This window comes from Talpa occidentalis, unplaced genomic scaffold, assembly GCF_014898055.3.
Source record: "Talpa occidentalis isolate TD23 unplaced genomic scaffold, MPIMG_talOcc4v2.1, whole genome shotgun sequence".
NCBI lineage: Eukaryota > Metazoa > Chordata > Mammalia > Eulipotyphla > Talpidae > Talpa > Talpa occidentalis.
The window spans coordinates 81,728,734-81,859,798 of NW_026555331.1; the positions used below are offsets into that span (position 1 = coordinate 81,728,734).

The following is a 131,065-nucleotide window of genomic DNA, read 5'->3' on the forward strand; positions in this document are numbered from 1 at the left end:
AGGGGAGCAGCGGGCGGCAGGAGAGTTCTGCGCGCCATGTGGGGCGGCAGGAGAGTTCTGCGCGCCATGTGGGACCCTCCTCCGGTGGCCGGGGAGCAGCCGGGGATCGAACCGGCGCCGCAGAGGCCGCGGGCAGCTTTGCAACCCAGCGCTCAACCGCTGCGCCACCGGGGAGGCCCTAGATGCAAATGTTTTTAACCCAGTTCCGGAACTTGACTTTCTGATCAATATACACATTAAGGAATAATGCCAAGTTTCCACTGACTATTTAGTTACTATACGATGACACTTTTTTTTTTAAACCCTTCAACACACTGGCTTCATCTAAATTCCAAGCCAGAAGAAAGGTTGTTCAGTAATTAGAAAGGTACTCCAACTCTAAAATGACATATACTTTCTATTTCATCTCTATAGAAAATGAATTGTCACTTTTCAAAATAAATTGAATTACTGATGCAATAATCCAAATGATTTTAGCCATTAGCCAAATACTACTACTTCAAGCTATCTACAATGATTAGTTTCCCACATATTGCTATATAACTTGTAAAGGAGCTTATCTCCACCAAAGCACAGTCAATAGAAACTGCCTCTAGAAAACCATTTCTGGAAGGATTTGGCTGTTTATATTTTGGGCCAGAATTACTTGAGTTTTGGCTTGCAGTCTCTACTTTCCTCTTGGTAAAAACATGTAGTCATAGTATCCTGGCTGCAAAGATGCCTTACCAAAAGGAAAACCACAGCGCTTCATCAAGAAAGGACAGGAGGGCCTCCCTGATGGCGCAAGGGGTTATGTCTCAGCACTGTGAAACTATTCACAGCCACTGCAGCACCATGAGTTCACTCCCCAGCCAGTAAGCTAATTCACACGGCGCAGCAGACCTGTCTTACCCACTTCTCCCCTCAGCAGTGTATTTCAGTCAATCTGCCTGTTGTGCTCCCCGCTCGGTCTCAGGTGAATCCTCTCACCCCCCACACCTCTGGCCTACACCCCAGCTCTCGTGTGCATAAATAAAATAAATCTTTGAAAAAAAAAGAGAAAGGACAGGAACTCTCCCAGGTAGACTAGTGGTGTGTACTCTAAATGCATTATATTAGAAAGGTACTCCAACTCTAAAATGACATATACTTTCTATTTCATCTCTATAGAAAATGAATTGTCACTTTTCAAAATAAATTGAATTACTGATGCAATAATCCAAATGATTTTAGCCATTAGCCAAATACTACTACTTCAAGCTATCTACAATGATTAGTTTCCCACATATTGCTATATCACTTGTAAAGGAGCTTCTCATTATATCAAACTTTTAACTAGTTTGTGGCATTTTAGATGCAACAACCAAGCTTTGCTTCTAGGTGCTGGCATATTGATAACATTCGAAAGTGAAGCTCATATTGAAAGCAAAGAAAAAAGACATTAAAAATTTACACTCACCAAGTACTAATGCAAAGTATAGACGCGAATGGCTACTTGCACCTAAAATTATTATAATTACAGCAAAGTAATTTACATTCCTAATGACCCTACGTCATGAAGAAAACAAAATTACATAGCATTTAATATGGCTGAGAAAGTCTTGAGAGATTTCTATCTACAATAAGTTCTTAAAAAACTTTTGAACTTAAAGGGGAAATTTTCAATTATTTAAATAATTTCATCATTATTCTAATAAGTTATAGATGGTAACAATAATTAGCTTCAGGAAGTTGTATGCTTCAACTTTAGCTAAATTTGAAAAAGTTATAATACGGTGTCAAAAATTTTTTTTTAAGTTTTATTTATTTATTCATGCATATAAGAACAGAGGTGGTGTGGGGGGGTGTGTTAAGAGGATTCACCAGAGACAGAGTGGGAAGCAGAACAAGCAGATCTGCTGAAATACACAACACAGTTGTCAAAATTAATGAGACTTGAAATTGTATTAAAAGACAATGTCACCCTAAGTACCAGCCATGGAGACATCTAGAGTACACAGGAGAAGTCTTTTGTTATTATATTATTTTTAAACAAGTGTTAGCATGATTTCATAGTTAAAATGCTATCACTTTTACTTTCATCTTTAAAATTTATTTATTTATGTGTACGAGAATTGGGGCACAGGCCAGAGGTGCAGGGGGTAAGAGGATTCACCAGAGACAGAGCAGGGAACCGAAGAGGCAGACCTACTGAAATATACTGCTGAAGGGAGCAGCGGGTGAGTTAGGAGAGGTCTGCTGTGCCATGTGGGTAGCTCCTTGCCCGGGGATCGAACTCATGCTGCAGTGGCTAGGGACAGCTTCGTAGGTTTTGTCTTAACCCCTTGAGCGCCTGGTCTTTTTTTTTTTAACAAAATTACAGATCCTTTTTAAATTTCTCCTTTTTTAATTTCAAAGATGGTAAATATTGATAAATAAAACCTCTAATTTTTAAGAGTGTGAATAGGTTCTGAGACAAGAGTATTTAAGGTACAGAACAGAAATGGCATTGCCGGGGTGATCACTACACACTTGTTTTTTACTATTTTTCTTTTGTATTACTATTGTTCCTTATTAATTTGTACTCTATTTTTGGATATTAATTATTTGCTTACATGTACATCAAATATCTTTTCACAATGTGAATAGCATTTTTCATTCCCTCAATGGTGTCTTTTGATATGAGTTTTAAGACTTTTCTCTCACTCTTCATAAAAACTGAATTCCTTACATTAGCCTGAAAAGACCTTAACAATCTAGGCCCATGCATATGCCTATTTCCCACCCTCTATGAGACACTGTTCTCACCCACCACTACTGGTCTCACTTAGTCTGCTCCATTGAAAATGGCCTGTGTTTCGAGCATTATTCCTTTGTGGCCTCAGGATCTTTCCCCTGGATTTCCCCCCTACTGGGACCTGACTGTACTGGAGTACTCAAAATTAATAACAGAAAAGAAGTACAGGGATTATCGAAAGTCTGCAAGGAATTTCTTCCAATGTCTCTGTTTGTTAAACAGTTTTTATTCCTCCTTAGAATGTTTATTCAATTTTTTTGCCTATTTTTTGGAGCCTAAACATTTGCTCCTTTTTGAATTTGTGGGACTTATTTTAAATATTCAAGATGTTAATAATTTTTGACCTTTAAAGCAGATATTTTTCTTCAAGTTATATTTTTTAAAAGTATATAAAACTTTAAATTTCATTTAATCAAAATTATAAATCTTTATCTTTGGATCACTTTCTTTTATTCAAACCTTAATAATCCTTTCCACACCAGAAATAGGAAAAATAGTTACTCTTGGGTTTAACAATTTTATCATGTGACTTTTGCATTTGAACACTTTAAAATGTAGATATTTTAGGTATTTGACCTAAATAGAATTTATTTTGATGTAGTATGGAATTAAGTATTATAAAGCACTATGTTGCTTCACACAGTGCCCACCCAGCAGACTGTAAACACTCCAAGAAATGATGGTGGTGGTATTGCTGCTGTTTTATTATTGCTAGATTAGCCCCAAAGGACATTCTGGGACCCTATGGGTTCTTGATTGCTCCATCTCTAACATGTCAAGCAGAGCCCAGAGGACCAGCTGTCATACAAGTTATATAAGAGAGTCCTACATTAGGTGGCAGGATGAATCTCATAGGCTCTCAAGTCTCTTCTTTAAAAAAAAAATATATATATTTATTTATGCATACAAGAACTAGGGTGTAGGCCAGAGGTATGTGGTGGGGGGCAGTAAGAGGATTCACCAGAGACAGAGTGGAGAGCAGAACAGTTAGATTGACTGAAATACACTGCTGAAAGAATCAGCATGTGCTACAGGAGAGGTCTGAGTTAGCTCCCTGGCTAGCCAGGGAATCGCCCTCATGCTGCAGTGGGCAGAGACAGCCAGAGAGGCTCCTCTCAATTTTCTTCTAACACCGTGCCTGTATGACTCTCTCCTGTTTTTTTATGATTTAGCCAAGGATGGAGTCAGCAAGGTCTTATGATCTTACAATTCTACGTCAACTCAAGTGCAAAAACAAAGCAGTTTGTTTTTTATAGATACTGATCAATTCTTATAAGACTTACATAAAAATAAGTGGCGATGTCTTTTCAGAGAAACTTGGATTTTGAGTCATAAAATTCCAATATTTTAAAGAACATTTCAAATTTTACTCAAATGTATTTTTAAAATAAATTAACTTGGTAAAATATAATTTAAAATAATAACATAGAGATTAAAATAGACTCCTATTTCATATCTCTTCCACTTCTAATCCTCTCTGATCTCTTTAAATTCATGAAGGCCAAACATTTACGTGTATAGAAATAGCAGATGGGTTTGTTTCTTAAAGCTGGTTTCTTTTGCAAGACATTAACATCTTATTCACAGATTTGTAATGTTTGAGATCTAAGTAGATTTGTAATGTTAGCAATGACTGACTCAATTATTCCCAGAAACTTCATCTTAAAATAGGCATCCAAAACATGATGAAATGTTATGAAACCATGAAATAATGTCTTTGTGATTCTTTTAAATACTGAAAAAAAGAAAAGGCATTAGTGTACTGAAAAAATGTTTGTAACTGTGTTTTTAAAAGTAGTTCATCGGGAGAGAGAGAATAGATGTTACTGCTCAATAGAAAAAAATGACCTCAAAACAAGATTATCTATCACAAATTTTCCCCAAATTGACAATTTGTTATCTTTCACAGCTTTGTGAGTTGATGACTTCAGAATGACCTTGGGGTTGTTCATGCTTTTGCCATCAGATGGGAGCTGGGCTGAAGTCACATGATTTACATCTCAACTGAGTAGGCTGATCTCTGTCCTCTCTGTGAGGCTAACTTGAGCTTCCTCATAGCATGGTGCTTTTCAAGGTAAATTTCAAATGGCTACTTGCATCCCCCAGAACAAGCATTCCAAGAGACCAAGGCAGAAGCTATAAGGCTTCTTGTGATCTATCCTTGTGTAACAGGGTGGTCCCCAGGAAAGGGGGAGGTTCCCTGCCCCACCCAAGGGAGGGTGGAGCTGAGCAGGATGGAGCCAGGAGACCTGGAGGAGGCGCATGGAGCCTAGAGACACGTGAAGAAACTGCGCTTGTCTTTTGGTCGTGGACTGGGTGACACAGATGTGGGTGAGACCCGTGGGGAGGTGACCACGGCAGCTTTTATCTTGATGTTGATTTTGCTCTTTTCCTTCCGGGCTTGTTTGGTTGTTTGTGATCCTTTTCTGTGGGTCCCCACTGGAAGATGCTTTAGACTTGTGGCAGGCCTTGGGGCCTTGCTCTGGGCCAATCCCATATGGATGGACTTTTACCCACGAGGGGACGGGTAACTGGGTGCTTCATTTAGAAACTAGACTCTTTGCCTTACCTGTACTGTTTCCTAGTTTTATTAAAGATCCTTCCCATTAAAGTCTCCTATGTTTTGTGTTGATGCGGCGGATGGCAGAACCCATTTAAAATAGGCAGGTTTGCGGGGCTTGGGCTGCCCCTCTCCCTGTCCTATAACACTTGGAAGTTAAAACCATTGCTACTATTGCACGCTATTTGTCATATGGAGCCAGACTGGATTTAATGTGATTGATTGATTGAGAAGAGACTACAAAGGCATGAATACTACTAGGTGTAATCTACTGGGAGACCGTATTTGGAGACCAACTATCACAAATACCTTCTACCACATTTTACATAAAGGCTGACAAAAATGATGCCCAAAATGACATCAAACAAATACTGTAGGTTTAAAGAGGTGGGGAGAAAATATCACCAGGAATGATTCTTTAATACTGTGTAGCCAATATGAATTTTCCAGTTAGCTTTTCAATATTTAGATAATCCCTATAACCTCTATTTTTGACCAATTTAATTTTGTTTTCAAACTGATTAACAGAGAATGACAAAGGGGCAAAGCAAATGCCCACTAGTCCCAATTGGATGATACCACATGAAAGTTCAGTCATTAAAGGGCTCCCCAGTGGCACAGGGGTTAAGTGTCAGCGCTATCAAGCTACCCCAGCCATTGTGACCTTAGCTTGATCCCCTGCCAGGGGAGCTAAATAACATGGCACAGCAGACCTCTCCTGTTTCACCCACTGCTCCCCTCAGCAGTGTATTTCAGTAGTTCTGCCTGTTCTGCTCCCCACTCTGTCTCTGGTGAATCTTCTCACCCCCTGCACCTCTGGCCTAGACCCCAGTTCTAATATGAATAAACAAAATAAAAATAAATCTTTAAAAAAAATACCTAACAAATATACTATTTAATAAGTACTAGGTACTTTATATATACCAACTCATTTCATATAACAACCCTATCAGGCAGATACTATTATCACACTCATTCAACAGATGAGGAAATCAAGAAATTAAATTGTTGGATGTGATTTGAGTATGGCACTCAGTAACTGTATGGCACTCGGTAACTATATATAAATATTCTGGGGTTAGCATACCTAAGTTAAAATGAGCTGGACAGTGGTTCATTTCTTTCATTATGTTTTCCTTTGGTCAATGGTTAAATATACATTGGTAGAGCACAAATTGATTTGTTTGGTCTTTACTTGAGGAGACTGCTAAGACTATATATGCTCACTCATTAAATTTTATATTTGAGATAATTCCTGATTACTACTTACTTTATTATTGAGATATAATTCACATACTATAAAATTCACTCTTAAAGTATGTGATTCAGTGATTTTAATACATTCACAAAGTTATATAACCATCACCACTAATTCTAGAATGGTTTTATATAGAAAAGGAACTCCTTACCCCTAAAATGGTCATTCCCCATTTGCTACCTCAGTAGATTAACAACTACTAATTTATTATCACTCCATATGGATCTGCCTACTCTGGATATCTTGTCTACTAGAATCATAAAGTATACAGTTAGTTCTCACTTAAACATCATCAATAGATGAAAAATGATGTAAGAATTATATAAAATAAAAACATCATCAATAGGTTTTTGGTAACTGCAACTTTAGCATACACCGAAAGCAGTGCCTCATATAATATCATTTCATTCAATGTTCAACAACTTTCAGGAATTTTCTTTTACTAATCAACATTATAGGACAACAATGTTAAACAAACCTGCTATATAAGCTTTTGTGTCTTACATCTTTCATTTAACACAATTTTTCAAGTTCATCCATGTTGTAGTCTGTATTGTACTCCATTCCTTTTTATAATAACGCTATCTGAATAATATTCTGTTGTATGCCATTATACATTCATCAGTTGATAGACATTTGAGTTGTTTCCACTTTTGAGTTGTTAAGTATAATGTGCAGTGAACATTTAAGTGCAAAGTTTTCTGTAGACACATGTTTTCAATAGCTAGGAGTAAAATTGTCAAACTACTTTCCAAAGCAGTCACACCATTTTACATTTTCACTATAAAGTATGAGGATTCTAATTATTCCACTTACCAATGCTGTAATACCTACTTTCTGATTGTAGCCATCTTAGTGGATGCCAAGGGATATCTCATGTTGTTTTTTGATTTGCATTTTTCAAAGGACTAATTATGTTGTTCTCTTGTTCTTATCAGCCACTTACATATTTTCTTTGAAGAAATACGTATTCAGATAATTTTACCATTTTATAATTGGGTGAATTTTCTTTTTACTGTTCAGCTATAAAAGTTATTTTCCTCATTAAAATTAAATAGGGTAAAATTGCTAGGCATTGTTTTAACAATAAACAGAAAATAGTCTCTGAAATTGCAACTTATAGCTCAGATACAAGGTTGTTATCATGAGATCCAGAATCAAATTTGCTTATACTGAAATTTTATTTTTTTAAGATTTTTATTTTTATTTATACAAGAGCTAGGGTATAGGCCAGAGGTGCGGGAGGATGAGAGGATTCACCAGAGACAGAGCGGGGAGCAGAACATACAGATTGACTGAAATACACTGCTGAGGGGAGCAGCAGGCAAGAGAGACCGAAGCAGTCTGCTGTGCCATGTGGGTTGCTCCCTAGCCGGGGATCGAACTCACGCTGCTTCATAGGTTGCGTCTTTACCCCTTGCGCCACCAGGGAGGCCCTTATAATGAAAATTTTTTAAATCATCTTTTAAAAAAAATACACGCTTTAAATGTTCAACAGAGAACTGGTATCAGAAATATTCCCTTCACTTATTACCTTAAAGAGCAATTCTTTCAAAGAGGTCAAATAAAGCAGTGTTAGTTATAGTGGTAAAAGAAAAAGAAAACACATTTTCCTAAAACTTAGGATTAAGACAACTATTGTATGCCAATCTTATGGACTACACAGAGATTAAGAATTATATGCATTTGCAAAATTTTTATATATGGCAATATGTTCATAAAGCAATGGTAACTATAAAATACCTGTTTGTACAGCTGTGCCTCCATATACTGTAAGAGATTTGTAAATGTTTCTATGTCATTTTGTCTTCAGACCAATTATAAAGTACATTTATTTTTATAAATCTATTAAAATATTGAATGTATAATTTTATATCATTTTGTCTTCAAACAAAATCTATGTCAGATTACATATATATTCAAATCTATTAAAATGTATGGATGTACATTGACAAAGCGAGGTAATGTTCTTTGGTTTCAAAAGAGCAGTGTTTCACAAAAAATTATTTTATTGTATTAATAAGTATTACTCACAACTGAAGTTTCAGTGCTTAAGACAACTTGGGAATTTGTTAGGAACAGATTTAGTAAATGTTTTAACTGCAGAAATTCCGGGAGACTTTACTTCATTAATATGCACTGTGAATCTCTAAAATGAAAATATTATCTATCTCAGTGTTTTTTTATTTGCATCATGATTTACACTGATTCTACTTGTGTAAACAAATTTGTATAAATCTTATTTGCACTTGTTTACTAATTTACCTTCCCCATCAAACCATAAATTCTATCAGGTAAATTCATCTGTTTTTCATCATTGTTTCTATGTATGGCAGGGAATACAGAGGAGCTCAATAAGTATTTCTGTGGTGAATAAATTACTACAGGGAGCATCTGAAAGAACTCAAGCTTAAAGTTACACACTTTGGGAACTACCACGTTAAAGTTATTCAATTGTATAATAATTTCAAAGAAAAAATTGTGTTAACACCTCGAGGCCACTAGAGATCCATTTAATAAATTATTGCTGTGCTTCAGTGGAATCAATTACTACTTCAGGGAACTAAAGAGATTTCTCAGAGAGCACGTCATGACCTGGAAAATCTTGCGAAATGTTTTTATACTTTGGACTCGAGCTGAAAAACAATAGTAAAAACCACTATTATCATGGAATGAGTTGAAAGGATTCATTTGTTGCTGCATCAACAGCAACATCTTTTTAGAACACACTTGGTGACACAAGATTTTCCATCAAAGACATTTGCTTCCTTTTGTAGTTCAGGTATGAAAAACAGATAATACTTCTGGAAATTGCACTTTTATTGACTCACGGATTCTCTTTTAGAATAAGTGATTTCACACATTTCTTTTCTGGGGGAATAGCCAGAATCATATTGGATAGTTTTTTGAAATATTTGGCTTTAAAAATACATGGATTATCTACCTGCTTTTATAATAATTTATGATCTTAGAATAATTAGGAAATTCTTTTAGTAACTTTTTGTGAAATTTATATAATGCTGTTTTTTTTAAGCTACCTACTTTATATTAGTGGTTAATATTCATGGATTTCCTCCCCTTGCCCCAATATGAAGTGCTACGAAAATGTTAATTTCATCATTAGAGAGCAGTAGTATACCACGAAATAATAAAAACTGATATCAAAATTAATTTTTTCCAGTTACCATAATGGATTTTCTTTCACCACTTGTCAATGTCTCCCATAACATGACATATCACTAAAAGCTTAGCTTATGCCTAAAGTCTAAACCTTAATAGTATTCGGTGGGGGGATGGGATACATGTCGAGTCAAACAAATGATGCACTTCCAAAGCAGCGTTTGCAAAGGTTAATCCGTGTCTGGGCTACGTGGGGGAGGGGAAAGGGCAGTGTCCAATGATCGATGTAAGACGCCCCCCCCTTCTCGATTTTTTCCCTGGTTAATAAACTACCAGATAATTTTTTTAGTTAAAAATAAATTAATTAATTAATAATTAATGAGACAATGTTTAAACTTCATTTGCTGAAATAGAAGTTTATGAACACAAGGAAAAATTCCCCCCAGATTTGAGAATTTTCGGTAAATTGATTTTTATATCTGAGCATAAAGATCTCTTGGTTCTTTTACACAAAAGTAAAGGATACCCGACTACTTGGTAACCTTCTGGGAGAACATTTACAGAATCTTAGAGTCAAGGGTGCCCTTCCAGCTCCGAGTCTCCTTAATACTCAAGGCCTCTGCGGCCCTGGGAGTTCAGCGGTTTCCCCCAGGGCACAGGTCTGCCCAGCTCGGGGCCTCATCCTCTTCTTCCCAAAACAAAGCTCCCGCAGCACCACCTAGAGTGAAGGTCAGAGGCAACAACCGTGAAAACGGCGGGCTGTGGGGGTCCCCCCAAGGAGGGGTTGGGGAGCTTATCGAAGGGCACTTCGAACATTTCCTCCAAGGACGCAGCCCCGCCGGCAGAGGACGTGGGCGGCTGGAGGTGAGAGAAGCAGCGCGCACCGAAGCAGCAGCGCAGTTTCTCGGAGACTTCGGACCTGAGAGTGGGCGAGAGGGGCGGGGAGGGGCGGTGTGATAAAAAGCAAAGTCTGGAGTGGAGAAGCGACAGCACTGCACCCAAGCAGCGGAGTAGAGAAGCGGGCTTCATTTTTCCAGAGCCGCTTCAGAAGGAATCCTGGGGGAGCCCCGCAGGGGTTGGGAGGGGGCGCGCGGGAGCGGGCCGGATACCCAGTTGCCCCCAGTTGCTGGGGGGCGAGGGGGCGCTCAAAACTGCAGAGCCCCGGAGCGGGTGCTTGGGGCTGCAGGGCTCACGCCCTCGGCGCTCCCCCACCCTCCCGGCTGTCCCCCCGCCTCCCGCGGACCTCCTCCCGGCCCCCGGCGCCCCGCCGCGCGCCCTCGTCCCCGCGCGCCCGGCGCCCTCCCCGCGCGCTGCCCCCGGCGGCGCGTCACGGCGAGGCCGGCCCCCGCGCTCCCGCCCGCCTCCGCCTCCGCCCGGCCCTACGCGTTCCAGCTCCGGGAGGCGGGGAAGCAGCCGGAGCGCGACCGCCGCGGCAGCCTCCCTGCAGCCGCCTGTCGGAGGCGCAGTCCCTAGGCCTAGGAGCCCGGACGCGCCCCGGGGGAGTCGGCGCGGCGCCCGCGGAGCTGCCAGGCTCGCCCCTGCCCGGCGCGGAGGGCGCGGAGGTGAGTGGGTCAGGGAGGGCGAGACCTGGTAGCGGCGCCAGAGTTGCGGGTCGAGATGCAGCCGCGCCACGCGCTGCATCCATCCTCCCCGGCTCCGCGCCCTCTGCGGACGTCCGCCACGAGCTCGCGGGGCGCCCCATCTCCTGGCACCTAGAGGTGGGGAGGGTAGAGGGTGTCGGTACCACCGATTCCGCCCTCGACTCTTCTCGGACTGCCCCGAGCTTAGACAAAGTCCCGAGGTGGGCCCAGGAGGAAGGAGGCCAGGAGCGACTTCGTCCCAGGTAGGCTGTGCCCTGAAGCGCAGGAAGGACGGGTTACCTTAATCTCCTTGAGAGACGCCGAGCACTTTGGGTTCTTGCGGCGCCTTTTGTTGAAGATCGCCCTAGCGCTGCTTTGCGAACAGGTAAGTATGTCTAGTGGTCATTTTGTTTATTACCCGCTTATGTATGTGACCGTGGTGTGTTTAGGCCATTATGTGTTAAGGAAGTAATTTGCCTCGTGTTTGAGTGCCCTAAATTATCCTTGAGCCCTGTGTTCAGCCTCAGCCAAAACTTGTTGAAAATTATGCCCTAAAAATCTTGCTCTTAAAATAGAGCAGAGAGATAAAGAGAATTTTTGTCGAGAGATTTCCATTTATTATCTCCCCCACCCCTTGGAGAAGGATTGGTGTCAGTTTTTGCTCCTCAGGCAGATCTTTTTTTTTTTAGGTGGAAAAACATATTCCAGGTCATGGTTAATAGGTAAAAATTGGGAGAAATAGAATCAGACTCCTGTTCTCATCGCACCCTCTTGACGGACCAGATCTTGGTCCTATTAACATCTTCACTGTTTGTAACCTTTTCAGTTCGCCAACTACCTCCCCACACACTTTCTCCACCTTTATTATTTCTTTGATGTGTTGATCTCTGTTTTTTTTTCTTTCACTAAGGCCATTTTCTTCACTCTGCTTCTCCCCCTGTTGTTTCAAAGCTTATGAGCTATTACAGAAGAAAAATACTCACCCTATACATTTTGCAGGATATTTAGAAACATAATTGAGATAACTGTAGTCCCTTTTTCTTAGCTAGTCATTTTTTTAGAGGTGAGAATGAGACAGTACCAATAATTATAAATTGAGCTAATTGTGCAGAAAGGAATTTTTCATCCAAGTCACTTTTTATTGTACTGGTGATGTGGAAATTCTACTCGAATTGAACGACCTTTATTATATTTTAATACTGAAAATGTAGCACAGATGAAGGCAAACAAATTTGTGAAGAAAAAATCATAAATGAGTTAGAAAAGTTAGAAAGAGAGTATGCCAAGGGTTTGAATGACTAGAACTGCAGCTTCATGAAGTCAGGACATCAGCCAGTAACCATGATGTTGACATAACCATATTGACATATTCCTTACACCCTTTGCACCCATATACCTTGATCAGCAAAAAGAAAAAGGAAAAAGAAAGGGAGGGGGAAACTTACCTAGAAATTCATTACATCTCTTTCGGGTCTGACATTTTTTTAAAAGATTTATTTATTTATGCACACAACAGCTAGGGTACAGGCCAGAGATGCAGGGGGTGAGAGGATCCACCAGAGACAGAGTGGGGAACAGAACGGGCAGATTGACTGAAATACACTGCGTGTGAGACGGGAGGCGGGTGAGATGGGAGAAGTCTGCTGTGCCATGTGGCTGCACCCTGGCATGCCAGGGATCGAACTTGTGCTGCAGAGGCTGCGGATCGCTTCATAGTGCGGTGCCCAACCCCTTGCACCACCAGGGAGGTCTGCTGACATTTTTTTGATGCGTTCTATAACAAAGATTATTTCCTGCCTTCTTATTTATTTACTATGTGTCAGCATTGTGGATGCTGTAAAGGATAATACAATCATAGTTCTGCCCTCACTTGGCTTACTGTGAGATAGAAGAAATAGTAATGAGTAAAAAAGCAATTGCAAAGGAAACTTAAAGGCTGACAGGAAAATAAAACAAAACTGGAGTGGATCTTTCTACTGAAGAAACATAATAGCTTGTACAAAGGACCCAAGATAGGAAAGTAAGTGGTCTTTTCTACTTCCTAAACAAGGATACTGTGGCTGGGCCTAAGGGGTAGTCACTGGCAAGCAGGACAGGATGGAACTGTAAGCAGGGCCTAACTACATCCTTCAGGACCTTATAAGTCAGGGTTAGGAAAGTGACTGCAGTTCTGAGCGCTGCTGCAGACTGGCCACCTTGATAAATGAAATTGATGGCCACAAATTTAAGGTCAAACTAATGGGCTTAGTTGTCTGATTTTTCTTCAGCAAACTTCACTAACTTGGATACAGATCAGTGAAAATGGGTAGCCATGTTCTCGCAGGACTGAAGTTTTGCCAGATGGATGCTGCCAGGGGAAGCAGTTGGTTTTAAAGAGAAAAGAGACATCATCAGATTCCTATTTGAAGATGACCTTCAGTTCCTTGTGGAGAATAGTTTGGGAAGGAACAATAGAGAAAGGAGAGAGACCTGTTGGAAAATGTGTGCAGAGTTCGGATGAAAGATGATGCAGACCTGAATTAGGCTGATGCCAATGGAGAAAGATTTAAGAAATATTTTGAAGAATAAGCATTGGTGTTGGATTTTATGTCAAAGGTAAGGGAACGCAAGGACTGGAGAATGACTCCCAGATTCCTGACGTTGAGCAACTGGAGGGTAATGGTTCCATCAACTGAGATAAGAATAGGTCTGGGTAAAAAAAGAGTTCAGGTTTGAACCTGTTAAATTTAAGATGATCCTGAGGAGATTATAAGAGAAAAGGTTGGTCTCCAGGACAAAAGTAGACAGACTGGCCACCTTGATAAATGAAATTGATGGCCACAAATTTAAGGTCAAACTAATGGGCTTAGTTGTCTGATTTTTCTTCAGCAAACTTCACTAACTTGGATACAGATCAGTGAAAATGGGTACCATGTTCTCGCAGGACTGAAGTTTTGCCAGATGGATGTGATAGGTAGCAAGAGAATTGTCTTAGTTTGTTTATGCTGCTAAACAGGACACCATAGACTGGGGGTAGGGGTGAGGGGTTGTTAAACTACATCTATTTCTCACAGTTCTGGAGGCTGTGAAGTTTAAGATCAAGGCATTAGAAGATTTGCTACCTGATTGGGACCTACTTCTATTCATAGAAAACTGTCTTTTCCCTGTGTCCTCACCATGGCACGAGGGGAGAGAGTTCTCTGAGGTCATTTTATAAGGGCACTTACCCCACTCATAGTGTTATAGGACAGGGAGAGGGGCAGCCCAAACCCCACAAACCTGCCTATTTTACATGGGTTCTGCCATCCGCCGCACGGATGGCTGTCCTAAATCTTCGTGGTCGCCAAATCTGTTATAGGACAGGGAGAGGGGCAGCCCAAACCCCGCAAACCTGTCTATTTTACATGGGTTCTGCCATCCGCTGCATCAACACAAAACATAGGAGACTTTAATGGGAAGGAACTTTAATAAAACTAGGAAACAATACAGGTAAGGCAAAGAGTCTAGTTTTTAGTTTCTAGTCTAGTTTCTAAATGAAGCATCCAGAGTTACCCGTCCCCTCGTGGGTAAAAGTCCATTCAAATGGGATTGGCCCAGAACAAGGCCCCAAAGCCTGCCACAAGTCTAAAGCATCTTCCAGTGGGGACCCACAGAAAAGGGTCACAAATAACCGGACAAGCCCGGAAGGAAAAGAGCAAAATCAACATCAAGATAAAAGCTGCCATTGTCACCTCCCCACGGGTCTCACCCACATCTGTGTCACCTAGTCCACGACCAAAAGACAAGCGCAGTTTCTTCACGTGTCTCTAGGCTCCATGCGCCTCCTCCAGGTCTCTTTCTGGCTCCATCCTCCTTCCTTCCTCAGTCTCTTCTGCAGCTTCTTCTCTTCCTGCTCAGCTCCACCCTCCCTTGGGTGGGGCAGGGAACCTGGAACTTCCCCCTTTCCTGGGGACCACCCTGTTACAATAGGAGTTTCGCTTTCATGACCTAATCACCTGCCAAACGCCACATCTCTTAATACTACACACTGGGGGTTAAGATTTTAACATATGGATTTGGGGAGACAGGGGACACAAACATTCAGGCCCTAACAAGAGTTGAAGGTCATTTTAAATAATATGCACTCTGATATCTCTGATGGATAAAGAGAAATGGGAACGAAATCAATGGAGAGTGAGAAATTAGTGGGGCAAATTAATCAGATTTCTTCTGCTGTCTAGAATTATCAGTATAAATATTTGACTAAGGTTATTAGAAAGCTGGGAAATAGTGTTTAGAGATGTCAGGAAGTGAGTGACTGGGGTGGGGTAAAGGAAGCAAGAGGTCATGAGGTCGAGCGAAGGATGACAGCTGTTAGGGTAGAAAGAAGACTGTGTGTGCTTGGGACCAAAGTCTCCAGTAATACAAAAGAAACTACTCGAGGACAGCAGTGAAGAACGGAGAGAGGGTGTTATAGGGTGCCATAAGCTTCAAGGGAGGAGGGTGTTTGTAGAAATGAAGAAGAAAGGTTTAGATATGACCTTGCAAGGTCAAAAGTACACCTACCCCACCTCACAGCCCTGGAAACTGACATTTTCTAGATACCATATCCAAATCAGCAAGTTTTGAATGTCATCAAGATCTCTGAGAACAGCCCTATCAGATTTATTATCATCCAGTAATTAGTGCCATGTATGTTTATATACAAAACAAATTAGGTTCTGTTTTTTTTAATTAAACAAACAAACAAACAAACACAGCAGCTGCTATGCAGCCAGAGGAATGTCAAGGAAATCCTTCTAAACTGAAAATCTGAGTGTAATCGAACTCTCTTATCTCATAAGTATACTTCAAGTATTAAATGCATATATCAAGTCAAATGCCCCCTCATGAAAACTGTGACTTTGAAATTTCAAAGAGCCCAAATGCTACTTAAATCACACCTTTAGACTGTGAAGTATCACAGTGTTCAATATAAAGTAGTGATAGTACCATTATTACACAGCTTTAAGACTTGAGGGGAAATAATTTTTTGTGTTGGGGCCTCCCTCGTGGCACAGGGGGTTAAGCACAGCACTTTGAAGTTATCCGCAGCCTCCGCGGCACGAGTTTGATCCCCAAACTCCTGGCTGGCCAAGGAGTTACCCACATGGCTCAGCAGACCTCTCCTGCTTGCCTGCTGTTTCCCTCAGCAGTGTATTTCAATCAGTCTGCCTGCTCTGCTCCCCACACTGTCTCTGGTGAATCCTCTCACCCCCGACATCCCTGCACTTCTGTCCTGTACCCCAGTTCTTGTATGTATAAGTAAATAAATCTTTTTAAAAAATAATAATTTGGGCCTTCCTGGTGGGGCAAGGGGCAAAGACGCAACCTATGAAGCTGTCCACAGCCACTGCAGCACAAGTTCGATCCCCAGCCAGGGAGCTACCCACATGGTGCAGCAGACCTCTCCTGTCACGCTCGCTGCTCCCCTCAATAGTATTTTTCAATCAGTCTGCCTGTTCTGTTCCCACTCTGTCTCTGGTGAATCCTCTCACCATTCACACCTCTGGCCTGTACCCCAGTTCTTATGTGGATAAATAAATAAATGTTTAAAAAATAATAATTTTTGCATTGGAAAGGTCGTCAGGAGTGAGGAACAACTTTTATTTTCCATTTAGCAATGGAAACTGAGACCCAGGAAATAAAGGTGATTTCAGAAACCTAGGCCTGTTCTTTCTCAGCACCGCATTAACAACACTTTCTATAAACAACACTTTCTTTTATTTAGTCTGTATTACATTTGATTAACATCAAGTGAAAAGCTAGAGAGTCGCTAGGACCTTGCTAATCAAAGTTTGGCCCATTGAACTAGGACCTTGGGCATCCCCCAGAAAGTAAGCAGAAATTCAGAATCTCCAGTCTCCTTCCAGATGTAGAGAATTGGAATGTGCATTTTAACAAGATGCTCTTGTTATATGCGCATAGAACTTGACTGGCGGGAGCCCTTGTAAAACAGAAAGAAGAGTTTCTGCCATAGGGATATTCTGAATTTTGAATGTTGTGAAAGAACAGGAGCAAAGTGTGTTGTGTGGTGGGGTGACACATCTTGAGGAATGACACTGCCCTTTCCTGAAAATGAAGAGGAAATTGCAGAAGAGTGAGTAGATCTGAGCTGCCTCAGTGGGAAAAGGAAGACTATCTGCATATGTTTAAGCTTCCTGGCAATTGTTATTCTCTCGCTAGTGTTATTTTTCATTATTACAGACCATGATGTGAAAATGAGTGTATTTGAGGAACAAAATATCACATCTGCTACCTTCAAATACCAAAATAAATATTAGGTGGAATCCTGAATCTTTTAGTTAAGCTGTTTCTAATCTTGGCTGCATATTGCAGTGTTCTTTAAAAAAATCCTCATGCCCAGGCTGAACCCAGACCAATTAAATAAAATCCAGGTGGAAGGGTGAGGGTGACTAGGTATCACTATGTTTTTAAGCTCTTGTCATTCCAGTGTTGTACTAAGGTTAAGAACAGTTGCTTTAGTGGGTTGTTCTTCTTTTTTTTTTTTTTTTAATTTATTTATGCACACAAGAGCTGGGATGTTGGCCAGAGGCATGGAGGTGGGGGCGGTGAGAGGTTTCACTGGAGACAGAGTGGGGAGCAGAACAGGCAGATCTGCTGAAATACACTGCTGAGGGGAGCAGTGGGTGAGACAGGAGAGGTCTACTGTGCCAAGTCGGTAGGGATCCCCTGGCTGAGGATCAAACTTGTGCTGCTGTGGCTGTGGATAGCTTCATAGTGCTGAGACTTAACCCCTTTACCCCACCAGGGAGGCCCTGGTGGGTTGTTTCTGACCCTTGTGGGAAGAGTCCACAATTGCAGAGAGACTGCAGTTCTGCCTCTCAGAGACCCTGGCAGGATCCCAGTTAGTCGCATAGCAGCAAGCACAGCTTACAGAACTCAGGTCACACTCTGCTCTGTGCTTGAAAATTGGTGGGGCTTAGAGACCATTATGGGACATAGGATTTTTTAAATTATGTTTATTGAGATAATGTTGATTTACAACACGTGAATGTTTTAGGTATATAGGTTTACATCTCTGCAAATGTTACCATGCTACCCCCACTACCAAAACTCCAATAATCCTGAGCCATAGTCCATTTGGAGGAAAGTAGGATTTTTTAAAGATGGGTTTACTCTTGGCTAGTTTTGTTAAAATTTGAGTTATAACAGTTGCTGCTAATGAACATGTTCTAAAATTGGATTGTGGTGGTGGTTGCAAAGCAGTAAATTTACTGAAAATCTTTACTTTGTCCACATAAAATGGGTAAATTTTATGATAAATAAATTATACCTCCATAGAGCTTTTCTTGTTTTAGTTGCTTTTATGCATTGCACTCATTTAATCATGTTGATTAGCTGGCTGGGAAACTAGTGCTCTGTTTTGTGTCAACAGATTTTCAGCCCCTAGCTGAATGACTGGTGGACAGGGCTCAATAAGATACCAGATTGGTGAATGGCTGGATAAGGGTGAATGATAGCATTATGATCTTTTGTTGTGAATTTATTTCTAAATTGATGTGAGCCACTAGTGATCCCTAGAGTTCATAGCATCCAGTGGAGACATTGATGCCATTTGTAACCTATTACTTGGAATGGCATTGAAATTCTGGAGATGGGTTTGTATAGAGGCTAGAGTAACAGTCTTTCATAGATTACTTATTTACAAGTGAGTTACTACAATAGAGATAAACTTGTATTTGCCAACCAATAAATATGGGCATCCATATATTAAAGTACCCTCTGCAGGGGCCTCCCTAGTGGCTCAGGGGTTAAAGTGTCAGGGCTATCAATCTATCGCCAGCCACTGCAGCAAGGAGCTAACCCACATGGCATAGCAGACCTCTCTAGTCTCTCCTACTGCTCCCCTCAGCAGTTTATTTCAATAGATCTGCCTGTTCTACCCACACTGTCTCTGGTGAATCCTCTCAACCCCTACTTCTGGCCTACACCCCAGTTCTTGTATGCATAAATAACTAAAATAAAAACCTTTAAAAAGGACACTCAGATCCGAGTATTTCATAATTTTTGGAAAATAATTTTCAAATAGGATGCATACCTTTTACCCAAGAATTTCAGCTGAGGGAAAGAATTTACTAATCTGATTTAAGTAGATTTTAATGTTGAAATAGCAAACAGTGGTTAGGCTGTGTTAGATACAAAGGACGGTTAGTCTCAGAGTTTAACCTGCATTACAATTGCCTGAGGGCTTGTAAAAATGCGCTCTGCTGAGCTCCACCCCCAGAATTTCTGATTTTGGAGATCTGGGGTAGGACCTGAGAATTTACAATTCTAACCAGTTACCAGGTAATGCTAATGCTGCTGCCTCAAGGACCACACTTAGACCACCCCTGCTTTAGGAAATCACATTCTTATTTTTCAAGCAGAATTGCAGCTTTGCTTCTGGGGTTTTATAAAGACCTTTTAAGTACCACTTCGAAAAAGTAAAATCCTCAAAAACAAAAATAAAACAGAACATAAAACCCTCACCTCTTCCCTCAAAGAAAATTCTTTATTGTCAAAGATACAAAGTTGGGCTTTATTTGTGTATTTAAATACCAAGAGAATTTCGAGTTTGCTCTGTGTGGCCCAAAGATCATGATACTAAAAAATCACCTTTTAGTTACAGAAAATTAGATTGGGATATTTGATATTTCATCTACAGATTGTATTCATCATCATTCAGCAAGTATCTCCAATTGCATGGAGCTTGCTCCAGGGTGCTTTTCTCTCCTTTCAGAAAGGTTTTCTCTCTAACACCCCAACACCTGTAAGGAAAACTTTCCTATAAAGAGCCTCCTAATGGCTGCTCTATCACTGATCCCCAGACTAGATTTTACAGACCAGTAGAATAAAAAGAGAGTGAAGGGGTCTATATAGGACTGTCAACTAAACTGTTATTATCAATCTCCTTTTATGGAAAAGGGCATTTTGATCCTCAAAAGTAGGAAAAACATACTTAGAATAAAGGACAATTCTTTAAGCTGAATAATTTATGAAAAAAAATCCCTATTTTAGGTAAGATATAGAAATAACCCAAATGCCCAAATATAGATGACTGGATCAAGAAGATGTGGTATACATACACAATGGAATACTATTCAGCAATCAAAAAAGATAAACTCATTCCATTCACAGCAACATGGACAGCTAGATGGGATCATGCTCAGTGAAATAAGCCACAAAGAAAAAGAAAAATATCGAATGTTTTCACTTATAGGAGGAACATAGGGGAACTAAATAAGGGATCAGGGGAAAAAAATAACAATAATAATAACAATAATAATAAAAACTAGGGCCTCCCCGGTGGCACAACGGTTGAGAGCTGGGTTGCGAAGCTGCTCACAGCCTCTGCAGCTCTGGTTCGATCCCCAGTCGCCTGCGAGGGTCCCACATGGCGCGCAGACCCCTCCTGCCGCCAGCTGCTCCCCTCAGCAGTGTACTCCGACGGTCTGCCTGTTCTGCTTTCCCCTCTGGCTCTGGTGAATTCTCTCAACCTCCCGCGCTTCTGACTGTACCCAGTGCTTGTATAAATAAATAAATAAATCTTAAAAAAAATAATAAAAACCAGCAGGCAACCATAAATAAGAGACATTCTATGGGGGTGGGGAGGAATCAGACTATGGTAATGGTTCACGGGTGACTTGATGGTGGGAATTTTACAGGGAATACACAATGATGTAAAAGATAAATAAAAAATAAAGTAGTTAAAACTTAAAAATAATTTTCTGTTGTATTCAAATACTTTCTAATTGTTCTAAACCAATGATAACTTCATAATTGGGAACCATTATCCTAGCACTTTCAAGGTAATATCATAGAAAGCCAACTTTAATTTGGGATCTTTATAGTTTTAAGGTTTAGAATAAATGTGCATTGCACTGTGTTCAATGTGTAGTGTAGAGATTACTTTGTAAGTACAATTTTATGTCTCTATCCTCTACCTATCTACCTACCTGCCTAGCTATAGGAAGAATGACTTGAGATAAGGGAAGTAGAGTAACTAATCTCTGATCATACAGTTTAGTTCTTATATGCTGATGTGAGGGTTTTTTTTTCCTGCTTTTTTATTCTAAGTACATTATGTCTCTTCCTAACTATTGTAAATTCCTTGAGTGTAAGCATAATGCTTTTCTTGTCCTTTATCTCTCATGAAGAGCACACAGTGGCCTGGATAAATTCATACTGGGTCACAGCACAATAGATCTTTAGATTACAGTTGCATCATTCCTCATCAATGGAAATGTAAAATGTAAGGTGTTCAGTGTTCTTTTTTTTTTTGGTAAATAGTAAACCTTCAGCTAGTGGCATTATTCACTTTTATAACATCATTTTTTATGGCTATTACAAGTGTTAACTTCAGCTTAGCTCTTTACCAAGTGATCTGAAAGGTAGCTTAGTAAATTATAAATTCATTGATGAGATGTCTCTTCAGTGTTTCCGCACCAGATAGTTATCTTTCCCTTGTGGAGAGAAGTTGCTCTTAGATCTATGTTTGGGTAAGACCCAGGGAACATACTTCTTTTTCTTTTTTTTTTTTAAGATTTATTTATTTATTTATTTATTTATACAAGCACTGGGCACAGTCAGAAACACAGGAGGGTGAGAGAATTCACCAGAGCCAGAGTGGGGAACAGAACAGGCAGACTGACGAAATATACTGCTGAGGAGAGCAGCAGGCACGGCAGGAGAGGTCTGCGCGCCATGTGGGACCCTCGCCGGAGCTCCAGAGGCTGCGAGGGAGCATACTTCTTAACCCGTTTTTCTTTCCTCCCCTCAATTGATTGGGATTGATAAAAAAAAAAAATGGAATTGTTTTAATATTATCTGTTTTGCAGCTAGAATTCCTAAGTTTATGGTTTTGATTTACCTAAAACTACCTAAATTGAGATCTGTAGTTTAATTATTTAAAGTTAGTGTTGCTATTAGAGAATGTAGTCCTGAATGCCATTTGGAAATCCAGTGTTAATATTTGCCATATAATACTTGTGATTTTAGAATGAGCAGTCAGAAGATTCGTATGTGAATCCTGATAGTGTCACACACTGCACTGTTCAGACACCAGCAGACAGACTGTTAAAGTTCTCTGAGCCTGTGTATCCTCATTCTTAGATGGATATAACATGTACTCCATAAACATTTGTGAATCTAATGAGTTAATATAAAGGAAAATATTGTGAACCATGAAGTAGCACACAAGTGTACACTATTATTACATGCTTTTAGAATACATACATAATCCATTTCTCAGATCCATTTACAGTTTTTTTCTCTCGTGAGTACCTTTACATTCCTCAAAGCTATAATGAAGAGTCTCATTTATTGGGCCAACTTCTTTCTATTTGTAGCCACAGTCATACTATTAAAGGGTTTGGTTAGAACTTGCCATTAGAAATATAATGTGAACAAGGTCCTAACGTGTTAGAGCAGAGCCAACTATTAATATGTATAAATTGTAAAACTGTATGGTGTAATGAGGGGCCTGTCCGTGATGTTATTAGGTCCTAATATATTTTTTACCTGCTCACATTTTGATTTGCAGGAGGAGTTTGAACTTGTTTTGTAAAATAAGTAGATAACTGTTTTACTTGTTTTTAGTTTGAAAGGCTTGATCATGATTCTTAGATTAAAGAATTTTACAGCTTTTATATTTTGGAAGATGCTGCAATCTCTACTTAAAATAACTTGGGGCAAGGACATAGGACTCTTGGGTTCCTGTGTGTGAGTCTAGTAACCCTTATCTCCCTGAATTTTCTTTTTTTCTCCAAAGATTTTATTTATTTATGCATACAAGAGCTGGGGTGTAGGCTAGAGGTGCGGGGTGGGTGAGAGGATTCACCAGAAACATATTGGGGAGCAAAACAGGCAGGTCTACTGAAATACACCACTGAGGGGAGCAGCGGGCAAGACAGAAGAGGTCTGCTATGCCATGTGGGTTAGCAACCTGGCCGGGGATCAAGCTTGTGCTGCAGAGGCTGGTGATAGCTTCCTAGCTCTGAGACTTAACCCCTTGCTCCGCCAGGGAGGTCACCCTTAATTTTCTTATTTTATATCTCTGTCCACCTATCTAGGTAGATAGGTAGGTAGGCAGGCAGGCAGGCAAACAGACAGACAGACAGACAGACAGAATTTTTTTTTGTTAAGTTTACTAGCTTACAGTACAGGTATATGGTTCAGAAATATAGGATCCCACCTCTTCTGGTGTATATTACTATACCACACCCACCAGCAAATGAAATCAGCATTGATTTGATTACTCCTGATTCTTTTCACTGCTCCTGATTCCCAGGATAGCCAATGATAAGTCCAAGAGGATTATTTTTTTTTGTTGATTTATCATTGGTTTATAAAATGATATATATGTATGTATGTATTTCAGAAATACACACACCCTATTGTACTACCCTTATGCCACTGACTCCTGCCTGGCCTTTTGGGTGCATGGATTACTTATAGAGAAAGAAGTGCTTTCTATATTGAAACGCGTGAAATGAAACATGTATTAGGTTAAAAAATAGTGAATTTTCTCTTTTCCTAGGATCTTAAGGTCACTAGGTAATGCTGAGAAACAGTGACATGGCCAGAGAAGGAAGAATGTATTAATATTAACACAACCATAATTATTTCCCACCTTGCCCTCCACACCCCAAAAGAAAGCTCTTTCTTAAATTTCTTGCATGCATCCAAATGACACATGCTTTACATGGTCTGTTTGGATCCTAACCCTAGCTCCCCCACTTTCTTGTGACCTTAGATAAATCAGTTACCTGTCAAGTGTCTCAGTCTCCTCACCCATGAAATGGGCAATTTACTAGCAATCTTAGGTTGTTGCAGGGATTCAGTCAGCTAATGATGAAGTACAAACAGAACTGGCACATAGTATATGCTATTTAGTTATCAGGTAGTGTTATTATCTTTCTAAAGGAATGTACTGATATTCTTGGAATCTTTGAATATGTTCCATTTCTGATGTAAAAGGTTGAATTTTTCCGTAGTAATTTTAAATTTCATTTAAAACCCAAAAATGCCTTTTGAAACATTCTACCTATCTTGTAAAATACATTATCTCCTCTGAATTGATCCACATCTGCTTTTTGCATAAAAGAAATTATGCAATGGGGATGGCATGAAAGCATATTTTTCATTCGGAACCAACAGTGACACTGTTTCATGGCAATTTGATTTGCAATATTGAACAAGTTAGTACAAACATGAACATTTTAAATGTCAGTCTTAATATTAAGTTAAATAAAAATGAATCTGACAAATTTTATTTCTGAGAGAATAACTGCATCACATTCTGTGCAGCCTACAAATAAAATGGGGGAAAAGATTTTATAAGTTTGTGTAATTTAAAGCCATAGATATTACTTTCTCATTGGTGATTTATAGGATACAGAGTGAATGATGAAAGTCTATGGTAATTAATCCTTTGTTCCATTTTGATGTCTTTTTTCTTAAAATATGATGTAAGTGCCAGGGTTCCTTTTTTATTAGCTGATTTATCTTATTCTGGTTTAATAATAAAGCCATGCTTTAGCTACGGAGGTGCACAAAGTAGTTTATCGGCTTTACCCCACATGACCTCAGACAGTCAGGACGGAGTTCTTTGTCTGGTATGGTTTTTCTGCCTTTGTCTATCATATCGCAGGCCTTCTCTTCCTCAGCAGCATTTCTGATTACTGCCTCTGATCCGTTGAGTAGCTGGGTAATCACACTTGTTTAGAACTGTGATTTTTTAAAAAAAAAAATGATCTAAGTAAAATCTTCAATTTCTTTATGTTCCAGTGTCTTACTGCTCAAGACGGGTCCACAGTCCGGCAGTATTGGCTTCACCTTATTAGAAATGCATAACCTTGAGCTCCGCTCCAGACTTATTGAAGCAGAATCTGTGTTTTAACAAGATTCTCAGGTGATTCATGTGCACATTAAAATTTGAGAAGTTCCACTTTAGCACGTCAACTTTGTGACAGTTCATTTTTCTATTTAGAGATCCTTTTCAGCTGACGAATTTTGTCTGGCTATGTCTTAGGATATATAGCTTGCCAAAATATTTTACTTCTAGATACAAGGGACATTATTTAACATCTACAAGTGTATTCCTATTTGGTGATATATTGGTAATTGATCAGTGTTTGATTTTCTTTTCTCTCCCCTAGGATATTCCTGGTTGGTCTTGGAACAGATTATATCATGGAATCAATCTCTATGATGGGAAGCCCTAAGAGCCTGAGTGAAACTTTTTTGCCTAATGGCATAAATGGTATCAAAGATGCAAGGAAGGTCACTGTAGGTGTAATTGGAAGTGGGGATTTTGCTAAATCCCTCACCATTCGACTTATTAGATGTGGCTATCATGTGGTCATAGGAAGCAGAAATCCTAAGTTTGCCTCTGAATTTTTTCCTCATGTAGTAGATGTCACTCATCATGAAGATGCTCTAACAAAAACAAATATAATATTTGTTGCAATACATAGAGAACATTACACCTCCCTGTGGGATCTAAGACATCTGCTTGTGGGTAAAATTCTGATTGATGTGAGCAATAACATGAGAATAAACCAATACCCAGAATCTAATGCTGAATATTTGGCTTCATTATTCCCGGATTCCTTGATTGTCAAAGGATTTAATGTAGTCTCAGCTTGGGCGCTTCAGTTAGGACCTAAGGATGCCAGCCGACAGGTATGTATTTTGAAATTTTATTTACTTATCTGGTATTTTATATTTAAACAATTAAACAGGGCCTTCCCTGGTGGTGCAGCGGTTGAGCGCTGGGGTGCGAAGCTGCCTGCAGCCTCTGCAGCGCTGTCCCTGGCCCCGGGCGAGGTTCCCCCACATGGCGCGTAGACCTCTTCTGCTGCCCGCTGCTCCCCTCAGCAGTGTACTTCGTCGGTCTGCCTGTTCTGTTCCCCACTCTGGCTCTGGTGAATCCTGTCACCCTCCTGCGTATCTGGCCTGTACCCCGGTTCATGTATAAATTAATAAATAAATCTTTAAAAAAATAAAAAATAAAAAAATAAACAATTAAACAAATAACACATATTTCAAACCAAATTCTGACACTCTTTGGTGATTATCATTTGATATGTATGAGCCCCTGAAAATTCACTTATTGATCTGTAATGGCATATTTCGATTTCCAAAATAATGTGGGAAGCTGAGAAAATAACTTGGACTTTCTGTCATAACAGTTAATTCAAGAAAAGGCAAGGTTGGCTGATGAATAGTGATACTCACCAAGTTGAGCCTCTCCTTGCTTTCTCAAAAATAGAAACAATAGCACACATTTTTCTTCATTCCTTTCTTTCCAAACTCTTCCTTCCTTCCCTCCTTTTCTTCCTCCTTCTTCCATCTTTGCAGCTACTTGGTAACATAGTATCCTATTTCTGTGTGAAATGCTTTTTGGTATGATCCTCAAGAGCATGTAAGTGATTAAATGGAGCCTGTGATCATTGCCATTTTTATAACATCATTAGTAAGGGTAATTCTTTTTTTTCCCCCGCAGGTTTATATATGCAGCAACAATATTCAAGCTCGACAACAGGTTATTGAACTTGCCCGACAGCTAAATTTCATTCCCGTTGACTTGGGATCATTATCGGCAGCCAGAGAGATTGAAAATTTACCCCTGCGACTGTTCACTCTCTGGAGAGGGCCAGTGGTAGTAGCCATAAGCCTGGCCACCTTTTTCTTTCTTTACTCTTTCGTCAGAGATGTGATACATCCTTATGCTAGAAACCAGCAGAGTGACTTTTACAAGATTCCTATTGAGATTGTGAATAAAACCTTGCCCATAGTTGCCATTACTTTGCTATCCCTGGTATACCTCGCTGGTCTCCTGGCAGCTGCTTATCAGCTATATTATGGCACCAAGTATAGGAGATTCCCAACATGGTTGGAGACCTGGTTACAGTGTAGAAAACAGCTTGGATTACTAAGTTTTTTCTTTGCTTCGGTCCATGTTGCATACAGCCTCTGCTTGCCAATGCGGCGGTCAGAGAGATACCTGTTTCTCAACATGGCTTACCAACAGGTATGGAACATACTTGTTATTTACCTGGTGCTAGTAAAATAATTTATTAGTATAATTTGTAAAATGTAAGGTTCAAAGTAGTGTAAATTTTTACATATGGTAGAAATTTTGGCATATTTAGGGAGAGGAAAGAATTGTTATTTAAACAATGTTTCTACCTATGGGTAATTCAAAATTATTTAAGGTGAAAGCTTCTACCATCCCTTCTTTGCCAAGAGAAGAGAAGAGAAGTAAAGGGCTGGGGTTTTTTTCCTCTTAAAAGTTACAGTTGCATTGCACGGTAGGCAATTATTGCTTTCATCATTAAGCAATCAATTACTTTAATACTTTTAAATTGTTCATGTTCCCTGAAATGATAAGGCAACTCTCAGTAAACATATACAATTAAAATACAAAACAAAATAGGAAGTCAAGATTAGGAGACACTTAAAAGATGTTTGTTACCAAAGAACAGGAAAGAGACTAGTTCCTCAAGTGAAACTTTTCTAACCCTTAGCTCTTCAAGATCTGAGGGAGCTTCATGGAAGGAGCATGATGAAGTAGACTCTGATTTTCTTCAGTAATTCTCACTCAGCAAATGTGAGAGGTTTTGTTGAAGTCATTTGACATTGTATTTCATTGAAAGCTGAGACAAACAAATGTGTAAAGCTTTTGCATTTTGTGCGGAACCAAGGCATCATGGTAGCACCTACTACTTTTATTTCAACAGTAAAACCTAAAATATTTTGAGAAAAATTTACCAGGTTGATGTTCTTTATTTAAACCATTTTCTTTTCTACACATACCACTTCTCTTAATTGGATCCTTTGGCTCTCATATCTGCTTCATGTGATTTGATACCTCCTTTAAGCGGTTTACTTTGATCTCACCATCTCAATGAAGCCTATTTTGGACATACTTTTAAATTATGCTGCCTGCTTCTGACTCAACCCCTGTTACTTACCCCATCTACTTTGAATTTTTTCAACAGCATTTACCACCTTCTAACACACTCAATATTTTCCTTGCTTATTATATTTACTGTTGTCTGCCTTCTTGAGTAAAAAGTAAGTTCATGAGAGGAGGCTTATGAGGCATTTGTCTTGTTTACTGATATATGTTTAATGCCTAAAACAGTGCCTGGCACATAGTAGACATTCAAGCATACTTGTGGAATAAATGAATTAAATAGGAGGGTAGGTAGATCCAGGTTATAATCTCTGGATATGGGAGAGATTCTATATTCTATATCTTTTTTCTATATCTCTATACAGATATCAAACAAGATAGAACCTTTTTCCTCAGAGGAGCATTTTTGGCTTCTTTTTAGGATATTGGTATGATTGCTCCAGGAAACTGATGGCTAAGAAGTAGCTTTCCTTTTTTTTTTTTTTCTTAACTGGTGTTAAGTTAAAATCTGGTTTCCATGGTTAGTTATTTATTTAGAGATCAGAACAGGTGGATTTATTGAAATTCACTACGAAGAGAAGCTGCAGAAGAGACAGGAGAGGTCTGCTGCACATGGATACTTATTTAAATTAAAGCTTTAGCTCACAGCATCAAACCCTTGATTTGTATTCTAAATTATATTGTTTGCATGCAAATAGACAATTCTAAAAATACTACCTATGCAGAATATAACACAGTTAATCTAGTCTAACTTATCATATATACATTATCAACAAAAGGTAAAGACACTTAAAAAAAAACATTGTATAGGAATAGGCAATTGAACAGTTGGAAAAATAACATTAATGAAGCAGTTTTAAGTGCATAAATATTTGAGTTCCTTAGGGCTTATCCTCAGGGAAGTCCCAGCTTCCTAGGGAATAGAAAGAAGAAAGCCAATTAAACATAAATATTCTTTATGTGAGAGAGGAAGATACTGAAGTAGTTTAGAAATTCCTTATCTGGATTCTAAGTTGAACTAAAGCCCGAATGTACCCAAAATATTCAGCCAAGGTTAAATCAATTTTCAAAAGTACCTTTAAACTTAAGTCTAACAGCCAGTGTTTCTTTTGTGTTACCCTGGAACCAACCACTGGGTATTTCATGGCCTTGGGAGTCCCTGTAACCCTCATGGATGACGTATGTTTACTGAACTTTTCACACATATATGCAAAGGACAGAATTTTAGTCGTTTTGCTTACCTCTCCTTGCTCTTTCCTCCATACCTGCAACAATATCATCCAGTAATAGGTTCTCCATAACAGTTGGAAAACTTAATTAATATGATTTAATTATATCCAGATATGATGTATTCTTATGCCAAAAGTGAACTCTGTGCTGAATCAGTTATATTTCTGTTGAATAAAGGAAATTTACATTACTTTCTTCTTAGGTACATGCAAACATTGAAAACTCTTGGAATGAGGAAGAAGTTTGGAGAATTGAAATGTATATCTCCTTTGGCATAATGAGCCTTGGTTTACTTTCCCTTCTGGCAATCACTTCCATCCCTTCAGTGAGCAATGCTTTAAACTGGAGAGAATTCAGTTTTATTCAGGTATGTGGGGTTTTGTTTGGTGAGGGATTAGGTAGCAAAGTATTTAAGTGTTATGTTGAATTTTAAATATGCTCCTTATAAAAGGAAAGCCTTTGAGGGCTGCATTTATTCATCTAGCTTGGGGAACATGTATTGCTGGAAGCCAGTTTAGAACCATTCTGGTTTAGTTAAGTAGAGGATTCTACTGAAAGGCTGTGATAACAATGCCTGCTGAGTTATAAGGACTAAGGTTGTTTTTAAAAGAATAAAATGAAAGTAGGGGATAAATGAGTTTAGATCAAATTTAATACCAAAATCAACTTACTATTAGCCAGATGAATAAAGCAAAATCAACTTACTATTAGCCAGATGAATAAAGAATTCCTTTATATTTTGAGTTCAGAGATAGCTTCTTTTTTTTTTTAAAGATTTATTTATGCATACAAGAGTTGGGGTGTAGGCCAGAGGTATGGGCGGTGAGAGGATTCACCAGAGATAGAGTGATGAGCAGAACAGGCGGATCTACTGAAATACACTGCTGAGGAGAGCTGCGGCAAGACAGGAGAGGTCTGCTGTGCCATGTGGGTCACTTGGCCAAGGATGGAACTCGTGCTGTAGTGGCTGCTTATAGCTTTATAGTGCTGTGACTTAACCCCTTGCGCCACCAGGGAGGCCCCAGAGATACCTTCTTAATTTGAATTCAAGTGGGAAAATCAGCCTATATGTGTGTGTGCATGCATGCGCACACGCGCGTGCACACACACAGGTAACTAGAGTAATGAATTATGACAAGCAACCAGCCTTATGAATCTTGTTGTATATGGATCAGTTATATATAGATGTATATCTGTAAAGGGGTTTTAAAACACAATTCATTGTGTTCTTTAATAAGTTAAACATACAAGTTCTCCAGTAAAAGATATATAATAAATTTGCATATGTTAAAACTGTATAACTCAAACTTAGATCCTATCGATAGTGTCACAAAATCTATGTGGGTTGTATCCAAGTAATTTATAACATTATATATGAATGAGCATTTTTGGTGGTACACTGAATTTTGTGGGTTTTTTTTTTTTAACTATATGTCTGAGCTTTCTTACTAAAACATCAAAAAAAGTCTCATTCAAGTTAATTCATTTTTCCTTTTTGAAGGAAAGATAATGTGGATACTTTCCCAACTGCCAGTTAATCACACCTGAAAAGAAATATAAGGCCCTCTGACAAAAGGTGCTGGATGGTTGAAAATTATCATTATATATTTAGATGAGCAATTGCAAACAATTTTCTTCTAGAGAGTTGATCCTTTCCCAGTGAAGTTAGAAATTATAAATGCTGATGTAATACTATGTTTTATGTAACTTAGAACATTTCATTTTTAAAATTAACATTGGTTTACAACAATGTATATGATTCAGAGGTATAGTTCACACCACATCAGATATATGTTATCATGGCACACCCACCACCAAAAACATGCAAACACCATAGTCCATTGGATCTCTGTCCCCCCCTTACTCTCCACCTTCTGCCTCCCTTTCTGGTAGCCTTAATTTTACAGTCAATTTTCTAGAGTATGTTGGGGTTTGGTTCACCCTTTGTTTTATTTCTCTACATTCCACCTATCTGCTATTTGTCTTCTCTTTTATTTCCCCTTAGCATAATCCCCTCCAGTCCCATCCATATTGCATTGAAAATGGCAAAATTTTACCTTGTTTTTTCCCCAAGGAAATCATTTTTTATTTTAAATATTCTTTTTTTTAATATTTTATTTTATATAATTTTTACATCATTTTTCATTTTTGCACAATGTGTGCATTTTCATTTTGGTATATTCCCCATACAATTGTCCCTCCCCCTTATTTTGACACTAATCCTTCCACCCCTCACCACCACCCCCGTAGTGTGTCTCTGGTTTATAGTGGCTTGTTGATTTTGATTTTTACTTTGTATGGATTAGTCTTTTTCATGGTCCCTTATTTAGGTTTTCTAGATTCCTGCTATGAGTGAGACCATCTGGTATTTTTCTTTTTCTTTCTGGCTTATTTCACTGAGCATGATCCCTTCCAGTTCCATCCATGTTGCTGCAAATGGCATGAGTTTATCTTTTTTGATTGCTGAGTAATATTCCATTGTGTATATGTACATCTTCTTGATCCAGTCATCTATTTTTGGGTATTTGGGTTGTTTCCATAGCTTAGCTATCGTAAATAGTGCTGCTATAAACAGCACCTGTACCCCTTTGGAATTAGTTTCTGCGTCCTTTGGGTAAATACCTAGGAGTGGAATTGCTGGATCATATGGAAGCTCTATCTTTAGTAGGTTGTGGAATCTCCACACAGCTCTCCATAGTGGTTGGACCAGTTTGCACTCCCACCAACAGTGCAGAAGAGTTCCTTTTTCTCCACAACCTCACCAACATTTGTTGTTGCTAGTTTTTTTAATATGTGCCATTCTCACTGGTGTAAGATGGTATCTCATTGTAGTTTTGATTTGCATTTCCCTGATTACAAGTGATGATGAACTTTTTTTCATATTTTTTCATTTTTTTTTTTTAATGGCTGAATAGTAGTTCATAAGCTAGTTTTATCTAGTAAGCTGTCTTTGGGCATTTAGGTGGTTTCTATAGCTTGATTGTTGTTAATAGTGCTTCAGTGAACATAGGAGTATGTATACCCTTCGAGTTAGTGTTTTTGCATTCTTCAGGTAGATACTTAGGAGTGGAATTGCTGGATCATATGGTAAATTTATTTTTAATGTTTTGCGAAACCTCCATACTATTTTCCTTAGGGACTGGAGCAGTCTATTTTGCCATCAATGGTATACAAAGGTTCATTTTTCTCCACACCCTTTCTAACACTTATGGTTTCTGACATAGACCATTTCCTTTTTTTTTTTTAAAGATTTATTTATTTATGCATATAAGAGCTGGGGCACAGGCCAGAGATGCAGGGGGTGAGAGGATTCACCAGAGACAGAGTGGGGAACAGAACAGGCAGACTGACTGAAATACACTGCTGAAGGGAGAAGCGGGCAAGTCAGGAGAGGTCTGCTGTGCCATGTGGGTTACTCCCTGGCTGGCTGGGGATCGAATTTGTGCTGCAGAGGGTGCATATTGCTTCATAGTGTAGTTCTTAACCCCTTATGCCATCAGGGAGCCCCCATAGACCATTTCTTAAAGTAAGCAGTTGAACATGATAATTTAAGGGAACTGAAATGCTGACCTTTTAGATTCTAACCTGTAAAATGCTTAACTGAAGTACTCTTCATAAACTCATTTAATAGTGCCAGTAAAGCCACATGCTTGAAATGCTTTTTATATTAACACTATAGGGTTTTCATATTTACTGTCAACTAATATATGTGTATATGCACCCATGAGAATGCTTTTTAGTGTTTAATTTTATTATATATGTCTGTGTATACATGTATGTTTGCATGTACATATACACATACTTTTTTATAATCACAGATTTCTTTTTTTTAAAAAGATTTATTTATTTATTTATACAAGGTACAGTCAGAGGTGCGGGAGGGTGAGAGAATTCACCAGAGACAAAGCGGGGAGCAGAACAGCCAGACAGACCCAAGACACTGAACAGCCAGACACACCCAAGACACCCACTGAGCAGTGGGCGAGACAGGAGAGGTTTGCTGTGCCATGTGGGCTTCTTCCTGGCCCGCCAGGAATCAAACCCACACTGCAGAGGCTTCGGACAGCTTCACAGCGCAGTGCTCAACCCACTGTGCCGCGGGGGCGGTGGGGGTGCCCTACATGTACATTTTGAATATATGTATACACATTGTTTTAATGTTCACAATTGGTGAAATGTGGATAACCTTTATAAAGAAATATATCCATTTTTTTCAACAACACCTTGAGGAAAAAGTTCTTGATATGAAATGAAATAACTAGAGTTTTAAAACATATGTGGGCCTCCCTGGTGGCACGAGGGGTTAAGACGCAACCTATGAAGGTATCCACAGCCACTGCAGCCCAAGTTCAATCCCCAGCCAGGGAGCTACTGACATGGTACAGCAGACCTCTCCTGTCTCGCCTGCTGCTCCCCTCAGCAGTGTACTTCAATCTGTCTGTTCTGTTATCTGCTCTGTGTCTGGTGAATCCTCTCATCCCCGCTCCCCCACATCTCTGGCCTGTACCCCAGTTCTTGTATGCATAAATAAATCTTTTTAAAAAAATTAAACTATATGCAATATGACCTAGTATGTAAAAATTAAAATGTACATATAAATATATATTAAAAATATTTAAAATGTTTAATTCTGTAGAGAACAAAGAGCAGATCAATATTTAAGATAAAATAGTGTTATCAAAATATAAACATGGTATAGCTGGGTGGGTTATGTGTGAATTTGAATAATTTATTTCTTATCCTTTGTTTCTTTTTCTTCTTCTCCTGCCCCAAGTCCACACTTGGCTATGTCGCTCTGCTCATAAGTACTTTCCATGTTTTAATTTATGGATGGAAACGAGCCTTTGAAGAAGAGTACTACAGATTTTATACACCACCAAACTTTGTTCTTGCTCTTGTTTTGCCCTCAGTTGTAATTCTGGGTAAGATTATTTTACTTCTTCCATGTATAAACCGAAAGCTGAAGAGAATTAAAAAAGGCTGGGAAAAAAGCCAATTTCTAGAAGAAGGGATTGGAGGAGCAGTTCCTCATCTCTCACCAGAGAGGGTTACAGTAATGTGATAATAAATGGTGCTCACTGAGGTCATATAAAGTTCTCCTCATGCCATTATTTTTATGACTTCCTCTATGTTGCATTTGCACTGTTGATATGGGTTGAAGCCTGTTCAATGAGCTCTCTACTCAATTAGCAGTAGAATTTTCTCCAAATTAATTTTCACAACTGTCACTTTGTGAATATGCAATTTTGTAATCAACTTGTTGAAATTTAGGTATGTTTTGTTTTGGAAAATTGTAACACGATTGTTGTTTGAACAAACTACCGTCCATAATCAGGCAAAAGTATCTATAACTAATAATATAGAGGTAATCTGTTAAAAAAGTAACAAACCAGCAGAACTTTAAGTTTTAACATAATTTGATGGATGTGGGATTTTTCCTGAAGCTTAAGTAATGTTTTGATTATCCAATGTTAGAAATAGAAATGTATAAATCACTTTTAAGAAGGGATACATTACGTTAGCATCTAGGTAATGATATACATTCTTATATTTTTCTCGTAAGATAGAATTTGAAGAAAGTAATTAATTGTCTGAGCCAATGCGAATATATGAGTAACCACAAGTTAAAAAGACAAATTGAACCTGAAATTATATTTAAAATATATATACTAATAATAATTACAAAGATTTTATTCTTGTTACAGAGCAGTTTCATTGCATGTTAATTATTGCAAATTAATAATTTGCAATTAAATTAGCAAATCAATCAAGAAAGGCAGTACTATTTGACCTACAGAACTGACTTTTCTAATATAGTACCAATCCCGAGTATCTTTTCATTGTTCTAGTTAGAGGGAAAGTGTTAAGTTTACATACAAATAGTTGTTTGTCAATTAATCTATGTTGCTGCACCTTAGCCTTGTCAGCACTCTGCTGTAGGATTTTCCTGATACTCATAGATGGCAACAGGCCAGGGACTGTTCTAAGTACTTTACTTGTATTATCCCATTTAATACTTATATTAATCCAGTGACAGAGGTGGTAGTTATCTTTTTTTTCCCTTATCCAAAAGGGTAGATTTATTATATTAAAAATGGAAGATGGGCCTCTCTGGTGGTGCAGGCGGTTGAGCACAGCGCTGTGAAGCTGTCTGCAGCCTTTGCAGTGTGGGTTCCATCCTGGCCGGCCGCAGAGATACCCACATGGCGCAGCAGACCTCTCCTGTCTCACCTGCTGCTCCCCTCAGCAGTATATTTCAGTCAGTGTGCTGGTTCTGTTCCCTGCTCTGTCTCTGGTGAATCCTCTCACCCTCCTGCACATCTGGCCTGTACCCTGGTTCTTGTATAAATAAATAAATCTTTATTTTTTTTAAAAAAAAGAAGCTACACCAACAATAAAAAATAAGTAAAAAGGGAAAGGAAAGAAAAGGACAGGACACTTGCACAGACACAAGCAGGCAGTAAGAGCCTGAAAAGGACAGGTTTGTTAGGGAAAGGAGAAAGAAAAATAGGCTTCTGCAGAGTCACAGGCAGACAGGAGAGTTGCCTATCCTTATTTTCTTCTTTAAATATTTATGTATGCATACAAGAACTGGGGTACAGGCCATAGGTGTGGGGGTGAGAGGATTCACCAGAGACAGAGCAGGGAACAGAACAGGCAGATCGACTGAAATACGCTGCTGAGGGGAGCCGCGGGCAAGTCAGGAGAAGTCTGCTGCGCCATGTGGGTAGCTCCCTGGCCCGGGATTGAACTCATGCTGCAGTGGCTGCAGATAGTTCACAGGTTGCTTCTTAGCCTCTTGTGCCACCAGGGAGGCCCTGCCTATGCTTATTTTATGAGAAAACTGAAGGCCAGAAAAGTTAAGTAATTTGAACAAGGTCACACAGTAAGTGAAAAAGCCAGAATTCAAGTCCAGGCAGTCATCAGAGGCTACAGTTTTAATCACTGGACCCTGCTTCATCCCCATGCTTAGGTCCAGGAAGACACATCGAGATGCATCCTCCTCTATAAAAAGGCATTGACTTAAGAGTGGGTAGTGGGCATCAAAAGATATGTGAACACATTGCAATATAAACATCTTATTGCTCAGCAGCTAATCCTTAATTACCTTGGGGGAGAATCTTGCCTGGGACATGACCCCAGAAACCCATGGTAGGCCATAGGTCTCCATGTACAATGAGTAGTTTTAATAAATTGCTGAGGTTCTGTAGAATCTTTAAAAGTCCCTGTACAGTTGGTCTTGGCCTTTTTTCTTCCTGAAAAGTTCTGCTGTCTGCTCAACCATTCATTAGGAAACAATTTGCAAGCACAGAGAATATTAGGATAAGTGGTTAATTATAACCTACTCTGGAGACATATAATCATACAAATTATTCTTAAAATTTTTCAGTGCTGACATTCCACATTAATATTGCATTATGCTCAAACTTTGGTTAGCATACCTTACAACTTTCTTTCCATTTGCTCTTTCCTTATTAAAAAATAAAGTTGGAGACAAGATACAATATTATGTATTTCTCTTCCTGATATTATAACATTTTTAAATTTGCTCAATGAGGTACTACTGAATCCAGCTGCAAAAATAAAAGGACTTTTATTTAGTGGAGACCAACTTTCCCACCAATGTTTCTTACTCTGCCTTTGCGTTGTGTCACTTTGGTAAATCACACATGATTCTCTGATATTGTTATGTTGATGGATTTTAATATCTTACACTTCAAAGTTGAGCACTCCTTTTATTCATTTTAATTATATTCTCTTAGTAATCATTTGTCAGTTTTTACTAGGAATTCCATTAGGTGATAAGTTTAAAGGTAAACACCTATAAACTACTGTAGGGGACTAGTGAACTAGTGAACTAACAGCGTATTTCCAATGCTTTCTTATTCCTTATTCTCTTAAGAATATGCTTTCAACATTTAATGTGAAAATACAGTGAAATATTTTTTAAAAATTAGATGACTATTGAAGTATATTGTTGCATGCATATATTAAGTATCCAATAATACATATAAAATTATTATTACAGATAAATGGGCTCTTTGAAAATATGCAAAGAGTTTATGAAAATGTATGAAAGACATAACTTGTTTCAAATGGTAATACCTTCTTTTCCATGTTACAAAAATGAAGCAGTTTTGAAGTTTTAGATTAAATGTAATTTACCCATTATAATTCTAAATGTTTAAAAGCTTTTTGACAAACGCAAAATTTTTAGAAATTGCTTTACTTATTGACTTTAAATTCCTACCTGATTATTTTTCTTATTCATTATTTTTCAAAATCTTTTTTTTAAGTCATTATTTTGGCCTAAAACGACTGAATTCTGCTCCTGCTATATGTGGAAATGTTGGAACATTCAAATAGCAGGAATTTGTTAGCTGATCTGTACTGGAGAAGTACCCCTGCGAAAATTATAAGAATGTAAAAATTATACCCAGTCTAATCCTATGCAAAAAAACAAGTAATTTCTCCTAAGAGGAAAATAACCATGGATTAAACCATGCTTCTCAGCTTTTGTGTACAGATTTTGTCTCCTGTATTAAGAATATTTAAATTCATGTTTAAATAAGAATATATTCATGCTGACATATATTTTTCAGAACATATATGGAAATTTAGCCCAGACTGTCTACATGTAGAGATTTTTATTTAGATTTAAAAATATTTTAAAGTATGAATAAATTATATTTATAGGTATTTATTGGAGATAATTATTTTGTTCTACATACAGGATTGGCTAATAAGCTCCAGTGTTGAGCTGATTAATTTCTTATAAATTAGCATAATCTTGACTTGATTAAGGAACTTTACTTTCAGTGTTAATTTGATAATAGTAAACTGAAGCTATATTTATATTTACACTACAGTCAAATTACAAAAATTATTTGTGTAAAAAGGGCTTCAAGAATATATCATATCCAATTTTTGTAGTTTATTTCATGTAATATGATAAAACCTTAATTTTTTTAATTGTCTTTTGCCATTAAGTTATTTCATAAAAATTCTGTACAGTGTTTTCCCCCAAAAGAGAGGCTTGTGAAATTTAAGGTTTCTTACATGATTTTTTAAATAGGTGTCAAAAACGTAATTCATCAGTATTTCGTCAGGAATATTATGAACACTGAACCTGTGCCAGCCTATAAAATGTTTTGAAGTATTTAAACAGCCTAAAATGTCATGTTGAATTTATTTTGTAAATTCATTACTTAAACCAGTGTTACACTTAGTTTGGCCCAACGCAGTCCAATGTTAAGAATCATATTTGTGATACTGTCTTGAAAACAAGATGTTCCACACTCAATTGTGCATAAGTTAGTAAAACAAATTGTTCATAAGTCAGCATATATTCATTTCAGTATGGAAACACAATTTATTCATACCTTTAAACAGTGAATTTTACAGGATGATAGTTTCTTCAATTTTTTTTTAATGTGAGAAAATTACAAAGTTTTTGCTGTTCAGATTCTGTACATATGATATGTTCATTTCAACTTAACGCACATACATACTGATTTTTTTTTTTTAACTTTACAAGTCATTGGATTTCCATTGTGTAATCATCCAAAATTAGGGCAAGCTACATGGATTCATCATCCAGTAGCTGCATGTGCAAAATTAAATCCAAATCAGGTACTTTATTTGATTTCCAAATTGTCCGCTTCAAAAAGGTATTCTTTCAAGATTTTTATTAAGGGTTCTTCACAGCTTTCCAGATATCCAGTCTGAACAGGTACTGAAAGTTGTCTACTAATGTCTATTTACTCTGCTTTAAAAGCTGCCACCCATCACATTCCTCAGCTGTCCTTGAAGTTAGGTGTATCCAGGAGACTAAGTTTCTGCTGGTGAAATGTACAGGGACTGGGATATAAGTGTGACTTGGTACAAGTCTCTTCAAAGGAAAGCAGTGGCTATTCATTATCTTATTCCTCCATCTTGCTGCCAGGATGTGCATATGATACTAGGAGTCCTGGCAACTCTGTAAGGCCAAGAGAGGACCAAAGTCACATCCTACTGGAGGAAGGCTAGAGACTGAAAAAATCTTAAGTAGTTTACTACTTCGACTGCCCTTTCCTGTATGCAAGCCACTGTAAATTTGAGTTTTCCTGTATAAAGTCGTAACTATTCATGTCTGGCCTTCAGTTCTTTGTCATGATGCTATTTAACACTGTTTGAATAAACTAAATTGCAATAATTCTTACTTTTAAAAGCTTTTAAAGGATTATGTGCAATTCACATTAGAATTGATTTTTCCATTGTTAATTTATACTCATTTTCTCTTGCTTTGATATTTCATTAAAACTTTTGTATGTGCTTAGAAAATACTGTCTTCTTTATAACTGTGTAATTGATATTTGTTAAAATTCTGTAATCTCCAAAATATAGCTATCGAATTACATACCATGTTTTTACATCATTCTCATAGATTTGCCTTATAAACATCTAAATAAAAAGTACTATTTAATATGTTTTGTCTTTTGAATTGTATGCAAATGGATTTTTCTTCCTTACTTTAATTCATTTAAGATAGAGGTCATCCAATACTTTTTCTGACTTTTTCTCCTTTTTTCTTTCTCTTTTATATTCCGAAAGTAGGACATGTAATAATTTGGGGTTGGGAGGGATCATTTATTTGTTTTACCAGCAGTCGTTTAGAATAATCTCCATTTAGTGAGTCGGTGTCCTTAAAATTATTTCATTTCACTAGCATTCATTGTCTTTAAGCCATAATTCAATACAATATTCAAGCTCTAGTAGATGCGTGATGTGCATGGGGCATTAGTTCCAGTCCTTCCAAGATTGGTTAGATCTGTGGATGCAGAACCCCAATAGAGAGAGCCTACTGTACATTCTGTAAGCACTCTGAGAACAGGAACTCTGTCTTATTCACTAGTGTATTCCCAGTCTCAAGAAAAGTATCATATTACAAATAATGATGAGATATTTTAAAGGATTTTTTTTTTTTTAATAGAGGCATGCTTTATTTATTTGTTTGCTGGCTTGTTTGTTTTGTTTATACATGCACTGGGTACAGTCAGAAGCACGGGAGGGTGAGAGAATTCACCAGAGCCGAGCGGAGAGCAGAGCAGGCAGAAGGACCGAAGTATACTGCTGAGGGGAGCAGCGGGCGGCAGGAGAGGTCTGCACGCCATGTGGGACCCTCCTCTGGTGGCCGGGGAGCAGCTGGGGATCGAACCGGCGCCGCAGAGGCCGCAGGCAGCTTCGCAACCCAGCGCTCAACCGCTGCGCCACCGGGGAGGCCCTAAAGGATTTTTTTTTAACAGAAAATTATTTATTACCCGTGTCCATGCAGCCATGTGTATATCTTTCTGCCCACACCCCTTCCTTCTTTACTGTCATCTTTGGTGTTAAAGTTGATGTCTAAAGGGTTGAGGAGTCTAAAATTGAAGTCCTGTTGTGCAAGAAAAAGGAAAGGAGACTGTCAAGTATACCACCCATTATTGCAATGAAGGAGTGTTATGTGTTAGAAATTATACTGTAGATAAATCATTCCTGAGAGTGTAACAAATGTTTGTCTTGTCAAGTCAGACAAAACCATGCAATCAACTTGCACAATGGCAGGTACATGATGAACACCGAAACACAGACCAACCCGACAGGGTGGCTGCCTCATGGTGTTTGTTTATTAAATATACTTAATCTTGCTGGACACTTTACCCAAGGGAAATGTTCCTTTTATCAGCTGAATGCTACCATCATTAGTTCAGAGAAGTGACTAATTCATGTATTCAAACCATCACAGTTTCAAACAATTTTTATGTGCTAAGGATGGCAACCTTCTCATTATGTTAAACTACCAGTAAACTGAGATGATACCTGTTTTATATTCAAATGAAAAATACAGATATGTGGTGATCCCAGAGGAAGTCACACTATTGCAGCTACCACTGCCAGCACATTGCTACAGTGAGGTGGAAAAGTCAACCTCCTGCTGTGCAGAGCTTCTGTGGGTGCTCTGGCTTCACCCACAGCTGCCCCAGAAGGGCTTGGGTCCTAAGAGTGGGATGCCAGATCGAATACAGGACAGTCAATTCTTTTAAATTGCAGACAAAAAATAACTTCTGTAAGTCTATTACAAATATTGCATGTAACTTTTTTTTTTAGCTATTTTTGGGAATCCTCCTTAGCCATGAACTTTGGGCAAGGAAATGCAGTACAAGAGGGAGCTGGTAGATAAATTCTCCTTTCCCTCTCCCCAGATGGCCTGTTCCCAAGTGTGGTCATTCATAAGGCTCCCATGAAGATAATACTAAAAGATCGAGTAATTATTCCAAAACTGACCAGTGTAATGATACCAATATGGTGTCCCTCCTCCACTACCTGCATCATTTCCATCTTTTCCTCACTGTTTCCCAGAGATAGCAACCCCTCCCCCGGCCCCCCAAAATAGCAACAGGTGAATATGTCAGGCTCTAAGGAACCTAGGCTACCCCAGTGCTTTTGGTAGATTCTTCAAATAGAAAATGAAACATGAAATACTGATTTTGACAAAGTCAGGCGCAGGGTCTTGAAGACTCAATCCAGATAGCTTGAGACCCTGAGAGTAAATACATCTCTCAGGAACAGATTCACATTAATCAAATGTACAGTGATAGCATGTTAAATCAGAACAGTGACATCACTACTGTGAGAAATATCAATATTCTAAAGAATACCAGTATTGCCTTAACTAAGCATATTCTTTTCTTGAAATTGTCATTTTTTAAAAAATTTTTACTTATGTACATTGTTGTTTTTTTTTTTTTAAAGATTTATTTATCTTTATTTTTATTTATACAAGCACTGGGTACAGTCAGAAGTGCGTAAGGGTGAGAGAATTCACCAGAGCCAGAGTGGGGAGCAGAGCAGGCAGAAGGACCAAAGCACACTGCTGAGGGGAGCAGCGGGCAGCGAGAGAGGTCTGCACGCCATGTGGGACCCTCCTCCGGTAGCCGGGGAGCAGCCGGGGATCGAACCAGCGCTGCGGAGGCTGTGGGCAGCTTCGCAACCCAGCGCTCAACCGCTGCGCCACCGGGGAGGCCCCTGTTTTGTTTTTTTTTTAAAGCTGATCTACTGCTTTATTTTTGAAAAGATTTATTTATGCACAGAAAACTGAGGTGTATGCCAGATGTGCAGGGGTTGAGAGGATTCACTAGGGACAGAGTGGGGAGCAGAACAGGTGGACCTACTGAAATACGCTGCTGAGGGGAGCAGTGGGCAAGACAGGAGAGGTCTGCTGCACCATGTGGGTCAGCTCCCTGGCAGGGTTGGAACTCAGGCCTTGCCACTGCAGGGACAGTGCTGAGACTTTACCCCTATGCCAACAGGGAGGCCTGAATTTGTTCTTTTTAAGAAGTAAAATTACAACCCAAAGGCTGCTGGGGCCTGCTATGGGCTGAATTGTAGCCTCCTAAAATTCATATGTTGAAGTCAACCCCCAGTAAGTCAGAGTGGCCGTATTTGCAGACAGAGCCTTTTAAGAGATAATTAAGGCAAAATGAGGTGGTATTATGGGCCATAATCCAATATGACTGATGTCCTTATAAGAAGAGGAAATTAAGACATGGAGGGAAGACCAAGTGATGACAAAAAAATGACCAGAGAGGCCTACAAACCAGAGAGGCCTCAGAATAAAACCAATCTTGGACACCTTGATGTGGGGCTCCAGAATATGAGGAAATAAAATTTGATTGCCTAAGCAAGCCAGTCTATGTTATTTGCCCCAGCAGACCTAGTAAACTAATGCAGGTTTTATGAAATTAGAACAAGTCAAGTTATGTAATCTGAATAATTAATGTCAATGTAATAAACTTATCTGATACATCTTAGACCACCATAAGGACAGTTCTAGCCTAGCAGTCTTCACTGTAGCCTCCAGCCATGTAAACACAATGATTAGGTTTTAGTTCTAAAAGCTGGAAAACATTTTCATTTCCTGGAAATTTTCCCATGTTATGAAGCTGAATTTTTCATGAGTTAAAAGTTACCATTTGTAAGTTCATTTTATTTACTACTATTTAGTTTCTCCACAAAATATGAATACCTTCTCCATCTTCCTATGTGAAAGTCGCTTGCTATTTGGATTACTTATATACTTTTTATTAGAATAACTGACTTTGGGGTGGCTGTACTTTGTTTTTTTGTGCCCTATACTTATTTCTTCCAAATTTGCATTAATGATTGTGTTGGAAAGATATAGTTTATGTTTCTTTTTAGGCTTTGTTTCTATAACAATTAACTTGAAATTTTTTTTTTAAAGCATAAAGTAGATTACATTCCAACTTTATATGTATTTCTTCTATTACCTAATTCCCCTAAAGCTAACCTACTCATTAAATTTTATATGTGCTATAAAAATTCTCTTGTTTAAAATAAATTATTCTGATGTGGAAAAGAATAACATTTGCTTGAACATTCAGAACATTCAGCATTAGTTTCAAGATTACCAAATTCATACATATACTTATTAGAAACATTCTTATGTATGCTAATGAATAATTAATATTTAACTACTAATTAGGCAGAGTGCAAAAATATATCAGAAAAAAATCAGAAGAATAATATTAAATATTATATTCATGTTAAGGATATAGTCAGCTTTGTTACATTAGCTCTGTTACATTTGAAAGTAAAAAATGTACATAGCTTAATCTTTAAAGGCACAAGTCCTTCTAAGAAATTATAATTTGGGGGCCTCCCTGGTGGTTCAAGGGGTTAAGCACCACGCTGTGAAGCAATCCACAGCCTCTGCAGCACTAGTTCGACCCCGGCCTGCCAGGGAACAACCCACATGGCGAGGCAGACCTCTCCTGTCTCGCCCACTGCTCCCCTCAGCAGTGTTTCAGTTAGTCTACCTGTTCTGTTCCTCGCTCAGTCTCTGGTGAATCCTCTCACCCACCCGCAACTCTGGCCTGTACCCCAGCTCTTGTATGCATAAATAAATAAATCTTTAAAAAAATAAATTACAATTTGTGGGCCTCCCTGGTGGCGCATGACCCACATGGCGCAATCTTTTCCGCCCCCACCCACCCTTGGCCTGCACCCCAGCTCTGATATGCATAAATAAATAAATCTTTAAAAAAAAGTTACAATTTGTGACTATAAAGAAATGGTAAATTCTACAAAATTGTTAACAGATTGAAGCATTTCTATTCTACGTGTAACTTGTTTCTCATATATTTCTCCACAATTAATTTATCTTTTTGTTGATATAATTTATCATTTCAACAGTTATTTTACCTTTACGTCCTCCTATTCTTTTGTGTCATGAAAATGTCTCCTATGCTCTTAACAGAGTCTTCAAAAAGCTATACTAAGGAAGGTTCAATGAATAGTAATAAGTTTAAATCCAATACCTAATTTTAACAGTTAAAATTTTTTTTTTTAATTTTTGCGTAGAAGAACTGGGGTGTAGACCAGAGATGCGAGGGGTTAGAGGATTCACCAGAGACAGAATGAGGAGCAGGATAGGCAGAATTACTGAAATACACTGCTGAGGAGAGCAGTGGGCGAGACAGAAGAGGTCTGCTACGGCATCCCTGGCTAGGATAGAACTCAGGCCAGTTTGCAGGGATAGAGCTAAGACTTAAACGCCAGGCCACCAGAGAGGACCCTAAACAGTTAAAGCTTTTAAGAGCCTAAACTGGCTGTGCTTACCAAGAAGAAAAATGAATAAATTCACTTAATTTTATCATCTTCGAGGAAACAAAAGATACAGAAATTTAACAAATGGAATACTTAGTGAAAGACAGCTTTATGGAAATTGTTAATACTAAAAAAAAAAAAAAACAACCTAGTGAAAATATACACACTAGAGCAGTGCTTTTCAAATTTTAATGTGCATATTAGTCACATGGAGATTCTAATTAAGTAGGTCCTCCGTCGTGGCCTGAGAATTTGCATTCCTCATTTCTACCTATGTTGTAGTCAAGGACCCCATATGGAGAAGCTTGAACTTAGCATTTATCTTACTTTGGGTAAACTTCTGAGATGCTTTAATTTGGCCTCAAATCAAATAAGTAATTTATAATCTTTGAAATTTCAATGACTATTTATTGAGAATCTGGTATGATTTAGACCAGCAGGTCCTAAAGTCTAGTCACCATCAACTTCACCTGGGAACATGCTATACCTGCAAACCCTTGGACACCACCCAGACTTACTGAAGTTTGCTCTGGAGGTGGGGTTCAGGACATTGTTTTAACCTCTTCTCTAGATGATTTTGATGCACACTAAGTTTTGAGAACCACTGCTTTAGACACTGAGGGCTAGTTTTCAAAAATCAAAGTCCAGTAGGATGACTTTGAGCTGCTTAGCCAGTAATACATTCAACATGTGTGGCACAAAAACAGAAGGACGAACAAGATGGCAAACAAAAGGACACACGGCAGAGGATGTAGCGAAGACTTCCTAGAAAAGGTCATGAGCTGAATTTCTTTTTTCTTTTTTTTTTTAAAGATTTATTTATTTATTTATACAAGCACTGGGTACAGTCAGAAGTGCGGGAGGGTGAGAGAATTCACCAGAGCCACAGCAGGGAGCAGAGCAGGCAGAAGGACCGAAGTACACTGCTGAGGGGAGCAGTGGGCGGCAGGAGAGGTCTGCGTGCCATGTGGGACCCTCCTCCGGTGGTCGGGATGCAGCTGGGAATCGAACCAGCGCTGCAGAGGCTGCGGGCAGCTTCACAATCCAGCGCTCAACCACTGCGCCACCGGGGAGGCCCATGAGCTGAATTTCATTGGGAGTTAGATATGTAAAGACAATCAAAGTACAACATAGGCAAATGTAGCAAAGGAGGGAGTTGACAACTTCTTAAAACTGCAGGAATTTCACTCAAAATGGTTTGAGGACTTCCATTCTGGTCACCTCTTACCTGTCAAAAAATAAAACACCATTTGAGCTAAAAACAAATAACAATAACAAAAACCACTACAAAGTTGGATCTATTAACTTGCCAAGTAAAGGAAGCTATTCTATGAAGAATTTCACCCAGAAGGAAAAATTCAAGGATTTTTAAGTGCTTAAAAAAAAAAAGGATGGGAGTTCGTGGGAGAGTTGGCTATTGAACACTGAAAAAACTAGTACTCTGTATATAAGACAAAATGAATATATAGATCTGTTCACAATCAAGTAAAATAATTTAGAAATCCCAATTTTCATTGTTCTGGAAAATATCTTTAGTTAAGTCCAATGAAGGCCTCCCCGGTGGCGCAGCGGTTGAGCGCTGGGCTGCGAAGCTGCCCGCAGCCTCTGCAGCGCTGGTTCTACCCCCGGCCGCCAGCAAGGGTCCCACATGGCGCGACAGACCTCTCCTGCCGTACCTGCTGCTCCCCTCAGCAATGTACTTCGTCAGACTGCCTGTTCTGCTCCCCACTTTGGCTCTGGTGAATTCTCTCACACACACACCTCCTCTCCCCTGTGCTTCTGACTGTACCCAGTGCTTGTATAAATAAATATATAAATCTTTAAAAAAAAAAAAAAAAAAGAAAAGAGTCTGTCTTTCCAGGGTCACAGAAGTTTATGAACACTTACCAGCTTCTGTTGCTGAAACACCAAAGTAAGTCAGTTGTCATCCACCAGGTAAGCTCTGTTTCAAGTGGAAAATTTTCTCTGGCAACCCTACATCTTTGTCTTCCACTGTTCTGAGTTCCTAGGATAAGCACACAAAGGGTAAGAAAATCATTTGCTTGTCAGCTCTCTGCCACTGTCTTGTTTTCAAGTGCCATTTCCATAGGATTGCATGTATTTATCCAAATGATTTCAGTCTCCTTTTGATGTAATATATAGGAATGTGTAACAGCAATTAAAGTCCTACTGGTAATACATTTAACTCGCCTTCTGCATCCTCCCTGTGTGATAGCAAACTCAGACCCAGTGAACCCACCTCTGAGTAAGGTCTGACAGCACCTCTAAAAACATCAATGTGTAGCTGAAAAGGTAAAGAAAATAAAAGAATGCTAAAGTTCAAGCAAGAGAGTTTTCAAGAAGGGGAGAGTGTGGTCAAGTGTGTAAAATACTACAGGCAAGTACAGAAGACGATGTCAGGAAAGTGCCCACAGATTATGACCACAAGTGTTGCTACCTGAGTCAGAGCAGTTTCAGAGAATGAGGAAGAGGATAGTGGAAGAATGAGTAGATTTCTGAGAGGAGAGGACTGGAATTTACTTGAAGGTCCAAAAACATCATTTAGTGTTTGTACTAGTTAAGGCAACAAGCTCACTGATTAATCTGCTCATTCTACAAATGGGGAGAGAAACACTGAGCAGTGAAATTAAATTTATTTTCATGGCATTTGTATAATTTCTAAATCATAAATTTTAGAAGATAGAAAAGCTCACATGTTAATCTTGACGAGTTTGGGAGGCTTGAAAAAAGACTTAAAAGATTTTAAAATCAGTTTTCAAAGCCTTCAACTTAAGTGATTAAGTTACACTGGTGATTATGAAAGCTTTCCATTACAGTCCTGTCTCTTCTCGTAGTATTACTCAGTATAATACAGTAATAGTAAAGATAATGACAATCTTAAACATTTACTAGGTTTGCATTATGTGCCAAGCACCACTTTATAAAATTATCTCATTCAGTCTTTTCACAACAATACTACTTCGCAGATGTGAAAAGTGGGACTCTAACAGTTAAACAACTCTATCCAGTGATTTGATTAAAGAGCCTTCTAAAGTCATGTGCAAAGCATGTTTATTTCACTGTTCGTTAGGGCCATTAAAATACAGAAGAGGAATGTAGGTGACCACTGTTACTGCGTTAGGGTAAAAAAACTCGCTCTGTTTCCAGTATTATCAGTCCATCATTCATCCCTCACCCTTCCACCCCGTGCCTCAGGCGGTTGAGCCCCGCACTGTGAAGCTGTCCTGGCCTCTGTAACGCGGGTTCGATCCCGGCTGGCCAAAGAGACTCCCACATGGCGCGCAGACCTCTCCTGTCTCACCCGCTGCTCCCCTCAGCAGTGTATTTTGTCAGTCTGCCTGTTCTGTTCCCCACTCTGTCTCTGGTGAATCCTCTCACCCTCCACACCTCTGGCCTGTCCCCCAGCTCTTGTATGCATAAATAAATAAATCTTAAAAAAAAAAAAAAAGGAGACCCAGCGCAAACCACCAAGGCTAAGGTAACCTAAAGTTAACCCTCCCGACTACCTACCGAGGTCTTCCAGAGCGCAAGCACACCCACCATTCCCAGCGTCAGAGGAGCGGAACCGGTGTGGGCGTAGTTTGGCCTCCAGGGCTTCCGTAGGAGCCGGCTCCCGGCCCCGCCCCTAGCAACGCGCGGGCTGTGTTGACAACCCGACGGCCCGCGCGCACCTGAGGCGGTGGGTGGGCTGGGGCTGCGCGATGAGGGCCGTGTCGTGGTGGCCGAGGCCACAGTCAGACCCCCGGGGCTTCCCTCGACTCTAGCGGCTCTCGGGCGACCTGCCCTTCCCGGCGGACGGGTCTCCGGGCCCCGAGATTACGGGCATCGTGTAGGACAGGAGGACCCGCATCCCTCACGCGGCCACCTCAGCCATGTCAGCAGCAGCAGCAGAGGCCGCGGAGACGGCCGAGGCCCAGGAACAGGGCAGCAGGAACAAATCCGGCAGCCCTCGCCAAATCCCAGTGGTCGGAGTGGGGACGGAAGGCGAAGAGGCGCAGGTACCGGGCGGCGTCTGCGCTTCGGAGCGGCGGGCTTGAGGAGGAGCGGGGCTTGGGGAGTGCCGGGAAGGGTGCGATCTGGAGGCGGGGACAAGGCTTGGGGGCGACTGAGGTGGAATTGGGGTCCGATTGGAATCCAGGGTAGCTCGCGGGACAGCCGTTCCCAGCGCAAGCTGGTTCCCTAGAGAACCGCGCCGCCTGCGAGGGGGTTGACTGTCGTCACCCACCTGTCTGGGGAATCGCGCCGCGTCGTCCTCCCGGAGTTCCCCACTAAACTGAGTAGGCGAGGGTTGCTGCAGCTCCAAGGAAGGTGTCACCACAGAGGGCCTGGGAGGAAGGAGTCGTAATTAGCGAAAACAAGGATTTGATGACCAGTTTGCCTGCACTGAGCTTTCCCATGGAGATCCCCATTCTCGAGTGATGTTCTTGATATAAACGTGAATTGTCTCCCATGTCCAAATTTGTTGCTACTAAAATCCGGAATTTGTTGCTACTGAAGCCTGGGAAGGAGGAAAACGCTGTTAAATTAGAAATTAAACATCTCGTTTTTATATGAAAATAGAAGCTAGTTGTGGGGCCCCGGGTGGAAGAGTTGGAGGGAATAAAACGGATTGTATTGTACTTGTGTTTGGTTTTGAGTTACTTTTGTTATGAATCCATAACTCATTCTTTCGAGTGGGTCTGTTGAGACATTCCACTTCGGAACTCTCATGTGTACGTCCATTCGTGGCGAGGGGACTTAGAAACTCCAAGTCGTTCTTGTTTCGTACTCGGGTTCTGAGGCTTCTGCCAAAGAGTAATGATCGCGCCCTAAAATGTGAACTCTACGGAGGAATCCACCCTGCCTCCCGACACTAATGGAGTGGGGCCACTCTGGGAATTTCCGTTGAGGATTCGCAAGTCTCAGGCTGCGTCAGGAACCCTGTCTCCTGCGTCCGCATCCTGAGCCCTGGAGAGTTCCCGGGGAGTGGTCAGTTGACTGGGGACCTCTTGTACTTTGGGAACAGCGTTGAGTTCTCTGAGGACTGCCAGACATTTACACAATAACCTGTGCAGCAACAACACTTATGCATGAGGAGGAGCAGGTGTTAGGGGAATTTATCTAATCGGTTTTGTGGAAGAATTCCAATCTGGGCGGGGAGAACTTTGAGGAACAGTAACTAACTCTCCACTCCTGCAAGGCTGCAAGGGCGCTCAACACGACCGCTGTTATCCCAAGCATGGCCCCTGACAAGCAGGTGAATTTGGTGTCTGATGATTCTTATTCTTTTTATACTTGATGTGTTAAAAAAAAAAAGGGGGGGGGTGAGGGGAGGGAGAGCAAGGTTATATGCGGTAGGCAAGCCTGGCTTAATAAGACAAAAGATGGGGTGGGGGACAATGTGATTATTTTAAGAGGCCATTGCCAAAACAGCCCACAATATTCTAAATGAAACAAAACAGGTATTCCTTTGTGCATATCTATCTATTTTCTCCCTTCCCCCCCCCCACTTTTTTTTTCTTTTCTTTCATTACCACCTCTCATCTGGTGTACTTTCACAGACACATCGAGCAGCTTTTTTTTTTTTAAAAAAACTAGATAGTTGGGCCCTCCCCAAGATTTGCTCAATAAGAATCCCCAGTGTGGAGCCTGGGACTCTTAGAAAACTCCTGCAAATGATTTTTAACCTTATAACTGCTGAATTAGATGATAGCCAAAGTCTATCTCTGCCATCACTATAGTGCCTCAACTTCACTTCCTGTCCTAGTTTTAAGATTTTCCGGTGTATAATCTGTACTGTATCTGTAGTGTGTGTGCTGCTCAGTACCCCTTCCATGTGGACAGAAATCTTTTTATTTGTGGCTTTTTTCCTGTAGTGTTGCCCATAATCTCCAAGTATCCCAATACCTGTATGCAGGGTACTCTAATAGTGCTCAGCACCATGCCTTCTATGCAGGGGTGATATTAAATATTTATTGAATGAATGCCCTTTCCTCTTTTCTCTCTTTTTTTAAAGATTGATTTATTTATGCATAGAAGAACTGGGGTGTAGGCTAGAAGTGATGGGGGTGGTGAGAAGATTCACCAGAGACAGAGTGGGGAGCAGAACAGGCAGACTGACTGAAATACACTGCTGAGGGGAGCAGCTGGAGAGTCAGGAGAGGTCTGCTGTGCCATGTGGGTCACCACCCTGGCCAGGAATCTAACTCGTTCTGTGGATAGTTTTATAGTGCTGTGTCTTAACCCCTTGCAGCACCAGGGAGGCCCGCTTTTCCTCTTTTCTGAATTTGAATCTTACCCTACCTTAGAACTTAAATTTTATCCAACCTATAGGATCTACTGTAGAGTACTCCTAAATAGGAAGCACATCCCATTTTTCACCCTCACAGATCTTCTCACAAGTGGGTCAAGTCCTAGGTCTGAGTTACCATTTCTCACCTAATTATCACTTATTTTATGTTGAACACTGTTTCATTTGTCTGAATTTTATTTCTTCACTAGAATATGGTTCCTTAAGTGTGGGAAATATATCTTGTCCTTCCCCTCCTCTACTTTGAACTCACAGTAAAAATTTAAGTCTTTAGGAAATAGTTTGCAGAGCTTCTGTGTTCCAGCCACACTGGCCTCTTGGCTTCTCGGTCATGTCGGGTGTGCCCCTGTCCCTTGCACTTGCTGCATCACTTCCTGGAAGTTTTCCCTCGATATCTACTGCTTGTTCCCTTACCCTTCAAAGACTTTGCTGAGATGTTACCTTCTCTGTGAATCTTTTGCTGACCACTACTGCCTACTCCTTTTTGGACAAAACATTACTATATTGTACTGACTCTGTAATTTACTATTTTTTCCTTCCCCAAAGCATATAAATTCTTTATGAAAGCAGAGTTAATTTATTTAATTTCACCCAATACCATATCTTCGGCACCCAGAACAATGCTTGACATTCAATAAATATCTGTAGGCCCTCAAAAATATTTATAGAATAAATATAAAATTGTGGTTGAATTGCATAGATATCAAGGCAGAGCTTGCTTGCTAAATTTGCTCTCCCTCTGAGAGCCTCTGGGAACCTCCACAATCTGCTAATTGATGTCACAGCCAGCCGCTATCTCATACTGCCCTGGACTGTGTGTCCTTAAAATCCTCTGCCCCTGTTTTGGAATAAAGGCTAGAGAGAACCTCGTTGGTCAGTTTAGGAGTCAGGCAGAGAAGTGTGGTGTGAGAATTAGTGTTCCTGCATCAGACAAACCTATCTGTGGGCACATTTACTAGCGATGTGACCTTAACTGGTGAGGTCTCAAGGCCCCAGTTTCTCATCGAGGTAATAATGCCACCTTTATATGAAATATTTGAGGATTTATTAAGACATAAAGTACCAGGGCCTCCCCGGTGGCGCAGCGGTTGAACACTGGGTTGAGAAGCTGCCCACAGCCTCACAGCAGCGATGGTTCGATCCCCGGCCTCAGGGCAAGGGTCCCACATGGCGCGCAGACCTCTCCTGCTGCCTGCTGCTCCCCTCAGCAGTGTACTTTGGTCCTTCTGCCTGTTCTGCTCCCTGCTCTGGCTCTGGTGAATTCTCTCACCCTCCCGCACTTCTGACTGTACCCAATGCTTGCATAAATAAATAAATAAATCTTAAAAAAAAAAAAAGATATAAAATACCAGAAACATAAAAGGAGCACAGTAAATTTTAGTTCCTATCTCTAAACTAAAGTAGCAAATGAGCAAGATTTTTCCCCTTTGAAATATCCCTTGGAAGAATTGGAACATAAGGTCATTCCTTAGCTTGAACTGGAGGTCTTCTAAGGTCTTCTAAAGTCTTCTCCTAAGCAGTTTATTAAACTTTTGATCATATGTTTTGCTAAATATTTTTATAATTGCTCCATAAACAGCTTATGAATAACAACAGCAATTATTTTTATATTTACATCTGGGTGTTCTCTTTTGCTTCTCATTTACTCAAATGCTTGTGTGATCTCATTTACTCAAATGCCTCCAATTATTATTTTAAACCTATGATGTAAAAATCTTAGCCCCAGTTTTAATTCATCTTCAAATCTCAACACAAGCCTCTTCCTCCAACTTTATCCTCTCAACAAAAGGTGGCATCACTTACATAATTTCTTAAGCCCGGGAGTCAGTCATACTCACCTTTTCCTTCTCTTTTCACCAATTCAACCTCCTTGATGTTTTTCATTCCATTCACTATTGTCTTTTGCAGTTGCTACCACCTTAGTCAAGGCCTGAAGTTACATACTGATTTCTCACCTACCTTCAGTTTGGAACTTTTCAGTAGTCTATTCAGCAGACAAAATTACCTTTTTATTCTTACATCAGGCTGAGTAAAACGTGGAAATAAACAAGGGCCATTACAATGAGAACAAACAGAGGGTATTTATTCTGAGCTTGCTTTAGAAATAGCCAGCACTATATTTGGCAGGGACTCCAAGGCACACAGGGAAGCTTAATAGTGAAAAAATAGTGAAAAAAAAAAGCTTAATAGAAAAAAAAAGCTTAACTGATATATTCTGGTTAGAGAGTGTTGCCAGGGGGAGGCTGTCTAGAAAAACAACATCCTGTTTTATTGATTTGGGAAGCATATTTGGATTTTTCTACTTAGTACTGCATTGTAAATGGGGAATCTGGCAGTCAAAGACCAGAATGTGGTCAGTTAACTTTCTAAGCTTCAGAAGTTGGGACGTGGCCCCCCACGTTGGTCATTGCAAAAGTTGTAGGCCGAGTTCTATTGACATATGTAGTCTGGCCACTGTCTATTTATATATCCCATCTCTCAAGCCATCTTATTGATTCTAAAGATCCTCAGTATAGTATACAAGGCCTCCTGTAGAATGGAGTTAGTAAAGTACCTACCTCACAGACCTCAATTAGTTATAAGCATGTAAAGTGCTTATAATTGTACCTAGAAATTGACACTAATAAGTGTTAGCTATCAACATCATTATTATAATTTATGATTTGACCTCTGCTTACATCATCAGCATCATCTGTAGCCCCTAGCTCCTGCATTATCCTTTCCAACACACCAAACAACTCACTGATCCTCTGAAAGTCTGCTTTTTTCTCATCTCTGACCTTCATACATGCTATTCTCTCTTTGCCTCCACCTCTTAAACCTTCATTCAGTTTATCTCACCAGTTCGACTTAATCTCACCTGTTTGAAGATTACTTCTTTCAGAAGCTGCCCCGGGTTCCGTCCTCTTCTCCACATGCTACTCTGTGCCTCTTCTATGTGCTTCTAGAGCATACCTCAACATTTTGGAGCATTATGTAGCATATTATTTATATTATATTCATACTATGCCAGACTGATAGCTACTTGAGATCAGGGTAATGTATACCCTACACCTAACATAGTTCCTGAAACACAGAAACTGATTATAAATATTTGTGGAAGGAAGAACAGACTAAGGTGAGGGAGGGAGCAATCTAAAAAATATAATATATATAAAGCAAGCAAAACATAAGGTAACATGAAATGACAATGCAAAATAAATCTAACAGGAATCTATGCTTTAATCTATGCTCTGTTTCTTATAAAAGTTATACCTTCTTCGGGGGTGAGGTAAAGAAGGGGACCCTGATAATATATACAGGTATTAAAAAGAAAATCCCAAATTGATTTTTCAATTCAATATCCTTTGCAACCCTCAAAAATAGAAAATCAGAAAATAAAAATTATGTAATATATGTTTTTATTTTGTTTTCAGAAAACATAGAAGGGAAAGAGAAAAGACAATTAAGGCAGTGACATGATATTTCACATCTTTATTTATTTATTTTTTTTTATATAGAGGCATGGTTTTTTATTTATTTATTTGTTTGTTTGCTTGTTTGTTTGTTTATACATGCACTGGGTACAGTCAGAAGCACGGGAGGGTGAGAGAATTCACCAGAGCTGGGAGCAGAGCAGGCAGAAGGACCGAAGTACACTGCTGAGGGGAGCAGCGGGCGGCAGGAGAGGTCTGCACACCATGTGGGACCCTCCTCTGGTGGCCGGGGAGCAGCCCGGGATCGAACCGGCGCCGCAGAGGCTGAGGGCAGCTTTGCAACCCAGCGCTCAACCGCTGCGCCACCGGGGAGGCCCGATATTTCACATCTTTAAAGGAAAATTCTATTTGTTAAAAATTTTGGTAACTAATAAGCTTAATATATAATTTAAACAATTCAATAGTACAATTTACCAATTTTAATGGCAGCCATAATACCAGCTATAGAAAAGTATTTAGTGAATCTTTTTGGATTGTTAATTTTATTTTATTTATTTATTTTTAAAGATTTATTTATTTATTTATTTATTTATTTATTTATTTATACAAACACTGGGTACAGTCAGAAGCACTGGAGGGTGAGAGAATTCACCAGAGCCAGAGGGGAGAGCAGAGCAGGCAGACTGATGAAGTACACTGCTGAGGGGAGCAGCAGGCAGCCAGAGAGGTCTGCGCGCCATGTGGGACCCTTGCCCAGTGGCCGGGGAACAAATGGATTGTTAATTTTAAAAGTAAAAATGTCTGAGTACATAACTCATTCAAAACTCATTCAAATACTTATTCTGGAGATTTAAAGTTAGAATGCTTAGCAAAATTTGTTTCTGAAAGACATGTCTTGTGATCAGAATATATGAATTTGTAATTATGAAAGAAAAAGAAATTATAGACTTAGCAGGCAATAAAATAATGATTATGTAGAAGTATGGAAAGACATGTATTACAGATTTTAAAAGCCAGCAAATATAATAGTGTTAAAACTAAGTGAAATTATGTATTTTTCTAAACCAAAAGAAAATAAGATAAAAAATATAAAGAACCAGAAAAAGTATATTAAAAAATAAATGCTTAGATGATAGGAATAAGTAAGACGCTTTTCCCTTTTAAGTATTTTTTGTACTATCACTATATCATCTTTTCAGACAGCTATTTTAAAGTAAAAGTAAATATGAAAGAAAGCTAGACAGTCAGGAAGGTGTGCACAAAGTAGCCTGGGATTACTTAACATGTCTGATGGGAGTAAACAATATTGATATAATATTTGAGTTGAAAAGAAAATGACACACAACATAACATTCATCTCCCAAGTAAATGTAGCCAAACTGCATTTAGAATTTGGAGATTTGCGTATCGTGCATAAGTACTTAAACTTTGAATACTACCTTCAGTTTTCCTCTCCTGCTTTATTTATTATAAAATGACCTCTTTTGGGTAGTGTTATAGGCATTTTTTGAGTCACTAATGATACCGTATGCTGGGTCCTAATGCTACGATAGTACTGGGGATGCAGGAAAAGAAAAGTCAAGTGAACTTTGGGGCAGACTGTGGTGGGGATAAACTGTTTTAGAACACTGGAATGGGGGGCCTCCCCGGTGTCCTAGCGGTCGAGCGCTGGGTTGAGAAGCTGCCCACAGCCTCTGCAGCGCTGGTTCGATACCCGCCCCTGCCGGATGAGGGTCCCACATGGCGCGCAGACCTCTCCTGCCGCCCGCTGCTCCCCTCAGCAGTGTACTTCGCCAGTCTGCCTGCTCTGCTCTCCCCTCTGGCTCTGGTGAATTCTCTCACCTTCCCATGCTTCTGACTGTTCCCAGTGCTTGTATAAATAAATAATAAATCTTAAAAAAAAAAAAAAAAACAAACACTGGAATGGGAATTGTGATATGCTTAAGGCTGCTATGGGAGAACAGAGGAGGGCCATTGTTCTACCCTTTTTTAATCCCTCAGGGAGGTGACACCTGCGCTGTTTCTTGAAGGACCTATGGGGGTTAACCAAGGAAAAAAACAGGGTTGTAACAACATAAATGGAATAGAGAAGGGAGAAGTGGTGTGAGCTAAGACTCACTGAAAGATTCACATAGATTATGTTCAGACTTGAGGTTTATTATTCCAGCCAGAGAACAGAGAATGTAGTTGAAGGACGCAAGAGTAGAGGTAGGGAGCACAGTAGGAATCCTTCAGAACTGCATGAGAAATGAGAACTGAATAAATGAGTAAGATGGACTAGGCTTAAGAATAATTAAGATGTAAAATTTGTAGAATTTGGAAGTTCATGCTTTCAGATGTGGATGACTGTAAGAGTGCTGGTGCCAACGGAGAGAGGGGATAATAGTTCAGGAAAGTGATCTCCTACCTGACATTATCTATCTATCTGTCTATCTATCTGTCTATCTATCTATCTATCTATCTATCTATCTATCTATCTATCTATCTAAGAGAGAGAAAGACAGACAGACAGACACACACACACAGAGCAAACTCAGTGTAATATTTATGCATGCAATATATAATTGTATGTATAAGATAATTTTATTTTCCAAAACATAGAAATTCTATTATAGCCAATGTTCTCTTAGGCTTTTTAGGACTAATGAAATGTAAAGGCAAAGATTTTAAGATACTACAAGAATTCAAGAGGTGTTTCTCTTTTTTAAACTCCAAAATGTATTTACTCCTACAAGATTTAATCTGCTTTTCATTCTCCTCTTACTGTCCTTTTGTCACAGATTTGTTTAGGGGTCATATATAAAAGTAGTGTGTTTGATGTGGTTTCTTGATTCTCATGATATAGAATACTAAGAGTTGTGGGTTGTTGCTTTTTTTTCCAGAGTAGTTTTAAGCCTATGGACCTAAATCGTGTCATCAAACTCCTAGAGGAAACTGATAAAGTGAGTAAGTGTTGAGAGAAAATGTCTCTGCTAGACTTATAAATGGTGATTTCCCTGAAAAGTAACTCATTTTGCCACAAATGTAAATTTCATATCCATTGTTTTGTTGAAAACTTTTCAAATAGTATATGGCTTATATTCTAAGACTGTTTCAATTTCATGTGAATATATTTAACCTAATAGGTTGGTTGTAGGAGATTAATAGATTTGGTTTTGTGGGATGGACAAATCCACAGTAGATATAAACAGAAGGAATTATATGAATAGAGAAAGAATCTAGTCTCTTGTCAGCAAGTAGGATAGGAGGAGTAAAGGTAGATAAGTGTATCATGAGGTACATTTAAAATTTTTTTATATGTAATTAGGAAATATGTACACACTCATATAAATGTATAGGCTATTTTTCTGAGAGAACTCTTATACAGAATGTAATAGAAATATATTTCAGACACAATATTCAAAATGGACAGCTTAGGATAATAAGCGCATATGCATACATGCTCACATACCACATTCTCCTAAGGTTACCCAAGTATTAACTGGTTTAAAAGTCAGCACACACTATAAAATTATTATAGAACTAAGGAGATTTATACATTTAATAAGGGAGGAAATGGGTGGTAGATACCTATCAAAATAAAATAATTTCCTATGAATAGTAAGCACAAAATGTCATTGTTTTAACATTTTTAGCTCTATAATTTTACATAAAAAGAAGAAAAAGCACAATAAAAATAATGACTAAGAATAATATATCTTTCACTAAGTTTATTGTGAAAATTATTTTAATTGTGAATATATCTGCATATTTAAAAAGAGAATCCAACTATATAGAGCTCCACCTAGGTGTTCAATGAGGGTTACCAAACCAAAAAAAAAGTATAGAAAATGCCACGACTTCTCACAAGCAGTTTAAGAAAATTAAAGGAACAGTGTTTTGTTTTGTTTTATTTTATTTTGTTTTGTTTTGTTTTTAACTGGCTGAAGATAATTGGTTTGTAATAACAGTATACTGGGCGTATTTTATTTTATTCTATTATTTAATTTTTTTTTTTTTTTGCATAGAAGAACTGGGGTATAGAGGCTTGGGGGGTAAGAGGATTCACCAGAGACAGAGTAGGGAGCAGAACAGGCAGATTTATGGAAATACACTGCTAAGGGGAGCAGCGGACATGACAAGAGAGGTCTGCTGCCTCATGTGAGTTAGTTCCTTGGCTAGAGATAGAACTCAGGCCATACCAGTGTTACCACTGACATAGCCCTAGGCCATGAGGGAGACCCCTTGGCATATTTTAAAAGTAAAAAATACATATATAATTTCTGGACTCAGATTGCCAAGTTTGACTCCTAACAACACCACTTAAATTTCAGTGTGGTTTTGGATAAATTACTTAAGTGTTTCAGCTTGAGTTTCCTATTCTGGAAAAGAGGGATGATAACAATACCTTCCTCATAGGGTTGTCTTGAAGATTAATGAAATGATATGTATATATAGTACCTAAATATGGTACATGGCATAGAAAAATGTTCAACAATTCAGGTATTGTTAATATTTCTGCAAAAAATTACTGCTTTTATATAAACCTACTTTTGAGTCTCAATTTCCTAATCAAATTTAAATAGTAGCTTATGTTTACCTTTACTGTTTCAGGAAATATATAATGCTTACATTATAATAATTAAGAACTACTTGATATTTTAATGTGTCTACTTTCTTTTTATATTAAATAATTTAAAAATTTCTACTGATTTAATTGCACAAAAAAACTAAAATAGGCCATTTGTTTTAGGATGATTTAGAAGAAAAACAACTTAAATCTGTCAAGAAACTGGTGCAGTGTTATCAAAATGGACTTGTATCCTTTACATATATATGTTTACTCATTTCCTTTACCCTAAAATGGAGAATATTTATTAGAAAATGTACTTGGTCCCTATTGCTGCCATAACAAATTATCACAAACTTAGTGCCTTCAAACAACATTTACCTTATAGTTGTGGAGGTCAGAAGTCCAAGATCAAGCTCACTGATCTGTCAAGGTGTTAGCAGGACTGGTTCCTTCTAAAGGCTGTAAGGGAGAATCTACTTCCTACCTTTCCCTAACTTCTAGAGGCTGCCTGAATTCCTTGACTCAAGGTTCCTTCCTCTAAGTAGCATCACTTTCACCTCTGCCTCTGTCATCACGTCTTCTCTAATCCTCTCCTGCTTCTCTCTTTCCTTTATAAGGTCCTTGTGATTACCTGGGGTCTAACTGGATAATTTAGGGTAACCTCCATCATAGGATCATTAACTTAATCACATCTGATAAGTCCTTTGTCGTTTAAGGTAACATATTCCCAACTTCTGGGATTAGAATCTTTAAACAGACCATATTCTGCCTAGCACTAAAATATCTAACATTTTGTGTTTTTAATAAAATTGTGGGGCTTTTTTTTTAAGAGACTATAAAGTTGAAGAAACCAGTATAAATATAATTAACCATGCAGATAATATCAGTTTCTATAGATTCAGAGGGACAGTGGGTATAGCTAGGAAGGCCAATTCAAAACCTTCTTTCAACCAATTTACTTGAGTATTTCCACTGTTGATAATCTTAACTTCTTCACCTTTATAAAATAGGGATAATATCACCTCATTAGATAATGTACATTCAAGTGTTTGATAACCTATACAACATATAAATTAAGATATTATCCACCCTGAATACATGATCTGATCAGAATATATGGAGGCCAGTGCCTCTCAGAACAATCTTTACTTAACCAGTTTGCTCTTGGTTTTTTGTTTGTTTTTTAACCTTCCCATATATGTGCTGTTGTAAAATACAATAAATATGTCCTGGAGAACTCTCACTTTCAGTAGTCATCTTGTCACAGAACTAGCAGTGACCCACAGGCCACAGTTTCAGTGGCACTGATTCTAGCCTGCTCCAAAGAAGACAACAGTCTAATAGTCTCTTGTTCTGGTATTTCAAAACATCTTAAGCTTCCCATACAGGGAAACATGCTTCATAATTTTATCTAAATATTTTCTTACTTTATTTTAGCCTGAGTTGTATATGGGTGTGTGGTGTCAGTGAGTTGTCTAAGGTCTTGTCACTAGCAAACACTGTTTACCAATAGCCAAGAAAATTGACTAGCAAGTGCTTTCTTTTCCTCTCTTAACCTAACACCTCACTACCTCCATCATTTTTTTTTTTTTTTGGCCTCAGTTTAGCGAGTTGTTGCAAATGACTCTATTACTGAATGTGTCTAGTAATCTGTCTTTAGTAGGTTGTAAAATGTAAAGCAAAGATAAGTTATTATCTTGGTCACTTCTCTAGGAAGTTAACAAGAGATTTGTACTTCTAATGTACCCAGTCTCCCACCTTTGCTTAAGAAGCTCCTAGGATGAGACTATAAATCATAGGATTCAATCAAGAAATGAAAGTCACAATTAACATGTTCCCTCAGCTGTAAAACAAAATCTGGGAAATCTGTTTGGGTACCAGTGAGGTTTTTTGAATAGGTAAAATTGAGAGTACTTTTACCTAATGATCTAGAGCTGGTGCATTTTGCTTTCATACTAGTTTAAATGAAATAAAATCTCAATCTAAACCTTAAAAACAAGAAAGTACATCTGAAAACATTAATGAAATAATAGAGAAAAGTACAGTAGACCTGGTTTACTAATTCTGGAGCAGGGTATGTTTTTTGCATGTGGGTGGAAAGGAAGTATATAATTGAGTCTTAATTTTTTCAATGTGTTATGACTCATTGCCACTAGTAAGTTATTGATGTAGTAGTTGGTAAGCAAATTCTAAAGATGTTATCAGAGGAGAAAAACTATTTTGAATAAAAGGTTACTGAGACAAAAACCATATTCCTTTAGAAATTGTGGTTCTACGTTTTCCTCCTTAGAATTTAAAAATTAGTATTATTAAAATAGGGTCAACTACATTTAATGAAATTGATGTTATAAAGAATAAGTTATAAAAATATTCTTCATTTTTTTCTTAACTAATAATATTAAAGCCTCTAAGGGATTTAGCACAGATATTTAAAATTCTGAAGCTGTGTGCAGGAAAAATCGAAAACCAGCCTAATTTTATGGAATCTACATATGATATTCTAAAATTATGCAGGTAAGTTATTCTTCTTTAATTTTATAGTAACGTGTAGTATTTTATTATGTTTTATTTTGTATTACAAAGATGTTATGCACTGTAGCAATGTGATAAAGAACTGAACTAACTTCCCTTGACTACTTGACTCTAGTAGTTGGTTATTTTAAAGGTCAGCAATTTTTATTGTAGCCAGAGATAACTCTCCATGATCATAAGTTTCTCTAAATAAAAAATGATAAATGGTAGCTAAAACCAAGAAATTTTCATATTTTTAGAGTATCATTGAATAAATTTATGAGCAGTATTTAATAGTTGTCTAGTTTTTTTCTGCCTCATTAGAAGATTCAGTTCTAAAAGTTACACTAGGTTCTGTGTCATGTTTGATTTGATTTTCCAAATTTGAATGAAAAATAAAATGCCACTAGTTACTTTTGGCATTTTTTTAAATGTAAGTTAGAGATCAGAATTATAACATTAATTTGTTCCTTCTCCTATGCTAGTGTTTCTCCAACCATTTTGGGGGAACTAGGATACTCTTCTGCTTCTTTGCTGCCACATAGTGGCAAATCAGGATATAAATTAATCAGGATATAAATTATTCATTTTCAGCTTCAATATAATAAAAGAAATTTCTTGAAGTAGGAATAAACCTTTCTTACAATTTAGTCTTGCAAACCTTTTACAATTTAACTTTTTAAATTGCATGTTTCTTTCAATATACAAATAATAAGGTTTGTAGGACTATGGATACATGGTAGATTTTTAACTCTCACTTTTAGATATGGCAATCTATTCAAAATTACTGTATAAACTTTTTGTAACTACATTTATTTTTTTATATTGAACAATATGGTAAAAAGTTAATTTTTAAAAAAGAGACCATGAAAAAGAAAAAGGAAAAAAGAAATTATTCCTCTGGTACTTTCAAGGAACTTTAATATACCAATTAGAAACCATCCTACTGATGTGAGAGTGTATTATGAAAACAATTCCAAGTTTTGAGGCTGTGCAAGTCCTGGAATACCAGGTTCTTATGCATTACTTTTTTTTTTTAAGATTTATTTTTACTTATTTATGCATGCAAGAACTGGGGTATGGGCCAGAGATGCAGGGGTGTAGGCCAGAGGTATGAGGGCAGAGACAGAGCGGGGAGCAGAACAGGCAGATCTACTGAAATACACTGCTGAGGGGAGCAGCTGAAAGACAGGAAAGGCCTGCTGTGCCATGTGGGTCAGCTCCCTGGCCTGGCATCAAATGCATGCTGCAGTGGCTGGATAGCTTGATAGGGCTGAGACTTTAACCCCTGTGCTACCAAAGAGGCCCCTTATGCATTACTTTTAATATCAATACTCCTACACATCTCTCAAGAATTTGTTTTCTGTGAATGCTGTGTTGAATGTTTCATTGCATGCTATGACAATTTTTTTAAAATTATACCCCTTTTCCTCATATTTCCAATTTATTCATATTACTTAATTTTTTTACTTTCCTAATTTCTGCACAACTCACCCTCACTTGAGTCCCTCTTTAGAATATTTTTTGGGAGATAAAAACTTTGAAATTTTTGAAGAGTAAAATAAAGTCTTTCTGGGGCCTCCCAGGCGGTGCAAGGCGTTAAGTCTCAGCACTGTCATGCTATTGCCAGCCACTGCAGCATGAGTTCTATCCCTGGCCAGGGAGCTAACCCACATGGCACAGCAGACCTCTCCTGTCTTGTCCACTCACTGCTCTCCTCAGGAGTGTATTTCAGTAGATCTGCTTGTTCTACTCCCCACTCTGTTTCTGGTGAATCTTCTCATCACCACCCTCCCTTCCACCCCCTCCCCCAGAACCTTTGGCCTACCCCCAGTTCTTATATGCATAAATTAAAAAAAAAAAAAAGTCTTTCTAAACACACTCTTTTTCACTGCATCAGAAGTATGCCTTTTTTTCCTTTTGGTAAACTTTTTGGTCAAGAATTCTACTGATGTTTTATCTTCTTGGTTGTTTCCTGTGGTATTAAAAGAAAAAGGTTGGGAACAAGAACTAGTTCCAGAGTTATTCACTTTAGAAATCCACCAATGAGCTGAATAAATTGTTTCAAATTAAAATTCTAACATCTTGTTGCATATATAAAATTGTCATTTTCATAGCTTGTCTATGAACTATCTTTAAATTTTAATTGATACACATATATAAATTATATGTACATATCTAAAATATATATCAAATATATATACATATATGTTATATATCAAATATATATCTATTGTTCCCTTATCCACATGCAATAGTTCTAAATGTTCTTTTCAACCACTTGGTTAATTTTCTTGAAAAAAAGAATTTAAAGTTATATATATAAGATATATTTTAAATAGCACAAGAGTTTCAAATTTTGAACTCATGAAATGCTAAAATAGTTTGTATTTTGTATTTAAGAAATAATTTTTATCTCTTCTTTGACATTTAGACTAAGAACCTAAGTTTGAGTATCCTGTCTTTGGTGATTTGTAAATGTTACTTTCAAATAACTTTGATTATTTGTGAAATGTAATTCTAATATAATTAATACTTAGCTGGAATTCCTTAGTCTCCCAGAAAGTATATGTTATTGTTTTTTGGTAACTGATTCAGTTAATAAGGAAAGTGGCATTGATCTTTAATACAAATAGACTATTGATTTATGAACTAGAGTTACAAAAATTTCAGGAAAAGCCTTTGAACGGATTTTAGGTTGAAACCAAGCTTAGATATATGATTTGCATCAAATTATCTAATGTCTTCCACAGATATTTTTTATTGTGCTATGAATATACACTATTATTTTGCCCTTAGAGAGAAAGCGAATTAAGGTTTTGTTTTTTATGCAGTGTTGTAAAATAGTTTTCTTAGCCCATGCCTTTATATCCATCTCTCTTCATTTTTATAAATCTATTTTCTTTTCTTTTTGGTCAACTAATTAGAAACACAAAACTTCTCTCCAGAGTTGTCAATATCCCAGGGCTAGAGAATAGGATACTACCCTCACTTTATTCTTAGAAAGGAAAATTTTCCCTTTGTAAATAATGCTTCAATTAAAGACTTATTAGACATAATTTATATATTTTACATTCTTATTGAAGCCTGCCATTTTTGAAAAAGAAAGCATTGGATGAAATAACATATACTGAAGATACAGCTAATTCAATTGCACTTCTGGGTAAGTTAAGATTTCCTTAAAATAAATAAGTAAATAAATAAATAAATAAAGATTTCCTTAAAATAGAGGGGTTTAACAAATGACAGATCATACTGACAAGAAGGAACTCTTCTCTCTCACTAAATTTCACTAAGAATATGCCCCTAAATTTAGGGTTTAATTTTTTGGTTGGGAATTAATCATAGCATGCTTGATGAGAAACTTTATATTGTTTTCCACTCAGGTGTCTCATTATACTAACAAGATTCTTTGTTTTTTATTTATAAGGTCTGACAGATAATTCTTTGTGCTTATTTGTCCAGTTATTATTTAGTTTGATGAAATATTTTACATATTTATAAGTCATAAGTATGTGTCCCTCTCAGTATCACAAAAATGTTTTCAACTGAAGTCTAGTAATTACTAGAATCTAATTAAGCTAGTCATTGAGAACCAAATTGTTTATTAAATAATCTAAATATTAAAATAACATCATAAATTGTAGAATATTAAGAAGTCTAGCATAATATGTGTGTGTGGGTGCCTGTGTTTATAAAAATATGAAAAAGTATCATAAAAGAACAGATGCTTGTGTTTGGGTTATTACTTGATTTCCTAGAGAAAGAAAACAATAACTTCCTAGAAAATGAGATGAATTAAACACTAGTTCCTTGAAGCAGTCCTTGAGATATGACAGCATGTTCCCAAAACAAATCCTATATTAGTTATACTCTGATTAATTTAGGTCTTTATTTATAAAGGAGAAATAGTTGAGCAATTATTTAATAATTGACCCAACATAGGAAAAATGAGCATTTGTTCCCAGCATTATACTCTATACTGAAAGATGTTAGAAATCCAACTGGAATGAGTACAAAACTTTTTTTTAATACAGACGCTAACTCTTTATATCAAAGTAAGTTTCCAAGTCTTTAACTGTGACTATTTTGGGAGGAATAAGTATAGCTAGAATAGGTAAGGTGTTAATGAAATTAGAATGAATATGGAAGTTAAATAAATGACCTAAGAGCAAATAGGCTGAAAACTAATTGGAAAACTAATTCTATGAATCTCTTTCATCAATGGGAAGCTAGCTCCAAAGAAAACAGTAGTATTGACAGATTAAAAGTATAAATTTGGTTGATAAAATTTTTAACGATGACATGCCTCTGTTGCCCTTTATTTATTTTTTGCCCTTTTAAATTTTTGAATGTTTTCTTAAAGAGTGTCAGCATACATTTATATAATAAATATGTGACCTATTTCTTACTGTTTGCTCTTCATTGAATGACTGCCTATCTCTGCACGGTACTGTCTCATTTGAGGAAGTATGAACTCTTAGCTTAAAATGAGCTCCCATCACTGATTACTGACTGTAAATACTGCTGTACTGTCCTTATTTTTTTAATTACTGGAAACATGAATTTAAACTAATTATTTATAGTATAAATGTTGAGCAAAGGCTATTCATTTTTATTTATAACTTCCAGTATATTACTTTTTCTTCTAAATAATAGATATTTCTTTTTTAAAGACTTATTTTATTTATTTATGCATAGAAGAACTGGGGTGCAGGGCAGAGATGTGATGGGGTGAGAGGATTCACCAGAGTCAGAGTGGGGAGCAGAACAGGTGGGGATCTATTGAGGGGAGCAGTGGGCGAGACAGGAGAGGTCTGTTAAGTCATGGGAATTAGTTCCTTGGCTTGGATGGAACTTAAGCCCCAGTGGCTGGCAATAGGTTGGTAGCCCTAAGACTTAACTCCTGAATCACCAGGGAGGCCCTAAATGATAGATATTTCTGACTCAAGAACAGGGTTCTGGAAATGGATCAGGGAAGCAGTTGGTACTCTGTCCTGAGATTATGAAACACAAACTGTGGAAAAAATGATCTAAAATTACAGAAGTTAAAAGGGTGCAGAAGGAGATGAGATACTATAGAATTTCCTATAAATCTGAACATTTTGGCTAGTTTTGTTAGAAAAGTTTAATTGGTCCTGTTTTAGTCATTTTTTAAAAACAATGATTTTTCAGCTTCAAAGGAAGGGTGCCAAAATTAAAATTAAGAGAATAATCTTGATGCTGAATATATATATATATTTCCAGCAACTCACAGATAATTTTCAGGTTCTCTGGGGATTATATTTGCAAGGACTTCACTAGGGCAAATGCCACCCAATCGAAATAAGGCTGAAGATCATTCAAAAGTAGTTTAGTTATGACTACAAAGGAACCTCCTTTGTCTTCCATCACTGCTCAGATAACTTGCACACAAAAAAACTATTACCTGTAGGGCACAGATTACCTAGAAAATCACTGTCTTTCAATCTGTCAGCAAATTGAACAAACTTGGAATTTCCCCAAGAAAAGGCAAAAAATTACACAGACTCTAACTAGGGAGAAAAATGCTAACCCATATCTTGCCAAAATAATAATAATAATAATTTAATGGATGCCAGGCACTTTACTCATATTAATTCAGTCACTCCGCCTACCATTCTTAAATGTAGTAACTGTTGTTATACCCATTTTATAGATGAGAAAACTAAGACATAAGTTTACACAAGTAGGAAGTGACAGAGCCAGGATGTAGTCTCAGATAGTCTGGTTCCAGCATTTATACTGTTAATCAACATTTTTTTCTTTCTGGGAAAGACTGAGTTGACTGAGAGGCCAAGTATTGTAAAGGTATAACTGGTGTGTTCTGTGAATATGTGTGTTTATGGGTGTGTGCATTTGTGTATGTGTATAAAATTACACAGCCCATTTGACTCTCTGATTAAATTTTTAATAATCATATTACTAACACTTTATGCTTCAATTTGTAAATAAACTTATGACAGCATTATTAAATAACATTCATGTATCTTTCTGGCAGGTAATTTAATGAAAATACCAAATTCTGAATTGAGGATACAAATTTGTAAGTGTATTGTGGATTTTTATCATGCAGAACCACCAAAGAAGCATATTACAGGTGAAGTTTTCTGTGGTCTTTCAGTAATATCTAATGTCTTCATAAAATAGAATAACCCATCTCATTTCTCCTTGAAAGATACAGTGGAATTATAAATGCAACACTTCAAAAACAATGCTTTTTTGTAGTATTAGGCTTTTTATTCATTTCAAACAAAAATGTATATATGTACTTTTTCAACTTAAGATTTACATGATGTTTTTATTCTGATGCTAAATATTTTTAAGAGATTTTAAAGTCACACCCAAATTAGTTTAATTGCAATTATTACTATTAGTTAATATTACTTAGTAATGTTGATATAGTCATTGTTTTTCTAACATTTTATAATTATTTATGACATCTGTCCCACCCATTAGTTGTTAAATTCCTAGTGCTAATAATAGTCCCCATCATGCTTGGAAAGATTTCTGCATGTATTGCAAAGGAATCTTATTAATAAAATTAATCACATTGAAATGTGTGATACATGTGTGGAAGACATGTTATTTAGGACATACTTCTTACCTAAATAGTTTCTGTAATTTATAATAGTTTCTGTAATTTATAGTTTCTTTAATTTATAATCAGGAAGGGAGAGAAAGTCTAACATTTTAAAAGTTTTATGTTCCTTAAGAGAGGTGGATAAGACACTGTGGTAGAAAAGAAAGATTATAACTAGGGAAAAATGAAAAGGCATGGAATTCAGAAATGTTTAAAGAGATTACTAAAATGTCAAGTCTGAATTATTGATAATGTCAACAGTTGCAAGTGTTTGAAATATAATAGACATTGGATACTAAAAGTAAACACCAGAAATAGCAGTTTGGAATTCATCCAAATAGAGATGAAAATTGAAGTTATTGAAATGGTTAGATTTATCAAGAGAGAAAGTATATATAAAATGAGGGACCAAGAAAGCCATCACAGAGATTGCCCAGTTGATGGAAATTGCCCAGTTGAGGTCTGGAATAAAAATGATTCAAAGAAATTGGCAGTGAAGGGAGATTCAAAGAGGTGGAAGAAAATTTAAAGACTGTGGTGCATTGAGTGTTAACGAGTGAAATGTTTGATGCAGGAAAATATGAGATGGTCTCAGTGTCAAATACCATAGAGGCTTCTGTAATTGAGGAAATGAAAAGATCAAGTTAATGTGCTAACTGAAAAGTTGTAGTTAAACTTTGGTAGATCAATTACCGTGAAGTGGCCCTGGTACTTAGAAGGATTGTGAGAATAGAGGAGGTGGAAGGGAGGGAGTAGAGTCAGTGAATAGAGGCTAATGTTTTAAGATCAGATGGAAAAAAAAAAAAAAGAAAGAAGATGGAGAACAGCTCACTTGATAGCAAGCTCAAAGAAAGATATTTAGATTTTTTTTAAATATTTATTTATTTATTTATACAAGCACTGGGTACAGTCAGAAGCACAGGAGGGTGAGAGAATTCACCATAGCCAGAGCAGGGAACAGAGCAGGCAGACTGACGAAATACACTGCTGAGGGGAGAGCAGCAGGTGTGGCAGGAGAGGTCTGTGCGCCATGTGGGACCCTCGCCCCGAGGCCGGGGATCGAACTGGCACTGCAGAGGTTCAGGCAGCTTCGCAACCCAGTGCTCAACCACTGCGCCACCAAGGGAGGCCCGATATTTAGATTTTGTTGTCATTTCTCAGATAAGGAAAAATTAAGTTTGTAGCCAAAGGAACAAGAAGCTAGTTAGTGGGAAATACAAGGGTAAAATTTCTGAAAAAAGTAGAAGAGAATGGAATTTAGAGCACAACTGTGGGGTTAATCCTGGTAAGATACAGGCATTCTTTTTTAAGATAGAAAGGGAGACAAATGCTACATAATGTAAGACCATGGAGTTAAGATGCAGAGGAATGAGTTTTCCCTTAATTTGATCAAGCTCTGAAAATGAGGAGCCTGAGGCAATGTCCTCATTAACTGTCACATAGTTAATTTCAAGTGATGGGTATGGCTGGGCATTCAACTGGGACCACAGCTGAAAAGTTCTCAGTAGAGAAAAAAGTAAGAAATGTAGCCCTGAAGACAATAATCAAATCCATGAGCCTTAATGTTACTACATCCTTCTATAAATGTAAAGTCAACAGGGAAAGATACAGGAATTATAAAGTACATTTTGGTCCAGTCATGCTGTTAAACATCTATTATGCATATAAAATCATGACTTGGTAAATATTTTACAGCACGGGGAAAAGCTTACAATAAAATGTTTAGTGGTTGCAGCAAAATATAAAATTCTGCGTATAGTATATTGTTAAAATTATACATCAAAAATATCAGCAAGCAATATACCAAAATGTTAAAGTTGTAAAGTTGTTATCTCTAAATAGTGAAATTACAATTTATGTTTTCTTCTTTGTACTTTGTAAATGCCTAGATAGGGTAGTTAGGACATGCCATAAAGAACTCATCACAGGAATGAATAGGACCTTGTCTCAAGCCAGGTCTCAAATTCAAAACACTAAGATAAATTGATATACATCTCAGAACTATGTCAAAGTTAAAGAACCCAGTTGGTCTCAAAAATGAGTAAGTCAGGAAGTTAGATTAAATGATATCACTGAGAGAAAATAGCCATATCTCAGGTGTGCAAGAATGCTCTGGAATTTAATCTCTCACATTGAATGTAGTCGGGCAGGCTATAGCTGTATCAAAAGGAGAGGTAGTGTTTCTCATGGGTGATAAAATAGAAGGAAATTTTTATAAAACATGTCTCCAGGAATCAAGCTTCCCTAAAATACTTTTACAGTCACTGGTATATATTAGAACAGCATTACATATTCATTTAGTATTTCATTGCCTTAGTATTTCATCACATACTTGCTGCCCCTTGAAAGCACTAAGTAATTACTGACAATAGTGAAAACTTTCAGTATTTGCATTCATGCCAGTTTCCATCATTGAAAGACATATCTACTCACAAACAAGGTGCATTATTCTTTTTAAACTGTAAGATATGCCCCCCAAAATTTGTGGTCCTATTTCAAATGATACACCAGACATCAGCAAACTATAAACCCAGGTCAAAATTGGCCTACTGTAAAAAAGTTTTAGTGGAACATAGCTATGCTCATTTCTTTATGTATTTTCTATGTCTGCTTTCATGCAATGGTACCAGAGTTGAGTAATTGAGACCAAAACCTCACAATCTACAAAGTCTAAGATATTTATTACCTGGTCTTTTATACAAAAAGTCAGCCTATCCCTGTGCTACACCATTTTAAAATACCGTATACTTTAAAAAACTTTCATTGTTACTGCTGTTGTAAATTACTCATTCCTTTGTTTTAATGTAAATTATTATGACTGAAATACTGTACATATTTATTAACTTAATGTCATTAGGTTACCACCAAGCTAGTTCCTCATATAAGATACAAATGGCTGAAGTTGGAGGATTAGCAAAAACAATGGTCCAGTCATTGGCCTTGCTTGAAAATCAACTTGTTGAGAAACTTTGGGTACTTAAAGCTCTGCAACATCTCTCAACTTCTGGTTTGTATATTATTAAATCTGAACAGTTTTATTTTTTACTATTTTTGTTACTATCTGACAATGTCAAGAGTATACAATATAAATAATTTTCAAATTTCAGAAGTTAATTGTACTTTAATGATGAAAGCACAAGCAGCCAGTGGAATCTGTGCTCACCTCAATGACCCAGATCCCTCTGGACAGCTCCTGTTTCGTTCATCAGAAATACTGTGGAACTTACTGGAAAAGTCTTCAAAGGAAGAAATCATACAACAACTCAGTAACTTGGAATGTTTGCTGTAAGTATATGTGATTAGATACAAATAGACTTTAGCTTAAAATGATAGCTAGTGACATAACTAACATCTTTATTTGAATTTGTATTCATTTGTGCTTTTGATTCATGGAATGGCTATGTTTCAGAACATCTTTTTTTGTGCCATGATAGAAAAATGCATCTACACAATAATACCATTTTTTTCCCTATGTGGGAGGCTTTTAAAGTAGCTTGTTAACAAGATTAAATTGTGTCTTTGAATAGAAGTAAAATCAGGCATTTAAAAGAACTATTTCATGTATTCCTTCAATATACTTGCTGATTTGCAGATAGTATAGTAGCCATTAGCAATAAAACATGAGTGAGCCTTTTAGTTACTATTCATTTATTGTCTACTCTGTGCCAACATCAGTACTCAGCTGTATAAATACAACTGGAAATAATGCAGGCGTAGTCTCTACTTTCATAAAATTTGCATTATATTAGGAGAGATGGACAAGTAAATAAGGCAACTACAGGAGACCACATTAAATGTTATGAGATTTTTTTTTCAAGGTGCTACATGTTCTCCAGAAGAGGGTGAATCATACATTTTTGTTTGCAAGTGACTAAACGCTGAACCTAACTGATTTAAGCCATACAGAAAATTTATAGGCTCATGGAACTACAAAGTTAAGAATAAAACAGTTTCAGGCACAGCTACAGCCAAGACTCAGCAAATATCAGACTATCTCTCTGCACTGTCTTCTTTGGTGTTGACTTTATTTTAAAGGTTCATGTGATGAGACCTAAGTTCACATCATCTCAACCCAAATCAAGCAGAAGACTTGCTGTTCTTAAAAGTAAACTTCAAATTAAATCCCTGTTGGCCCTGAGTGGTCTAGTGTTGGCCATGTGCCTATTTCAAAGTGAATTACTAGTCACAGAGAACAAAAGCTCAGGGGGAGCTGAAGATCCCTTCACAAGATCAAATGTGGAAGAAAGACAAGTTTGAATAGAATTTAGCCAAATCAAAAAACTGAAAGACATTCAATATTGTGAGAGCAGAAAATACAGGGTAGCATAGTGAGAGATGAATCTAATAATGTTAGTGAAGGACTACAACATGAAAGGCTTAATACGTTTTGGTAAGGAGTTGGAGAACTTTATTCTAAAAACAAAGAAAAGTCTTTATGAATATAGTAATTTTAAGAAGGAAAGTGATATGATTGAATCTTTATTTTAGATTAGTCACTTTGATCACAATGTATAGATTGGGTTGGTGGATATTTAATATGATACAAGGTGAATTTGGAGGCAATCAGGAATTTCCAGATTCCAAATGGAAATATGGGAAAAATTGGAAATACATCGAAATGAATAGTATAATATAAAAAGGGAGATTTTGTTGAAATACACTTAAGTTGTATTTATGTAGAAATATGGTTTTAAAGGTACAATTTTACTTTCTAGGGCTTTGAAGGAAGTATTTAGAAATCTGATTATAAAAGGTTTTAGTCATTACGATCGTCAGCTTAGAAACGATATATTAGTGATCACTACAATTATTGCTCAAAACCCCGGAGCACCAATGATTGTAAGTATTAATCAAATTACATTAATTTTAATTGTGAAAATTGTGGATATGGGGAGAGTCATAAACTATATTATAACTTTTATGCACTTTATCCTAATGTCAAGTTCTGTTATAGTGTCACAGTGGTCCCCGGTATACTTGTTACGTCACTCATTCTTTACATTCCTTTAGAAGCTTGAGATCCTCCTTGTAGTTTATCATTTACTCATTTTTGATGTATTTCTTTGTTTCCTGATGATTTAGGTTTCTATCTGGTATCATTTATCTTTGCTCTGAAAACCTTCTTTGCCATTTCCTGTGATTCAGATCTGTTTACTGTTGGCAACAAATTCTATTAGTTTCTTTTATGTGAAAATATCTTTAATTTTCCTTAATTCTTGAGATCTGTTTTCACAGGATATATGATTCAAAGTTGATTTTTTTCTTTTATCACTTTGGAGATCTGTCTTATGGTCACCATTGTTTCTAAAGAGAAATATTCAATATTGGGTATATTCAATATTGAGTATAGTATATCAATATTCAATATTGGGCCTAGTATATCAATATTCAATATTGGGCATAGTATATCATTTTGTTATCTCTCTGGTTTTCATGATCTCCACAATATCTTTTGCTTTTAGCACTTTTACTGTGAATTGTCAAGGTATGATTTTCTTTGTATTTATCCTGCTTGAGTTTCATAGAACTTCCTGAATTTGTGAAGTCATATCTTTTACTAAATTTGGAGAATTTTTGGCCTTTGTTTTTCAAGTATTTTTCAGCCCCATTTTCTTTTTCCTCTTCTTCTGGAACTCTGATGACATGTGTGCATGTAGATACTCTCCCACAGATTTGTGAGTCTATGTTCACCGTTTTTTTAATCACTTTTCTCTCTATTCTTCAGATTAGATATTTTGTATTGGTCTACATATTAAATTCACTGCCCTTTGTTTCAGTCATCTCCATTCTGTTATTAATCCCATCCAGTACATTTCTGTTTCAGATGTTATGTTTTTCAATTTTAGAATTTCCTTTTGGCTCCTCTGTATAGTTTCTACTTTTCTGCTGAGAGTTTTTGTCTTTCCATTTAAGATGAGTATCTTCACTGTGGTTTCTTGCTTACTCCTCTGAAAAGTAATTATTTGCTTTTTGTATTATTAGGTAATTAGTTTGCCTAGACTCATCCTTATAGTAAATGGCAGCTTGATTTTCAGTTCTTTCAGTCTTACCTGGAATGCTTAAGTATTTCTTGGCCTAGCCTGCTGCATTTACTAACCAGAGATTTGGGAAGTTATACACAGTATTTGGTTCTTCAAGCCCCTAAAATCAAAGGTTTCCACTGAGTTTTAGCATTCCCAGAAGGTGCAGGTGAAGGCCTTGTGTCATTCTAAAAACCACTGAAAAGAAAAAAATGGGGGATATTATGCTGTGCCATTTCCTTATTCAAAGTCCTAACTCTATTCCAGTATCTGCTTGGTTTTGGTTACAAGATATTTTTATATTTTGTTCAGAGTTTATAGCTGTTACCTGCAAAAGGATTTCTTAGAGGAGCTACTCAGCAATATTAGAAACTAAGCCTCCTCATATTTTATGATATAAAAGCCATGGTATGATTGACATTCTAGAGTTGAGATCTTTGGCAACAATAATCACATAATTGATAGTTTCTAAGTTATATTTAAAGGCTATTTGGCAGTGAAGTCCCAACCCCTTATCAATAGACATCAATTGATCCCAAAAATAGAGAAGAGGCAAGGAATTCATACTGCACAAATGTGAGAAAATTGAGTCTGGCTACCAAAACTTGAGAGACAAGAATTGGTAGAAGAAATCAGGTATAATCAGGAGTCAGCCAACCTGAGATCATAGGCCACCTCTCTGAACTGGGGGAAAGCAGGGACTTGTTTGGGGGAGTACTAAGTACAGAGGAGAGGCTACAGGTCTTTGCTAGCAAGATTTCAGAGAAATAGATAGAGAATTCTAGGGATTGCATTCATGCCCCTTATTCTTCCAACTTTAGTCTTGACCTACTCTGTCATGGTGTTGGTTGGCATGCTTTTTACTATGTAATGAATAATGTAATATACAAAGTCCAACTAAGATATCTATATCAAGAAGGAGTTCCCACATGCTAAAATGTTTCTAACTTTTGACACTATAATGACAGTGGTTAGGTAGGGATAGTTTGGGGAGAACTTTAAGAAGAAAATCTGTTGGCAATAACAGTGTTACCCTCCCTTTATTTTGCCACTTGAAGGTAAAGATAATGAATAACATAAGTAACCTATAGGTTTAATATATTTTGAGCTCTTACCAAGTTTTAAACAGTATCTTTTTTTTTTTTTGTGAGTGCTAACTGCTAGCTAAACTAAATTAAATCTTAAAATATATTATTTATTATGATTCTACTACAACCTAGTTGAAACTACTATTATCCAAAAAATGTTTCTCTGCTACAGTTGGATATCTCTTATTTTGCCTGCCTAACATGTAGTTCTCATCTTTCTGGTAATACTATTTATTACATTGAGAAATGATCTCCTCTATCTTATGAAATATTCATTGAATAGTATAGAATTTTTCTTAGAACCTACAGAAGTAAGTTAAAAACTAGACAAATACAGGTTATCTGGCTGTATGCTTTTTTCTGGCTTTTACTCCTTGCTATTATTCATGTTTTTGGAATTCAAATGAGTGACAATAGGGAAATCTGATAAAGATTCTTAAATATTCATAAATATGGGTTATCTGTCTTAATTTTCATCTAGTTAATTCATCCTTTTTTTTTTTTGTATTTATATTAGGAATGTGGCTTTACCAGGGATTTGATATTATTTGCAACATTTATTGAAGGTAAAAACCAAAAAACTTTCAACTTACGATTATCTTGATAAGTCCTATTCATGATTTTAGCTTTTTTGTTTTTTTTTTTTTTCTCCCTCACAGTTAAAAGTCAAAATCCTTTGGTAAAAGGTATTAAACTTTCTAATTGCTATGAAGATTTTGAGTTGAAGAAATTGCTGTTCAATATAATTGTGATCTTATGTAGAGATTTGACTACTGTACAGGTAAAGAATAATTAAAATGAAAACTAAAATCACTTCATTTTGTAGTACAGCTTTTCGTTAAAGTCATATTGCAAATCTTTTATCAGGCATATATTTCTTTGGCCATAGAAAATAGCAATCTTTCATTGGTCAGAATTTTACCTTTCCTTTTGCTTATCTGTTTTTCCTTTCCTTATCTGTTAATAAACATTGGGCTTGCCCAAATCTAAACCATATAAACCAAAGAAAAACAGAAAAACCTTAGCAATTTACTTATATATTTAGATCTCCTGAGTAAGAGGAGATATAAAATGAAAAAAGATCATCTAGGTACATTCCAGCCAAATATTTATCTCTGAACATAGTAATAAGGGATGATTTAATACTGAAGGAAATTGCTAACTTCTGTGCTGCCAATCTCAAACTTTTATGAACATGGTGTTTCCTCCACACAAACCTACCATCTTTTTTTTATTATTCATGAACGTATCTTAATGCTTTATTTCCTATATAGCAGCATGATGTTATACCATGATGAAGAATACTGGAATTTCATTTCTGTCTTTTCATCTACTAGCTATGAGGCCTTGCTAAAATCGCCTAACTTTCTGAAGTTTGTTTCCTACTCTGCAAAAGAATGGTTGTAATATTTTTGCATGGCTGGCAAGGCTGGTGTGAGCTTTGTAACTTATAACATGATACAAAAAACAACTTCATTGGTTTAGTTATTTGCTGCATTAAGTGAAATTTCTTTTTTGTTCTAAGACTCAAGTTCCAATAGGTTACCATGAAAAATAAGTGGAAATTCCTTCTATCAATATCAATGATAATATAAAGGTGATATAGTATATTAGTTAAGGCTTTAATTATGTGGAATCCATTGTTGTCACTTTCTAGCTATATAAACATGAATAGGTGGTTTATTTTTTTCTAAATCCCAGATAGCTCGACTTCAAGATAGGGATAACACCTGCCTTATAGGATTATTATGAGGAGTAAATAAGCTCAGAATTTCCTTCGTAATGACACTTTGAGCACTGTATATACTAAAAAAGGCTAAGAAAAAAATCTTTGCAGTTTTAACTATTATTTACATCAAAAATATATATACTAAGGAATCAAAACAGTGTAGTATTGGCATTAAAGAGTTACAGATTAATGGAACAGAATAGAGAGGCCCCCCAAAAATCCCTGTATTTGTGGGCAATTAATGGCACAGTAGGCAAGAAATAAATATGGGGAAAGGAAAGTCTTTTCAATAAACGGCACTGGGGAGACTGGACTACTATTTTAAACCACACATAAAAATTAACTGAAAATGAATCAAAGACTTGATTACCTGAAGTAATATCTGAAGCCATAAAACTCCTAGAAGAAAACATAAGCAGTAAACTCCTTGACATTGATCTTTTTTTTTAAAGATTTATTTATTTATGCATACAAGAACTGAGGTACAGGCCAGAGGTGCGGGGTGTGAGAGGATTCACCAGAGACAGAGTGGGGAACAGAACAGGCAGACTGACTGAAATACACTGCTGAGGGGAGCAGTAGGCAAGGCAGGAGAGGTCTGCTGCACCATTTGGGTAGCTTCCTGGCTGGCCCGGGATGACCTAATCCTGCAAAGGCTGCAGAAGCTTCACAGTGCTGTGCTTATTAACCCCTTGGGCCACTAGGGAGGCCCTCCTGGACATTGATCTTGATGCTGCTTTTTTTGAGCTTTTTCCAAAGACAAGGGAAACAAAAGCAAAAAATAGACAAATGGGATTATATCAAACTGAAATGCTTCTGCATAGTAAAGGAAATCGACAAAACAAGAAAGATAATCTACTGGCTGGGAGAAGATAACATCTGTCAGAATGGCTATCATTGAAAAAAAAAGAAAAACAAGTATTGGCAAGGATGTACACTATAGGTAGGAATGGGTCTAAAGGACCTAAATGTATTTTCTGAAATTCCAAATAGAAAAACATAAAATATACACTGATAGACAATAATAAGAACTTACACTACAGTTTATAAGCCAATTTTAGTGGATAGCAGAATCAAATGTCACAAAGCCATCAGGCATTTTATTTTTTTTTTTTTTTTTTATAGAGGCATGTTTTTATTTATTTATTTATTATATTTGTTTGTTTTGTTTATACATGCACTGGGTACAGTCAGAAGCGCAGGAGGGTGAGAGAATTCACCAGAGCCAGAGCGGGGAGCAGAGCAGGCAGAAGGGCTGAAGTACACTGCTGAGGGGAGCAGCGGGCCGCAGGAGAGGTCTGCGCACCATGTGGGATCCTCCTCCGGTGGCCGGGGAGCAGCCGGGGATCGAACCGGCGCCGCAGAGGCCGCGGGCAGCTTCGCAACCCAGCGCTCAACCGCTGCGCCACCGGGGAGACCCTCAGGCATTTTATTTATTTATTTTATTTATTTATTCTAGCACTGGGTACAGTCAGAAGCGCAGGAGGGTGAGAGAATTCACCAGAGCCAGAGTGGGGAGCAGAGCAGGCAGACTGACGAAGTACACTGCTGAGGGGAGCAGCGGGCGGCAGGAGATGTCTGCGCGATGTCTGGCAGGAGAGATCCCTCGCCCAGTGGCCAGGGATCGAACTGGTGCAGCCCAGTGCTCAACTGCTGTGCTACCAGGGGAGGCCCTATCAGGCATTTTATAGGAACAGTGGAATCAGCTAATTTTTTGTGTTATATATTTGTTGCCTAGTAATAGTTGTGAATATGTGTATTATTTTCAGGTCACAGAGTATATACAAAAGTAGTTGGTACTCTTAAATCTGTTTTCTTAATTTTAAATTTATTCTTTCCATGTGGACTACTAGAGATTTGAGAAATTCACAGGTGTTATTATGAAAAAAATAGGAAAAATATTCTTTATAGAATAATACCAGATGAAAGGAAAATTGAATACAACATAGCACATGGTTTTACTACCTTGTAAACCATACATATGCATAAATCAGCATCATCTATAATAATTTTAACTTGCTTGTCTTAATAGTTATTCATTTTCATTTTATTTTTATTGAAATCATGGATTCAATACAATTTTTAAATTCTAGGCTTATAATTAAATATGGCTTGTGATTTGAGTCCTATTCACTCAATAGAATATGTATGTATATCTTCTGTTTGGTGTGCTCAAAAATTAGCCAGAGCTGTTTCTTACATAATTGATTTTTACAGTATATGATTAAATTTGTAAAATGTTTTCTTTAAATAAGGGGTGGGAAGAAAGAAATGCCAGCAGTTTTTTGTCCCAAATTTTCTACTCCTGTGATCTTACCATACCCAAAGCTTAATTATACATACGGGCAGCATAGAAAAAACCCAAATACTTATTTTATATAATTATCAGCTAAAAAGTACTTACAGAAAATGGGAATATAACAAACCGTTGTTATTATTAAGTTGCTTTTCTGTTTGCTTGCTTGTTTGTTTTTGTGCTTAAGTTGGTTGGGACCTTTAGGAAGGAAGTATTTTGAAAGGATCATCAATAAAACATCATATTGAAATCTTTTATATAACTTTCTTAGATTAAATAAAATTGTTTGAATTATGTTTCTAACAAAGTGCTTTTTTGCCCTTTCTCATAGTTATTAATTGATGGCAAAGTTACTTTGGCTTTGTTTACCTATGTTAAAAAGCCGGAGAAACAAAAAACAGTTGAATGGTCTGCTGCACAGTATGAAGAATTACAGTTGCATGCAATTGCCACTTTGTCATCAGTGGCTCCTTTGTTAGTAGACGAATACATGTTGTGCCAGGGAAATGCTCGAATTCTTGCATTTCTAGAATGGTGTGATAGTGAAGGTGAGTGGTCCTTCAAGATTTTTGTCAAAATTTTAGTCCACATATTTCAGTTAAACTCTCAATATATGTATAGAAAAAGAAATAAACCAGAGAAAAAAGCATACAAATCTGTCTTCCAGTAATGTTAATATATTTACATATTATTTAAACAGGAAAAACCCTGAGATTTCATTTAAAATAAGACATTAGCAATATAGTAACTATAGCTGATGCATACTTCTCAATAAAAGAATACATATATATAATAAGATTTCAGTATTTGTATTGTTATGCTTATCATTATACTGGGTCCTGGCAACATTTTAAATATTCATTCAACAAATATTTATTGAATACCTAGTAGGTACCAGATACTGTTTTAGCTGCTAAAGATGTTTATATTCAAAATAAATCTCCCTTCTTGGAGTTTAAAATCTAGATCTCTAGCTAGAAGTAAGACTCTACATGAGTCTATCAAATTAGTAGAGTCCCAATCTGTTTGGTTATTTTATTTTAATGTCTACAATTTTTAGAAAGGAATAAGAAATTTTAAAAAAATATTATAAGGAAGCTATTGCATCTTTTCTAGTATTAATTTTGCTCTGGAAATAATTTTGTATGATGCATTTTCATTAAACCAAGAATATTGTCCATGGAGGAAAACATTTCCGCTTATTTTTTTCTCTAGTTTCTAGTATGCTGAGTTGCTAAATTTAGTCTTGTTAAGTTACTATGCATTAAATAAAACAATTATTTTGTCTACATATCATTTATGTTTACGGAAGGTGATAAAATATCATTTGTGTTATAGAAGAGGAAATACTGGCAAGTGAGTGGAAGACAGATAGCTAACAGTTACTGGGTACCCACTATGTGGTAGGCTTTAAACACCTTACAGGTATTACCTCATTTAGTCTTCACAACAAAATGAGAAGTTATAGGTAGAGGTTCTCAGATGGTTAGAACTCAGTCAGAGAGTTAAATACTTTGTTCCTGGCCACACACTAAGTGGCAGAGCCAGGATTTAATGGAGGCAGTCTAGATCCAGAACCCACATTTTTAACCAATACACATAACAGTTTTTTGAACTTTTTTATGTTTTAAACATAAAGCTGCTTTTACAAGAACATCTTAAAAAATAAATTTTCTTCAAAGAAGACAGAAGAACTTGCCTTCCTGTTTATCAAGACATCATGACATCATAGAACAAGCCTAAAATTAGAAGGTTCTTTTTCACTTCTGAATTTATGTTTTACTTTTGTTTTCATGTAAGGTATACAATGCTACTTAATTTAACTTTGTCATAAATGAGTAAATAAAATATATTTTCTATTTGTGAAGCACTATATAACCTTAAGACTACTATCTATTTATTGTGAAATACTTAATACTATTAAGGAAGTTGTTTAAAATAGTTTATTAAGGTTATTTTTTATAATTAGGAGTTAAAAGTTTTTTTACTCCATATATACCTATATTAAACCCAAATCCCTCCCCCAAAACTTTCATTTTTCTTTTGGTTTAAATATTGCAAACAAGAATTAAAATTACATATAAACTATTAAAAAACAAAAACAAAAAAACCAAGACATAATAAAGCTATAGTAAATAAAATTGTGTGGTACTAAGCCAGAAATAGACCAATGGAATGAAACAGACCAATGGAATGGGAAGTTGGCATTCTCAGAGATCAGATTGTCAATCAATCAGATAAGGGTGGTGCTGGGGTATTTGACCCTCCATGTGAAAAATTATTAGATCCTTTCACCTTGTAGAAATAATTTTAAAATGAATCAAAACCCTAAATATGAAAAGGTAAACCTATAAAGTATTAGAAAAAAGCATGAAAAAATATTTTTATAAGGGAGAGATTTTTGAAAGACACAACCTTAAACCATAAAGAAGGCTGATGAATTTAACTAATATAAGACTTTGAGATGTTTGTAGATAAAAACTGACTTCAATAGTAATCTACAAATTGAGAGAAGACATTTACTACCTGGAGACTTATTAGGATTAGAATTGAGGTTCATAATGAACTCCTACATATCAAACACAAAATAAGTAAAGAAGTAGACAAAGTCAGAAAAAAATCTCAGATTAAAAAAAAAATGTTTTTAAATGTTCAACCCCATGTACAATCAGAAATATAATTTGACAATGAAACTTACCATTTCACATTTAACAGATTGTGGAAAAATCTACTAGTTTTATACACTGTAGCCCTATAACCATTTTGGGAAACAATTTAGCAACTTGAATAAAATGTAAGGTGGGTATACTCTATGTGATTCTGGTGTCACATGGGGAAACTCCTCTTTGGGAATAAGAGAACATGAACTAGAGCAAGCGTGATAAAATCATCATCTTAGACTTGCAGTTAGTACAAAAATGTCTGATATTCTGTTTCGTTTATTTGAAATGTTTAATGCTTTAAGTTTCCTAATACAAATTATTAATATTTTCCCACAGATTCCTTCTTTAGTCATGGTAATAGTTTTCATGGGACAGGTGGTCGTGGCAACAAGTTTGCCCAGATGCGTTACAGTTTAAGACTCCTAAGAGCTATGGTCTACCTTGAGGATGACACTATAAACCATGATCTTTGTGAAAAGGGAACAATTCAGCAACTGATAGGTAAAACATAAGATGTTTATGGACTGATGAAAGAATATTTGTAATACTGGAAGTTTTGTTTGATGTGTTTTTCTATAAATGTATTTTATCTTTATACCTGAGAAACTCCTAAATATTTTGATTTTTGTCTCAGATTGTTGCTACACATCAATTTGTCTTTACTGAAATATCATGATCATTCAGGCTTTTAACATTGTTTACCAATTCAGGTACCATTTCATTTAGGATTATTATCTTTTCTTTTAATGAATTATTGTGAATTATTGTTTTGTTGTTTTTACTAATAAGATGACCAGTTTTTTATAAAACTTTTGAAAGTCATCTTAAAAGAGGATAACATTACATTTTCCAGTATATCTGCTATACCAGGACACTGGTATGATGATATATATAGGAATATACAGAGGAGATTCTTTCTGATATGAAATATCCAAAATCCTTGATTTTCAACTTAGAATTCACTATGTTAGTCACCTTATCTCCAAAGTACATATATGTGAGATCAGTGTAAATTCAGAATGCCTTAAAAAAAAGCCTTTTACCTTTTGTTAAAAAAAAATAGTCTTCCAGCTGTAACTCTACCTGATTTTGAAAAGAATTATATTTATTTTCAGTGATTGCCTCATGAGTGATAAAATTTACCAGATAGTAAAATTACAAGTTCTCAAAAACTCCTCTACCTATTAAGTGTCTATTCTTCCATCATTAGTGGAGTGGTGCCCTCTAATAATATTAGTAAGCAAAATAAGGATACTGAAAAGGGGGCTAGGCAGAAACATTCACTTTCTTATTTTAACTATGAAATTATTTTTTTTTAGCTAATATTGGTTTACAACACCGAGTATGGGTTCACATCTCATCAGATGTATGTTATCACACCATGCCCAACATTAATGCACCTATCATCCTCCATCATAGTTCATGGGATCCCTTCCCCTCTTTGTTCTGCACCCCCAGCCTTCCCTTCTGAAACCTCAATTCTGCAGTAAGATTTCAAAGGTTTGTTTTGGTTTGTTTTTTTGGTCTGTTATTTCACCTTCTTTCTTTATACCCTATGTGTGAGTGAAATTATCTAGTATTTGTCTTTTTCTTTCTAATTTATTTCATTTAACATAATCCCTAATTCCGTCCATGTTGTCACAAATTGCAAGACCTTTTTTAATAGTGGAGCAGTATTCGACTGTGTAAATATGCCATGTATTCTTTTTCCACTCATCTCTCATTTGACATGTAGATTGTTTTCATAGCATGACTACTGTGAGTTGTGCTGCTGCAATGAACATACATGTGCGTAAGTCCCTTTGAACTAGTGTTTTAATATTCTTTGGGTATATATTTAAAATAGAACCCACCCTATCAGTGGGTTGAGCACTGCACTGTGGAGCTGTTCACAGCCTCTACAGTGTGGGGTTCAATTCCCGGCTGGCCAGGGAGATTCCCACATGGTGCGGCAGACCTCTCCAGTCTCGCCCGCTGCTCCCCTCAGCAGTGCATTCAGTCTGTCTGCCTAAATCTTTAAAAATAAATAAATAAAATAGAATCATATGATAGGTCTATTTTTAATGTCGTGCAAAAACTCCACACTGTTTTCCATAGAGTCTAGGCCAGTCTCCATTCCCACCAACAGTGTACAAGGGATCCTTTTTCTCTATACTCTCACCAAGACTTGTTTCTGTTCATTTGGACTTGGGCCATTCTCATGGCTAGGAGGTGGTATCTCATTGTGGTTTTCATTTGAATTTCCCTATGACAAGTGATGAACATTTTTCCATGTGCCTGTTGGCCATCTGTATATTGTCTTTGGAGAAGTGCCCATGTAGTTCTTCTTCCTATTTTTGATGGGGTCATTTGTTCTCTTTTGTTGAGTTGTATGAGTTCTTTGTAGATCTTAAATATTAGCCCCTTGTCAGATGTATGATAATATGCAAATATGTTAGCTTTCAAGGGTTAGTTTTCTAGCTTGTTTTTATCTGATTCTTAGTTTAGTTGCTTGGACACCCTATTCTGTAGGGTCTTTTCATTTTAGTAGTTTTTCTGTAGTTTTTCTCTGTGCAAAGGCTTTTTATTTTAATAAAGTCCTCATTGTTAATTTTTGCTTTTGTTTCCCTTGCCATAGCAGTCATATCCCAAAAGACATCACTGATGCCAATGTCAGAGTATTTTGCCTGTGTTTTCTTCCATGTATTTTATGATTTCAAGTCTTACATGCAAGTCTTTGATCCATTTTTTAAATATTTTTTTTTAATTGAGGTAACATTTGGATACCCTATTAGGTATTTCCACCATAGTACACCCACCACCAAATCATCCATATTCTACTACCATAGTCCACTGTGCTTCCTTCCCTCTGTTCTTACCTGTACCCAGCCCCTCCCCCTTGTTCTTTAGATCTATCTGTTCTGTAGTCACTTATCAAAGGTTAGTTTTCTACTTGTCTTTATCTGATTCTCAATTTAGTTGCTTTATATTCCACATATCAGTGTCACCATCTAGTATTTATCTTTCTCATTCTGACTTATTTTTTTGTATGATGTGAAGTAGTGGTCTGGTTATATTGAGAGCTCAACATATCCATTTATCATCTTCATCTACATCACCAAAGTAGCTATGCAATTAAGAAAGCACCTTTTAAAATGGTTTATCTAACTGAAATTTTATGAAGCTTTCAAAACAAAATTAAAACAGGGTCCAATAACAATATTCTGTAAATTTTTTCATACAGGAATGTTTAAAAACACAATAAACAAGTCTAATGATAAGGAAGAGGCCATTGTTTTGGAAATTCAGTCTGATATATTACTTATCTTATCTGGTCTTTGTGAACATCACATTCCTAGAAAGGTATGGATGCTTGTATATGAAAGTTTTGTTTAGATCTTCTAATCAGCTAACATTATGAACTTTTTCTCAGTAATTGTCCATAAATGTTGGTTTTTTAGCCTTGTGAATGTGTAATTTAGTGTTCCTTCTTATAATTATAAATATGTACAGTAAAGTATATAGATCTCAATATATAGTTCAGTAGGTATTGACAAATTTAAACTATAACCCAATTAAAATATAGAATATTGTTAGCTCTGAGGCAACCACATTCTGATTTCTATCCCCATAAATTAGTTTTGCTTATTTAACTTTATGTAAATGGAATCACATATTTACTTTTATATGTGGTTTGTCATCCAGCATATTTCTGAAATATATCAATGTTGTTAAGGTATCAGTAGTTTATTTCTTTTCATTCCTGAATAGTAGTGAATGAATAGACCTACACTTGTTTCCCATTCCCACATTGTCACTTAGGTTATTTCCTTTTGGGACTATTATGAATAAAGCTTAAATGAACATTCTTGTAAATCTATGTGTTATCATAATGATTTTATTTCTCTTAGATAGATACCTAGGAGTACAATCAACAGGTCAATATGCATCATAAAGTAGATGCATATTTTTAAGAAGCTGGTAAAGTGTTTTCCAAAGTGGGCTATACCATTATAAACAATGTTTCAGTTTTTAATTGAGTTCATACTTAAAAATAAAAGTTAAAAATAAAAGTGTAATTCCTTTTGATAGTTTTTAACTCCACAGCAAACTCTGTGTCTTAGGGATTGATAACTTCAATACCAAGAGACAGAATTGGAAAGACAAAAATTTAAAAAATTTGACAGTTTCGATAGGGATATTTTAGGGAGAGGCACCAAACACAGTAACTGTACACTTAGCTCCAAGCTTTGATGCAGCTTCTCCTTATAATTGATACTCTACCTAGGCTTTTTTTTTTTTTTTTTTTTTTTTTTTTTATTTTTACAAGCACTGGGTACAGTCAGAAGCGCGGGAGGGTGAGAGAATTCACCAGAGCCAGAGCGGGGAGCAGAGCAGGCAGAAGGACCGAAGTACACTACTGAGGGGAGCAGTGGGCGGCAGGGGCGGTCTGCACGCCATGTGGGTCCCTCGAACCAGCGCTGCAGAGGCTGCGGGCAGCTTCGCAACCCAGCGTTCAACCGCTGCGCCACTGGGGAAGCCCTCTACCTAGGCTCTTCTAGAATAGTTTTCAGTCTTGTTTCTGGAAACTAAAACTGAACAAGAGGCAATGAGAATGGTAACTGGTAGGAGACAAGTATTAAATGGTAATAACTTCATATAAATTATTAAAGGTTTTAACTATTTGTATACTTACTTCTCTTAAATTAGTTGTTGCTGTCTAATATTTATCTGGCAAGATGTTAGGTTATATTCATTATAACATGGAAGAAATCATGGCATAGGTCTTATTTTTTGTAATAAGGAGAAAGAACAAAAATACAAAGGAATATTAATCTGGCCTATTGATTGATGTCCTCTCTTTAAATGATTAGCCTTATACTATTTGTCTTAAATTTCTAAGAACAAGTAAGTATAAATTTTTTAAAATTTGCATCAAATATACTGTTTTCCTAATAATGTTTTATTTCTGTGATAGAATAAGTTTTAGGGGATAGAATAAAGTAGAGAAAGGAAGGCATTGTTCATTTAAGAAATAATGTAAAATAAATCTCTTAGGAAATTTTTGGAACTGAAGGAGTGGATATGATTCTTCATGTAATGAAAACAGACCCCAAGAAGTTACAGAGTGGATTAGGCTATAATGTACTCCTTTTTAGCACATTGGACAGCATTTGGTGAGTATTACTTTACCCAACTTAGAATCACAGTACAGGAAAATTACCTCCACAGCTATGTATGCCAATTCTCTTTTTCAAAACTACAACAGAAAGATAACTCTCTCAATTCTACTTTCAGTAGTCTAGAAATGACATTTACCATTATCCTTTGGAAAATAACCTTGTCCATCACTCAAATACAAAATTATTCTTGTATCTAAACATAAATCCTTGGTTTGGTGTTTTGAACCCATTCCATTTTGGCCTGGAACTGCCTCAAAAGTGGGAACAAAATGAGCTGGATTCATACCCAGAGATGGTAAAAAGTGGCACCATCTAAGTGGGAGGGGCCAAGCTAATGGCCTTGATGCACCACTCCCCACAACTCAAGCAACTGCCATTACCTAACAGCAGCTGAAACAAGGCTCTCCTTTCAGAGGGAACTATATTAAACAATTACTGTTATTATTTAAACACAAATAATTAAATAACAGCAATGTTAAATAGAAAAGGGACACAGGAAGTTGACCCCAGAAGGCTTATAATACCTGAGAGGAATAAAGGAGATTAACCTCTGTGACTATGTTCCACCTCACCACACCCACCAGTTTAACAATTTTTTCAGCCCATATCCATCTCCCACCTGCAAACCAGTGAAAGTAGCTATGGCACCAACTTCAATCCCTTATTCTATGTGAGTTGCAAAAGCTAAGCAGCAGGCACATTAGCAAATAATATCAACTACAAAGATGAGATGTAATTAAAAGTCATCAAATGTTTGAGATATGCCAACACTGTGAGAGAAAATAAGTGGATAAACCTTGAAGAGAACAACCAGAGACTTGTAAGATTAATTAACATCATGAAAGCAAAGGAGAATATTGCATCTTCAAGGGGGGAAAAAGGCAATTATGTAAAAGAATCGCTAGTGGTTAACAATAGATGGAACTACACTGGAAAAGTCTCTTCAAAGTTCATTTTTTTTTCAAAGATTTATTTTTATTTATTTATACAAGCACTGGGTACAGTCAGAAGTGCAGGATGGTGAGAGAATTCACCAGAGCCAGAGCAGGGAGCAGAGCAGGCAGAGGGACCGACGTACACTACTGAGGGGAGCAGCGGGCAGCAGGAGAGGTCTGCGCGCCATGTGGGACCCTCCTCCGGTGGCCGGGGAGCAGGCGGGGATCGAACCGGTGCTGCAGAGGCTGCGGGCAGCTTCGCAACCCAGCGCTCAACCGCTGAGCCACCGGGGAGGCCCTTCAAAGTTCATTTTTAAAGGAAGAATAGTTACTTGATTTAAGGGAAGAGAGAAATATATTCATTGGTAATGTTTTTCAATGGAAAAAAGTAAAAAATTAAGTTTAACAATAAATGCTTGTTAAATGAATAGCTTCTTTTTATTTAAGGTGCTGCATTTTGGGTTGTTATTCTTCAGAGGATTACTTTCTTGAGAAGGAAGGAATTTTTCTCCTTTTGGATTTATTAGCAGTAAGTATTATTATAACAATTATAAGAGAAAAGATAGATTTGTCTTTCCAAACCGAGTAGCACAGAACACTATTCTGTGATTAAATTTGCCCATAAATCATGTTCAAATATTTGTTTTAAACAAAACCCTCCTGGAGATTCATGAGATACTTAGCATATTAAAGGCACTGAAAATTCCTCCAGCAAAGAAATTTTTAATTAGGTCAGTGTTACTGTTATAGGACAGGGAGAGGGGCAGCCCAAACCCTGCAAACCTGCCTATTCTAAATGGGTTCTGCCATCCACCGCATCAACACAAAACATATGAGATTTTAATGAAAAGGAACATCAGTACAATTAGTAAACAGTACAGGAAAGGTAACGAGTCTAGTTTCTAAATGAAGCACCCAAAGTTAACCGTCCCCTCGTGGGTAAAAGTCCATCCATATTCGATCGGCCCAGAACAAAGCCCCAAAGCCTGCCACAAGTCTAAAGCATCTTCCAGTGGGGACCCACAGAAAAGGGTCAGAAACAACCAGACAAGCCCGGAAGGAAAAGAGCAAAATCAACATCAAGATAAAAGCTGCCATTGTCTCCTCCCCACGGGTCTCACCCACATCTGTGTCACCTAGTCCACGACCAAAAGACAAGCGAGCGCAGTTTCTTCACGTGTCTCTAGGCTCCATGCGCCTCCTCCAGGTCTCCTTCTGGCTCCATCCTGCTTCCTTCCATCCTCAATCTCCTCTGCAGCCTCTTCTCTTCCTGCTCAGCTCCACCCTCCCTTGGGTGGAGCAGGGAACCTGGAACCTCCCCCTTTCCTGGGGACCACCCTGTTACATTACCAGAGAATTTGTTTCATGCTGTTTTGTTTTTTTTTTTCCCCTACCAACCTAGAAGAAACAGTTTGTCAGGTGCTAGAATATATTAATAACTTCTGGCTTCTCTTAAAAGTTAAGGGCAACATTAGACAAAATAAAGAATTGCATTTTGCAGGTATGTCATGGACCACCATTTTACAAAATGGATTGAGAATACTTAATTCCTGCTGAGGGGAGCAGCGGGCGGCAGGATCGGTCTGCGCGCCATGCAGGACCCTCCTCCGGAGGCCGGGGAGCAGCCGGGGATCTTCACAACCCAGCGCTCAACCGCTGCGCCACCGGGGAGGCCCGAGAATACTTAATTTCTAATGACAGTTGCTTCTAGCAGCAGTGAAGAATGACAAAGACCCACCACTTTTCTTCAAAGTTACCTCCTACTGGCCTCAATTCTAACTCAGAGTTCTACATATGTCATTGTGACCACCATTCTTGATTTTATTAACAGAATAAAATAAACTTACTGTTAGTTTAAATTAGCAAAGGTAATACTAACATTGTGTCCTCATTTGTCTGAAAGCAAATTTATTAGCTATAAAACACTATAAATAAGTTAATAATAATGCAACTTGATAAACAGGAATGAGTCATAACCAGAAACCCTAGGAAAGTTCAGAAAATTGAACATAATACAGATGGATATAGCTTTACTAATGTAGTCCTAAATGATGTATATAGCTCAGAATGTTTCCCTCGCTAAGTACAAGAATGTCTGGAGACACAGTGATGTGTCAGAGAATTCTCAAAGTCACAAAATTAACTTGGCACATCTTTCTGGAATCTTGCTTTCACTTCAAGATTTGGAAGTCAGCTGTCCTGCCTGCCTGTGACTCCGCAGGTGTTTATTTTCACAAAACTTTTCCCTTTGCAAAGAGGAGCAGCAGCTTTCCTGCCCACCTGTGACTAAACAGGTGCCTCTCTTTCTTTCTCCTTTTCCTAATAAACCTATCCCTTTAAAATGTAATATATATGTATACATATATATGTATTTGGAAGTATTAAATTTTATATATTAAATAATTAGATCTTATATTACTATTTAAGATTATATAGAAAACTTCAAAGACATTATTCATTGTGTTCACTTTCCTTTGCCATTTGAATATCTTTGATGCAAAAGAATGAAGCAGCCTGGTAGGAGAAACCATATGGTATAGTGGCTAAGAATGTAGGTTGGAATCAGTCTGACAGAGCCTCCAACACTTGTTAGCTGCATAGCTTGAATAAGTTACTTAACATCTCTGTTACCGATTTCTTCACCTGTAAAACAAAGCTATCACTTGTGTAGAGGCAGCAAAGCACAGGGCAGGTTCTCTATGGATCCAGAGAGATGAGTAAAGGAGAGTCCTGGCTCCCTCACTGGCTTTTTCCTATAATTACAGTGACATATATATATATATATATATATATATATATATATATATATATATATATATATATAGCACTGCTGACCTTGCTCCACTTAAAATTAATACTTTCACTTACTTTTACAATCTCCCTTTTTCCAACTCATGACCACATCAGAATTATATTGACCACATTAGAATTATATTGAATCTTTTTTTTTTTTTTAAATATTAAATTTTATTTTTATATTCCCCCATACAATTGCAAACGCCCCATTCTGACCCCAATCCTTCCCCTCCCGCCCCCCCACCCCAAAAAGTGTCTCTGGTTCATAGTTTTTTGTTGATTTTGATTTTCACTTTCTTATATTCATTTTCCTGGTCCCTTATTTAAGTTTTCTAGACTCCTGCTATGAGTGAGACCATCTATTGAATCTTTTTTTAATCCCCTAATTCCAAATATTTGAAAATGTACTCATTATCTGTTTTAATATGTTGCCCCAAATTATAGATTCTGAATTTTATAATACAATCATTTAGTAGAAACTTACTGAATAATAAAAATGTTTCTACCTTTCTTTAAGGCAGTAATTCTTAATATTATTGCAATTGCTTTCTTTTTCTGTTTCCTTGAAAAAGTTGAACCAAAAAAAATTCTGTAATTTAATACTTGGAATAATGGTTGAATTTTGTGATAATCCCAAAACTACGGCTCATGTCAAGGCTTGGAGAGGGAAAAAGGACCAGACAGCTGCTAGTCTTTTAATTAAATTGTGGAGAAAGGAAGAAAAAGAACTAGGAGTAAAACGTGATAAATATGGGAAGATCATTGGTAAGTATATTTGTAATTGTTAGTAGAAGCAACTAGCTGCATATTTTTAAAAGAGATCTTTAAGAAGAGTTCTTTAAGAGATATTAGGAGAATATGAAGAATTTTATATTCTTTAAGTTCTTTTCACAACAATTAGTTCATAGTTTTATAGAATATTTTCAGGAAATGGTATTATATTCTTTAACTCAGAAAAACTAACAGTACTTCCAAAAGAAGTTTCTTTGTGTTAATTGCCTTTACCAATAGATTCAGTAGTATTTCATTTACCAATAAAATTTAGGATGTAATAAGAGTACTTGAAAACACTTTTTATAGTATTTTGTACATACCTGTTGACTCATATTTATATAATTTACTTTTTTTATTTTTATATTCCCCATACAATTGCAACCCCCTGATTTTGACCCCATTCCCTCCTTCCCACCCCCACCCCCGCAAAGTGTGTCTCTGGTTCATTGTTGTATGTTGATTTTGATTTTTTTCTTTCTTATAGTTATTCATTTTCCTGGCCCCTTATATATAATTTACTTTTTATATATGAAAGGAGAAACTGTTTTCCAAAATAAAAATCAAACACTGATAAATTTTAATCACTAGATTCTAAATTAATGAGGTTGATGGCATCAGTATTTATAGTTCACTTATCTGTTCTACAATGATAACATTACATTTTCTAAATGTCTTAAGATTCTTATTATGGTTTCATCTAAACTGTTAATATTGAAGCAAAATCAGCCAGAAGGAGAAAAACAAACACCATATGGTGTTACTTACATGTAGAATATAGAAAAACAAAACAAAATGTCAGATAAAGCCAAAATAAAAAAACTAACCCTTGAAAAGTTACTGTGGAAAGGGGGCTTAAGAGGGGGAGGAGGAGGGAGAAGAGGATGGATGAGAACAAAGAAGGAGGTAGCCAGTAGGCCTATGGGGGGGACTATGAGTTCTTTGATGGTGGGTGCAACAATGCCTGAAGGGGGGATCCTATTGTGGAAACAAAGCTGTAAAACAATATTAACACAAGAAAAATATTTTTAAAATACATAATAAACTGTAATTAATATTTCTTTTTAAATGAATATACTTCCTCTTTAATTCTGACAATTAATGACAGAAATTCTGACAATTTCTATCTTCAATCCATTTTAATTGTTTTACTTTTTTCTATAAATCAAAAAATAGCTTTTAAACCTATAGCATTACATCCAGAAACCAAAAGCAAAGATTACATTGTTCCATTAATGTTGTTAGATTTCTGGATCTAAATTTTAGATAAATTTTACATAATAACACAAGTAAAAGCTTTAATTTTTGTCACAGAATAGGGAAGAAATAAGTGATTATTTCTTATATAACTGATAATAGTGTACAAGGCAATATTTTACTGAATTATAAGTATTTTAATATATATTATAATAGTTAATCTAAAACCCAAAAATTAAGTGTTAATTTGCTATGATTTTTATTTCTCTCTTCAATGTTGTCATGTTGTCCAATGGATAGATACAAAGAAACCTCTATTTACTAGTTTTCAAGAAGAGCAAAAATTCATGCCACTGCCTGCTAACTGCCCAACTATAGCAGTTATGGATGTTGCTGAGAATATCAGGGCAAAAATTTATGCTGTGTTGGGTAAACTAGGTAAGAAGCGATTTTACAAATTCACAAGAGCCTCCCTATTTTGCAGAATGCACAAGTTAATTTTGCTTTGGAATCCATTTTTCAAGCATGAACAGAAGTCCCTTTGTATGCATGCATGGATGCATGTTCCATTGTTACCCTATTGCCCAGGCTACATCCCTGACCAATTAATCAAAATCTCTGATTGTGAGTTCCAGGCATTCATATTTTTTAAAGTTCCCCAGGAAATTCTGTGTGCAGACAGGATTAGATGCAGTTAGTTCAAATGATTAATGATTAGGCTTAAACACTAAAATTCTGAATCATCTGAGTTTTTTTAAGTCCTTGTTCCTATTAAGGAAAAAGTTCTTAAGCATGTTTTAGCTTCTGGAAGTACAATATCATTGTCTACAGCAAAGGAAGAATTTTTTTTCTAATAACTAGATAGGATGACCTGGTGGATGTTTGTCATAGAAAGAAGCCAGCTGAAGTAACTATTGAGGTAACCTTTTTATAAATTGAGATGAAATCAAAACTAGTTGTTTATACTTTTTAAAAAAAGATCTATTGGGCCTCCCTGGTGGCGCAAGGGGGTAAAACGCAACCTTTAAAGCTGTCCACAGCCACTGCAGCACGTGTTCAATACCCAGCTGGCCAGGGAGCAACCCAGATGGCACAGCAGACCTCTCCTGACTCGCCCACTGCTCCCCTCAGCAGTGTATTTCAGTCATTCTGTCTGTTCTGTGCCCCACTCTGTTTCTGGTGAATCCTTCCCTCTGCCTCCCCCACACCTCTGGCTTGTACCCCAATTCTTGTATGCATAAATAAATAAATAGATCTTTTTTTTAAAGATCTATTTATTTATGCATACAAGAACTAGGGTCTAGGCCAGAGATGCGGTGTGTGGGAGGAAGGGCTGGTAAGAGGATTCACCAGAGACAGAATGGGGAGCAGAACAGGCAGATCTACTGAAATACACTGCTGAAGGGAACAGCGGATAAGACAGGAGAGGCCTACCTCAGTTTGCTCCCTGGCTGGGAGATCAAATTTATAGTGTAGTGGCTGATGATAGCTTGATAGTGGTGAGACTTTAACCCCTGCACCACCAGGGAGGCCCGCTGTTTGCACTTGTTTTAATGATTGAGATACAGCTTTTGGAATCACTTGCTTTCTTAAAGTAATTCTCACATTATAAACTTTGTTTAGATTTTGAAAATTTACCTGGCCTATCTGCAGAAGATTTTGTCACCCTCTGTATCATACATAGATATCTTGATTTTAAAGTGAGTACTTTCTTATTAAACTGTTGTTAAACTCTAGTTGGCAAAAAATCAACTGTGAAATAATGTCTTCATAGTTTTGAGCAATCATTTATGTACTATGCAGTTTTTATTTTCCATTTTGCACTTAGAAAATCAAGAAACACAACCAATTAATTGGGTATTCTCCATGGCATGAGATTTCATCCAACCATGCATTTATAAAAGAAGATGGATGGATGTTATTGATGTAGAACTATTCAAAAACCTAAAAAAAATTTTAATACAATTTCTTCTCTTTAGAGAGCTTTAGGAGCTATCATTAAATGAATTATTACTTATTATTCTAATCAAAATACTATTTTTTTTCAAGTATTTTGTCATTACTTTATATGATTGTCAAAAATTGAAGGATATTAGGTCACTGATCTTGCTGGTTATAATCTTTTTTTTTTTTTTTTAAGATTTATTTATTTATTTATACAAGCACTGGGTACAGTCAGAAGCACTGGAGGGTGAGGAAATTCACCAGAGCCAGAGCGGGGAACAGAATAGGCAGACTGACGAAATACACTGCTGAGGGGGGCAGTGGGCTGCAGGAGAGGTCTGCGCGCCATGTGGGACCCTAGCCCAGTGGCTGGGGATCGAACCTGTGCTGCTGAGGCTGCGCGCAGCTTCGCAGCCCAGCACTCAACTGCTGTGCCACCAGGGAGTCCCTGGTTATAATCTTACGAAACTAAATGCTTTTGAGTATTTAGTTCTCAGTGGGTTTATTACTTGCTTAAGGAAAGTCTTTTTAAGTGAACATTCTCTACTAATAATAGTATTGTGTATTTAAATATAAGTGAAATGAAAACAGAACTGAATTTTATCTGTATCCTGGATATATAGATTTTTCTCAAAACTTAAGCATAATCAAGCAATTAGTTTTTAGATAACCCAGGTTATGAGATGGGATTATCGCCATGATGAAACCATGGAGTTAAGAGCTTGAGATTCAATGACTGTCTTAACTAGAATGTAAGTGGCAGGGCCATATAGCCCATATATCCCCAGATAGGCGGGCAGGGGGCCCTTGGGTTCCAGGAATCCCCATGTTCATTATCCTACAAGTTCAGCTTGACTTATCCTTCAATACCAGTATTTCAAGAGGATAAGAGTGAAGCAGCAATTTTTGCACCTGTGAAAATAGTGACTATAAACCAGAGGGCAGAGATGATGGCAGTGAACTAGACTTAGAGCCTCATCAATGAATGCCTTGTCATTGAAAAACATTTGGTAAATTACTTCCAAAGACTCAAATGTAATTGGTGCCCCAAATATTTGCACTTAACTAATTCCCAATAAGTAAATTAGGAAAAGCTAGATCAGTAATTGTTAACTTTGGAAGACCACCCAGACAAAGGATTACCTAAAATTGTATCATTTATTTTTGGTTAATTTAAACTTAAATTTTGCTATAACAGATTGGAGAAATATGGAATGAAATATATGAAGAAATAAAATTGGAAAAGTTAAGACCAGTCACTACAGATAGAAAAAATTTGGAGGCTATTACAACAGCATCTGAAAATATTGGAAAGATGGTTGCTTCCCTGCAAACTGAGATGATCGAAAGCCAAGTACACCAAGATGTGCAAAATGAACAAAAAGTATATACAAAAGTAAGCCATGGATACCATTAAGGCACAAGATCATAATTTTAATATAAACCGGCTGAAGTTAGCCATAGAATGTATTTGCCTTATTTGTGAATGTTTTGGCATTTAGAATTATTTTGTAGTATTCTCTTGAAGTTATTTTCAGTGTCTTTTATTTATTTTTATACAAGAGCTGGGGTACAGGCCAGATGCGCAGGAGGGTAAGAGGATTCACCAGAGACAGAGCGGGGAACAGACAGACTGACAAAATACACTGCTGAGGGGAGCAGCGGGCGCGACAGGAGGGGTCTGCCACGCCATGTGGGATTCTAGCCAGCAGGCGGGGATCGAACCGGCATTGCAGAGGCTGTGGACAGCTCCATTGCTCAGCGCTCAACCAGCGCGGCGCTCACAACTGCTTCACGGGGGAGGCCCCTATTTTCAGTGACTTTGTGCAGTTTTTAAAGAAACCATTGGAGTAAGAGTCTGAGATTTTTTTGTTGTTGTTCGTTTATTTATTTATTTATTTATTTATACAAGCACTGGGTACAGTTAGAAGCGCGGGAGGATGAGAGAATTCACCAGAGCCAGAGCGGGAAGCAGAGCAGGCAGAAGGACCGAAGTACACTGCTGAGGGGAGCAGCGGGCGGCAGGAGAGATCTGCACGCCATGTGGGACCCTCCTCCGGTGGCCGGGGAGCAGCCGGGGATCAACCGCTGCGCCACCGGGGAGGCCCAAGAGTTTGAGATTTAATCACTACATTCAATAGTAACAGTTCGAATGGCAGAATGCTGTGTTGACTAGCTATTGTTAATTGGTTGGTTGTTGTTGATTTGTTATGGTTCTAAACCGACCTTTTTTTTGCAATTTAATTAAATGTTCTGAGATGCATAATTTAAATTAAATTCCCTAGACTGCATCACCACAACAAACTCAGCACTCTCACAAAATTGCTCTCTTACTGCAGTCACATATTAGAAATAGTTTTACCATTATAATCTTGAGTGACAGCAGGAATCTCTTCATTTTCGCCTGTGAATCTGCTGCTGGGTCATTTACATAGCTTATTCTGGATTAGGTAATCTGTTTTACAAAGTGATAATCATGTAATAATTGCTGAGGATGAGTATTGTCATTTTTATATTTTATGTTTTTACAACAGTTTAGTGTTTCATGAAAAGCATTTTTCATATGGTGGAAGGTTTTTTTTTTTTCCATTTTAAGACTTATTTTTTTTAATTGTTGAATTCCATGAATACTCTAATCCTTTTGGTATCAGTCTTAGATTTTCCTTCAAATAAGGATTCTTAAGCCTTTTGTAGCCTTCCATAGAAACTGGAACTCTAAAAAAATATTTCTCATTTCAGATACAAGCTACACATAAGCAAAGAGAATTGGCTAATAAATCATGGGAAAATTTCTTGGCTAGAACATCAAATGCTAAAACTTTAAAGGTAAGATCTTTTAAATATGATGTCCACAACAAATGGCTAACTCTGACAGACTCTTTAAGAAATAAATATCCATTCGCTTTTTTCTTCTGATCTTTCGGTATAGTACTAACACTTTAAGAAATTCATATGCGATTGAGAATAATCAACACCATGCATTTTCAGTTACAGAAGATGCTGCCGAGTTTCATTTAGCTTAGTGGTAGGAAGCAAAAGTGGTCTTCCTGGTTTGCATAAAGGAGAAGATAGTTACCTAGGACTGAACAGGAGAAATGTGCTCCTACTTTCCATTTTGAGCCTTCTTATTCACTGATTCTTTTCTGTAAGAAGCTGGAGGACAGAAAAAAACAACAGTTCTCATTACCATAGCCTCCAAAGGTTTCTTCCCTCCACTGTCCACCAAAAGAAATGATATATTAAAAAGCTTCAATGGGTACGGGGAGTAAACAGCCCTTTGGAAATATGATAATCTGTTTCAGCTAGAAGGTAGAAACTAATCTAAAAAACTTAAAAATGTTAATTTTTCAGTTGAAATTTGTGAGAAGCACCATGGTTTCCAAGATCTCATTACTATTTTCCACTTTTTTAATTACAACTTTAATATATTTTTATTAATTTATGATTCTTCCTCTAGGAATAAAATTGTTAGATGTTAAGTTAGTCCATGAAAAATAATAGAACTATATTAAGAAAGTAAAACAAGCTCACGCATGGTACTTCCCCCTTCTCACTACAAGTTCTTCCTAACTTATAAAATATTCTTATAACTGCCTGCACTTTAAAGGAATATTTCCTGAAAACTAGGCTCTTCCTTGCAGATCATGTGATACCTCACATTGTATCTGTTCTAGTGCTTCAAATATTGACTTGAATACACTGCAGCAAATTAGGTGAACTGAATTAGTATTTAATTATTAAAACCTTATTAAATGCTTATGAAAAACTGAACCTGATTTCCTTAGGACCTACTTTATTCCTGGGTCATATGTGACCTGCATAGCTGGAAATTTCAATGGCATTTTCAAGTTACTGATTTTTCTGCCATGTATAAAAGATGTACCTCACTAATAACCAACTTCTTAGCCTCAATGAGTAAATGCAGGTTCAGTGCTACCAAATTAACAAAGTATTAATGTACTTTGTAGAGGTAGGTGTCATTTGTGAATCGCACCAGGATATAGAACAGGCAGGGTTCACAGCATGGCTACTGGGTGGGGTGGCAAGTAGGGAGCTGTATTTGGGTGGTGGAGAAGGAAGAGGTGGTGAATAACATATAAATGGTCCTGAAATAGGACCAAAACCCTTAATTCCAGGAGGGTGAGTAAGTGATGTGCTTTCATGGGCCTCTTCTTTATGAAGCAAAGTGAGTAAAGGTTGCCAGAGAGACGAACAAGTGAAACACTTTATACCTTTCAGTGATTGGAATAAGAAGTGGCTTGAATGGGTGGGTGCCATAAAGCAGAGTGCTCAAATATGTGGACATCAATGAGCAGAAATTGCAAGAACTGCAAGAAGCTAATCGGGAACAGCATGCAGAGAAGTAGATGAGAGGGGCTGCCCCAGGAAAGAAGACATCTAGTATGCAGCAGAGAAATGTTGAAATGAAAATAAAAAAGAACAATTAGAAAACTGCAAATGGAGAGGCTGGCAGCACCAATGGGACACCTCAGCCTTCTCAGAAGGGCCCAAATAGATCACATTGTTGAAAGTGAGGAAACATTCATAAATAGCATTGAAGTTAAAGTAAAAACTCCTGAAGAACTAAAATCATGGCTTTTAGATTTAATTACAGGCAAAAACAGTGCTTTCATCTTCTTGCCAAGAACGTGGATTCCATTGTAGAGGATTATGCAAATTACAAAAAATCTCAAGGAAACATAGATAATAAGGAGTGTGCTGTTAATGAAGTTGTGGTGGGGATACAAGAATACTTCCCTGTCATCTTGAGCACTCTGTTTCTCAAGTTTGAGAGACCGCATAGTTGAGATCCTGGCAGATGACCCTGATGTCCCAGATGTATGGAGCACACCTGCTGGGGTCCAACTTATTGGAGCAGTGTTGGCCTCTACGTCTCTGGAAGAGACCAGCCATGCTTTCTTACTGAATTAGCCTATGATTTCCTAGAATATCTGGTAGAGAATTGCACAGCTGTTTAATGCCAGCAATTATGAAATGGCCCCTCCTAAGTACCACTGGAAAGCAGTATGGGACATACTTTAAGTTGATACCTCTGTAAAAGTATATTTATTCTTGGTCTTTCTCTTGTACAAATGATATACTTTGAAAATGTTAGTGTGTAACAGAATTGATGTCTATTTTCCATTTCATTTTATTTATTTTTTAATCATTTTTTATTTTTTACATCATTGTTCATTTTTAATCAATATTTGCTTCCCCCCACGCCCTCAGGCATAGCCCCCATAGAGTTTCCTTCACTAGTGCACCTGTGCACCATCACCTCAGTCCCCTGTGCTCCTCCCTCCCTCCCTCTGATCCCTCTCCCTCCTCCTCCCCTGCAGGATGTCTCTGACTTACAATTGTCTGTTTTTGCTTTGTTGTGTTTTGTACTGTTATTATTTTTTTTACACTGATGTCTTTTTTGTTTCCCCTATATTCTTGCTCTAAGTGAAACCATCCGATATTTTTCTTTTTCCTTCTGGCCTATTTCACTGAGCATAATTCCTTCTAGCTCCATCCATGTTGCTGCAAATGACATGAGTTTATCTTTTTTGATTGCTGAGTAATATTCCATTGTGTACATGTACCACATTTTCCTGATCCAGTCATCCATTTTTGGGCATTTGGGTTGTTTCCAGGTTTTGTCTATTGTAAATAGTGCTGCAATAAACATAGGGGTACAGGTGCTCTTTGAATCAATGTTTTTGTGTCCTTTGAAAGATCCCTAGGAGTAGAATTGCTGGGTCGTATGGTAGCTCCATTTTCAGTAGACTGAGGAACCTCCAGACATCTTTCCATAGTGGTTGGACCAGTTTGCACTTTCACCAGCAAGGTAGAAGAGTTCCTTTTTCACCATATCCTTGCCAACATTTGTTGTTGCTAGTTTTTTTGATATGTGCCATTCTTACTGGTGTAAGGCGGTTTCTCAGTGTGGTTTTGATTTGCATTTCCCTGATGATAAGGGATGTTGAACATTTTTTCATATGCCTGTTGGCCATTTGCATTTCCTCTTTGGAGAAATGTCTTTTAAGTTCTTCTGCCCATTTCTTGACTAGATTATTTACTTTGTTTTTGTTGAGTCTTGTGAGTTCTTTGTACATCTTTGTGATCAGTCCCTTATCAGTTGTATGGAGTGCAAAAATTTGTTCCTAGTCAGTGGGGTGCTCTCTATTTTGGTTAATGTCTCTTTTGCTGTACAGAAGCTTTTCAGTTTGAAGTAACCCCAAGTATTTATCTTTTCCTTGACTTTCCTTGCTTTGGGTGATGAGTCTTTAGAGATGTTACTGAGATGTATGTTGTGTAGTGTTTTACCTATATTTTCTTCTATGCATTTTATGGTTTCAGGTCTTATGTCCAATTCTTTTATCCATTTTGTGTTCGATTTTTGTGCATGGTGAGAGGTAGTGGTCTAGTTTCATTTTTTTGCAGTTTTCCCAGCACCATTTATTGAACAAACTGTCCATGTTCCATTGCATATTCTTTGTTCCTTTGTCAAAGATTAGTTTCCATATAAATGTGGCTTTATTTCTGGGCTCTCTATTCGGTTCCATTGGTCTGTGTGTCTGTTTTTGTGCCAATACCAAACTGTTCTAATTATTACGGCTTTGTAATATGGCTTGAAGTGTGCTACCTCCTTTCTCTTTTGTTTTCATCAGTAGGGCTTTGGCTATTCACAATTTTTTGTGGTTCCATATTAATCTCATCATTATTTGTTCTATTTCTTTGAAGAATGTCATTGAGATTTTTATTGTAATAGCACTGAATTTGGCAGGATGGCCATTTTAATAATGTTAATTCTTCCAATCCATGAGCATGGGATGTCTTTCCTTTTCTTTGTGTCTTCTATTTCTTTTAACAGTGTTTTATAATTTTCTTTGTATAGGTCCTTCACCTCTTTTAGGTGAAGGTTTATTCCCAAGTATTTGATTTTTTTGTTTCAATTATAAAAAGGGTGGTTTTCTTGATTTCTTCTTCTTCAGATTGATTGTGTATAGGAAGGCTACTAATTTTTGTGTATTGATTTTGTATCCTGCTACTTTACTAAACTGGTTGATTATTTTGAGTAGTTTTTAGGATTTTTCTGTGGATTTTTTAGGATTCTCTATGTATATTATCATATCATCTGCAAACAGTGATAGTTTTATTTCTTCTTTCCCTATTTGGATTCCTTGTATGTCTTTCTCTTGTCTTATTTCTCTGGCTAGGACTTCCAGTATTGTATTGAAGAGCAGTGGTGAAAGAGGACATCCTTGTCTTGTTCCTGATCTTAAAGGAAAGGTCTTCAGCTTTTCACCATTGAGGATAATAATGGCAGTGGGTTTGTCATATATGGCATTTATCATGTTAAGATATGTTCCTTCTCTCCCGAGAACTTCAAGGGCCTTCATCATAAATGGATGTTAGACTTTGTCGAATGTTTTCTCAGCATCTATTGATATGATCATATGGTTTTTATTTTTCTTTTTGTTGATGTGTTGGATTACACTGATCAATTTTCGTATGTTGAACCATCCTTGTGCTCCTGGCATGAATCCCACTTGATCGTGGTTATTATACCCTGATGCATGTTGGATTCTGTTGGAAAGGATTTTGCTGAGGTATTTTGCATCAGTGTTCATTAGGGAGATTCGCCTGTAATTTTCTTTTTTGTGTGCTGTCTTTGTTTGGTTTTGCTGTTAGTGTAATGTTGGCTTCATAGAATGTATTTGGCAGTATTCATCCTTTTTCAATTTTTTGAAAGAGTTTGTGTAGGACAGGCACTAATTCACTGCTGAACGTTTGGTAGAATTCATTTGTGAAGCCGTCTGGGCCTGGGCTTTTGTTTTTGGGGAGTGCTTTGATTACTGCCTCAATTTCACTGTAATTGTTCTGTTTAGGTGCTCTATTCTTCTTTATCCAGCTTTGGATGATTATATTGTTCTAGGAATTTGTCCATCTCTTCCAGATTGTTGAATTTGTTTGCATATAAGTGTTCATAGTAATCTCTGATTATTCTTTTGATTTCTACAGAGTCTGTTGTGATTTCTCCTCTTTCATTTATAATCCTATCTATATTTGTCTTCTCCTGTTTTTTTCTTTGTGAGCCTGGCTAGAGGTTTGTCTATTTTCTTTATTTTTTTAAAAAACAAACTTTTGGTTTCATTGATCTCTTGGATTGTGTTTTGAATTTCTGTTTCATTTATTTCTGCTTTGATTTTTATTTCCTTTCTTCTATTGGCTTTAGGTTTTTTTGCTGTTCTTTTTGTAGCTCTTTGAGATTTGAGATTAGGTTGTTTCTTTGAGTTCTTTCTTGTTCATTCTGTGTGAGCTTGTATTGCCATATATTTTTCTCCTATTACTGCTTTTACTGCATCCCATACATTCTGGAAAGTGGTGACCTCCTTGTTGTTCATCACCTCATTAGTCCAGTAGTCTTCCAGTAGTGTGGATTTCAATCTCCATGGAGTGAGAGGGTTCCTTGTTTTCTTTTCATGATTTCTAGTTTGATGCCTTTATGGTCAGAGAAGATAGTTGGAATGATTTTGATCTTCATGTATCTGTTGATGTTTGTCTTGTGGCCCAGTATGTGATCGATTCTGGAGAATGATGCATGCACACTTGAGAAAAATGTGTACTCGGATATTTTTGGGTGCAGTGTCCTATAGATGTCTGTAAAGTCCATGAGTATTCTATGTCCTTATTTAGGTGCTAGTGTCTTTATTTTTTGTCTCATTGATCTGTCCATTGGTGAGAATGGGGTGTTGAAGTCTCCCACTGTATTTGTATTCTCTTTAATGTCTGTTTTCAGAGCTGATAATAATTGTCTAATATATTTTGGTGCTCCTTCATTTGGTGAGTATATATTGATGAGTGTTATATCTTCATGATGTATTGTCTCCTTGACATAATGTAGTGTCCGTCTATGTCTCTTTTTACCTTTCTTAATTTGAAGTTTATTTCATCTGATATAAGTATGGCTGTTCCTGCCTTCTTTTTTGGTCCATTTGCTTGTACAATTGTTTTTTCCAACCTTTTACTTTTAGTCTATGTTTATCTTTTGTGGTTAAATGTGTTCCCTAGAGACAGCAGAAGGTTGGATTTTGTTTTTTGTAAACTTTTTTTTTAAGATTTATTTATTTATTTATACAAGCACTGAGCAGGGAACAGAGCAGGCAGAAGGACCAGTACACTGCTGAGGGGAGCAGCGGGTGGCAGGAGAGGTCTGCGCGCCATGTGGGATCCTCCTCCGGTGGCCGGGGAGCAGTCAGGGATCGAACTGGCACTGCAGAGGCTGCGGGCAGCTTCGCAACCCAGCGCTCAACCGCTGTGCCACCGGGGAGTCCCTGGATTTTGTTTTTTAATCCAGCCTGCTACTCTGTGTCTTTTTATTGATGAGTTTAATCCATTTACATTTAGAGTTAATATTGATACATTGGCATCTTTCTTTGCCATTTTGTTTGTCTTTTTTTGTGATTTTTATTCCTTGCTTTATTCTGTTCTTCTTGATCATTCTGTTGGTTTTGGCTTTGGGACTTCTTGTAGAATTTTTTGGAATGGGGGTTTAGTTGAATTTCTGGAGTTTCTGCTTGTCTGAGAAGGTCCATATTTTTTCTTCATAGAAGGAGAGCTTTGCAGCTTAAAGTATTCTTGGTTTGTTGTGCTCTTGAAGTTTTGTTGTTTATTTTAAAAGATTTATTTATTTATACAAGCACTGGGGACAGTCAGAAGCGCGAGAGGGTGAGGAAATTCACCAGAGCCAGAGCGGGGAACAGAATAGGCAAACTGACGAAGTACACTGCTGAGGGGAGCAGCGGGCGCCGCAGGAGAGGTCTGCGTGCCATGTGGGACCCTAGCCAGCAGCCAGGGATCAAACCGGCACTGCAGATGCTGCGGCCAGCTTCGCAGTCCAGCGCTCAACTGCTGCACCACCGGGGGAGGCCCTGCTCTTGAAGTTTGTTGAATATGTTACTCTATTCTCTTCTTGCCCATAGTGTTTCTTTGGAGAAGTCTGAGGTTAACCTGATTGATTTTCCCTTATAAGTTATCTGTTTCTTCCCCCTTGCCAGTTTCATTATTTGTTCCTAGTCTTGGACTCTTGCAAGCTTTACTATTATGTGTCCTGCAGTAGTTTTCTTTTCATTGTGGTAATTGGGTGTTTTTTTTTTGCTTCTTGTATGTCTATATTCATCTCCTTTTCATGCTTGGGATGTTTTCTTCAATTACCTCCTTGAATAATTTCTCAGATCCTTTGTCTCTCTCCTCACTTTCTGGAATGCCTATAACTTATATTTTCTCTCTTTATGGAGTCTGATAATTGTCTAAGGGTATCCTCATTCTTCTTCCTTTGCAATTTTCTCACTTTTTCTCTTTTGGTTCTTTTTATTTCTGTATCTTTGTGAGTACTGATCCCTTCTTCCATTTCTTGATTCTGTTTTCAATGCTTTTCCAGGATCTCTCTTGTCTCCTCCAGTAATCTTTTAGTCTTCTCTTTTTATTTTTTTTTTTAAGGTCTCATTTTCGTTCTTCAGTTCATTGATTATTTGTCTCATATCATTTTTTCTTTTTTGTATTCTTTACTCTTTGTAATCATGATGATTCTAAATTCTCTATCTGACAGGCCAAGAAGTTCTTCCATCTCATTGTTGTTGAGTTCTGCTGACTGATTTTCTTTTTGTGTTGGTCCTCCTCCTGTGGGCTTGCTTGGTTATTTATATTTTTCCTTCTTCTTGCTGTTTGCTTTCTAATTAGTTCTATGCGTTGGGACATTGTGCCACTGGTGTTGGTGGGTATCTCTTTGGATTGCTCCTTCAGGGGTGTCGCAAACTGTTTACCGGACTGAGACCAGCACTGTTAGGCCCAAATTCCACCAGGGTGTTGATGCCGCGGCTATGTTAAGGAGCACTGTCTCTTACAGTTCCCTCCCTCTGTATTTACTCAGTTCCAGCAGGGAATCAGCTAGTTGATGATTTTGATCTGGTCACTAGGTGGCGCTAGAGACCTTTAGTTGTGTACCTGTGCTTTTCTCCTGTAGTTCTCTGAGAAATGGAGTAGGGGAGGGGAGCAGCTTGACACAAGGGCTATTGCTCACTCTGGGTGTTGTATCTCCCCCGTGTTAACCCACTGCTGTGCCCACGGCTGTGGATACCATGCCCTGAATTCTGTGCTCTAGTTCTCAATCTCAGGGTCTCAGATCCAAAACGCCGGCTGTTACCCTGTGCAGAGCCACTGTTGTGGCATGTCTCACTCCCTGGATCCTGTGCCTAGCTCTCAATTCCAGAATGGGGTCTTGCTCCATGCCTTGTTTCCCTTCTTACCCCCATTTGCGTGGCCCACTCCCTCTCATAGCCTGAGGGTGGTTTTGGAAACCCAGGCTTCCAACTATCAGAAGTTGGTGATTTTGTTCTGATCACTAGGTGGCACCAGAGATGTTTCCTAGTATCCTTCCAGAACTGTGCTTTTCCCCCGTGGGTCTCTGGGGAACTGAGTGGGGATGGTGTGGAATGGCTCAAGGGTGTGGGGTGCTGTGTCTGCCCTGTGCTGCGCGTCGTGGGGATCCCACGCCCCGAATTTCATGCCAAGTCCTCAGATCCGGGATGCAGGCGGTAGCCCAGCTGTGTCCACAGAAATGGCACCTTTGCACCCCACTCCCGTGCCTGGGCGCCTGGTTTTTGATTACCTAGTGAGGGTCATTCACCTCAGTGCCAGCTCCCTCTCATCTCCCCACAAACCTAGGTTGCGAGGACCTGGGCAGCCAGGATCCATGTATGCTTTTCCAGAGCGTGTGCTTTTCCGCACAAGCTTACTGGCTGGCCTTGGGCTATTTGCAGGTATCTCAGTGGAGTCCTTATCTTCCTCCCATGGCACCAGAGGCAGTCCACTCACCTCCATATGGTTCTCCACAGTTCCGTTGGCGGGGTGAGGGGCCTGCAGTAGTTCCTTTCCACTCACCACCTCACCTGATCTTTAGTTTGCTCTTGTTTTTTGTTTTTGTTTGGATTTTTATTTTCTTTCTTCCTTCTGTTGGTCGGAGAGTGAGGGCTTTGTGGGTGGGGGAGGGTAGCAGGATTCTGATGCTTTCCTCTCTTCTTGTCCTCTTTTATTGCAACTTTCCTCTTCAGGAAGTTAGCCAGTCTCCTGTTTATCTTCCGTGTCCTGGTTCTCACAGAGACCTGCTGCTTTTCCTCCCTATTAATCATTTTTATAGGAGAACTTACTCGTAGTGTTTCTCTGCCATCATATTGATCCCAGTTCTAGAAGAAAGATCTGTATTGCCTTCTGTTTGATTTTAAACAAAGAAGAGTGATTATAAATTCTTTTTTTCTTTTCTTTCTCTCTTTTCTTTTATCATTTTGTAGTTGCTACCAGTGTATTCAATGATGGATAACAGACAGACATTCTGTAGTATTCCATTGCCTAGTTGACAAAGCTTCTTTTAAATGCTAGTGGTTCTATTCCTTTGACACTGCTCACCTTTAAGTGTTAATGCTCAATGACAAATGCTCCAACTGCTAGTGCCAATAATCTGATTTAGTGTAAGTAATGGAACACACTTACCCATTTGCGCTCCTTTTTTAAAGGAGCTTAAAGAGCCTACCCTTTACAAGTCATCCATGTTGCTCCTTCATCATGTTCTCTTTGCTCAGATTTTTGAAGAAAGTGTCTTGTTTCATGGTTTTTGTATTTGTGTTTAATTCCTGTTTTAACATGATCAACACAAGGCATTGTGTAGCTAGAGTATTCTGGAAAAGTCATTCTTTTAGGAATTGTTTTTCAGAGCTTCAAATTATTTAAGTTTCAAGAAAATAAGCGTACATTGCATACTTCATTGCAAGTATTTGAATATACTTAATAGTTAATGCTTTAATAGCAATTGATATTATTTTCTTCTAATTTACACATTTAGAAAGCAAAAAGACTCCAAGAAAAAGCTATAGAATCCTCCAGATACAATGAGCGACCATCAAATGCAATTTTACACCGGACAGTTATTAAAGGCCTAAACACTACGGTAAAATTTTTTTTTCTCCATAAATTTTTTAGTAGATAATGACTTTAGTTTTCAAAGAATGTTATTTCTATAAAGTTTTGTCTCATATTTTTCTCTTTGTTCAAATTTTACATAGTTGGGCATATTTATCTCCAAGGCACCTCCACTCTCACCTAATGCTGGTTGAAGCAGCCAGAACCAACCCCCCAGGATTTTATTTTAAAGATTTATTTATTTATGCATATAAGAACTGGGGTGCAGGCCAGAGGTGTGTGTGGGGGTGAGAGTATTCACCAGAGACAGAGAGGGGAGCAGAACAAGCAGACTGAAACACACTGCTGAGGGGAGCAGCGGGAGAGTCAGGAGAGGTCTGTTGCACCATGTGGGTAGCTCCCTGGCTGGGGATTGAACTGGTGCTACAGTGGCTGTGAATAGCTTCATAGGTTGCATCTTAACCCCCTGCGCTACGGGGAGCCCCCCCCCCAGGATTTCTAAGAAATTGCTACAATCATTAGTCAGACTATATCTCTATCTCTGACAGAAAATATACAGTGCTGCCTTTGCCTGGCAAGTAGATCCATGCCATATTCCAGAATATGGTATCCTCTTCTGAGCACCATGTGTCCCTGTTTACAAAGCTAATAAGCAATAGAAGTAGAGTTCAAACCCTTTTTTCCTAGTTCCAGGGCCCTTACCTTTCCAGAATGCTCTGATGCCTCCTACTTACTTATATATACATTTTGTGTCATTTCCAAATAAAGCTGATGGTTGAGTAGGTTTTTCTCTTACTGAAAAATTTTGTCAACAGACTCTTAGATATTTACCTTTTGCTTTCTTTAGGTGCCCTCTGGCCGGGTGGTAACAGTGGAAAGCACTCCTGCCCGACTGGTGGGAGGACCTCTGGCTGATACAGATATGGCTGTTAGAAAGCTGCCTATTAGAGGAGGAGCCTTACAGAGGGTGAAAGCAGCAAAAACTGTGGATGAGTCAAAGAAGAGTGTTCCTACATAACATACCCTAGAGACTTTTTGAAATAAATCCTGCTTATAATTTTTTAGTTAAATATATCTTTATATGCAAATGTAAAGCAAATATTTTAGCATAAATATTTTAGTAAAATATAAAAATAAAAGCACACATATAATTTATTTTTATGGAAAATATCAACATATAGTGTCAGAAGAGTTGTCATCATTTCTTTGGAAATATTACTAATTATCTTAACTGAAGTTTTAGAACATATTCTATCAGTTAAGACTCTTCATTGATGTGAACTGCTCCAACTGGCTTAAGGCAAAATAAAACTTCTACAGGCTCTTACAGCTTTGAAATCTAGGGGTAATTAAGACTATATAGGCATTGTTGGCGCTAGGGACTGAAACTATGTGAGTAGGATCTTTTCCTTCCCTAGCAGCTCCTGGGTTATATTCTCCCAGGTGGACATCTAGTAGGAAAGGTGCATGTCAACACTCTATACAATTGCCTCTGCACCCTGGGGTGCCTGACTGGCCAAACAGATACCCATTTCTTAGCCACTCAGCATGGCTTTGGTCAGATCTGAGAACTATTTATGTCTGAAATGAGAAGCAGGCCAACCCCCACCCACAGCATATGGATAGAGTAGGGAATCAGGATATTGTTATCAGGAGTGTATATAAATACTGGGCAATAAAGAAGTTTGTGACAAATATATTGACCAAGTAAAAATACACATATATATGTATATACATATATGTATGTATGTATTTGTATGTGCACACATTTGCTTGTTTTGTATCCTGACATCAAGCAACCATTTGACAAAAAGTTCATCCTTAAACCAGTTATTTTGTCATCAAACAGACATACTAATAAAAAGACAATTTTTCACAAGATTAAAGAAGTAAAAATAGAGATGGTTTTATTTTTAATACTCAAATATGCTTAGCAATCCCTTATTCTACTTCTCTTCTTTAATGTGGAAGGGAGAGGGAGAGGGGGGAAGTATTTTCCTTCTTTGGTGGTGGAGGTAGCTTGCCAAAGAATAGGAGGTAAGATACCTTAATGCTGGATGTACAGCAAAGTGTCTGTATGTCCCTAAGTCATTATAAGGTTCCCTTAGTCTGTCTCCATCCTCATCAGCCCCCTCTTCCACCCAGGAAATCAAAATTGAATCCATGTCCAGGGCTGGAAGGGACAAAAACCTATTTTTATAGACAGGAAAATATGCTGGAATTTAAGTCTGAATTCTAGATTTAGAGTGTACTGCTCCAGGGAGGAAAAGCCCTCATTTGTAGCATTTGTCAATTTGCATAGTAAAAATACTCCCACTATAACAAATTTCAAGGTACCTACATGATGCTACCTTTGGGAATAGAATACAGGGATAGAATCAATTTTCATTAACAACTAAGAAATGATACACCCCACTTGACTGACCTGCTGCTGCTTCTTGCCACCATCATGGCCACCGTCACCACCTCTACTTCCACTACCTCCTCTCATGCTCACATTCTTTCAGAAATTTTCCATCATCCTGAGGATAGTATCTGCAGTGAGAGAAATTGAAAATGTTGTACTCAGAATGAGTTGCCAGTTCACCTCTGGCCAGCAGCCTCTTACCCTGGCCCAGATGCTCATTCTCCTTGAGGTCCACAGGAGTAGGTAATATGTATCAGCTTATTAGTGGTTGCTGCTCTCTCCTGTATCCATTTCTTTATTACCACCAACCCCAACAACATATTAGAAGGCACAATTTGTTCTCTTTCACAGGGAATTCTAACACAAAGATTTGATATAAAAAGGAGTTACTAAGGGGCCTCCCCGGTGGCGCAGCTACAAAGCTGCCTGCAGCCTCTGCAGCGCCAGTTCGATCCCCGGCCGCCAGTGAGGGTCCCACATGGCGTGCAGACCTCTCCTGCCATGCCCGCTGCTCCCCTCAGCAGTGTATTTCATCAGTCTGCCTGTTCTGTTCCCTGCTCTGGCTCTGGTGAATTCTTTCACCCTCCTGTGCTTCTGACTGTACCCAGTGCTTGTACAAATAAATAAACAAATCTTTAAAAAAAAAAAAAAAAAAAGGAGCTACTAAGACACAAAAAAGGATATGGTTAGGAACCCACAAGGATAAGATGCCCATTTTTTGAAAAGCACCAGATACACCTCAGGTACATTTGCCAACACAATCAAAATGAAGTGTTCATGGCCAAGGACAATGAATCTTTGCCCTATTTGGTAGAATATAGGCTCCTATCTCAGACTCTTAAGTTCTCTAAGGACAAAGTAGAGACCATATCTCATTCATTATTGTAACCAACACCCCAATATAAATACATTTTTAAATAAGTGTGATGTTGGCCTCAATTCCCAACAGCCTTTACCTGAATTCTGCAAATGCTGTTAATTCCCGAGCTCAACAGAACAGGTCAGCCAACAAAATACCATACAAGTAATGTTAAACATGCACCTGTTTAAAGTCATTCAGATGTATGTACTTCATTGCACTGATAGTTTCTCTAAAATGAAGAGGCATAAATACTATTACATGACTATAGCCAACATATAGAAAAAATTGCTATTACTCTATTGAATATCGTTTGTATGTATTACAATGTGATATCTCCAGGTTAATTAGAATTCATGACAATCAAGAAAATCTGTGGTGTCTATGGAGCTTCTTCCCCTGCTATGTAGATCTGAGCCACCGGGAAGAATAGAAAAAAAAAAAAAAAAAACCTGAGCAGGTTATTCTCCAGCAGTCATTCAAGGTTGATAGAGGGTAGTCATGTTGCTTAACCCAGACACTTGCACTTGGTAGAAAGATATCATCCAACTTTGTATTTTACAATTCCAGCCATCCCACAATGAGACAGTGAATCATATCTGTTTGACAGTGTTACTAAAATCTAATGAATTTCTGTCTCTTCTCCTCTTCCTCTGTTCCTACACCACTCCTGAGCCCTAGGGGAAGAGCTAGCATACTCAGCCTAACCAAGGGGTAGATAGTGTTATTTCCTCATGGAAGGAAAGTGGAGTTCAGAGAGCACAGATAAAAATGGCTTTAATACTATTCAGTCACGAGGTTTGTTTTTTTCCACTTGAGGGAGTTCATATATGGTTAATCTAATTGGTAACCAGCCGCTTGCTTATATTGCAAGAAACCCAGTGAATAATTTTTGTTATTCAGGTTTTCAGTCTGTCTTCTGGAGCACAAGATACATTCACATCACAGGAAAAATTGCCAATGTCCACTCTACATGCTTAGTTTCTTTGTTTTTATTTAATCATCCTAAGTGCTACAGTTTATTACATTTCTCTATAAGGTGACCAAGCAAACTGAAAAAAAGATTTCTGTCTGTAGCAGGACCCAATGGAGGGTATTTTTTTTTACATACCCTCTCATTTTTACATACTTTCTGCCAGTACAGACTAAATTTGTAAGCTTCATTAGCAAGCATATTATATTTTTATTTGTATTTAATTTACAGTCAAGGAAAATGTCAAGATGCTTTAGGAGAAAGAGAAAGGCAGCCCCTGATATCCAGGAACTGGCCTGGTACTATCAGGTCAAAATTCTATTGATGTACCCATATCTTGGTCTCTTAATAATATTCTCTAATCAAAGAAACCAGGCCTTCTTGAAAAAATGGCTGTCTCTAGGAGTTTGGAGTATCTTACAAAGCCCCCAATGACCAAAGATAGAACAATTTAAGCAACCAAAATTAACACATAGTATTGGATATAGCCCAAAATATAAATTAATGTCCATAAGTTCATACAGATACAAACAATGATGAAAGAAGGAAGGAGGGAAGGAAAATAGAGAAATCGCCCATACAAAGAATTACATTTTATTTATGTAGACATTATATATAGAGGTAGACATTCTCTCCTCAAGGAGGTAGAATATAACTCTCAGTTCTCAAAAGAGTCAGTCATCTTGATGACTTGCTTCAAAAGAATACAGGGGAAAAATGAACTTTACAGTGCGAAAACCTGTCAAAGTCCACCTGAGGCATGGTTAAACATGATAAGTGGTAAGTCACATTGATAGAAAGTATTGAGACTGGTACTTTACCTTTGTAGTCTTCATCCAAAAAACCTATAACCCTTAGATAACCACAAGAAAACAACATCAGGCAAACTCGAACTGACAAACACTGTGCAATGTTTATCATTAGCCAGTCTTGTCAAAGTTATCAAAAATAGCTTCATCTAGCCTAAGAAGACAGACTAGTTTCCTCAGTGGGATCCTGGAACAGAAAAAAAGACATTAGAGAAAAAAATAGTGAAATCCAAATGAAAATCAAAATTTAGTTAATAATGCATCCATATTGATTCATTAGTCATGACAAATGTACCATACCAATTAACATGTTAGCAAAAGGAAAAAATGGATGAGGCCTATACAAGAACTCTCTGTACTTTACTGCAAACCTGAAACCATTCTAAAATAAAAGGTTTATTTAAAGTGAAACAAAAAAGTAAGGAATTATATAGGAAGAACACAGGAACATTAGGCATTTGATTCTCAATTGTCTCATTTTATCACCTCTTGGAGAAATTTTAGGGGAAAAATACTATGTTTTATTGCCTTCCCTCTGCTCAGACTTAAGTTCTGTGGAAAATAACAGGCTATAAATTAAGCTAAATGAGCTTAGCATAAACCCAATTCTGAGAATCTTGATCACAATACCACAGCAAGAATTGGTAGTTTATTTTGTCTTAAATGGTCTCTTGACTGATGTAGTCAGATGATTTTGAATAGGGAGAAAAAGAAGTATGTAATGTTCCCCTATTCAACCTCTTTCTTGCCACCACATCTCTCTTTTTACTTATATTTTCGTGTCATAGAATTACTTTTGAGTTAAATTACTTCCCACTACAATGACGCTACAGGAGTTGTGATTGTTCTTCCAGTGTATCTCCCAGCTTAATGAATATTTGTTAAATGAGTGAATGATGAAAACAAAGAATATTTTTTCTACATGAAGATGACATGATTTGTGCCAAAAACTGCATGCAATTTTAATAGAACATGCTATCTGAGTACCATTAAAAAGACTTTTTAATTCGAAAAGCCTCAAAAACCAGAAAGCCCATTTTGGCAGATGTCCTTATTTTAAATATTTTTAATAATCCAATGCAGCATATAAATTCCATTAGGAGAACTAGAAAACCATTTGCAATTAACTTACTTTTTGAAAGGTTAAACAATTTTATTGATTAAAATTAAAATTTCTTCATTACTGCAATAAATTTTTGACAATCGTGAGTGATTGTTGACAACTGGTTGAACAAATTTTTAGGGTAAAATTACATGGTCCTCATTATTATTGATGAACATAGATGTAAACTTTCTCAACAGACTCTTAGCAAACTAAATTCAACAATATATCAAAGGGATCATACATTATAACCAATTAGGATTTTATTCCAGAGACACAAAGATGGTTCAACATCCAAAAACTAATCAATGTAATCTACCATATCAACAAAAGGAAATATACAAATCAGATGATTATATCATTAGTTGCAGAGAAAACATTTGATAGATTCAAGAGCATTTATGCTAAATAAATTTCAATAAAATGAGGATAAATGGCACATATAATAAAGGCCATATACAACAAACTCACAGCTAACATACTCAGTGGTGAAAGCCAAAAGCTTTTCCTCTATGATATAGTACAAGGATGTCTACTTTCACCACTACTATTCAATATTATGTTGGAATTCCTAGCAAAAGCAATTAGGCAAGAGAAAGATAAAAAAGGACTCCAAATTTGGGGGGAAAAAAGAAAATCTATCACTATTTGCATATCACAAAATAATATATGTAAAGCCTCCCAAAGATGTCACTAAAAAACTGATTGAAATAATTGAAATAATATATAAATTTTGTAAAGTAGCAGATTACAAAATCAATTTATGAGATCAGTTGTGATTCAATATGCAGTGAATCAGAAGAGAAAGAAATTAAGAAAACAATTTCATTCACAATAACATCAAAAAAGAAATACCTAGGAGTATTAACAAAATAGGTGAATGACCTAAATACAATGAAAACTATGAGCTTGTTCAAAGAAATAGAGGGTGCTGGGCCTCCCTTGTGGCACAAGAGGTTAAGATGCAACTATGAGGCTAGCCACAGCCACTGCAGCACAAGTTTGATCCCTGGCCAGGAAGTTACCCACATGGAGCTACCCACATGGCACAGCAGACCTCTCTTGACTCACCCACTGCTCTCCTAAGCAGTGTATTTCAATCAATCAGCCTGTTTTGTTCTCCACTCTGTCTCTGATGAATTCTCTCACCTCCCCCCCCAACTGTGGCCTGTACTGCAGTTCTTGTATGCATAAATAAATTTTTAAAATCTTTTAAAAAAAAGAAGAGGGTGCAAAAAAATGGAAAGCTATTTCTTGCTCATGGATTGGAATTATTAACATTGTTAAGATGGCCATCTTACTCAAAGCAATATACAGATTAAAAGCAATCCTTATCAAGACTTCAGTGGCATTCTCCAAAGAAATAGGACAAACATTACTAAAATTCATGTGGAACCACAAAGGACCCCAAATAGCCAAAGCAATCCTGACGAAAAAGAGTTAGGAGCAGTGATATCAGAGTACCAGACTTCAAACTATACTACAAAACTATAGTAATTAAAACAGTATGGTGCTGGAACACAAACAGATGACAAAGGGAAAGGAATGGAGAGCCCAGAAATAAACCCACACATCTATGGACAGTTACTATACCACAGAAGAGTAAAAAATAAACACTAGATAAAGGAGAGTTTTTTTCAACAAATAGTGTTACAATCACATGCGAAAGTACAAAACTAGATCACTATCTCACACCTTACACAAAAATTAACTCACATTGATTAAAAACAAGTAAGACCTGAAACCATAAAATACATTGAAGAAACATAGAACATTCCACAACATTGGCTTCAGTGATGTCTTTGTGAATTTGTATCCAATAGCAAGAGAACAACAAATGAGTGGGACTTTATTGAACTAAAATCTTCTACAGTGAAAGAAACTATCAGTAAAACAAAGAGACACCCTATTAAAAGGAAGAAAACTTTTTACATAATACATCACAAAAGGTGTTAATATCAAGATGTATAAAGAGCTCATAAAACTCAACAAAAAAAACAATTACCCAATTTAAAAAATGGGCAGTAAAGCTGAATCAACATTTCTCAAAAAAAAAAAAAAAATACAGATGGCCAAGAGACACATGAAAAAATGTCCATCATCACTTGTCAAGGAAAATATAAATCATAACCACAATGAGTTATCTCACATCCATGAGAAATTTCCCTATCAAAAAACCCAGAAATAATTGTTGGCAAAGATTTTCAGGAAAAGGAACACTCATACACTATTAGTAGGAATGTAGACTGTTCCAGTCTCTGTGAAAAATAGTATTGATGTTTCTCAAAATATTAAAAATAGATTTACCATATGGTCCATCAATCCATTCCTATGTATATACCTTAAGAAAGAAAAAACACTAACTTGAAAGGTTATAGGCAGTCCTATGTTTATTACAGCACTATTTACTATAGCCAATTTATGGAAACCAAGTACAGAAGAGTGAATTAGAAAAATGTGCTCAATGGCATACTACTCATTAAAAAAATGAAATCTTTCTATTTGCAATAATGTGGATGTAACTGGAGGGGATAATAATAAGCAAAATAAGTTAGAAGAAAAAAAAATGGTTTCAGTTAGATGTGAAATATAGAGAAACAAAAACCAAGGTTCAGACAAAATCTGTAACAAACCCTAGAAATCTGGTATTGCGACTACAAGATAGGGAGAGGGAGGAAAGAGATCAAAGTGGGGCACAATGGATTATGAAGGTCTGTGGGTGCCTTAGTGGTGGGTGTGGCGTGGTGACATCATCTAGGAGGTGGAATCCTACGCTGCTGAATCACATACAGTATTGTAAACCAATGTTACCTCAATAATGAATACAAAATAAAATAAAATTACATGTTTCTGCTTTATGGCATTAAACTTTTGACCTTCAATCATTTGCACAAAGATTGTAAAAAAAACAAGTGTTTTCTAAAGAAAATCATGAAACTGTGCCGCTAGATACCTTTCAGTGTGCCTGCAGGAAATGAATTAAGCATATTTTGTGGTACATCTGGTCTTTTTTTTTTTTTTTAAGATTTATTTATTTATTTATTTGTACAAGCACTGGGTATAGTCAGAAGCATGGGAGGGTGAGAGAATTCACCAGAGCCAGAGTGGGGAACAGAACAGGCAGACCAGCGAAATACACTGCTGAGGGGAGCAGCGGGTGGCAGGAGAGGTCTGCGCGCCATGTGGGACCCTCGCTGGAGGCTGGGTATCAAGCAGGCGCTGCTGAGGCTGGGGGCAGCTTTGCAGCCCAGTGCTTAACTGCTGCGCCATCAGGGGAGGCCCCATCTGGTCATTTTTTTAAAAAGAATATTAGTTGTACCCTCAGCCAATTGATTTTCTGAGCTTAAGGATCCATTCTCAATTGACAAGATAAAATATTTTCAATGTAGGGATTCATTAGATTTATAACCTTATATTATCTACAACCTATCATTATTCAAAACTAGTTATAGAAAATATTTGTAAGAGAATACCTGAAAATTATGTAGTCCATTCATTAATATTGGGGGATCTCAACCTGGGATTCACAGATCTTCTTAATTACACACAAAATGGAGATTATGTATATGTGAAACCCTAGTAAAGATTCTATAGCCTCATCAGAATTTCAAGGTGGTTCATAACTCAAAGAATGTCAGGCCCCTTCTTTAATTCAAAATTTATGTTTTTGATCAAGTCAAACCATAAGAGAGTTGCACACTTGACCAGTATTATTTTTGCTGCTTTTAAAATTGCTTGTGTTTCATAACGTTTGGGTATGCTGACATCAGCTTGCAGAGCAGGAAATCTGTCACTGTCGAGATACTTAGAAACACAGTGCTACAAACCGTGGCTGTCACTAGGAAATTCTTTTTTTTTTTCTTTGCTGTCTATTTTTTTCCCATTTTTTAATAATTAATTTTTAATTTTTTACATCATTGTTCACTTTTAAACAACATTTGCTTCCCCCCACCCCCTCAGCTGTAGAATATATACACAATGGAATATTATTCAGCAATCAAAAAAGATAAACTCATGCCATTCGCAGCAACGTGGATGGAGCTAGAAGGAATTATGCTCAATGAAATAAGCCAGAAGGAAAAAGAAAAATATCAGATGGTTTCACTTATAGCAGGAATATAGGGGAACCAAATGGGAAAAATTTTAAGATATTATCTATTGGTTCTTAGTTCTAGGAAAGACAGGACTTCTCCTAAACATATTGTTTGGTTATTATCAGCATTGTGAATATTGAAACTGCTCCTGCATTCCTCTCTACCTTAAGAAGTAGGAAACTGAGATCAAATTTACAATTACCCTTTAGGATATAGCCTTGTGGTATAGGCATACATTTAAAAGTATTAATATAGGTTATAACTGAATATCATTAGCTTCCTATCTTCATTTCTCATCATCCCAATTTCCTCACTTACATGTTATTCCATTTTCAAGACAAAGTCAATAAAAATGAGAAAATAAAAAAAATTTAGTCCTTAAAATGCATAAAAATACTTTAATATATAAGGTTTGGTGATAAAATGAACATTTAAGAAGCCACACAGCACACTACCTCAAGATTAAATATTACTCCTTGAGACAATACTAACTTTAGTTTTGGCACAGTTTAAAACTCAATATTACTAATAAGGTACCTTATAAAACTGGCTACAATTTTACTGCATTGACTGTTATATTAAAAACTATATTGCATTTGCATCATAAGTGGTCTTTTCTTAAAATAAAGATGCTTTACAAAGATGCCTTCTAAATAAAAAAAATTATTAACAAAGTACCTCAATAGAAATGAAAATTCAATAGCCATAAAGCAATTATACATCAACAAAAATACAACCTTCACCAATATTAAAGAATTAGAAATAACAATTTTGATAAGTGCTACAGGAAATATTTGACCTCAGGAATACTGACAAACACTCAGGTTGGTATCATCTTGCTTGAGGTACTTTCCATGTTCTCTCTTAAATGTAAAACTCACGTTTTGTAAAACCCAGTCCTGTAAGGTTAAAGAAGAGAGATTGTTAATATTTATTCTAATATGACTTTTAAGACTCCTGCTTCTAAGTAGACTTATTTTTAAAAATTAATTTCAAAAGCCTAAATACAGGTCCAATGTTCAAAAATCTCTTCCAACAACTACAATTTCAACAATTACAGCATTAAATGACTTTCTTATGAACTATACATGGGGGGAAAATAAGAAAATTTTAATGATCTACCAAATTGTATTATATTCCAAGATCATTCAAAATCAAGTATTTATACAGAAGAACTGTAGTTTCTAGGTAAAGTAAAATAAGTAAAAGGAAAAAACCAAAGCCCATCACATGAAAAGCTAAAATAGCAATATTTGTTAATTTGGATGAACATGAAAAATTAGAGGGATTAAATATTTATTTTTTAGAGAACTAAACTGCTACTCTCTTAAGTACACATTTAGATTACCTCCTGCTATCTTCTGTGGAAAATTATACTTGGAAGGCATCACCTGTCTTCTGCCCATTCCATGAGATCTTGAAAGCAAGCAGTCTACATACATGTTCCAGAAATCCTGAGCTATGCTTAAGAAGACATTATAATGTCTAGGTCGTTGGGATTTTTGCAAAAACAACATGAAATTCCAGAAAGCATCCACACTGTGCTCTATCTTGAGTTCCTTGAGATCTATCAATGTCAAAGAGCACGCATTCCAGCACTGGAGATCAATGTCTTCTGTGATCCCTGGGCTCACACTGGCAAGTACTCCCTTTTGAAATTCAAAATCAGCATTTATCAGGTTGATCAGCATCATACAGGCCAGTGTTAGGTAGAACCATCTTCTTGTGGCAAAACCCATATCCTACACAGAAAAAAGAAGTAATTTTTTATTAACTTATAAAAAAATTAATTCAAATAATCAATGACCTAAGCCTGGAAAATTATACATACATGTTTTTGATGAAGCCAAACTTGCCTACTATGTATTTGTTGGTTTTCTTCTAAGTTGCTATTTCTCTGACCTACTTTTGAAAATATATTAAAATTCCAAGTTGTTTTCCAATGTTCTGATAAAGTCTCCAGGAGTCACTGAAATTCAACATGTATTTATCAAGATGTGATGGGCACATTTTATCATAGACATACAGAGCTGGAAGAAACCGTTAAAAGCATATGCTGGTCCAACCTTCTCCCTTTACAGATTGGAAAAAAATTTCAGTGATGTGTGTCCCAGCAAGTTCTCAAGTCTCTTACCTTCCTATGCAAGACTCCTTAGCACATTTCAAGTAAATGAATCAAAATGAGAAAAGGTTGCTTTTTTTTTTTTAATTTGAGATAGTACAGATCTACTAACATATATGGTGTTTGACTGCTCAAGCACAGTTTTAAGTATAAAAATTACTTGTTGCTTCCATTTTTATTCTTAGAAAAATATTTGTTAAGCTCTGAGGCGCGTGCTGTATCACTGGCTTCTCTCATGTTGTTCAGGAGCTGGTTGTAGAGATGAACATAACATACAAGAAGCACGAAGACGAAAAGGGTGGTTTAACCTACTATGAGAATGTGCAGGTCACTTAAGTCAGTCAAACACTCAATTCTCTAATACTTCTTTGTACACCTGTCTCTGGCATTTGATAGCTCAGTAAACCGGTCTCAAGCTCACAAATGTAAGTCAAGGGCTACATTGGGTTTGACTTGCCCAGAGTTAGCTACTATTCCAGGCTAGTACTGGAGAATTCTCTAATATAACCTTAGCAGTCACAGGGGAGGCGTGGGTTTCGGACGGCAGAGCCAAGAGATAGGACACACCTTCGCGGTATAGCGCGGGTGACTACCTCCCTCACCTCAAGCTCCCGGGAGAGAAAAAAAAAAAAAAAAAAAAAAAAAAAAAACAGGATAACGAGACAAATCAAAGGATACAAATTGAAACTTTGGTTATTCGGTTCGTTTTGTATCGTCAAAAATTGTGCAGATTCCCCAAACTGAACTGACAGTGGTCAATATACGAGTTCTAAAATCTCCGAAAGGACTGGATGGGAACAGGAATGTTTCTCCGCAAGAACTTCAGGTTAACTCCACCGTCAGCGCCCCCAGCCCGATCGGTCTCGAGAAAAGGGACGAAGCGCGCGCGGGAATGAAGCACCTCTCGCCGGCTCTCCGGGCGTGCGCGTCCGGGCGCGGGGTCCTGCGTGCGCTCCGCTGGATGGGGGACCCGCACGGCTCCTGCTCGCGAGCGAGAAGAGGTCTCAGCGCCCGCTCTGTACCACCTCTGATGCTCTCGGTTCCCACAAACTGCCTTCCAAACCCGCCTCCAAAGGTCCGCGAGAGGCGGGAAGCAGCGCCTTGGCCCCGGCGGCGTCACCTGGCACCCTAGGCGTGCAGGGCTCAGATGTCTCCGCCGCGCGGCGCTCGGGGCTGGGAGGTTCTTGCTTGGGAAGGGCAAGGCGACCCGCGCTGCTACGAATGCACCGGGATCCGAAATCAGCCCCGCAGCCGGCACCACGCTCCTTTTCTAGGGAGACAGCGTGAGCAGAGTGAGTGGCCACACTTCCCAGGCCCCGCCTTCACCTGGCTTACCAAACCAGTCCACTGACCTGAGGGCACCCCGACACCTGAAAGTCTTGAAATTACAATCGCTCAGGCTATTCCTCACTGTTTCCTTCTTCTTACTTTCTTCTTCCCCTTCTCTCCTTATGACATAATTTGTCTTACTTTTATAACAGTCATTTTTCACTGATATGTGAGTAAGATAAAGGTATAACCTTATTGATTTAACTATAAGAGTTTTTTCATATATAAGTTTCAGTCATTTTCATTTACCTGTATGTCAGTGTGCAGAATGAAAAAATAGTAAAAACATTTATTTTCCACTAAAATTTTTTTAAAAAATAATGAAAAGCAAAGCATTACAATTTTAAGAATTTCAAAAGATGATCTTTCTGATCTTGAGGTTGGCAAAGAATACTTACACAAATGTAAGTAGTGCTAACTGTAAGAGAAAAATTAATACTTTTAGTACATCAAAATTAATTTATTCATTAATATTAATGTCCTGTTAATCACAAGACACTAGAAATAAAGATAAACGATAACCATAGCCTGAGAGAAGATATTCCACATATAACCATGAATGGATTAGAATCAGTATCCAAGAATCTTTCATGAGCTCAGCAAGAAAAAGATAAAACAGGATATTGGGCAAAAGGCTGAAGGAGGCATTCATAAATGTGGAAACATAATGAATGAATGCATAAACATTCATAACTTCATTATAAACAAGGAAGTAAAAATTAAGATGGCAATGAGATATAACTTCAAACCCATCAGGTTGTCAAAAATGAAGAAGTCAGCAATAGCAAGAGCATATGAAGTAGATTAGGCTCCTCCAAAAAAGTAAGGAGGAAAATGTGTGTGTGTGATATATAATCTAAAAATATATATTTTAAAATACATAGATAATCTAAAAATATATTTAAAATATATGTGTATTAAACTTGATACACATATTAATATATGGTAAAATTAAATGTATACATTAAAATATATGTGATATATATTTAAAGAGATTTATTATAAGTAATTGGCTCACATGATTATGGAGATTGGGAAGTCCCATTATTTGCTATCTGCAAGCTAGCAGGAAATCTGGAATTATAATTCCAATCCAAGTCCAAAGGCTTGAAAACCAGAGTCAATGGTGTAGGTCCCAGTCCAAATCAAGAGAAAAGCAATGTCCCAGCTCAATCAGTCAAGCACAGTCAGCAGATTCCCCCTTCCTCTGCCTCTTTGTTCTGTCCAAGCCATCTACAGATTAGATAATGTCCACCAACATCAGGGAGGGCAATCTTCTTTGCTCAGTTTGCCAACTCAAATGCTACTCTTGGGCCTCCCCTGGTGGTGCAGCGGTTGAGTGCTGGGCTGCGAAGCTGCCTGCAGCCTCTGCAGCACCGGTTCCATCCCCCGCCTCCGGGGGAGGGTCCCACATGGCGCGACAGACCTCTCCTGCCCCGCCCTGTATTTCGTCACTCTGGCTGTTCTGTTCCCCGCTCTGGCTCTAGTGAATTCTCTCACCATCCCTAGCTTCTGACTGTGCCCAGTGCTTGTATAAATAAATAAATAAATAAATAAATAAATAAATAAATAAATAAATCTTTTAAAAAAATGCTACTCTTATCCAGAACACTCTCATTGATACACCCATAAATATGGTTTAACAAAGTATCTGGGCACCTGTTGTTCAGCCAAGTTAGCATATATAATTAACTGTTGCATGCAACAACAGGAGCTCTTACTTAGTGCTAGGAAGAAAGTAAAACATTTCAATTAGCCTAGAAGACAAATTGACTTCTCCTATAATTCTGAAGAAGCATGTAACCTGTAATAAGTCTTTTCCCTCCCAGGCATATATATTAAAAAACTCTTCTGTGAAATAATCCAGTCAAAAAATGGGCAGAAGAGCTAAAAAGAAACTTCTCTGAAGAGGAATTGCAAATGGCCAACAGGCATATGAAAAAATGTTCAACATCACTTGTCATCAGGGAAATGCAAATCAAAACTACCATGAGATACCATCTTACACCAGTGAGAATGGCACATATTAAAAAAACTAGCAACAACAAATGTTGGCGAGGGTGTGGAGAAAAAGGAACTCTTGTGCACTGTTGGTGGGAGTGCAAACTGGTCCAACCACTGTGGAAAGCTGTGTGGAGATTTCTGGACCTACTAAACATAGAGCTTCCATATGATCCAGCAATTCCACTCCTAGGTATTTACCCAAAGGACACAGAAACATCAATTCCAAAGAACACCTGCACCCCTATGTTTATAGCAGCACTGTTTACAATAGCTAAGCTTTGGAAACAACCCAAATGCCCAAAAATAGATGACTGGATCAAGAAGATGTGGTACATATATACCATGGAATATTACTCAGCATTCAAAAAAGATAAACACATGCAATTTGCAGCAACATGGATGGCGCTGGAAGGGATCATGCTCAGCGAAATAAGCCAAAAAGAAAAAGAAAAATACCGGATGGTCTCACTCATAGCAGGAATCTAGAAAACTTAAATAAGGGACCAGGAAAATGAATAACTATAAGAAAGTGAAAATCAAAATCAACAAAAAACTATGAACCAGAGACACTTTTAGGGGGGCAGGGGCGGGAGGGGAGGGATTGGGGTCAGAATGGGGGGGCTGCAATTGTATGGGGAATATAACAATAAAATTTATTAAAAAAAAAAACTCTTCTTTGGTTCTCAAGAAAAATATACTAGAATGGAATGCTGATAGTACCACTGTTCACAAAAGCAGAAAACATGGAAGCAATCAAAATGACCATTAACAGGAGAATGGATAAATATATTTATCACAGATACATAGATCTGTGATATAAAATGCCTTCATTCAATAGTGAAAGTGAATAAACTACAGCTATTCTCACTATAGATGAATAAAACAATCTCAGAAGATAGCATCTTTATAAATTTCAAAGATAATTAAAATAAAACCACTTTTTGGGCAGATATATGGCTGTGGTATTTTTAGTAGGAAGTGATTAACAGAAAATTCAAGAGAGTGGTTAAGATTGGGTGTATAAGGAAAGGATATCTAAAAAGTAGAGATAGAGAGCATTGATGAATGGCTACTCCTTTATGATTACATATGCCAACGTATATATGTTACGTATATTTCTTTCTATTATCAAATGATGCACAACAAACTTTTTTTTTTTTTAACCTTTCACCTGAGGACACTTTTATTTTTTTATTTTTTAATTTTTTTTAAATAATAAATTTTATTTTTATATTCCCCATACAATTGCAGCCCCCCCATTCTGACCCCAATCCCTCCCCTCCCGCCCCCGCCCCCCTAAAAGTGTCTCTGGTTCGTAGTTTTTTGTTGATTTTGATTTTCACTTTCTTATAGTTATTCGTTTTCCTGGTCCCTTATTTAAGTTTTCTAGATTCCTGCTATGAGTGAGACCATCCGGTATTTTTTTCTTTTTCTTTCTGGCTTATTTCGCTGAGCATGATCCCTTCCAGCGCCATCCATGTTGCTGCAAATTGCATGGATGCACAACAAACTTTTAAAGGAAGTAACAGAATGATATATTACAATCATAGGAAGACAAAATTTGGTGACTGGTCACAGTGATACTAGATGGAGAGAAAAAAGAGAACAAACATTTTAAGCATGTTTGCTTATGGGCTAACAATGGCACATATGAAAGTTGGAAAGGAAGATGATTAGTGGGGACTATAAATTTGATTCAGCATGTGTTGTATTAGAAATGATTCCAGATCTTCTGGAGAATCTAAAATTTGTTAGAAATATAACTAAGTTGAGATACCTTTGTCTTACACGGTCATCAATTGTTGCTATAAACATATACATTGGTAAAAGAAAGCTGAGATGCTGACAGAAGACTGCAAAGTTAGGAGTCTATGACGTAAAAATGGAATCAATGAAGAAAGGACAGATGTAGACAGGAATAGCCTATAGAAAACAGTGTGGAGCGTCCCCAAAATATTAAAATTGTCCCTTCCATTTAATTCAGCCTTACTTCTGCAATTAGATTTTTATTTTCACGACATTACTTAGCATCCATTTGTTGTTATTTCCAAATGTTATCTTTCTTATTGGCTTTAAATTTATGATCTTTATTTTATGCTATTATAGTGGCTGGCAGATAATACAATGGGCACACAATAAATATTTTTAACTAATTTCTACTGATATCAATGACATTCACTACACTTAGGAAGTTTTGTCAGCTTCCCACAAGGTAAATCCAAATGTTCTAGAACTGTAAGGTTGCTTGCAAAGAAGTCCTGATTTAGTGAGGCTGTTCATGCTTCCTATCTTCCATCACTTAGTTTCAGTTCTGTCACTTGTGTTTATCCAACTTCTCTCTCTCTGCGTGCTTCTCCAGGAAATATTGCTATCATCACACCCCACAGAATTCAGAAGAGCACTCCATAGACAGCAGGAACATGTTGACTGACTAATGCTTACTATCAACAGAAAGAATGTTTTTTATTTTTTCAATTCACTGACTTTCTGACTCATTATAATGAAAGACATTAATTTAAAATATCTACAGTTGCAATTGCCTCTAGTAAAGCTTAATAACAATGTATTTACTAAAGTGAGATTCAATGACCTTGGGAGAAAGAGAGCAGGAAATGAAGTTGAAACAAATAAGTACCCTGCAGAGAAAACAAGTACTCCTTGACTGCTGACTAATTAATTGAAGGGAAAGAGGCATTATTTTTGCTGGGACACAGGAGACAAGATAAACAAAATACTATCTCAGAGACAGGAGAAAAGGAAAAAGTTCAAATGAGAAGTTAAAAAAAGATCATTAATCCTTACTCCTGCCAAAAAAGACCATTAATAGGAAATATCTTGTTGTCATTGTGTGTTGTTTAAGAAGAGTGGAAATAAAACTTTAGTTTAGCTTTAGTTTAACTGAAACAGAAATTGAATAATATAAGCATGGTGTAGCCTAGGATCCTTCATCTTTGCATTAATTTTTAATGGTTGCTTTAAGAATCATGCCACATATCCTCAAATTTTCATATATTTAGCAGTAACATTGAATCCACTCATGCAAAATATAGAAATTTCTCAAGGGATGAGTACATTTACTCACTCTCACCCTTTTTGCTGTAGTTGTCAAATGCATTATATTTACACACTTTTTAAACCCCATGGTACAATGTTATAATTCCAATATATTTTTTCTCTGTGTTCCCCAGATTAAATAATTTCTGTTGATTTTTCTTTAACTTTGCTAACTCTTTTGCCATCACAATTCTGCTGCTAAGTCGATCTGGTAAGTTTTTATTCCATGTACTTTATTTTTTAGATCTAGAGTTTCCATTTGTTTCTTTTTGGTAATTTCTATTTCTCTGCTATATTTTCTGTATTTCTCTCATGATGCACATATCTTTTTTAATGTCCTTGACTATGTTTATAGAAGTCACTAACAACAGGTCACAAAAGGTGTGGAGAAGTCTACAGAAGGCCTCTCTACCTGGTGATGGGTCTGAAGTCATTCTAAGTAAGCAGGTCAGAGAGTCAGGAAGGACAGACAAGGTCACATTTTTCTCCCACAAGGACAAACTGGAACCTACATTGATCATTTATTACATCAAACTCCAAGGACACAGGTCACTACAGAAAAATTTGGTACCTTTTACCAAAATCTTGTTACTGGCCCAGGAATTAAAAGTGCTAAAGGAGGAAATGCATGGAAAGTAGAGAAGATGTGGACTTGCATGCTGCTCATGTGAAAAGGGGAACCAAAACATCAGTAAGCACAGGCGCGCACACACACACGCACATACACACACATGCACGTGCATACACACAGCACGTGATGAGCAATATCTTGGGCACTACACCAATATTCAGAGCATAATGGTGGCTGTTTCTACCTTCTAAATATCATACAAATTTCTCTAATGGCCAACTGTAAACTGAAACTACCAAAGGAAAGGAAATTTTGGGAAACAGTTTAATTTGCCCAGTACAATATTATCAGTCATGCTGTTCATCAAACATATCATGAAAAGAGGATTCACCTTGACCCAATAATAGCACTATTTAAAAAAAATGAAATTATGTTGAATGTATTTATGACCTAAGTAAATGAAATTACGAAACACCTCAGTGACTCAACTTTCCGAGTACCCAACAATTTCACCTAAAAATCTCCGATGACTGTAGTTTTATAAGCTTGAGCTACTGTTAATAAAATGTGGGACTACGTGGATCATAGCTTTGACTTAGTGTAATTCTTACATGGTTATAAGTAAAATGGTTCAAAATTATAAATTTTATATTCTTACTTATTCTGCTACATCCTTTTATATCTAGCCCCACAATAATATTCTTATAAGTAATCTTTGCTTGCTTTCTTGTTGCAACACTTTAATGTCTTATAATGAAGTAGGAAATTGATGTAGTTACTGATTTTTTTCTCTGTGAACTATAATTCCCATACATCATAGATCTCATGTTCTTTCAACAAAATGAGTGTTCATTGACCAATAAGACAGCATTTTTCTTTGATAAAAGGAAAGAAACTATCCTTTATCATTGAAAAAAGTCTGTCAGAAGTCTTGCATGGCAAGACTGACAATGTTAACTTTTTGTAGAAAAATGTTAGAAAGATGACATTTCATGTGAGAGCAGATTTCCTTAATGAAGAAGGAAACAATTTACACAGCAGGTAAAGTCCAAATTTTAATTTAATGGAATACAAGAGAGCAGTTCTCATAGTCCAAGATCATTACTTAGAAGTTTACTTGAAGGATTATTATTTCATTTACATTTCAAAAGGGAAAAAGAAATGAAAAAAGAGGTGGGAAAAAATCATCCCTGAATAAATGTAAGTTATTATAATAGAAAAGTTATAAAGAGTGAAAATTCATATTAATACCTTCTCTAGATCCCCATATATAAATTATTAATTTACTAAGAAATGATAAGAGTTTCGGGTCATTCAGAGAAGGTAAGTAAGAATAGGAAATAATACGTTCATGCTTTAGTCAAATTCAGTCCCAATCCCAGTGTCCCAATCCCACACCAAAGATGCCAGAACCAAATTCAGATTTTTATTCTTACATTGTTGTTCGTTTTGTACAATATTTGTTTTCTCCCCTCAGGTGTAATCCCCATAAATCTCCCACCACCAAGTCATCCATGAACCATCACCATAGTCCCTTGTGCTCTTCCCTCCCCTGTTTTTCTTTTTTTAAGATTTATTTATTTATGCATTCAGAGCTGGAGTGTAGGGCAGAGGTGCGGCATTGAGAGGTTCACCAGAGACAGAGTGGGGAACAGAATAGGTGGATTGACTGAAATACACTGAGGGGAGCAGTGGGCAAGGCAGGAGAGGTCTGCTGCACCATGTGGGTCGCCTCCCTGGCTAGGGATCAAGGTCATGCTGCAGTGGCTGAGGATTGCTTCACAGTGCTTAACCCCTTGTGTCACCAAGGGGCACTCCTCCCCTGTTTTGACCCTTTTCCCTCTCCCTCCTCTGCTTTAAGTCTCAGATATATAATTTGCATGCTAGTATTTTCTTTTATTTCTGAGCCTTTGTTCGATGTCCCTATATATCTTCTATAAGTGAAACTATGCAATATTTTTCTTTTTCCTTCTGACTTATTTCACTGAGCATAATCCCTTTCAGCTCCATTCATGTTGCTGCAAATGGCATGAGTTTACCTTTTTTGATTCCTAAGTAGTATTCCATTGTGCATATATACCACATCTTGATCCAGTCCTCTGTTTTGGGGTATTTAGGTTGTTTCCATGTCTCAGCGATTGTAAATAGTGTTGCAATAAACTATGAGTGCAGGTTTCCTTTGGAATTAATGTTTTTGTGTTCTTTGGGTAGATTCCAAGCAGTGGAATTGCTGGGTCATATGGTAGCTCCATTTTTAGTTATTTGAGGGTCCTCCACACAGCTTCCTATAGTGGCTGGACAAGTTTGCATTCCCACCAGCAATGTAAGGGGGTCACTTTTTCTCCACATCTTTGCCAGCATTTGTTGTTGCCAGTTTTTTTTTTGATACGGCCCATTCTCAACAGTGTGAAGTGGCATCTCATTGTGGTTTTGATTTGCATTCTCCCTGAGGATCAAATTCAGATTTTTTAAAGGAAACAATCCCAGAATTTTTGTACTTCTCAGGTCCTTCATACCCATTGGGTAGGGAATAAGGTTTTCCTGTTCCCTTTCTTCATTCTCATTTGGATGTACAGAGGCCTCCAAGAAGCCCACTAAGAAAGCTCACTGTCTTCCTTCTGCAGTGGTGAGGCATAATGACTGTAGTCTGATTGCTAGCCAGAGAAATTAAGAATCAAGAGATTGGCTCACCAATTGCTTTGATGCTAAAAGAGGAGAGTTTCTACTGTTAGGAAATTAAACTTCACTTTCAAATTTGTCCAGGAAATATCTACATGAAGGTTTTCTATGGGCAGGAGGTAGGAAGTATAAGAAGAAGAGCTTGCCCTGAATTTAGTTCAAAGGGACAAGCAATAGGGATAAAGGGGACCCATCTACAAGGAAAGATGGGACCTAGGTGGACCCCAAAGTTCTGGAGGTAGTAAGGATGTAGATAGTCTAAAGCATCTACTCAATAAAAATGTATCTACTAGAGTTTCCAGCGATGGGACTCTTCCACCTATCCATGAGATAGTCAGTCCTAAATATCTGTGATTCCCCAGGAATTTAAAGATAAATTCAAGTAAAAATTTTCTCACTGAATATGCAATGGAACATGAACAGTTTGTTCAACAAATGGTGCTGGGGAAACTGGACCACCACATGCGAAAAAATGAAACTAGACCACTACCTTTCACCGTGCACAAAAATCAACTCAAAATGGATAAAAGAACTAGACATAGACCTGAAACCATAAAATATATAGAAGAAAATATAGGTAAAACACTACAAGACATACATCACAATAACATCTTTAAAGACTCATCACCCAAAGCAAAGAAAGTCAAGGAAAAGATAAACACCTGGGATTACATCAAACTGAAAAGCTTCTGCACAGCAAAAGAGACATTAACCAAAACAGAGACACCCCACTGAATGGGAAAAAATCTTTGCACACCAGTCAACTGATAAGGGACTGATCACAAAGATCACAAAGAACTCACTCAACAAGAACAAAATAAACAATCCAGTTGAGAAATGGGGAGAAGAACTTAAAAAGACATTTCTCCAAAGAGGAAATGCAAATGGCCAACAGGCATATGAAAAAATGTTCAACATCCCTTATAATCAGGGAAAGGCAAATTAAAACTACATTGAGATACCACCTTACACCAGTAAGAATGGCATATATAAACAAGCAACAGGGCCTCCCTGGGGGCACAGCCAGTTGAGCACAACGCTATGAAGCTGTCGTAGCCTC

At 37.3% G+C, this 131,065-nt stretch overlaps 3 protein-coding genes, 1 long non-coding RNA gene and 1 pseudogene across 9 annotated transcripts; 3 read left to right on the top strand and 2 right to left on the bottom strand.

Annotated features, from left to right (window-relative positions):
• The first annotated feature begins 11,215 nt into the window (after positions 1 to 11,215).
• Positions 11,216 to 39,639, top strand: STEAP2 (STEAP2 metalloreductase). 5 transcript variants are annotated; one of them, XM_037507493.2, is made up of 7 exons: positions 11,216 to 11,255; positions 25,062 to 25,185; positions 25,433 to 25,958; positions 26,782 to 27,309; positions 29,630 to 29,794; positions 34,202 to 34,349; positions 37,725 to 39,639. In XM_037507493.2, exons 3-7 carry the CDS (start codon positions 25,467 to 25,469, stop codon positions 37,739 to 37,741), a joined length of 1,350 nt encoding a protein of 449 aa, XP_037363390.1. In that variant the 5' UTR covers positions 11,216 to 11,255; positions 25,062 to 25,185; positions 25,433 to 25,466; the 3' UTR covers positions 37,742 to 39,639. The 5 variants fall into 5 exon arrangements, with proteins under 5 accessions (XP_037363390.1, XP_037363340.1, XP_037363379.1 ...); XM_037507482.2 differs by lacking the exon at positions 11,216 to 11,255 and adding exons at positions 11,347 to 11,658; positions 13,541 to 13,868 and having other exon boundaries at positions 34,202 to 39,639; XM_037507443.2 differs by having other exon boundaries at positions 34,202 to 39,639.
• A 6,123-nt stretch (positions 39,640 to 45,762) lies between these two features.
• LOC119245710 (uncharacterized) lies at positions 45,763 to 48,651 on the bottom strand. Its single transcript, XR_005125395.2, has 3 exons — positions 48,583 to 48,651; positions 46,960 to 47,077; positions 45,763 to 46,300 (listed from the first exon to the last, which is right to left on the bottom strand). It is a non-coding gene; the product is annotated as an uncharacterized LOC119245710 (long non-coding RNA).
• Positions 48,652 to 48,734: 83 nt separating this feature from the next.
• CFAP69 (cilia and flagella associated protein 69) lies at positions 48,735 to 109,883 on the top strand. Of its 2 annotated transcripts, none has more exons than XM_037507505.2 (23): positions 48,735 to 49,070; positions 57,660 to 57,719; positions 59,510 to 59,575; positions 61,734 to 61,843; positions 64,927 to 65,003; positions 67,860 to 67,958; positions 71,299 to 71,448; positions 71,549 to 71,726; positions 73,157 to 73,280; positions 76,067 to 76,115; positions 76,209 to 76,330; positions 79,906 to 80,122; positions 82,574 to 82,738; positions 85,461 to 85,579; positions 87,275 to 87,393; positions 88,782 to 88,863; positions 91,703 to 91,895; positions 93,399 to 93,536; positions 94,722 to 94,798; positions 96,241 to 96,438; positions 97,782 to 97,868; positions 107,926 to 108,030; positions 108,850 to 109,883. In XM_037507505.2, the coding sequence occupies exons 1-23, from the start codon at positions 48,945 to 48,947 to the stop codon at positions 109,018 to 109,020; spliced, it is 2,832 nt and encodes a 943-aa protein (XP_037363402.1). In that variant the 5' UTR covers positions 48,735 to 48,944; the 3' UTR covers positions 109,021 to 109,883. The 2 variants fall into 2 exon arrangements, with proteins under 2 accessions (XP_037363402.1, XP_054548292.1); XM_054692317.1 differs by lacking the exon at positions 48,735 to 49,070 and adding an exon at positions 49,737 to 50,308.
• LOC119257059 (mortality factor 4-like protein 1) lies at positions 99,368 to 100,085 on the top strand (annotated as a pseudogene).
• A 9,682-nt stretch (positions 109,884 to 119,565) lies between the features above and the next one.
• Positions 119,566 to 120,097, bottom strand: FAM237B (family with sequence similarity 237 member B). The gene is made up of 2 exons (XM_037511781.2): positions 120,078 to 120,097; positions 119,566 to 119,988 (listed from the first exon to the last, which is right to left on the bottom strand). The coding sequence occupies exon 2, from the start codon at positions 119,983 to 119,985 to the stop codon at positions 119,566 to 119,568; it is 420 nt and encodes a 139-aa protein (XP_037367678.1). The 5' UTR covers positions 119,986 to 119,988; positions 120,078 to 120,097.
• Positions 120,098 to 131,065: the final 10,968 nt, after the last annotated feature.

Coding starts and splice junctions, on each gene's coding strand:
- STEAP2 (XM_037507443.2), top strand. CDS start 25,467: ATGGAATCAATCTCTATGATGGGAAGCCCTAAGAGCCTGAGTGAAACT. Junction 25,959..26,781: donor CTAAGGATGCCAGCCGACAG/GTATGTATTTTG, acceptor TTTCCCCCGCAG/GTTTATATATGCAGCAACAA. Junction 29,795..34,201: donor GAGAATTCAGTTTTATTCAG/GTATGTGGGGTT, acceptor TCCTGCCCCAAG/TCCACACTTGGCTATGTCGC.
- CFAP69 (XM_037507505.2), top strand. CDS start 48,945: ATGTCAGCAGCAGCAGCAGAGGCCGCGGAGACGGCCGAGGCCCAGGAA. Junction 61,844..64,926: donor GATATTCTAAAATTATGCAG/GTAAGTTATTCT, acceptor TTCTTATTGAAG/CCTGCCATTTTTGAAAAAGA. Junction 73,281..76,066: donor ACCCCGGAGCACCAATGATT/GTAAGTATTAAT, acceptor TATTTATATTAG/GAATGTGGCTTTACCAGGGA.
- FAM237B (XM_037511781.2), bottom strand. CDS start 119,985: ATGGGTTTTGCCACAAGAAGATGGTTCTACCTAACACTGGCCTGTATG.